General features: G+C 42.9%; 1 protein-coding gene across 1 annotated transcript; it reads left to right on the top strand.

Annotated features, from left to right (window-relative positions):
- Positions 1–67117: 67117 nt before the first annotated feature.
- MUC6 (mucin 6, oligomeric mucus/gel-forming) lies at positions 67118–139346 on the top strand. The gene is made up of 31 exons (XM_065403346.1): positions 67118–67160; positions 97793–97846; positions 100400–100634; positions 102782–102908; positions 104359–104446; positions 106142–106251; positions 109803–110010; positions 112749–112871; positions 113685–113805; positions 115439–115577; positions 117188–117292; positions 118154–118223; positions 118341–118478; positions 119523–119684; positions 120119–120213; positions 120962–121094; positions 121849–122098; positions 122705–122757; positions 122866–122975; positions 124022–124173; positions 125126–125267; positions 126008–126118; positions 127770–127955; positions 128726–128965; positions 129600–129756; positions 130618–130764; positions 131963–132025; positions 132985–133035; positions 134034–134387; positions 138287–138823; positions 139285–139346. The coding sequence occupies exons 1-31, from the start codon at positions 67118–67120 to the stop codon at positions 139344–139346; spliced, it is 4566 nt and encodes a 1521-aa protein (XP_065259418.1).
- The last annotated feature ends 4833 nt before the right edge of the window (positions 139347–144179 follow it).

Below are 144179 nucleotides of genomic sequence, written 5' to 3'. Positions count from 1 at the left end.
GTTAGATCGATTTAACCCTGCACCCATCCACACGACGAAGCCATTTTTGTCGACTTAAAGCGCTCTTAAAATCGATTTCTGTACTTCTCCCCGACAAGGGGATTAGCACTGAAATCGACATCACCGGGTCGAATTTGGGGTAGTGTGGACGCAATTCGACAGTATTGGCCTCTGGGAGCTATTCCAGAGTGCTCCATTGTGACCGCTCTGGACAGCACTCTCAACTCAGATGCACTGGCCAGGTAGACAGGAAAAGCCCCACGAACTTTTGAATTTCATTTCCTGTTTGGCCAGTGTGGCAAGCTGATCAGCACAGGTGACCGTGCAGAGCTCATCAGCAGAGGTGACCATGGAGTCCCAGAATCGCAAAAGTTTTCCAGCATGAACCCAATGGGAGGTACTGGATCTGATTGCTGTATGGGGAGATGAATCCATGCTATCAGAACTCCATTCCAAAAGACGAAATGCCAAAATATTTGAAAAAATCTCCAAGGGCATGAAGGACAGAGGCTATAACAGGGACCCGCAGCAGTGCCGTGTGAAACTTAAGGAGCTCAGGCAAGCCTACCAAAAAATCAAAGAGGCAAACGGCCGCTCCGGTCAGAGCCCCCAGACATGCCGCTCCTATGATGAGCTGTATGCAATTCTAGGGGGTGCCCCCACCACTACCCCACCCCTGTTTGTGGACTCTTGCAAGGGGGGAGTCTCACACAACAGGGAGGAGGATTTGGGGGACGAGGAAGATGAGGAGGAGGAGGAGGGTAGTGCACAACAGGCAAGCAAAGAAACCGTTCTCCCCGACAGCCAGGAACTGTTTATCACCCTGCAGACAATACCCTCCCAAACCTCCCAAGGCGGGCTCCCAGACCTTGAAGGCGGAGAAGGCACCTCTGGTGAGTGTACCTTTGTAAATATAATACATGGTTTAAAAGCAAGCGTGTTTAATGATTAATTTGCCCTGAAGACTTGGGACGCATTCGCCGCCAGTACAGCTACTGGAATGTATTCAAGCAACATCTGTTCTTTATCTCTCTCTGTGTTATCCTCAGGAGAGTGATATCATTCATGGTCACCTGGTTGAAATAGGGAAATTTTATTAAGGGGACATTCATTCCCACATGTTATGAAGGTTAAAGAAGCCAAAAGACTGTGGCTTACCATGGCTGCCTGCAAGCCGAATTCTGTTGCCCGGCCCTGCGTGTGTGATCTCTCACACCAAACCGGCAGGCCCTCAATATAAGAGGCAAAATGCAACCTTGTACCGAAAGCACATGTGCTATGTAATGTTAACAGCTTGGTTCACTGTGAAAGAGTCTACCCATTGTTCTCTAAAATGTGTCTTTTTAAATACGACTTTCCCTTTTTTTTCCTCCCACAGCTGCAAATGTTTCAACGCTCCCCCTATCATCTCCGTCCCAGAGGCTGGTGCAGATAAGAAGGTGAAAAAAACGCACTCGCGATCAAATGTTCTCTGAGCTCATGCAGTCCTCCCACACTGAAAGAGCTCAGCAAAATGCGTGGAGGCAGACAATGTCAGAGTCCAGGAAAGCACAAAATGAACATGAGGACAGGAGGGACACGCGAGAGGACAGGTGGTGGGAGCAAGAGGAGAGATGGCAGGAGCAAGATGATAGGTGGCGGCAACTTGATGAGAGGAGGCAGGATGCAATGCTGAGGCTACTGGAGGATCAAACTGATATGCTCCAGCATATGGTTGAGCTGCAGGAAAGGCAGCAGGAGCACAGACTGCCGCTGCAGCCCCTGTGTAACCGACCACCCTCCTCCCGAAGTTCCATAGCCTCCTCACCCAGACGCCCAAGAACGCGAGGGAGGGAAGGGGGCTCCGGGCACCCAACCACTCCACCCCAGAGGACTGCCCAAGCAACAGAAGGCTGGTCTTCAATAAGTTTTGAAGTGCAGTGTGGCCTTCTCCTTCCCTCCTCCCCTCCTCCCCCACCCCACCCAGTGCTTTCCTCCTCCCCCACCCTTCCCAGGCTACTTTGGCAGTTATCCCCCTATTTGTGTGATGAATTAATAAAGAATGCACGAATTTGAAACAACAATGACTTTATTGCCTCTGCAAGTGGTGATCGAAGGGGGGAGGTTGGTTAGGTTACAGGGAAGTAGAGTGAATCAAGGGGGCGGGTTTTCATCAAGGAGAAACAAACAGAACTTTCACACCGTAGCCTGGCCAGTCATGAAACTGGTTTTCAAAGCTTCTCTGATGCGCACTGCACCCTCCTGTACTCTACTAACCGCCCTGGTGTCTGGCTGCACGTAATCAGCAGCCAGGCGATTTGCCTCAACCTCCCATCCTGCCATAAACGTCTCCCCCTTACTCTCACAGATATTGTGGAGCACACAGCAAGCGGCAATAACAATTGGAATATTGGTTTCGCTGAGATCTAACCGAGTCAATAAACTGCGCCAGTGCACTTTTAAACATCCAAATGCACATTCTACCACCATTCTGCACTTGCTCAGCCTATAGTTGAACAGCTCCTTACTACTGTCCAGGGTGCCTGTGTATGGCTTCATAAGCTATGGCATTAATGGGTAGGCTGGGTCCCCAAGGATAACTACAGGCATTTCAATGTCCCCAACAGTTATTTTCTGGTTTGGGAAGTAAGTCCCTTCCTGCAGCTGTTCAAACAGATCAGAGTTCCTGAAGATGCGAGTGTCATGTACCTTTCCCGGCCATCCCACGTTGATGTTGGTGAAACGTCCCTTGTGATCCACCAGTGCTTGCAGCACCATTGAAAAGTACCCCTTTCGGTTTATGTGCTGGCTGCCAAGGTGGTCCGGTCCCAAGATAGGGATATGCATTCTGTCTATCACCCCACCACAGTTAGGGAATCCCATTGCAGCAAAGCCATCCACTATGACCTGCACATTTCCCAGAGTCACTACACTTGATAGCAGCAGTTCAGTGATTGCATTGGCTATTTGGATCACAGCAGCCCCCACAGTAGATTTGCCTACTCCAAATTGATTCCTGACTGACCGGTAGCTGTCTGGCGTTGCAAGCTTCCAGAGGGCTATCGCCACTCACTTGTGAACTGTGAGGGCTGCTCTCATCTTGGTATTCTTGTGCTTCAGGGCAGGAGAAAGCAAGTCACAAAGTTCCATGAAAGTGCCCTTATGCATGCGAAAGTTTCGCAGCCACTGGGAATCATCCCAGACCTGCAACACTATGTGGTCCCACCAGTCTGTGCTTGTTTCCTGGGCCCAGAATTGGCATTCCACGGCATGAGCCTGCCCCATTGCTACCAGGATGTCCAAATTGCTGGGGCCCATACTTTGAGAGAAGTCTGTGTCCATGTCCTCATCACTCTCGTCACCACGCTGCCATCGCCTACTCACCTGCTTTTTCAGGTTCTGGTTCTGAACATACTGCAGGATAACGCGCAAAGTGTTTACAATGCTCATAACTGCAGCAGTGATCTGAGCGGGCTCCATGCTTGCCGTGGTATGGCGTCTGCAGGACAGCAGGAGAACAGAGTTGCAGAGGAAGCAGTGGCTAATGACGGATGCCACGAGAATAGATATTTATAGAGAGATGCCACAATAATAGATATTTATAGAGAACGATGAGAGGACCTGCGAGGTGGATTCATGGCACCAGGAGAGCAGAGTTGCAGCGGAAGCAATCGTTCGATGATGATGGTTAGCAGTCCTACTGCACCGTCTGCTGAAAGCAGTATGGTGTCGGCACAGAAAAAAGGCTCAAACTATTGTCTGCCATTGCTTTCACGGAGGGAGGGGCAACTGACGAAATGTACCCAAAACCACCCGCAACAATGTTTTTTTGCCCCATCAGGCATTGGGAGCTTTACCCAGAATTCCAATGGGAGGCAGAGACTGCGGGAACTGTGGGATAGCTACCCACAGTGCAACGCTCCGAAAATCGATGCTAGTCATGGTACTGTGGACGCACTCTGCCAACTTAATGCGTTTAGTGGGGACACACACAAATGACTGTATAAAATCGCTTCCTACAAAATCGACTTCTATAAATTCGACCTAATTTTTTAGTGTAGACATACCCTGAGAAAGTTTTGTTTTCTCAAGGAAATTTAAGCCTCCTATCCAACATGAGTTGTTAGGATATATAACTAAGTTTAGGGGCAGAGGCATATTATCCCACATCACACTTCTAAAATATGATTAATAATTGGTAACGTTGCCACAATAACCAAGCACTGCCATTAACATATTGAAAATTGAGAAGTCAGCTGTGCTCAGCTTTGGGAAATCCTGTTCTGTACTTGACTTGTTTCACTATACAACATGACCATAAGTGCTAATGAGGGCATGGTGACAGACTAAAAATATAGTTCTGCGCTGAAAGGTGATTCTAATAATGATCTTACTCAACAGGTCTGTTCTAGTGCTAGCTTTTGTAGCCAAACTACAAGGTATTACTGCTTTTTTACTTCCATTAGCCATGTAGAACCAACACAGCTAACTCTGAATGACTACAGATTGAATTCTGTCATCTGAATCAACAGAATTGTCCAGTAAGTCCTGCTCAGTTATACTTATGCAACCCTACTAAAGAAAATAGGGTTGCACAGGTGTTGGTGAAAGTCTAAATCATTATTACTCATGATGATGCATAAATTGGGGAAAAGAAGCATGATTCTCAGAGTCCAAACTGAATTTGCATGGCTGAGTTAGAAAGAACATCTATTTGTAAACTAACCATAGCTGATGCAGAAACAGAGTCAATAATAACACCTCTGTGGTAGATAAACATAGCCAGATATTTGCCACTGGTAATCCAGTTAAAACAGAGCCCACAATATAGTCATGAAACATGTGCTTCTTTCTCACTACTCCATTTTATGTTTTTTTCCCCCTCCTATTTGTTTTGGTAGTTTTTCCTTTTTCATGCTCTGTCCATGGTGCTGCAGATAAAACCTTTTCTGATCTCAGGCAGACATTTTCTGGTAAGCTGATTTGTTTGAGTACCAATTATCTGCTCAGCCTATGGAAATTTGGGGCCAAATCATCAACTGGTGTAAATTTCATTGGAATTAATGGAGCTACACCAATTTACAACAGTCAAGATTCTGGCCTTTAAGATCATTTATTAGGTGACCTGATTTTTGGTCTCTGATCAAGATTTTCTAAAAAGGAAGTTCTGACAATGATGCATGGTATTTTGCACATGCAGAACTTCATGTTACAGGAATCAGAGTTCTTCAAGAAATTCATGGTTACTGTGCTGAATATTTCTCCCTGTGTGTCCACAGTCAAGAGTGTTGCTTCAGAGACTTCTAAACAGTACACCATGATATTCAATGTTTGATGGGTCAATGGTATATTAAATAATATTCAAGAACTCTCTTTGTTGAAACACTGTCCTAAATTAGCCAGAATGAACAAAGGTCACGTTGTCAATGTGAATGTCAGCTCCATCGATGGGAGGTTGAAAGCATGCAATGTGGACATCAGGTAAGCATGCATGGGAGGAATGTAACTAACAGGATGACCACTCCTCTCTCTCCGCAGCCAAGCAGCCCTCCCCCATGTTCTTCCTCCCCATGGCACTGTGTATCTGTGCAAGGGGTTTGGCTTGAGGACTTATGCAGCAGATGTCAACTCAGTGGACGGTTGATCAAATATTTTCTGTCCAAAATTGTTTTTTTAAGGAAAACTGCAGTTTGATTGACTGAAGATTTTCACAAAAAGTGTCTTCTTTCCATGGGAATTTTCATTTTTTCAGCAAAAGATTTAGCAAAAACATCAGTTTTTATGGGATTTTTTTTTTATCAGGTCTACTAGAAGGCCAGTGGGGGGAAAGCAGGCTGCAACCTGTGACAGGCCTGGTGGAGCGGTGGTCCTTCAGGCACATGCACTCCTAACCCGCTGTTAATTTCAGAAGCTCAGCTGGCTGATGGAACATTTTCAAGTGACGAGTCTTCAAGGGTTCATATAAAAATGGAGACAAAACACAAACTTGGGGACAATCTGGGTGTTCCAGGACACATCGTCACAGTGTTCCTTGTTAAATTTCTCCCTCCCTCCCATTTCTTCCCACTTCTACACCATATTGTCTGTCTCACTCCTTTCCTCACACTCCCCTCCATGTTGGTTCTCTCTTGTCTGACCTCTTGCCTCCCCCACAAGGTTGTCACCCCTTCCACTCCCAATTTCCCAACTCAGGACATGGCATCATCCCTAAAAAAAGGATCCAGGTCTGGGTCTAGATTTAATACAGTCCTTCTTCCTGCCCTGCAGAAAATGCTGACAGACGGCAAAATCACCAGTCCCACTTTTAGCAATTATATGAGAGAAGGGAAAGGCACCCCATGTTTAGCATCCACACTTGAGAGTTAATCCAGCCTTATATAAGACCACCATCTAAGTAAATTAATTTGAAAGCTTAACAACTGTGGCCATCTCTCTTCATATCAGTTTCATAGTGAGTGGACTTTACGTAATTAGTAGGTACTCAGATGATGTCCCTTAAATAATTCATTTCCTGATGAGAAAGATTTGCCTTTTCACCTCTATTTCCTTGCTACTTTAAACATAACCTATGTACACAGTATCTTTATAGACACTAGCAATATGTTGTTCTCATGTTGTAAAAGTTATTTCAACACATTGGAAAAAGCAAATAAATGTGACCACTGGAATGCATCAAGAAAAAACAATATGCTACTAGTTATGCAACTGCTCCCAGGGAGATCCGAATACTGATTGTGATGAATAAAAACAAACAAATGTGATTCAAAGAAATTGTTTGCATTCAAGCAAATCAGAGTTAGAAGACATTTGTCTATTCCCTCTGCAATTGCAGGATTTCTTCCTACCGTGTATTTTCTACTTTTTCCAGTCTATTTCTAAGTGACTCAAGTGATGGAGCTTCCATTAGGTGACTCTTCCACAGAATATTCACATATTCATCCAGAATTTTCCTTTCTGCAATTTCATTCCATTACTCCTGGACCCCAGAAATAATTTGATTGTCAAATCCACTTTAGTTGTCATCTATCTAAGCTACATAGATGTACCTCTTTTAAATTTTTAATTAATCCCCCCAGTACCTTAATTATTTTTCTCTTCCTTAATTTCCTCCATTTCATGGATCTCTTTCTTGTTTTGAGGTGCCCAAAATTATAGATTACATTCATAGTGTGGTCTCTATTGTGAAGAGAGTTAAATAACACATTCAGTAAGTATACTGTGGTTGCCATTAAGAAAAACAACAGGTATAATTACTTAATATGTTGTGTTGTCCAGGACAACACAGTACTGTTCAGTAACTGTAGAACTGTGGTGAATGAGATACCATAGTGTGGTAAAAAGAACGAGGAGTACTTGTGGCACCTTAGAGACTAACAAATGTATTTGAGCATAAGCTTTCGTGGGCTAAAACCCACTTCATCGGATGCATGCAGTGGAAAATACAGTGGATGGGAGTGGATGGGTCATTATACAAAATAAAAACTGTTCCCATGCTAATTTTTTCCCCTACTGTTACTCACACTTTCTTGTCAACTGTTGGAAATGGGCCATCCTGATTATCACTACAAAAGTTTTTTTTCTCCTGCTGATAATAGCTCACTTAAGAGCTCACCTTAATTAATTACTCTCATTACAGTTGGTATGGCAACACCCATTTTTCATGTTCTCTGTGTATATATACCTTCCTACTGTATTTTCCACTGCATGCATCCGATGAAGTGGGTTTTAGCCCATGAAAGCTTATGCTCAAATAAATTTGTTAGTCTCTAAGGTGCCACAAGGACTCCTCGTTCTTTTTGCTGGTACAGACTAACACGGCTACCACTCTGAAACCTGGCATAGTGTGGTAATTATTGGTACATTTTTATTTTTAAAATTGACAACCACTTACCTGCTTTTATGTATGTATGCACTACAGACTGTAGATTACGTTCAAATTTCATATACTCTGGATTGTATAACCTAGGGCTTGTCTACACTACCCGCCAAATCGGCGGGCAGCAATCAATCCAGCGGGATTTGATTTATCGCGTCTCGTAAAGACACGATGAATCGACCGCTGAGCGCTCTCCCACCGACTCCGGTACTCCACCAGAACGAGGAGTGCAAGTGGAGTCAACAGGAGAGCGTCAGCTGTCGACTTACCGCAGTGAAGACACCATGGTAAGTAGATCTAAGTACGTCTATTCACGTAGTTGAAGTTGCGTATCTTAGATCGACCCCACACAATAGTGTAGACAAGCCCCTAGAGTTCATTGTATTCTACAGGGCATAAAAAATTAGAATACAGCAACTAGGGTGGGAGTAGAGGGTGCAGTGGAGAAAAAAAGGATATCAAAGCAGCTAAGCCTCCTGCTGTTATGCCATCTAAAAGACAGGGAAATGAGTATTAACCCACATACACCTAGCATAGAAAGAAGCTCAGTAAGTCTGTCAGTCTTTCTAATGATTGTACATAAAAGTAAGGCATGACAAGAGGAAAGGTTAAAAGGAGAGATGGCTGAGAAGGTTGCACGTAAGGACTATATGGATCAAATGGCTTACAATGCATTTATACTGGAAGAACTAGATTTCTAAAGGACTGTTAATGTGATCTGGAGACTTTTTATATCTAGGTTACCCGTTCAGATCAAACCCAGATCATGGCAGTAACCAAAAGTCATTACTGTATGTTGATATTTTAGTGGTCTATGTGACATCTACATGGTGTTTTCAGTACAATTCTTAGTAGACAAGTGTCCATCTCAGTAAAATCATAATCACAGCTAGCATGAATTGATACCCTTGTGTTTGTTTCAGTAGAGATATCTAGGATTAAATGGGCGTGGAGACTGAGGTTGCCCTTTCAATCCTAGAATTGGTTCCACTATGTCAGGACTGAAATACAATGGTGAGGTGAGGAGGAGAAGCTTGAACTGCCACTGCTTGTACTCTACTTGTTCTGTGGATATATGAGAGCTTCAGACATACAGCTTCCATCATATCTTGTGTTTCAGAATGCAGTTCTCCAAATATATGTAGATGTGTGCACCTACATAACACTACAATCATTTTCAGAACAGTGTTAAAAAGTAGTGTAGACTCACATACTGTACATACTCACATACTGTACAGTATCAGGGGGTAGCTGTGTTAGTCTGTATCCACAAAAACAACGAGGAGTCCAGTGGCACCAGTCCCTATTCAAGGTTGTAGACCATTGATGATGTGCTAGAGAGGTTTTAGCTGGGGGCTGTACGTGATGGGCAGTGGTGTGGTGTTATTTTCCTTGTTGTGACTGTCCTGTAGTAGGTGACTTCTGGGTACCTGTCTCGCTCTGTCAAATCTGTTTCCTCACTTCCCCAGGTGGGTATTGTAGTTTTAAGAATGCTTGATAAAGATGTTGTAGGTGTTTGTCTCTGTCTGAGGGATTGGAGCAAATTCAGTTGTATCTTAGGGCTTGGCTGTAGACAATGGATCATGTGATGTGTCCTGGATGGAAGCTGGAGGCATGTAGGTAAGTATAGCGGTCAGTAGGTTTCCAGTATAGGGTGGTGATTATGTTACCATCACTTATTTGCACTGTAGTGTCCAGGAAGTGGATCTCTTGTGTGGACTGGTCCAGGCTGAGGTTGATGGTGGGGTGGAAATTGTTGAAATCCAGGTGGAATTCTTCAAGGGCCTCCAAGGAAAATAACAGAACACCACTGGCCATCACGTACAACCCCCAGCTAAAACCTCTCCAGCACATCATCGAAGATCTACAATCTATCCTGGAAAACAATCCCTCACTCTCACAGACCTTAGGAGGCAGGTCAGTCCTTGCTTACAGACAGCCCCCCAACCTGAAGCAAATACTCACCACACCACAGAACCACTAACCCAGGAACTAATGCCTGTAAGAAACCCCATTGCCTACTCTGTCCCCATATCTACTCTAGTGACACCAGAGGACCCAAACACATGAGTCACATCATCAGGGGCTCATTCACCTGCACATCTACTAATGTGATATATGCCATCATGTGACAGCAATGCCCCTCTGCCATGTACACTGGCCAAACCGGACAGTCTCTACGTAAAAGAATAAATGGACACAAATCAGACATCCGGACTAGTAACATACAAAAGCCAGTAGGAGAACACTTCAATCTCCCTGGACATTCTATAACAGATTTAAAAGTAGCCATACTTGAACAAAAAACTTTCAAAAATAGACTTCAAAGAGAAACTAAATTTCAGAACTAAAATTCATTTGCAAATTTAACACCATTAATTTGGGCTTGAATAGGGACTGGGAATAGCTGGCTCACTACAAAAGCAACTTTCCCTCTCCTGGTATTGACACCTCCTCATCAATTACTGGGAGTGGACTACATCCACCCTGATTGAATTGGCCCTGTCAACACTGGTTCTCCACTTGTAAGGTAACTCCCTTCTCTTCATGTGTCAGTATAATAATGCCTGTATCTGTAATTTACACTCCATACATCTGAAGAAGTGGTTTTTTTACAGACGAAAGCTTATGCCCAAATAAATCTGTTAGTCTTTAAGGTGCCACTGGACTCCTCGTTGTTTTTATACTGTACATACAGAGCTCATGATTTCCATTCCTGATTTTAACTTCATTATTACTGAACAAAATTTCTATATTAATACACAAAATCTTTGTTATGAAACAATTAAGGGTAATATACACACAACATACCTAATACAAATCCACAAAAGCAAAGAAATAAAAAGTTGCACCATCTAGCAGTATATACCTTCAGTTCCTCCATTCATAGGCAAACAACTTACCGCTACTACAACTACCCTACTACACAGCCCACACACCACAACCTTAACTCTGCCTTCCCCTGGGGATGCCAGTTTATAAGTATCCCCTTTTATTAAAATACTCTCAAACATAATCAAAAAGGAAATTTACCAAATTTACTTAAAATTTTCACCTTTAAGCTAAGAATAATAAACATGACAAAATTTAAACCTAAGCAGAATTTTTTAGAAAGCTAGAAGCAATAGCAAATATTATATAATTAGATCACAGATTCAAAATGTCCATACACTGAGCCCTCACTCAAAAGATCTTGACAAAATGGCAGGGCAGTGGTGGGGACCCTCTTCTTGAACTGGAAAGCAACTTTGAAATCTGGTGGCCCAAGTCAAGGGAGGTAGGGCTTGTTTTGGGATTGGACACAGAAAGGAGCAAAAGGTCTTTCAAAAGGAATATTGTCAGAGGAACTGTAATTTCATGAAGTCTCAAATGGTTCATGTAAATATCCACATTTTTTGATGCATGACTCAGATGTGATATTAGTTTACTCTTGGATCTGAATAGCTTAAATATTTTAAAATGTCTCCAAGACCGCTCAGATCTGGAAAATGGCATGTCTTTCTATGATAGAGTTAAGTACAGGAGTCTTATTAAAAAGGTTTTATAATCCAAAGTAAACAGGTGGGGTAAGAAATTCCATCATGTGCCAGCCACCACCTAGTTTCTTAAAGGAACAAACAATAAATGTTTCAGTCTGCGTTGAAGGAGTTGATGACAGCTGCTTGCCACGAACTGATAAAAGCCAGCTATGTTTATGAGGTGGCAAAGGTGTGTTCTGCACCTAATTTCCCTGAAGCTTTTTTGATTTATAGTGAGTTCCTGTTGTAGACTAACTAAGCTCCGGTTTGCAAGCCATTTCCTTATTGCAGCTTTATGAATGTAAGGGAGCATCATGCAAGGTAACTCATTTTTAACTTCAATCTGAAATAGACCATTTTCATGCATGGTTACATGGCAACTCCATGTCCTTCATATATCCATCAGGACCAGTCACAGAGGTCTGACAATGGTGCTTTTGTTCTGAGCTGCTCCACACCCCATTGTACAATATGTTTTATTGTGATTAGAGTATTAAAATGAAATGACAATGAAAATGGCTCAGTGAGATAATAATCAATTTATAGAAGCATGTAAATTAGAAATGGAAAAACAAATTACGTCCTTTATCTTCCTACAAATGCAGGCTTGATCCCTACAGTATATTTCTTAGTGATTTATTAAATACTTCTTTAATCTCTAAATTTTTATTTTACATGTATTATAACATTTATTTATTATTAATTATTACTAAAATTTAGTGTGCAACATTTCAAAAGGGTTTAGCACTGGTCTAATTCGATCCCCACTGAAATCCATGGGAGTTTTTCCATTAACTTCAACAGGAGCAGAGCTCCGAGATTATAAAACCAGAAGGGACCACTGTGATCATCCAGTCTGACCGCGAGAGACTCCCACGGCTAGGCTAATTCCCCGTCAACAACTGGAAGGAAGTACCGAGGAAGTGTGGTCCCCTGCCACCTCGGAGAGGGACAAGCCTCGTCCAAACCCCTCTAGACTTGGTGGAGAATGTGGGAAGCGGTCCCCCGATCCCCGTGAGAAGGGTTCTGAGGAGGAACATGCCCAGGACGACCATGGATAAGGACAAGCTCATTAAGTTCCTGGCCAAGAGCCAGCAGCAGTAGCAGGCAGCCCAGCTCCAACAGCAGCAGCAGTTGGTCAAGCAGTTAGGGGCACAGCAGCCACAGCTGATTTTGGAGCTGGGACGCCAAAACAGGGACCACCAGCAACAATGCCTGCAGCAGCTGGCGACTCTGCTCCCCCATCCTGCGGAACCCCAGCCGGGAGATGCTGCTGGGCCATCTAGCGTAGCCCCGCTGATCCGGCTGACCAAGATGGGCCCCAATGATGACCCCGAGGCCTTCCTCATAATCTTTGAGAGGATGGCATTAGTCGCGGGGTGGGTCTGAGACCAATGGGCCACCCTCCTGGCCCCGTATCTGACCAGGACCATCCAAACCGTGTACCGCGGGCTATCAACAGAGGAGGCATGGGACTACACCTGGGTAAAGGCGGCGATCCTAGATGCCTTGGACATCAGCCCGGAAACCTTCCAGTAGCTGTTCTGGATTCTGATCTACCCTATGGGCACCCGACCTCGGTTGGTGGCCCAGGAGCTAAGGGAGGAGTGCAAGCTGTGGCTACAGCCCGAGAGGTGAACCCCAGATGAACTCACTGAGCAAGTTATTATGGAACAATTCATCCACAACCTCCCACCACAAGGATGGGCCTGGCCGCCACCGTCACTCTAATAGAGGATTTCCTCATGGCTGAAGCCATGGGGGGACCGGCGAGTCGAGCCCACCCACCAGGGCCCGAGCGCCCTAACCTAGAGAAGAAGGGGAGCACCTGGACCGAACTGCGAAACCCTTCCAGACGTCCAGAGGTGTCAGTTCAACAAGCCTCAGTGACTCCTGAGCCAGGGGTCAGGGGGACCAACCGAAGCCCCCCCAGGGACCCTGGGGGAACATCTGCCCGGCCTGGGCATCCTGCAGGACCCTGTTTCTCCTGCAGGAAATACGGACACCTGCAACGTGACTGCACTGAGATGGACTGCAGCTTCGGTCATGTTTGCACGGAAGAAACCTGCGCCCGAAGGCCGCACCCCACCAAGATTACGGTGCCAGAAGTTGTCAGGGATTGCCCGACCCTGGCCCTGGTTGATTCAGGCTGCGGCTAGACGCTAATCCGCCAAAGTTTAGGCCTCCCAGCTGACCCGTACCTGGGAATGATTCAGCTGCAATGCATCTATGGTGATGTACGGCCCTACCCCAGTGCCCGAGTCCAGCTAACCATGGATGGGGTCATGCGGCTGATGGTGGTCGGCCTGCCTTCTCGACTAGCCTAGCCAGTGATCCTGGGACGTGATTGACCTGAATTCCCAGAGATCCTTCACTCAAATGCTGAGAAAGGCCCTGGGGTCACCCCAGCGCTGGAAGGGGGCTGCCCGAGACCCGCTCCGAGGAGGGGGAGGAACCAGACCCCAACGGACAAGGAGGAGAGCCTGAGGACCCCCCACTGGGGCCTAATGTCAAACCCATGCTTAGCACTGATTTTTGCCAGGACCAAAGGGAGGACCCCACCCGCAGTCGAGCATATGAGCAACTAGTGGCTTTTGATGGGACCCTGATCGATCAGTCCCAGGCAAAGCAGTGGCCCCATTTCAAGTTGTGCTGTGACCGTCTCTATCGGATGGAATGAGACGCCCACACTGGAGAGCTCCAGACCCAACTGCTCATGCCTCGATGTCACCGACAAGCTGTAATGAAACTCGCCCACAACATCCCGGCTGCAGGGCATTTGGTCCATGAAAAGACCCTCGCCCGAATTCTGACACAGTTCTTCTGGCCCGGTGTGCACCAGGAGGTGAGGAACTATTGTAGTTCCTGTCCAGAAAGTTAGCTAGCTGTTCCCCCATGGATGCCCAAAGCCCTGTTGATTCCCATGCCCATTGTAGAAACGCTGTTCGAGCGAGTGGCCATGGACTTGGTGGGCCCCCTTCTGAAAAGCATTGCCAGATTTCAGTACGTGCTGGTCATCATGGGCTATGTCACCCATTTCCCCAAAACTGTACCGCTATGGAGCATCACCGCCCAAACAGTCGCTGACGAACTCATGAAGGTATTCGCCAGTGTGGGCCTGCCCTGGGAAATCCTCACCGACCAGGGCACCAACTTCACCCCGGCTGCTGCGGCAGGTGTGCAACCTCCTGGGGACTAATAAGCAGCTGCACACCTCCATCTACCACCCGCAAACCGATGGCTTGGTTGAACGATTTAACCGTATCCTGAAGGACATGCTGCACAAGTTTCCCGTAGACGATCTACGCCGATGGAATCAGCTACTCCCGCCCTTGCTTCTGGCTGTCCATGAGGTGCCCCAATCCTCCACAAAATTTCCCTGCTTTGAGCTATTGCAGGGGTGGCCAACCTGAGCCTGAGAAGGAGACAGAATTTATCAATATACATTGCCAAAGAACAACACTAATACATCAAGTATCAGAGGGGTAGCCGTGTTAGTCTGGATCTGTAAAAAGCAACAAAGAGTCCTGATGAAGTGGGTATTCACCCACGAAAGCTTATGCTCCAATACATTTGTTAGTCTATAAGGTGCCACAGGACTCTTTGTTGCTTTTTACTAATACATCAGCAGCCCCCCTGCCCCCATTAGCTCCCTGCCCACCGGCAGCCCTGCCGATCAGCGCCTCCCCCTCCCTCCCCACACCTCACGATAAGCTGTTTCGTGGCATGCAGGAGGCTCTGGGGGGGAGGGGAAGGAGTGAGGGCATGGCAGGCTCAGGGGCGGGGGCAGAAAGGGATGGAGTGGGGGCTGGGCCTGTGGCAGAGCCAGGGGCTCAGCAGTGAGCACCCCCCAGCACATTGGAAAGTTGGCGCCTGTAGCTTCAGCCCCGGAGTCAGTGCCTATACAAGAAGCTGCATATTAACTTCTGAAGAGCCGCATGTGGCTCCGGAGCAACAGGTTGGCCACCCCTGAGCTATTGTATGGACGTCGCCTGCGGGGACTGCTGGACCTCATGCATGAGACATGGGAGCAAGCCCTATCACTGACCCAAAGCCTCCTGAAGTACGTCCTCCAGCTTCAGGAACGCCTCACTCAGGCAGGAGCCCTAGCTTGGGAAAACTTGAAGGCCACGCAGGAAGTTCAGGCCCAAGCCTATAACTGGGACATGCGGATCTGCGACTTCAAACCCAGTGATCAGATCCCGCTCCTTCTGCCCTCAAGCGACTCAAACTACTGGCCCATTGGCAAGGGCCCTATGAGGTGGTCCGAAAGGTCGGGCCCATCACCTATGAGATCAACCAGCCCAACCAGCGCAAGAAAACTCAACGATACCATTTCAACCTCCTGAAGCCCTGGCAGGAGTGAGAGAGCCTAGTAATTAACCCTGCCTGCTGGAGCCAGAGCTGAGCCCCCATGCACTCCTGACAGAGGACCCCGCTGGACCCCAGCTCAGGGAGACACTTACCGAGGAGCAATGTACGTAGACCCAGTGCCTCCTGCAGGCATTCCCATGAACCTTCACAGTCCAACCAGGCTACACAACCCTAGTTCATCATACCATTCAGACGGAGCCTGGGGTGGTGATCTGGGAACAGACCAGGCCGCATGCAGCAAGTCATCGAGGAGGAAGTACAGGCTATGCTAGACCTGTGAGTCATTGAACCATCGCAGCCTGGTAGTGATAGTACCCAACCCCAATGGAACACGGTGCTTCTGTATTGACTTCAGACGTGGCAACGCCATTTCAAAATTCGATGCGTACCCAATGCCCTGTGTAGATGAACTACTGGGCCGTTTACGGGAGACTCACTTCCTTACCACTCTCGATCTGAGCAAAGGGTACTGGCAAATTGCCCTCGACCCCGCCTCCAGGGAAAAGACCGCATTTGCCACCCCCACGGGCCTGTATCAATTTACTCGGATGCCCTTCAGCCTCCATGGGGCACCGGCAATGTCTCAATGGCTGAAGGACGGCATCCTCCAACCCCACCGAGACTACGCTGCAGCATACCTGGATGATGTGGTTGTTTAAAGCCACCATTGGGAGGACCACCTAGAGCAGGGTAGCTGCTGTCCTGAGGTCCCTGCGAGCAGCCAGGTTGACAGCCAATCCAAAAAAATGCCACCTTGGTACACCATCAGGAGAGGACAAGTGAAGCCCCTCATGGGAAAGGTTCAGGCCCTGGCGGTCTGCCCAACGCCCACCACGAAGCGCCAAGTGCTCCAGTTCCTGGGACTTGCTGGCTACTATCGGCATTTTATTCCCTGATTCGCATCCATCGCAGCCCCCTTGAACAGGCTTTTGACCAAGGACAGCCCCTGGCATGTGGTTTGGACCCCGGAGTGTGAAGACACCTTTCAGACACTCAAAGAGAGTCTCTGACTTGAACCTGTCCTATATAGCCCAGACTTTGATCAGGAGTTCATCCTCTAGACGGACACCTCGGAGGTAGGACTTCAGGCAGTCCTGTCCCAGGAGATAGATGGAGAAGAACACCCAGTCTTGTATATTAGCTGGAAATTGTTTCTGCGGGAGAAGAACTACACTGTGGTAGAGAAGGAGGCACTTGCAGTGAAATGGGCCTGTGACGCCCTGCATTACTACCTCCTCGGGGGCCCGTTCACATAGGTCACCAACCACGCCTCACTCCAGTGGCTGGCCAAAATGAAAAATAATAATGCGAGAATAATGTGCTGGTACCTGGCACTACAGCCATATGCTTTTACTGTTCGCCATAGGGCGGGTAAGGACCATGCGAATGCAGACTTTCTGTCCCGCCTGGGAGGTATGGAAGAGTCTGGCCCCGATGAGCGGGAGCCAGACTTGACAGGGATGTGTGTAGAGAGGTGGTGTGGTCCCCTGCCACCCGGAGAGGGACAAGCCCCTCCAGACACCAAAGTGGGTGGAGCTAGCGAGTCCTGCACCTGTCCCCCAGAGGTCAAGGCGCAGGACAGGAAGTATAAAAGCCCAACCCCAGAGCTCACTGGAGGAGCAGCTGCCAGAGAGGCCAGATGCCTGCGGCCTAGCTCCCGGTTGGGAGACCCCAGCAATCAATGGCGGACCCAAACACTGGCCGCCTGACCAATGCCTGATGCTGACCAGAGCCCAGAGGAGCTGCCAAACCTACCCCTCGCCAGTTACCCAGAGGAGCTGCCAAGTCTACCCCTCGCCAGTTACTCAGAGAAGCTGCCAAGTCTACCCCTCGCCAGTTACCCAGAGGAGCCCATGGTGCTTGACCCCTTGGAGGACACCATCCGGACCCAGGTACCTTTAGAGGGGGAGTTAGGAAGTAGCCCGGGGGCAGCCAAACCTAGTCTGGCTGTAGCACTGTCAGAGCCTATGTCAGTGTATTGTGGCCAGAATCCCCACTGACTCAGCAGCAGGCCTTCTGCTGCTGCTAGGGCCCCAGGCTGGGACGCAGTGGAGTGGGTGGGCCTGCGGCCCCCCTGCCACCCAACTCGTGGGTGGCAGTTACTCCCTCTCCCAGGCCCTTCTGAGCCGAGAGCTGGGCTGGTTGTTTACTTGTGTTTGCTCAGCCCCTGCCTGAGGGCCTGAGCCATTGACTCTGTGTTGCCCCGCCCCAGGGCTGGGGCCTGCTAATTATATAACTGTTTGCTCAGCCCCTGCCTGAGGACCTGAGCCCTGGACTCACTATTGCCCGTCAACAACTGGAAGGAAGTACCGAGGCACTTTGGTCCCCTGTTGCCCTGGAGAGGGATGAACCTCAGCCAAACCCCTCTACAGCCTGATAGAAGAAGTCTGTAAATAAACTTCTAAATAAATATTCTGCTCAGTTCCGTGGGGTGGTTCACCTATACAATTGCAGTACTATAAACTCACAGCTATGAGTCACACCATTTACCAGTCAGGTCATAATGGACTCCAATGCAGGATGTCCGTGAAGGAGTGTCTACACTTTGAGCTGGGGGTATAATTCTTACCATAAACTCACAGGTATGAGTCACACCATTCACCAGTCAGGTCATAATGGACTCCAATGCAGGATGTCCATGAGGGAGTGTCTACGCTTTGAGCTGGGAGTATAATTCTCAGCTCAAGGACACACAACTGCACTAGCTCTGATCAAGTTAGCTTGCTAAAGATAGAGCATAAAGCACTAGCCATCCCAAGTGTGTACCCATCCAAGATGCTAGGCACATACTTAGGGGAGCTAGCCCCTCCTGCTGCCAAGGCTACGCTCTATTTTTAGCACGCTAACTCAGTCAGAGCTAGCATATGTCTCCTCAAGCTGTGAATTACACCCCAAGCTCTAACTGTAGATGTACCCTGAGAGTTGTGGTACACCAGTTACTTGTAGGTATTTGGTGGCGTGCTATGCGTACTACAAGCTCAAAGGCAAGAACTCTAAGTGTTCCAAGCTCTAGGCGCTACATTCCAGCCACTCATAAACTTGTATTGAATAGATGAAGTGTCTTTACAGGCACTGGCAGGAAATAAAGGTTGCAAATACCCTAGGCACAAAGAAGTCTCAATAGCACTTTGTACCACCAGGTGGCCTAACTTTTATCACAACAAATTTGTTAAGGCCCCATTTTCCCATTTGCTCAAGACAATATTCAGTGATTGAGAGATGAGAATATTAAGGTGTATACAGTTATTATAGCCTATACTTATTCTGACACACTCCAGTGAGATGGAGGAGCTTATTCCATTATCAGAAAGTGTGTCCAGATTGGATAGCGTGACCCAGACAGAAACTGGAGAATGACCTGCAAATTTCCATGGGATTCACAGGGGTCAAGTAGGAAGTGGCTGGTGGGGCAAAACAAGGTAACAGGAGCTCCAGGGGATCCCTCATGCCTCCAGCCTCTTCACCCTTATGCCCCAGTCTACTCAATTTGATCCTTTCAGCTCCCTGCCAGCAAGGTCTTGAGGCATCCAGCTGCCTTCTCCTCCCTCAGCAGTACCATGCTGGCTGATTACCTACAGGAGTGGAGAGCAGAGGAGGAAAAAGGAACAGTCTTCCTGCTCTCAATGCTGGTACCACAGCACCCTCCAGTAGCAAGGCAGAATCACTGCAGGAGAAACTCCGCTGGGTACCAGCAGCTCTGCTGGCTGTGAGAGAAAATGAAGCTGGAGCTGGAACAATGGAATCTGACAGAAATTAGAGCTGGTTGGAAAATGAAATTTCCATTCTGCAGGAAGTTCCAACATTTTGAAATTTGTTTTCATTCTGAATTGGAATGAAAAGCTGAAATTTCTAAGTTTGCCGTGGAATAGAAATTCTGAAAAATTTCCATTCATAACCATTGAAACATTTTCTTTCCACAATGTCAAAATGTTTCATTTCAATAAGGTAAAAACATTTTGTTTCAATAATGTCAAAATACATTTAGTATAAAATATTAAATCAATATAAATATAACATAACATTAACATATTATAATATAAAGTCTAAATTAAACATCTTGACATTATCAACATGAAAGAAGTTGAAAAACTGACTTGACATTATTGAAACACAATGATAAATTTGAAATGCACCATTTTAACTATCTTGCATCAAAAATTGTCAAAAGCGACATGTTTCTGCAAAATTTTTCACTTTTGACAACTCTGCATTTTCCAACAGAAAATGGTTGTCACTTTTTTTTAACCTTCTCTACATAAAATCCAGGCCAGCCATTCTTATTTTCAAGAGTTTAAATAAGGAAGTAAGACAACAGTTTAGGCCCTGTAGCTTGAGAAAACCTGCAAGAGCAAAGCAGCCATCTTCCAGGTTGCTTTCCACAACCTGCTGCTCACATGCACACTCTCCCTCTATCGCTCTGCCTGTGATTGATCCTAGTGCCCTCTCGATGTCATTTTCCTCTTACTGTTCACTCAAAATCACAGAGTCCTCTACCACAGTGGTTCTCAAACTGTGGGTTGGGACCTCAAAGTGGGTCATGACCCTGTTTTAATGGGGTCACCAGAGCTGGTGTTAGACTTGCTGGGGCCTGGGGTTGAAGCAGAAGCCTGAGCCCTACTGCCCAGGTCTCAAGCCCTTAGACTTCAGCTTTGTCCACCCTACCCAGGCAGTGGGACTTGGGCAGGCTCAGGCTTCGGTCCCCCCTCCTGTGTCATGTGGTCATTTCTGTTGGCTTGGGGGTCAGAAGGGGGTCGCAGTGCAATGAAGTTTGAGAACCACTGCTTTTTACCGGCCAAATATTGAACTGGGTCCCCCATCCCTCACAATGGCCTGTGACACAATCCTTTTGTTTAGGAGGAGAGAGTATCACTAATGAGCCAGCGGGTTCACTATGAGAGGAAAACCCAGATTCAAGATTGTAGCATCCCCTTGCACAAGTGCACAGTATTGCCATCCACAAAAGTTAAAAAATCAAGAGTCAGACTACAAAAAAATCATGAGATTGACCCTAAAATCATCAGGGTTTTGTTTGGGGGGGGGGGTTGTTTGGGGTTTTTTTTTTTTTTTTTTTTACATTTTATGTTGTTTGTAGTCTGTCTTTTGATTTTTGAAGTCCCCCTGCTCTCCCCCCCCCATGTGTGTGCAACAATTACAATATTGCCAGCTCCCCCAAATATAGAGAGTAAGATGATTTTGTCCCACACTGCAGGAGCTCTCACAGCAAGATCAAATGACAATGATTTGTATAAAATGTAGCCTGATGGTGTGGAGTGTCCAGATTCTCCCTAAACCCCAAAATTCTAATTGTGTATGTCCCCCCAGCCACAGTTCAGCTCAGATCCCCGAACCCTACATCTTCCCTTGCTCCTCAGTGCACCTCTGCTCCTCCTGCAGCTCAAGGGATTCTTCACCCCTTCCCAGGTCTGGGAGCATTTGCATCAGGATCCCCATTCTCCCCCTTTCCAGGCCTCAGTGAGGGGCGGGGGGGGGAATATCTCAAGCTTCAATCCACCCCCATTCCCAGTCCTGATGTTTCAGGGATGGAGAGGAGAAAGGGGGAGCAGAGAGCAGACTGACCCATTTTTCGCTGGAGTTCGGGAATGGAGCCGCCTCAAGCTGCTGGCCTCTTTCTCATTTCCTTTTCCCTGCAGTAAGAATGTTGTCTCTTCCCTAGCAGGCAGGGAAGTAAGGAAAGTAGCCAATCAGAGCAAGGCTGAAAATTGTGTGCAGGCTGGTTTCTTGAGTCTTGGCCCAATTATCTCCAGCAGGGGTCAAAATCACATTACTAATGATTAAATTGTAAGCGTTCACAACATTGGCTGCATGTGATGAGGATGGCTTTTTGCCTCCTTTCCTCCCATTCCCCCCACCCTTGTGGCCATATTCTAACCTTTAATTATCAAAACTACAACAAGTTGACATCTCTCATCTTCAAAGCCTATGCCATTTTCAGGTACCATTGCCCCTTTGAAATAAATGTGTGTCACACAAGAGTGCTGGTATGAGAACACTCTATTTCCTGGCACACAACAGAGACCTTTATCTATTGACTCCAGTAGCTAGTGTAGTTATACCATTCACTGACCTGTAAAGCAACAAAAACAAAGACCCTGCCATATAGATTTGTCTGTTTCCTGCTTATCATGAAAGGAAACTATATTCACTTACAGGTCCTTTGCATCTGACGTCAGACACAAATCACTTTTTAACGCTCTTAGAACAAAATAAACTATTTGCTTAACTAGGAGGAAAGGCTTATAACACTTCACCAACAAGCTAAGCACGCCAGAAAATTTGGAGAGGTTGATAATTAATGATGACACCAGAAATGTTGCTAGTTTTGAGGAGAAAGATGTAACATTTAGCACACTTTAGTGGCCCTGTGTTGCCATTTATGGAAAAATATTTCCGTAGCTTCCAAAGGACCAGTGTTTTCAGCACTCAGCCCTGTGTGACCTACATAAAATGTGTAAAATAAGCAAAATGTAAACAGGAAATATATTCTCAATCTGGCTCCTCAGGATCATCCATTTTCTGAAAAGAGGAAATACAGAATAATTTATTTTATGCTTAGAAATTAACAAAGCCCAGAACCCAAGTGGGATTTTACAGGGAAAATGCATTTTGACAAATCCAATACTAAAAGGGAATAGATAGTTTACTAAGTCAAATGAAATATTAGATGCTGCTGAACATTTTAAATTTAGTTCTTATAAATATTTCCTTCTGGTATTTTCCCTTAAATTTCAACTGGGTGTCTCTGAGTGCAATACTACATATTAACAACATTTCAGATGTTCTCAGATTACAGTTTAAGCACTACAGTTGTTTTGGAGGTTGCCTGCCTTCCTGTAGTTTTAGGCTTGCTGTTGTGATGTTGGTCAGTATTTGAGGAGAAGGAGGGGGAATAGGATTATAAAATGAAAAATCAAGCCCAGAATGAAGAGGCGAGTCAAAGACTTTCTGATCAATTAAAGAGAAGTTCCTATCACTAGATTGCAGAAGTGAGCTCTCACATGGGACCTAGAAAAAGCCTAGGAAAAGTATGAAACTGTAACATTGGAGTAGCACTGAGATTTCCCAAAATTAATTTCCACTTTTTTTAAAATTCAAAAATATTGCTTCAAAATTCACATTGTGCTAGGAACTGTTGTCCACATACCTATTCCATATCCATTCAAAGGTGCTGCCAAAATCCATTCCTGGCAGAAACATACACCCCATTTAGGAATCTGTGTGACTCTCATACATTACTTAGTGAAGTCTACATCAAGAGGAGTCTCCCTGAGACTAATAATAACAGTCATCACTTGGCATAAGGAATGAAACGTGAACTTCATTTCTCTGTCAGTCTGAATTGAACTCTGTATTACCCCTGCAGCTACAGTGGGAGCAAACTATTAAAGAGTGAAACACACAATGACTTTATTAGCCAGTCCCTTCAAGTGCATTGTGGTTGGTCAAACTGAATCAGAGCAACAAGTATTTCTACAGCCAAAAAAACTGTATCACCGATTACAGATCTGATGTCCTGTTCTAGTCTCCCATTCTCCAGTGACTGGAGGTTGAATTATGTTCACACTTTATGGTGGAATATGTTGCATCACTCAACAGAAACCCACCAGTCAATTAAGAAGAGACAGGCACTGAGGTGAGTGTCAATCTTGGCTAAAATGATGGTGGCTCCAAGTTAACACTGAGTCTTCAGAGTGGAGATTAAAACTTGCAGGAAATTCAGGCCTCCAACTGGGATGAAAGAGACACCCTGTGCCAGAGACAGGAATAGCAACAGATTAAATGTATTCAGCTATTTCCATAGGACACATTGTACAAACATTAGTCTCATTGATTAACAAGATGTTAATAATTAATATGACCCTCATTACAATTTAATTAAAGGTCTTTATTAAAGCATGACCACTAGGTATTTGGCAGGACATGTATCCTTCTGTGTGCCTTATTGACTTAATTCTTCATGATCCATGGATTGCACACAAAATTAATCATCTCAGTGTGACATTCATGCCCCAGATCAGTGTAGTAAACTTGACTAAAAGCATTTGTAACTCAACTGCAGATCATACATTAATTATAAATCTTATTATGAGGCCACTTACTTCCAGCAAAGGTTACCTCCTCTGACAGCAGATGGCACCATGGTTTCTGTTTAGGGAAAGGTAATAAACAAAAGACTAGAAGGAAAATCTATGTAAGTAGCAATAGTTCTGTTCTCTCCTTATGAATTCTGCAACCTTCTTTTATAAAAGGCTGGAAACCAAACCCTCTGTCTCAGATGTTATTTGTTGTGTTCAAATAGACAGCTATAGTTAAAAAACAAAAAAGACAATACAAAGTCTTACCAGTCCTGGGAGGCTGAGGCACAAGATAGAAATATTAAGGATTCTCCATCACAGTCAATTTTAAAATCAAGATTAGATGTTTTTTCTAAAAAACATGCTCTAGGAATTGGGGGGGGGGGGAAGTTCCATAGCTGCGGAGCCGGCACTCGAGACGAAGGCAGCAAGCTGAGCTTCCCTGGTTGCCCCTGTGCCTAGGAGTCACACATGCCGGCCACTTCCAGGAGCACATGGAGGCAGGGCAGGCAGGGAGCCTGCTTTGCCCCACTGTGCTGCCGACCCAACTTTTAACGGCCCGGTCAGCAGTGCTGACTGGAGTCACCAGGGTCCCTTTTTGACCAGGCGTTCCAGTTGAAAACCGGACGCCTGTCAACCCTAGCTCATCCAGCCCCAAATGCAGGGCCGGGGGGAGGGAGACCAGGGCCCACCCTGCTACACCGGGTCCCAGCCCAAGGCTCTAGAAGCAATGGGTGATCCTGTCACAGGGTTAGCAGGGAAGCGTGGGGTCACTGGTTTTTCTCCGGGCAACACAGTCAAGTCAATGTTTCAATTCCGTGGGCTACTTCCTATGGGAGGCTGGTGGGGCTGCTCCTTGACTGCTGGGGCCTGGCTTCTTGTCTCCATGTTGAGCGGCTCACTCTCTGCTTCCTCTCTGGATCTCTCCGTCTCCCAGGGCAATGGCTGGCCTTCTCCACAGGCTGGCTCAGGGGAGTCATCGTCTGCCCCAGACAGTCAAGGGCTCTGCTGGTGCTTCAGCTCCCTGGGAAGGACATCTGATTCTTTCCCTGTTCTGTCCCCAGCTGAGCTACAGGCCCTGCTCTTATACTTCCTGCCCCACCCCTGTACTTCCTGCAATGGGGGCAGAGCAGGGTTAGCTGAGTCCAGCAAGGTGGGTTAACCCCCTCTGTCCCGGAGTGAGGCTACTCTGCCTCACTACACACATGCACCCCCTCAAGTCCATCTCCGACTAGAGGTGGCAGATTCATCTTCCCCCACCTGGGGAAAAAATATGCCTTGAGTGTGCGTTTCCAATTTCATGTCCAACTGAGAAGGCGTATGGCTGGAGGGTCAAATACCACCTCATTAACCATGGGTTGATCTCTTTTGCAATATGCAGCTACATCAATGGGGAGCGGTTGGTCACTGGCATAAAGGGAGCTCCCAGCAGATAATACCACAAGGCTTCTACGGCCCACTTGACAGTGAGGGCCTCCTTTTTGATTACAGAGTAATTCCACTTGTGGGGAAACAACTTTCAACTTATGTAAATCACAGGGAGCTCCTCTCCCTCAACTTTTTGGGAGAGGACCACTCCCAGCCCCACTTCCGAGGTGTCGGTTTGAAGGATGAACTCACAAGAGAAGTCGCGTTGAACAGCTCAGGTTCTTGCACAAGCAGTCTTTAAGTGCCTGGAAGACTTAGTCGCAGTCTTTTTCCAGCAAATTTGTTTGGGGGCTGTCCTTCTTCAGCAGTACGGTAAAGGGGGCTGCGATCAATGAGAAGTTGGGGACAGCAGCAGTAATAGCCCGCTAACCCAAGGAACTGCCGCCTTCTTGGTTGACGGCGGTGGATAGGTCTGAGGGGCCTGGACTTTACCAACAAGGGGATGGACTTGGCTGCACTCCAGGGTGTATTTTAGATAGGTGGTCTCTTCCCAGCCTAGTTTGCTTTTGGCGGGATTCACCGTGGGCTCGGTGGCGCATAGGGCTTGAAGGATAGCCGCCACTTGGTTGAGATGGTCTCCCCCGTTACTGCTATACATGACCACGCCGTCCAAGTAGGTGGCTGCATAAGTGCCATGAGGCTGTAGGATGTGGTCCATCAAAGTGCTGAAAGGTGACTGGGGCCCCATAGAGCCTGAATGGTATCCTGTAAATTGGTATAGTCCCACTGGAGTGGCAAAGGCCATCTTCTCCTTGGAGGTTGCATCCAGCAGAATCTGCCAGTACCCTTTTGTGAGGTCTAGGGTGGTAATGTAGTGAGCATCACCAAGCCAACTGAACAATTTGTCAACCCAGGGCACCAAGTACACATCTAACTTTGATATTGTGCCCATCCTTCTAAAGTCTATACAGAATCTGAGGGTCCCATCGGGTTTCAGAACCAGAATGATGGGGCTGTGCCACTCCCTCTGAGACTTCTCAGTTACCCCAAGCTCTATCATGGCTTGGATCTCCTTCTCCACTGCAGTAGGGGCCAAGTGTTCTCATGGACTATGTTTCCTGACACTGTCAGGATCGTGTGCTGCATGAGGGTGGTTTGTCCTGACTGGGCCCTGAAGGTCTTGGGGAAGGCTTTCAACAGACTACTGACTTGCTTCTTTTGCTCATGAGTCAGAGTGTCTCTGATTTGGGGTTCCTCAGTGTCTGTCGGGACTGGGACCTGTGGATCAAATTCCGGTTCGGGGCTATACGGAACAATCATCAGACCCCGTCCAGATCCTGCAAGGGTTTTAAGAGGTTGATGTGATAAATTTGTCATTTCTTTCTCTTGTCCAGCTACCAGATCTCATAGTTAATGGGCCCCACTCAGCAGATCACTTCATAGGACCCCTGCCATCGGGCAAACAGTTCTGATTCCTCGGAGGGGAGCAACAGGAGAACCCTAACCCCGGGCTCAAAGACCCTTTCCCAGGCCCTGTGGTTATAAGCCTGCTCCTGTGATTTCTGAACATTGTAGAGGTTGTCACATAATAAGGCACCCACCTTCTCCAGATGGTTCCACAGTTGGAGGATGTACTGCAGGAGACCTTGCAACGGGGAAGGTGCCTGCTCTCAGCTCTCACACACCAAGTCCAGGAGTGCCCATGGCAGCCTCCCATAAAGCAACTTAAATGGAGCATTTGGTTGGTGATTGGAGAACTTCCTGAATTGCAAATAGCAAAAGGACGATGAGCTGGTCCCAATAGCAGAACTCCCTTGGGGAAAACCTCCGGAGCATGACCTTGAGGGTTCTGTTGAAATGTTCGACTAAGCTGTCAATATGAGAGTGATACACAGACTTCTGCATCATCTTAATGCCCAGCAGATCACCGACTTGTTTGAGCAGCCTCAAATTAAAGTTTGTCCCCAGGTCTGTCACGATTTCTCAGGGGAAGCCTACTTGAGCAAAGACCTTGAATATCTTGGCTGCAATAGTCCAGGCTGTGATGTTCCAGAGGGGGATTGCTCCAGGGAAGCTGATAGCATACTCCACGATCAGCAAAATGTACCTGAAAATGGTGATGGTCTCCTCAAGGGGCCCCATCATGCGGTCCATGGCAATCCTCTAGAAGGTGTGACAAAGTTCCTCCTCTATCTTGGTGGGTCCTGCGCTTATTGGCGGGTTTTCTTGCCGCAGAGATTCACCATGTGGGTTGGGAAACAGCCCAGAGACCTTCCCCTCTGGAAGAACCCACAGTCCAGGTCAATTGGGAGGTTTGGGGGTAACCCGGGCCCGCCCTCTACTCCGGGTTCCAGCCCAGGGCCCTGTGGACTGCAGCTGTCTATAGTGCCTCCTGTAACAGCTGCATGACAGCTACAACTCCCTGGGCTACTTCCCCATGGCCTCCTCCAAACACCTTCCTTATTCTCACCACAGGACCTTCCTCCTGGTGTCTGATAACGCTTGTGCTCCTCAGTCCTCCAGCAGCACACCCTCTCACTCTCAGCTCCTTGCGCCTCTTGCTCCCAGCTCCTCGCACCACAAAATGAAGTGAGCTCCTTTTAAAACCCAGGTGCCCTGATTAGCCTGCCTTAATTGATTCTAGCAGCTTCTTCTTAATTGGCTCCAGGTGTCCTAATTAGCCTGCCTGCCTTAACTGGTTCTAGCAGGTTCCTGATTACTCTAGTGCAGCCCCTTCTCTGGTCACTCGGAACAGAAAACTACTCATCCAGTGACCAGTATATTTGCCCTCTACCAGACTCCTGTACCCCACTGGTCTGGGTCTGTCACAAAGGGTACCCCCACAATGGGTAGTGGGACTTGATGCCTTTGGTGCTCCCCATGGAATGATGAGCTGGCATTCTGGGCAGGAGCTGCAAAAGTCTGTTACTTCCCAATGGATTCCTGGCCAGAAAAAGTGCACCAAAATTCAGGCCATCTTCACATGATCCAAATGTCCAGCAGTGGGGATGTCATGGGCAAACCTCATGACAGCTCACCTGTGGCACTGGGGGACTACGAACTGAGTCTGGGCCTCTTGTGTCTACGGGTCGCAGTCAACTTGGTATAGGTGCTCCCCCTTTAGCTTAACCCGGGGGTACTGCATCATTAGTCAGGGCTCCATGACCCTCCCATTTGCGTAGGGTCTTCTCACTGGTCTCGGCCAAAATCAGCTCCCAAGTTTGGCAGATCCTCCCTGTGTTGGTGAACAGGGTCTGCCTCCTCATCCGGGTGGTTGAGCTTGCTGTCCCAGGTTTCCTTGACATCAGTGCTGGTTTTACCAGACGTCTCCCCCATTTCCTCGAGGAGTTCCCCCTCAAATACAGGTTGCAGGTTGTCTGGCTCAGGAATTATGGTGCGTAGAACCTTCATAAATCCTGTCCAATCACAGTCAAGGATGACCAGGTAGGCGAACTTCGAGACCAAGCCTACTATCATAATTTGGGTCTCATCATTCATAGTCACAGCGACATGCACACTGGGATATGGCTTCACATTCCCATGGATTCACTGTACACAGATGACTTCTTTCTGCGGATTTGAGTTGGGGATGCAGCCTCAGCATGAGTGTCTGTCCACACTCCAAGTCCATGAAAGCAGCGATCTTACCCCATCGATTTCCACAGGGATCATCAGCTTACCAGAGGGTTGTTTCCAAGCCTGAACCTTCCTTGTCCAAACTTGTCTGAAGTCACAGTTCATTGTGAGGCATTTTCAGCAGAGGTGGCCATAATGGCGACAGGTGAAACACAGGCTGATTTCAGGCTGCTTGGGCCGGTCTCTAGGACTTGTCAAGAAGGTCGGGTTTGCAGGGACCTGGGTTTCCATCATTAGATCAGCGGGCTCTGGGGTCCCTTGATGCTCTGGGCAACTGCTGCCAGTACACGGGATCACTCTCCACTTCTCCTCTGGGTCTCTCACTTGGTCCTGGCCAAGGCCCTGCCCGTTGTTCCTCTTTTGGTTGCACAGTCTGCCGACTGGGCTTTTGGCAGCCATAAAGTTCTCCATCAAGGTGACTGCCTCTCTCAGGGGCCCCAGCTCATGGTGGAGGACCCATGCCCTTCCTTGTGGCAGTAGGATGTGAATACATTGTTCCAGAATTACCCGTTCAGCAACCTCGACCCCAATGTGCCGCTCAGGTTGGAGCCACCACCAATAGGCATCCTTCAGCTGCTGTGCAACCATCCGCAGTCTGGCCCCAAGGGGGTATATCACTCCCTGGAACCACTGCCACTGTGTAATGTCCAGAGTGTCAAGCATTGCCCTTTTCACTTGAGTGTAGTCTTGGACTGTAGCTTGCACTGAGACTATCAAATATGGTACTAGCAGGATGGTGCTGCCAAGGAGACCTGTTTGAATGTGACCAGAAAAGCCTCCAGGTCATCATCGAGCCCTATCTTGGGCATATCAGGGCATGCGGGGCATGGGCATATCAGGGACCCTCTGCCCTGGGGCCTGGTGTCGTGGCGGCTGCAGCATGGCAGTGATCTGTTACAGGCAGTGCTGCTGCTGCTCCTGATGCTGGTTCCCCAGTTCTCGAATCAGCTGCAGTTGTTTGTTGCCCAGCTGTTGGAGGAGCTTCTGTTGCTGGGCAGCCTGTTGCTGTTGATGGCTCTCAGCAAGCCACTTTATCGACTTCTCTTTCTCCATCAGGGCAGGAGGGGAAAACTCCCTGCCTCTCTCCAGCAAGTGACTCAGGTTCACATTTCATCCGTCCCCTCACCTCAGGGGTGGGTTGTTGCCCACATTCTCCACCATTTTGTAAGCTTCCTGGGGTCTCAGGGTCAGGGCAACCCCTTTGGCGGCAGTGGGGAATAGATGCTCGTGCCAGGTGGGTCGATCAGGTGTCCTGGTTCTCAGGAGGTCAATGGACAAGTGGTAGCTCAGGCCTCCTGGACGGGGCTCAGCCCGTAAGCAGTCTGTGGCTTTGGCCTCCTGGCCTAGGGGTTAGGGGTCATCCAGCCCCAAGTGCAGAGGTAGGGGTAGGGGAACCTGCACCGACCCTGATCCACCGGGTCCCAGCCCAGGGCCCTAGAAGCAATGGGTGATCCTGCCACAAGATAAGCGGGGGGTCACTGCCTTGTCTCCCAGCAACACAGCCAAGTCAATGTCTCACTTCCCTGGGCTACTTCCTATCAGTGTCTGGTGGGCCTGCTCCCCAGCTGCTGGGGCCTGGTACCTAGTCTCCGCATTGAGCAGCTCGTTCTCTGCTTCCTCTGTCGGTCTCTCCATCTCCTGGGACAGCAGATGGCCTTCTCTCCACGCTGGCTCAGGGGAGTCATCGGCTGCCCCAGCCAGTCGAGGGCTCTGCTGGTGTTTTGGTTCCCAGGGAAGGACGTCTGGTTCCTTCCCTGGTCTGGCCCCAACTGAGCTCCAGGACACTGCTCGTACACTTCCTGCTCTACCCCCATACTTCCTGGGAGGGGGCCAGGGCTGGGTTAGCTGAGCCCAGCAAGATGGATTAACCCATTGTGTTCTGGAGTGAAACCACTCTGCCTCACTACACACATTACTATATATTCCTTTTTCATATAATGTAAACCTCGTGCCCCCCCAACTTTTTTAAAAAGCTTGGTTTTCTAGCTAAATGGAATATTAGTATTAGAAGAATCCCCCAAGCAAGGCTGTTTCAAGCATGTACATATATAGTACAGATATACCTACACCTGGTACGTATATACATTTTTTTAATTTGAAATTTTCTGTCTCCACCTCTCTGCTCCTTTTTCCATACTCTTTCTGTGTTTGTTTTTCACTTCAAAGGCTCTCCACTTTGTTTTACTCTACTTTTTCTAATGGATTTTTCATGACCCCTCTCTTGCTTAAGCAGAGTGCCAAATCAAAAACATTCAAGTTCAAGTAAAAATTAGGAAGTGGTAGTGTTTTTTAAATGCTGATATTTTAAACAAAATACATACACAACCTGTGATTCAAGTAAACTGACCTAAGATTTGGATAGCAAATCTATATGAAAAAGAGAATGTGACTGTTAATAGTCCCGTGAAAACAATCCATTCGTTTAACGTCTAAACTTCTTCTCTCTCTACATTTAAACTGCATGTATAAGAGACACTAGCTTTCCAATGGTGGTGGAAAGATCTGCCCTAGAATAATCCACGACTGCACCCAAACACAGACAGCATGGTCAGCAGCCCATTGCAAAGGGACGGAAACTCACTACCTTCAGCTCTGAAAAGAGATCTCTGTCCAGTGAGTATAATAAGCAACTACATTACCCTAGCTTGAAAAATAATGAAACAGCCTCATCTTCCCAAAGGCAGACATTATTTGCTGAATATTAGTCACAGTAGATTCTTACTGACAAATCAGATTTATATTTCTATAAATCTCTAAAAATAGAGGCCTATAGTAGCTTACAGAACAAAGAACTAAATTACACAAAAGAACAGCAATAATACCTAACCAGCTGTAAAAATCTGTTTTGCCTGCAAGTCTCCATAAAGATTACATTAGAGATTCATGCTACTCTTACTTAACCAAGAGATGGTGCTGAAGAGACCATATCCACAACTTCCCTCTGATAGACTACTATAATTCTGCCCACATCAGGTGTTCATGTCACTGCCCCGGTGACAGATGAGTGGATCTCATATATACTTGAACCCAGTTTCACTCTTCTTTGTCCTTCCATAACCAAATATGGAAAACCACTTCATTAAAAAGGGCACCTTTTTCTACAAATTAATAACATTAAACATTTTGTATAGGAAAACCAGATCACAATGAATAGATCCATTAAACAGAGCAAGCAAATAAATGGGGAAACAACAGTCCCTGTTGTATATGGGAAATGCCTGAATTCAGCTCTCCACAGAGCAAATTTTAGAAAGATAAGTATAGTAGCAATGTATCTTTGGACTCACACTTATAGCAGAAATGACTGTGTAATAAAATGAGTTATACACAGCGTGACCCTAAGCACCCAGGTATTCAGACCCTACACACTAGTTTAATAATCTTTGTACAAAATATACCTTCTGAGGCATCATTTAAAAACTAATAAGTCTCTGATCATTTCTATCCTAGTGTGATGTACGTATGCCATGTGTATGAAGAGTTATAGAAACATGCAGAAATTATGACTAAAATAAGTTTTAACCAGGTATGTCAGGGGGACTTGGTAAACAGGTCTGTCCTAAGCAAAGGAATGTGGGTTTACCTCAATTTAAATACAAATTCTAATCAGGACCCATCAAGACAGCAGGGGGAAGAGAGGGCAGGAAAGAGAAGAATTTACATTTAAACTAACAAGTGGGGGAAGAAAGATCATGGACCTTCCTTCTCCATCAAACTCCATGCTGCCTCCCTCACATCTTGAGCAAACTTTACTTTGAAGGGTAACCTTCAGAAGAATCCATTTCAAAGGTGAAGTGGACTATAAAAGAAAGGGGCAGAAAACCCCAAGTAATCTCTTTCATCTAAGAAGACAAAGGAACCTGCACTTCAGGGCTTCTGAAGGAGCTCCTGATGGGGAGAGGGGGGTGTTGGTCGTCCACCATTGTACTGGAAGACTGTGTATGAGAAAAGCCATCTTGAACAAAGCCTTGCTAGATTAAGTTTTAGACTTTTAGATATGCGTTTTCACTTTTATATGTTTGTAACTATTTCTAACTTTATCTCTTATACTTGAATTCACTTAAAATCCTATCTACTTTTGTTAATAAACTTGTTTTACTATTAAGCTAAACCAACAATATTGTATTTGAATTAAAGTGTTAGTTAACTCCAGTTAATGTGGCAAGTTAGTGGGTTTTGTCTCTTTAAAGGGACAAATGGATTTTGTTATTCCTCTGAATGTTCCAGGAAAGGGATGGACCTTGCAGAGAACACAGGTTTGGGAAAGTTCAGGATCGAGGATGTGTTGAGGTCACCTGCTAACATTAACCAAGTCTGATAAGACAAGAGTGTGTCAGTGATAACTGCTGGGGGAAGACTGTTGATTTCAAAATGGTTGAGTCAGAGCTGTACGGCCTATAGAACATGAAGTGCATGCTAGCTACTGTTGCTGTGTGTCCCCAGCAGGAAGCCACAAATAGCAGAAGAATTTTGGGGCACTCAGGGTTATAATACAAGCGATGACAAAACTTCTCACTGTTCTGAATTGCAGCCTGGAATGTGGGACACAGGTACTAAGGAAACAGGATATAGCCTTGGCACAAGTAGATCTGCAGTCCAAACCTACTAAATAAACTAAGTTATTTCAGGCCTTCCAATATGCATTACAACATGATGATACTAAGTCATTATGTTGGCATATAGTGTGAGGACACATTTTTGCAGTGTTGCAAAATCATTGGTATGACACTTCCTGTTCTGTCATTGTAAAGAACAAAGGAAATTTTAGAAATGTCTTGTGCAATGGGAATAACTACTACATAAATCCCATAATGGATAATGAGGGAAGAGGAAGAGAATTACTTTATTTTGAAAGGTAATTACATTTTTATTTAAGTTATGCCTATAACAAAACAAATTGATACTTTAAACAGTGATAAGTCACCAGGACCAGCTGATATTCACTCAAGATTTCTGAAGGAACTCAGAAATGAAATTGCAGAACTACTAAATGTGGTATGTAACCTATCACTTAAATCAACCTCTGTACCAGATAACTGGAGGGTAGCCAATGTAATGCCAAATTTTAAAAAAGGCTCCAGAGGTGATCCTGGCAATTACAGGCCAATCATCCTAAATTCAGTACCAGGCAAGTTGGATGAAACTACAGTACGTAACAGAATTATAAGACACATAGATCAACATGATATGTTGAGGAAGAGTCAACAAGGCTTTTGTGAAGGGAAATCATGCCTCACCAATATATTAGAATTCTTTGAGGGTGTCAACAGACATGTTGACATGAGTGATCCAGTGGATATAGTGTACCTGGACTTTCAGAAAGCCAAAGACCTGGTCTACACTAGGAGGTTATGTCGAATTTAGCAGCGTTAAATCGAATTAACTCTGCACCCATCCACACAACGAAGCTATTTAGTTCGACATAGAGGTCTCTTAAATTCGACTTCTGTACTCCTTCCCAACGAGGGGAGTAGCGCTAAATTCGACATGGCCATGTCGAATTAGGCTAGATGTGGATGGAAATCAACGGTAATAGCTCCGGGAGCTATCCCACAGTGCACCACTCTGTTGATGCTCTGGACAGCAGTCCGAGCTCAGATGCTCTGACCAGCCACACAGGAAAAGCCCCGGGAAAATTTGAATTCCTTTTCCTGTCTGGGCAGTTTGAATCTCATTTCCTGTTTGGACATCGTGGCGAGTTGAGCAGCACTGGCAACAATGCAGAGCTCTCCAGCAGAGATGACCATGCAATCTCAGAATAGAAAGAGGGCCCCAGCATGGACTGATCGGGAAGTCTTGGATCTGATTGCTGTGTGGGGCAATGAGTCCGTGCTTTCGGAGCTGCGATCGAAAAGACGGAACGCAAAGATCTACGAGAAGATCTTGAAAGCCATGACAGAGAGAGGATACAGCCAGGATGCAACGCAGTGCCTCGTGAAAATCAAGGAGCTGAGACAAGGCTACCAGAAGACCAAAGAGGCAAACGGACGCTCCGGATCCCAGCCCCAGACATGCCGTTTCTACGAGGCACTGCATTCCATCCTAGGTGCGGCCGCCACCACTACCCCACCAGTGACCGTGGACTCTGAAGATGGGATATTGTCGACGGCCGGTTCCTCGGAGATGTTAGCGGACGGGGAAGATGAGGAAGGAGATGAGGAGGACGAGGCAGTCGACAGTGCTTACAACGCTGATTTCCCCGACAGCCAGGATCTCTTCATCACCCTCACAGAGATCCCCTACCAACCGTCCCCAGGCGTTAACCCGGACCCAGAATCAGGGGAAGGATCAGTCGGTAAGTGTTTTAAACATGTAAACATTTATTTTGAACAGAACATGAATATTAACAGTGTGTTTTTCATGATTTGTTTGCCCTAGGCGCTTAACGTTTCAGTCCTTGGCAGTGCAACTACTGCCAAAAAATCTAACAATGTCCGGTTTATCATGATTGGTTTGCCCTAGGCGCTCTACTGTTTAGTCCTTGCCAGTGCACCTACAGTAAAATTCGGTCTATATGTCCGGGGATAGAGCTGAAATCTTCATGGGACATCTCCATGAAGCTCTCCTGGAGGTAATTGGAAAGCCTTTGCATGAGGTTCCTTGGGAGAGCGGCCTTATTGTGTCCTCCGTAGTAGGAAACGTTTCCGCGCCAGGCTATCAGCAAGTACTCGGGGATCATTGCCTCGCAGAGCATGGCGGCATATGGCCCTGGTCTTTGCAGGCTTTCATGAAGCATCCGTTCTTTCTCGGTCTCTGAAATCCTCATCAGAGTGATGTCGCTCATGGTGACCTGCTTTGAATTAGGTAGGGGAATGTTAGTATTGGGACTGCTTGCCTGTTCCTTTACAGAACTGTAACCGGCGGTTTACAGCCACGCGGTGGAGGCGGGAGAGGGGCAGCATACAGGGATCTTTCCCTGGGACAGCCGCGAGGGGGTGGGACAGGGGCAGAGTTCATGCTTGCCGGATTGTTGGCAGCAGGAACTGGCTAACGCTAGGAACATTGCTTTGAATGTGAAAGGAGGCCAGTGCTATTATTAAAGTTTTAAGCAGCCACAAGTCTACGGCTTACCATGTCAGACTGCTACCCAAATTCCGCTGTCCTGCCCCGCTTGTCAGATCTGCACTGCAAGACCCCAGGCACTGAATGCGAAGGCCGAAAATTCGACCTTATCCTGAGTGCGCATGTGATAGGTGCTGTGCATGGTCTTGTTCACAGAGAAAGACTATGTTCTTTGTTCACAACAAAATTTATCTTTCCGAGGAATTCACTCCCTTTTTCCCATCTCACAGCTGCGACTGTCTCCCGACCTACCCTGGCATCACACTCCCAGAGGCTAGCGCAGATTAGGCGTAGAAAGAAAAGGACACGGGACGACATGTTCTCGGAACTTATGGGCTGCTCCTGAGCCGAGGCAGCCCAGCAGACCCAGTGGAAGGAGAACATGTCCCAAATCCATCGATCACACATTGAACGGGAGGAGAAGTGGCGGCAGGAAGACCAGCAGGCGACTCAAACGCTGCTTGGACTAATGAGGGAGCAAACGGACACGCTCCGGCGCCTTGTGGATGTTCTGCAGGACCGGAGGCAGGAGGACAGAGCCCCGCTGCAGTCTATCTCTAACCGCCCTCCCCCGCCACAAAGTCCCATACCCCCCTCACCCAAAGTCCCAAGAAGGAGGGGCAGCAGAGTCCGTGAAAACTCTCACTCCACCCCTGCAGACCGCTCAAGTACCAGAAGGCTGTCATTCCCCAAAATTTGATAAGTCCTTTCCTTCCCGCCTCACCCAAGCCCCCGTCCCAGTTTCATCCCCTAAGTGTGTAGTTGCTAATAAAAAATACGTTTCTGTTAATTACTGTTTCCATCATGTTCTTTTAGAGGAGAGTCTGTTTGAAGGGGGGGAAGGGGGTTGGTAATTGGACAGGACAGTCACCTTTACCAGGGTACAGACGCGAGGGCAGGTTCAGCAGCAGGTCACACACACATTGCAGTCACTAGGCACCCTGGTCAGTCTGGGAGGTGGTTTTCATGTTCTGTGTGTGTGTGTGGGGGGGGGGGCTATGTGACTTTGTGGTGGGGGAGGGCGGTTAGATATCTTATGCAGCGGTCCTTAACCTGGATCACAGAGCCATGCAGCAGGGGATCTGTAACCATCCTCCCCCTGCCACAAAGTCACATAGCCCCCACACACAGAGTCCCGAACAGGAGGGGTGGCAGGCTCCGTTGAAACAACCAGTCCACCAGTGCGGACCACTCTAGGAGCAGGAGCCTGTCATTCCTCGAGTTTAGAAGCGTCCTTTGCATCACTACACTACACCCGCTCCCCACCACAGTCTGCGTCCCAGTTTCAACACTTTACCGCAAAAACAGTAATAAAGAAAAATGTGTTCATTAACAAATTTCCAGTGATTTTATTTTTAAACGTGTGTGGAACGGGGTGAACGGGGTATGTGACTGGAGAGGATAGTGAACATTCACTGGGTAAGGAAACGTGAGCAGGTTCAGCTTCTCTGTAAACAAACTTAATAGTCACAGGTTACCCTGCTCACTGTGGAACCTAGCTTTCAAAGCCTCCCAGATGCACAGCGCGTCCCGCTGGGCTCTTCTAATCGCACGGCTGTCTGGCTGGGCGTAATCAGCAGCCAGGCTATTTGCCTCAACCTCCCACCCCGCCATAAAGGTCTCCCCCTTGCTCTCACAGAGATTGTGGAGCACACAGCAAGCTGCAATAACAATGGGGATATTGGTTTCGCTGAGATCAGAGCGAGTCAGTAAGCTTCTCCATCTCCCCTTGAGACGTCCAAAAGCACACTCCACCACCATTCTGCACTTGCTCAGCCAGTAGTTGAAGAGTTCTTTTTCAGTGTCCAGGGTGCCTGTATAGGGCTTCATGAGCCAGGGCATTAGCGGGTAGGCTGCGTCCCCGAGGATGACTATAGGCATCTCCACATCCCCAACAGTTATTTTGTGGTCCGGGAAGTAAATACCTTCCTGCAGCCGTCTAAACAGACCAGAGTTCCTGAAAACATGAGCGTCATGAACCTTGCCCGGCCATCCGACGTTGATGTTTGTAAAATGTCCCCTATGGTCCACCAGTGCTTGCAGCACCATTGAAAAGTAGCCCTTTCGGTTAATGTACTGGCTGGCCTGGTGGTCCGGTCCGAGGATAGGGATGTGAGTTCCATCTATAGCCCCACCGCAGTTTGGGAATCCCACCGCGGCGAAGCCATCTATGATGACCTCCACGTTTCCCAGGGTCACTACCTTTGACAGCAGTACCTCAACGATTGCGTTGGCTACTTGCATCACAGCAACCCCCACGGTAGATTTGCCCACGCCAAAGTGGTTCGCGACTGACCGGTAGCTGTCTGGCGTTGCAAGCTTCCAGAGGGCTATGGCCACTCGCTTCTGGACACTCAGGGCTGCTCGCATCCGGGTGTCCTTGCGCTTCAGGGCAGGGGACAGCAACTCACAAAGTTCCAGGAAAGTTCCCTTCCGCATGCGAAAGTTTCGCAGCCACTGTGATTCATCCCAGACCTGCAGCACTATGCGGTCCCACCAGTCCGTGCTTGTTTCCCGGGCCCAGAATCGCCGTTCCACAGCATCAACATGACCCATTGCCACCATGATGTCCACGGCGCGGGGTCCCGTGCTTTGTGACAGGTCTGTGCCACTCTCAGACTTCATGTCCTCACCGCGCTGCCGTAGCCTCCTCGCCCGATTTCTCTGCATCTGCCTCTGGAAAAGGTGGATGATAAGGTGCGAGGTGTTGACAACGGCCATAAATGCAGCGATGATCGCAGCGGGCTCCATGCTCGCAGTGCTGTGGCGTCCGCGCTGTCACTCACCAGAAAAGTGCGCAAACTGATTGCCCGCCGGCGCTTTCAGGGAGGGAGGGCGGGAGTGACGGTTGGATGACGACAGTTACCCAAAACCACCCTCGACACATTTTTTTCCCCAGAAGGCATTGGGGGCTCGACCCAGAATTCCAATGGGCAGCAGGGACTGCGGGAACTGTGGGATAGCTGCCCACAGTGCACCGCTTCCGATGTCGACGCTTGCCCCATTAGTGTGGACTCACAAAGTCGAATTACTGTCCTTAGTATGGATACACACGTTCGACTTTGTAATATCGATTCCACATATTCGATTTAAGTAAAATCGAACTACTCTCGTAGTGTAGACATACCCTTTGACAAGTCCTTCACCAGAGGCTCATAAGCAAACTACACAGTCATGGGATAAGAGGAAAGGTCCTCTCATGGATCAGTAGCTGGTTAAAAGATAGGAAACAAAGCATAGGAATAAATGGACAGCTTTCATAATGGATTGGGGTAAATAGCTAAGCCCCCCAGAGATCTGCACTGAGACCTAAGCTGTTCCAAAAATTCATAAATGACTTGAAAAGGGGAGTGAATAGTGTGGTGGCAAAGTTTGCAGATGATACAAAATTACTCAAGATAGTTATGTCCAAAGCTGAGTGCAAACAGTTACAAAGGGATCTCACAAAACAGTGTGTCTAGGGGACAAAATGGCAGATGAAATTCAATGATAAGTGCAAAGTGCAAAAAATAATCCCAACTATATATACAAAATGATGGGATCTAAATTAGCTGATACCACTCAAGAAAGAGATCTTAGATTCATCATGGATAGTTCTCTGAAAACATCCACTCAACATGCAGGGGCAATCAACAAAGCTAAAGGAATGTTAGGAACCGTTAGGAAAGCAATAGATAATAATACAGAAAAGATCATGATGCCGCAATATAAATCCATGGTATGCCCACACTTTGAATACTGCATGCAGTTCTGATCACCACATCTCAGAAAAGACATATTAGAATTGGAAAAGGTACAGGGAAGGGCAACAAAATGATTAGGGGTATGGAACAGATTCCATACAAGGAGAGATAAAAAGAGGTGGGCTGTTCAGCTTAGAAAAGAGACAGATAAGGGGGGGATATGATAGAGGTCTATAAAATCATGAATGAGGTGGAGAAAGTGAATAGGGAAGTATTATTTACCCCTTCACATCACACAAGAACTAGGTGCCAGCCAATGAAATTAAGAGGCAGCAGGTTTAAAACAACAAAGGGAAGTACTTCTTCACACAACGCACAGTCAACCTGTGGAACTCATTGCCAGGGGATGTTGTAAAAGCCAAAAGTATAACCGGGTTCCAAAAAGAATTAGATAAGTTCATGGAGGTCCATCAATGGCTATTAACCAAGATGGTCAGGGGTGCAACCCAATGTTCTGGGTATCCCTAAATCTCCAATTGCCAGAAGCTGGGACTGGATGACAGGGGATAGATCACTCGAAATTGCCCTGTTCTATTCATTCCCTTTGAAGCATCTGGCACTGGCCACTGTCAGAAGAAAAGCTATTGGGATAGATGTACCATTGGTGTGAGCCAGTATGGCCATTTTTATGTTCCTATGCTCTTATGACCAGTTTATAAGAAGCATATAAACCATTTGATAGTTCACAGCTGTTTGAACTGGAAGCAGCCTCATTTCCAGCTCAGCTATTAGTACTTAACATTTTGTCTTGGCTAATGAAGGGCTTAGGAATAGAGGGAGCGGGACAGAGGGGAATAAAGGAGGGGCGATTGCAATTACAGTATCAGAGGTGGAAGCCAAACTTGACCAGCTAAATGGGACTAAATCAGGCGGACCGGATGATCTCCATCCTAGAATATTGAAGGAGCTGGCACGAGAAATTGCAAGCCCCTTGGCGATAATTTTTAATAAATCTGTAAACTCGGGGGTGGTACCAATGGACTGGAAAATAGCTAATGTGGTTCCTATTTTTAAGAAGGGGAAAAAAAGTGACCCGGGTAACTACAGGCCTGTTAGTTTAACTTCTGTAGTATGCAAGGTCTTGGAAAAAATTTTGAAGGAAAAAGTAGTTAAGGACCTTGAGGTGAATGGCAATTGGGACAAATTACAACATGGGTTTACGAAAGGCAGATCGTGCCAAACCAATTTGATCTCCTTCTTTGAGAAAGTAACAGACCTTCTAGATAAAGGAAATGCGGTGGATCTAATTTACCTCGATTTTAGTAAAGCGTTTGATACTGTGCCGCACGAGGAATTATTGGTTAAATTAGAAAAGATGGGGATCGATATGAAATTCCAGAGGTGGATAAAGAACTGGTTAAAGGGGAGATTGCAGAGGGTAGTACTGAAAGGTGAACTGTCGGGTTGGACAGAGGTCACCAGTGGGGTTCCTCAAGGTTCGGTTTTGGGTCCGATTTTATTCAATCTATTCGTTACTGACCTCGGAACCGAATGTAGGAGTGGGCTGATAAAGTTTGCAGATGACACAAAGTTGGGAGGTATTGCCAATTCGGAGAAGGATCGGGATATTCTACAGGGAGACTTGGATGACCTTGTAAATTGGAGTAACAATAATAGGATGAGATTTAATAGTGAGAAGTGTAAGGTGATGCATTTAGGGATGACTAACAAGAATTTTAGTTATAAGTTAGGGACGCATAGGTTGGAAGTGACGGAGGAGGAGAAGGACCTCGGAGTCCTGGTTGATCGCAGGATGACTATGAGTCGGCAATGTGACGTGGCTGTGAAAAAAGCTAATGCGATTTTGGGATGCGTTAGGCGAGGTATTTCTAGTAGGGACAGGGAGGTGCTGCTTCCGTTATACAAGGCGCTGGTGAGACCTCATTTGGAGTACTGTGTGCAGTTCTGGTCTCCTATGTTTAAAAAGGACGAACTCAAACTGGAACGGGTACAGAGAAGGGCCACTAGGATGATCCGAGGAATGGAAAACCTTTCCTATGAAAGGAGACTCGAGGAGCTCGGTTTGTTTAGCCTAACCAAAAGAAGGCTGAGGGGGGATATGATTGCTCTCTTTAAATATATCAAAGGGATTAATACCAAGGAGGGAGAGGAATTATTTCAGCTCAGTAGTAATGTGGACACGAGAACGAATGGATATAAACTGGCCATGGGGAAGTTTAGGCTTGAAATTAGACGAAGGTTTCTAACCGTCAGAGGGGTGAAATTTTGGAACAGCCTTCCGAGGGAAACGGTGGGGGCGAAAGACCTTTCTGGCTTCAAGATTAGGCTTGATAAGTTTATGGAGGGAATGGTTTGAAGGGATAACGTGATTTTAGTCAATTAGGCATTAACGTGCCATCGCGGGTAAAATGAGGGTCCGGCTGTAGAATCTTGCCTGTATGCTCGGGGTTCTGCTGATCGCCATATTTGGGGTCGGGAAGGAATTTTCCTCCAGGGTAGATTGGCAGAGGCCCTGGAGGTTTTTCGCCTTCCTCCGCAGCATAGGGCAGGGGTCGCAGGCTGGAAGATTCTGTTGTGGGTGGGTCAGCTTTTGTGGCCTGCATCATGCGGGAGGTCAGACTAGATGACCATATTGGTCCCTTCTGACCTTAAAGTCTATGAGTCTATGAGTCTTAGCCCTCTAGACCAGTGTCTGTACTGCCTCATTTAACTTCCAGCAAAGTTCACCTCCACTGAGCTTAAACATTCACATTCTTTACGGAGGCTTTAGAATGGTTATGTATTATCTTATATTGTAATAATGAGGACACAGAATGGACAATTCAAATATTCACTTATATTGTATTCATGTTTACATTTGCCAAGGGACTAGCACATTAGTATTTGCATTGTTCATGAAGAGTTCCTCAGCACTTTTTAAATACAAGCCCTGTGCTATAAATTGTAGCTAACATACCACACATTCATGTGTAGTAGTTCTAACAAAGCCAGTATATTTTTAGCTGTCTCATTCATAATGAAATTAGACCTCCCTATTCCAACACATGAATCAAAAAAATTATTGGAACTGTGCCCATTAAATTAGGCAGAATGAGCATAAAATGACTACTTAGCACTGACTTACTGTCTAGTACTAAAGCTGTTCAAACCCACTCAGTTAAGAGGCACAAACCCTTTGGATTGCCAAATTGTCTGAAAGGTGGCAGAAAAATAACACCGACACAGAATCCTAGGCAGAAGAGAAGGGTCAAATCACCCCCTTAATCCTCCACACCCAAACACACATCTGCGCATTTGTACTAAATTTTAGATGCAGTTTTGATGTTTAACAATACAGCATGTTAGCTCCAATGCTGCAGCTGAAAAGCAACCTGTATTAACACAGCTACGGTAAAGCACTTTCAAAGCTGTTTGCACCCAACTCAAATGGTTTTCTTTGCCGCTAATGGCTCAGATATCACACCACTGGATGGGGCCATTGAACTGAGATAAGCCATGCAAGAGAAGCCACAAGTTAGTTTTACACTAGCTCCTAGAACCTTCTTCTACTAATACAAACATTCTCATCCTGAAGTCCTCCATTAACTTTACAGGCATCCATTATTTATAATTAAAAACACTAGGAAACGTAATAGGACCTTTAAAATAAGCATTCTTAACATATTAAAAACCCCACAAAATACATTTTCCTGCTGAGAATAACTCCTATCATATATAATGATAACGTCACCCACGACTGAAATGCAGCTACCTCACTGGGATGAAGTATTCAATTTAAAGTATGTGATTAATTTTTACAGAAGAAGAAGGATGACTAGCCAGGAGACAGGGGCTAACAGCCTTACTCTGTACCATGTTGCATCACCAGTTCAATATCAAGTCAGAGAAATAGTGGCACCTACTGAACCACAGAAACACCATTTCCTGCAGCATCTTGAGTTTTTCTTGGAGGTGTATTGAACCCACTGAGCAACTGCAAACAAAGGTTACCATCTCTGCTAAAATCAGAGGCGGCATTCCCTCATGTCCTGGGGCTGGCTGGAGGCTCAGGCTCAGACCCAGTCCACACACACAATAATGCACTGCCTGGAGAGGCTGTTTCTGCAACTACTCACAGACTCCTGCTGCTGTGGTGCTTGCTTCACAGGTCGCTTGTCTACCTACACTCTTGCTGTTCCCCCCATTGGCTCACAGCCACCATGGACCAGGAGCCAGTGCAGATAACCATGGAGAAAGCACCTTCCTCCCACCCCAGGTACCCAACTCACCAGAACCCATGTCAACCAACCTCAGCACATACCCTAGGCATCCCCCTTCCCTGTGATGCTGGTGTCACAGCTCCATTGAGATGAAGCAAAAGAATGTCATGGGAAAAGGGGAGATGGAGAGGATGGGCTCTAGAGACAGAGAGAGACAAATCAAACAAGAAAACTGCTGAGGGGAGCACCAGGCTCAGTGAGCAACATGCGTGAATCATTCGCAAGTGCCTCAATAGAAGCTGCAGCCACTATATGTGTGGGAGGGGATCAGGGCATGCTGGAAATGCTAATAGGAGCCCTGGCAAGAGTGACAGACTCAAGCGGGCAGGGAACAGGTAAACCTTGGTTCCCACCCCAATGATAAAAGCAGCAGTAAAGGGGGCAGGGAAGAGGAGAGCTACTCTGGGGAGTGCATAGCAGAAAGAGTGTCCACGGTGAAGAGAGGGTTGAACTGCTCAGGAGAGCCTTGGCTCAGATAGCAGCTATGGTGGTGGGTGAGGAACTCTCTCCCCACATTTGACCTGCTTTAACCAATGGCTGGGGTGGGACTCAGCCAGTGCCAGCATGGGTCCCACCAGAGTCTCACTGCCAGCAGGAGGGATACCATAACAGCTGAGACCACTGAGTGGAGGCACTCCATGAATGACAGCTCTCTCCTACATGGCCCTGGGGAACCCCATGGATCCAGGACACCTAATTCCATACCCAGTTCAGGGCCCCACAAGCTCCTCCCACTAGAAGGATGATGTCTTGAGAATTGCTGGGTGAACCTCAGAGTTTTCATTCCTCTCTGCCTCTTGCCTTGAAATTTTCTATGTGAAAAGACAATCTCAGTAATACAATAAATCTCTTATTTAGTTTAAGTCTCCTGGAGCTATAGTATACTTTTCATTCCTCTCTGTCTCCTCCAGCCCTGGGGTGTAGTGAAAAGGACACTATCCATCTTAATAAGTGCTAGCTGGCCTCCAAATCTACAGGGGTAGTAAAGACAAGTAACAGCAAAGACAAGGTTGGCTGGCTTTGCAAATAGGTCATTTTTAAAGGAGACACACTACTTCAAATTTAGTCCCTAAGTCAGCTGATCTGAAGCCATCTCTGCACTGCACCCTGGGTGCTAGGAAAAGGAGACTACCTGCCGGCCTGTAGTCTCAAAAATTAGGGAAACCAGCCTAACAGTCTTTGAGGTCTGTGCTGAAAGCATTATATCCAAAGCATCTATAAACCCTTCCATCTCCAAATTCTACCACCCTCGCTATCAGAACCATCTGTTTTAGTTTGGTACACTAAATCTTACAATAAGGAGAATTTATATTTGCAGAATCAAGCACTCAAAAATTAGGAAATGCCAGAATTACAATTGTCTGTGCAACCTTAATTTGCCCCCATCACTTGTGTGTATGCTTTACGATATAGTCGTTAATTACATCATCATGCACTTTTTTTTTTTTGCGGGACCCTATCTCATTCAGTGCAAAGGATGAATGGTGTTCAGGGAAAGAATCAGGTTTATGTAGTGAATGAGACAGTTTTGTGCAGGACTCCCACCTCATTTATTGAAGAATTTAGGTGTGTAGTGAAAGAGGCAGAGAATTGCAGAAGAGAAAGGATGGCCACATGATTAAGAAAGTTGGCTGCTGCCCTGAAGAACTGGATTCTATTCCTGCTTCTGCTACAGAATTCCTGCGTGATCCTGGGCAAGTCACTCAAAAATTTTCAGTTAGCCACTCACTGTGTGTTCCTCATTTTCTGGGAGCCCAACTAGACATATGGGCCCAGATTTGCAGAAGTGCCAAGCAAATAAAATGCTATAGGAATGCTATGTATTCTGAAAATATCACACCCTAGGCGTCTCAAGTTGGGCACTCAAAATTAGTGGATATTCTTGACAAGTTTGGTTTTAATATCTCTATGCCTGAGATCCCTGTAAAATGAGGATGGTACCACCTGATCTCAAAAGGGTGTTGTAAAGATGCATTCATTAATATTTGTGAAGTAGGCAGATATTAGAGAAAGAGGACCATAAAATGCCCATGAGGAAATTAATAATTTTGTATTTAATGCAGGGTTTGGGTGGTTTGCATTAAATAAAGTTTGGGGCCACACACTGACTGAGGAAGATAAAAATAAATATTGAAAAACTATCTTTCACTGAATGAGGCAGGAGTCCTGTGATCATGTAATTTAAAGACTGCATCATAATACAGAGAGAGAGAGAGAGAGATTGAACAATAGCCAACAAATCTTGTCCAGAAAAAACAGGCAACTTTAATTTACCTTCACTCACCATCAGTAAATCACTGGAAAAATTAAAATCTTAACTAGATAGATATGTCTTTACATGTGTCTTAAAGTGGCCAAATTTGGGCTGTAATGGAAAAAAAGCCGTAGTGAATTTCAGAGAAAAAAGCCCTCAACAGAGAATGCTCTTCCACTCCCTTCCTACTTATTGCATGTCCAACTCTAAGGACATGCAATAAGAGCATCTTCACTGAACGTAGCTATAACAATGGAGAAAGGCTAACTGGAATCTGGTACACTTTGGTCTTTACAGAAATCATAGACATGTAGGACTGAAAAGGTCCATGACAGCTCATCCAGTCCAGCCCCATGCACTGAGGCAGAACTAAGTATTAGCTAGACCTTCCCTACCAGATGTTTGTCTAATATATTCTTTAAAACCTCCAGTGATGGAGATTCCAACTAACCTAAATCTCCCTTGCTGCAACTTAAGCCGATTCCTTCTTGTCCTGTCCTCAGTGGATAAGGAGAACAATTTATCACCTTCCTTTTTATAACAACCTTTTACATACTTGAAGGCTGTTATTATGTCCCCTCTCAGTCTTATCTTCTCCAGACTAATTAAATCCGTTTTTTTCAATCTTTCCTTATAGGTCATGTGTTCTGCCTTTAACCATGTCTATTGCTCTCCTCTGGACTTTCACCAATTTGTGCACATCTTTCCCGAAGTGTGGTGCCCAGGACTGGACACAATACTTCAGCTGAGGTTTTACCAGTGCTGAGTAGAGTGGAAGAATTACTTCTCGTGCCTTACTTATAACACTCCTGCTACACAAAATAATGTTTTTTTGTTTTTTTGCAACAGTAATACATTGTTGACTCATATTTAGTTTGGGATCCAGCTATAGCCCCCGAAACCTTTTCTGCAGTACTCTTTCCTAGGCAGTAATTTCCCATTTGATATTTGTACAATTGATTATTCCTTCTAAGTGTACTTGCATTTGTCCTTATTGAATTTCATGCTATTTATTTCAGACTATTTCTCTAAGTTTATCGAGGTCATTTTGAATTCTAATCCTGTCCTCCAAAGTGCTTGTAATCCTTCACAGCTTGGTAACATCTGCAAGTTTTATAAGTGTACTCTCTGTGCCAGCGGTTCTCAAACTGTGGGTTGGGACCCCAAAGTGGGTCGTGACCCCCTTTGAATGGGGTTACCAGGGCTGGCTTAGACTTGCTGAAGCCCAAGCCCAACTACCCAGGGCCAAAGCCAAAGCCCGAGGGCTTGAGCCCTGGACGCGAGAACTCACGTTGCAGGCCCCCTTCCTGGGGCTGAAGCCCTTGAGCTTCAGCTTTGGCCCCCTTGCTTGGAGTGGTGGGGCTCAGGCTTTGGCCCCCCAACCCACGGCACTGGGGCTTGGGCAGGCTCAGGCTTTGGTCTCCCCTCCTGGAGTCGTGAAGTAATTTTAGTTGCCAGAAGGGGGTCGCGATGCAATGAAGTTTGAGAACCCCTGCTCTATGTCATGACTCTTTGAGTTACAGGTTGTTGAAGATCTGATTAAGCCAGTATGGTCTCTTACCATACTTACTATCTTTCCTATGCATTGGGATAGTTTTCTCTTGTGCCCTTAATAACATCTCTTTAAAAAACTGCCAACTCTTCTGAAATCTTTTTTCCCTTAGACTTGTTTCCCATGGTATCTTGGGGCTTGTCTTCACTACAGGGGAAAGACGACTTAAGTTACACTACTCCAGCTACATGAATAACGTAGCTGGAATCAACGCAGCTTAGTTCAATTTACCATGGTGTCTTCACTGCACTGCATCTACGGGAGACGCTCTCCCGTTGACTTACCTTAATCTTCTCGGGGAGCTGGAGTACCGGGGTCGACCAGAGAGCATTCTCCCATCGATTTAGCAGGTCTTCATTAGACCTGCTAAATTGATCTCTGCTTCATCGATTGCAGCAGCATCGATCTCTCCATAGTGAAGACCAGCCCTTACATACCAATTCTCTGAGTTTGCTAAAGTTTGCCTTCTTAAAGTCCATTGTCTTTATTCTGCTGTTTTCCCTCCTACTATTCCTAAGACTCATGAACTCTTATAATTTCATGATCACTTTCACCCAATCTGCCTTCCACCTTCAAATTTTCAACCAGTTTCTCTCTATTGGTCAGAATCAAATCTAGAGCAGCCTCTCCCCTAGTTGCTTTCTCCACCTTCTGCAATAAGAAGTTGTCTCCAATGCATTACAAGAACTTGTTGGATAATCTGTTCCCTGCTGTATTATTTTCCCAACAGAGGTCTGGGTAGTTGAAGTCCCCATCACCATCAAGTCCTGTGCTTTGGATGATTTTGTTAATTGTTTATTGATAATTATCAAAAGCTGGCCAATAGATCTGTAACTTTTAAATTCCTCTGAATGGCCATCAGTAAAGGGCAGGAGAGATCTTCCTTTAAAGTCACATACAAAGACTAGTCACTTTATTTGTGGATTTTCAGAGCAGTAAGGAAAGCTTTTAAAATATTTAGAACAACTGTACCTTGCACTTATAAAGCAGCTTTCATCCAACGATCTCAAAGCACTGTACAAAAGATAAAGATTTAAAGATGTCAAACTGAAGTTCTAGGAAGTTAAATGATTTGCCTAAAATCACATGGGAATCTACCTTGATATTTACATTTTACATTTTTAAGATACCTTGGTTATTCTTTGGATTAATCTGCACAGAGTCAAGAGAAGATAATGCACATCCCAAAACACAGAAGAGATTTTTATTTCACACTTCCATAAAGCGGAAGAGTAGAAATACATCTCAGGTTGAAAATAAATGTCAAGTGTTTTAGATTAATCTACTGATTTAGAGGAACTGTATTCTGATATTTGAACTCATGGGAATAACAGTATTGCTGGCAGGACAATAGAAGACTACACAATTTATTTTGGTAATTGTCATCTCATATCTTTACATCATGTCACAACATGATGTCACACCAGTATAACATTCTGCATGAAGATGCAAACATCTCGGGGAAATAGTTGATTGATTTGGGGGACTATACTGCCCAATTCTAACATTAAATGGGGATTTTCAGGTGATGCTGATTATAAGGTAGCAGTTTCCCATTAAGAAGATAAAGTAATTTAATACAACTACCATTTATGTGAGGCAGCAGGATTTTGTGGACTGAGTTCTAATTCTAGCTGTAATACTGACCCTGTCTGTGACCTTAACTGCTTGCTGACTGGAAGTCACTTAACTGCTCACTGACTCAGTTTCCCCATCTACAAAATGGGAATAATGATGATTGCTTACCTAGCTCACTGGGAAGTTGTGAGCATCCGACAACTTTTGTGCAGTACTTTGATGACATAAAGATTGGAATAAATGGTAAGTAGCCATATTCTCCCAATGTTCACATATCTGTCCAAGAAATTTTGGTGCTCTGCAAATACAGACAGTGGATAGAAAAGAAAAAGCAATAAAAACAAACTCTCCCACTTTAATGAAATCATGTGCTATGGGAAAGGGACTCTTGTAGAGAACCATTGTAGAAGGAAGGGGGAAAGGAAAGGCTCTGCCTCCTTCTGTAGACAAGTTATATCACTCTCTCCAAATGATAGCATTCACTGCCTGAACCTGGACAAGGCCACAATATCAATCAAAGCCTGTTCCCATTAGGAGTGTGATAAGTGTCCATGCCATGCTCTGGGGAGGCTATAATCAGCCCTACTGTCAGCCAGGTGTGCTGCACAAATTCCAGAATTCAGTAAAAAAGAAATCAAATCTGTGACCTTTGAGACTTTGACATTCACTTCTCTATGGTACTGTACATGAGCTGCTGGTTTCCCCTTGGCTTATTTGTCTCTATATATATTCCAAAGTACTTCAAAGAGAGTACTCAGAATAAGACATTGCGAACTACTGCATTGTAAAGCAATGCACCACGATCCAGGTCACTCACAATCAACTAGCTTGAAGGCTTTGTAACTTATTAACCAACCTTCTCTCCAGGCATTGTTCACAGTTTTGTGGCCACAACCAATGAGCCTGTTGCAAGCACCAGCAGATAGTATGCTATTGAAAGTTACTCTATTGTGCCGTCCCTAGGCAAGGCTGGTTTATGGGAAGCAGGGTTTCTCAGAGTGAGAGTTGTAGTACTCCTTCCACAAACAGATGTTGGTGCAATAAAAGATATATCCCACCCACCTTGTCCCTTCCAAATATGGCTCCTTAAGTGTCCAGCACTAAGCTTTGCTAGCCCCACTGTGTGACCACTTCTCTGTGCAGTGGTAGAATGAAGCGGTGTTCTCTGAGAACTAATGGTAGAAGTAAGTGCTGGTTTTGATGAGCGATAATATTCCATTAGAATGTTAGTACTTTAGTGGTGACCTAGTAGCTCTATGAGAGAAAAACTGATATTACAGGTGTAATTTCCCTCATCTACCTGGTACGTTAGGCAGAACTTAAGCAGTTAAATATAGAGTAGCTATGTTCCAGCCAAAGAGAATAAGTATCTCAAAAAAATGGGAGCCACATGAGTATAAAAGAAAAAGCTGGTTCTGAAAATGCAAATTGATGCAGCTGTGCTTATAAAAACATGAAATCTCGATGCCTCAATTCATAAAAGAACTGTTATCCCGGGCAGCACTTAAGCACTAGCTTAAGTACTTTCCTTAACTGAGGCTTATGCCTTCAACAGAAGTACAGTAGTGATACTGAAAGGATAGGAGCTCTAGTGCCACCTAATGAAATCATGATTTTAAAACAAGAGATGTGTAGAAGCAATTTGGACAGCCAATCGGATTAAAGGAACAAGCACATAGTGAATGGTAGATAGGCATTAGCACTGCAGCTAATTCATAGTGAAATAGGGAGAAAGATGGAGGTGGCATAAAAGAGAGTGTTTTTCCCCACACTTACTTTGTTAAAAGGCCTGACTCTCCAGAGGCAGAAGTCACAGGCTGGAAACCGGGACTATTTAATTAAAATAGTGAGGTCATAGTATCACAGACAACTCCCTCAATTAGATTCCTGCCCTCACTCCACTCAAGAAAATCTGCCTGTGACAGAAGGGCCACAAAGATCTGTGCTGTGGGTTCAATTACATAGGTCAGTCCTCAAATATAGACCTTTTAAGAGATCAGAAATATCAACCCAGGATGTTACACTGAGATCAGTGCAGATGAGAAACAGACATATTAAGACATATGAACAAATTGGATCTTGTTTGTAGTCAGGCTCCAAGTCAGCAGAATGTTTCCAAGTGAGCAAGATAGCCTATAGAGCAATGATACAGGACTTTTTCTCTTGTGCTGCTAGACATCTGGCAGCTACATTAACTGGCATACTAAACTTATGTTGGTCCTCCAAAGTATTCAAACTAAATTTGTTGAAGGGTTATAGAGGAGTGAGCAACCCCCACAACCAATCAGGGGATGACTTTCTCAGAGTTGGTAAAACTGATACACAAATTGAATGTGATCCAGTACTGTTGTTTTTGATGCCTAATGATTTAAATCCATGTGTATTTGAAATTTCTTGTTTGGGATATATTTTCAAAGGACTGCAAGGAAGACAGGATTGAAAATGTCTTTTTGTGTGTGCACCTGGACCTATTTGGCAGGTGTGGGTGAAAACAATCATGGCATGTTGCTTAAGCAGGATTGCATTGTCTACAGTAGAAGTGTGAAGCAGTAATAATGTTAAAAGTTAATGGGACTGGTTTAGTAAGAAGTTTATGCTGGGACTGTCACACTTATTGAGGAGACAGTAAATTGAAATACTGCAATTTCTCCATTATCTTGGCTTGGGGTGGTTCACACAAGATTCTAAGAAGTAAACTATCCATGCCTTTACAGATATACCGAGGTGTGGGGCATATTCTGTAACTGCATTGTCAGCTTTCACCACTGATAGGTAAAGATGTGCTGAAGCTCCTCAGTTTCACTATTATCATTCAGTGGGCAGAGAATATTTATGAAATGTTTTGAGAGGTCACCTGATGCCAATGCATATAATCTGGCAGTTGCAAATGCCGGTACAAGGTCCTATTTCTTATTAATGAACATAATGGGGCATTATTCCCTGCCCAAGAAAAACCGATCACTTGGCATCATGAACTGTTAATTCTGTTCATTTTATGATAGGAATCAGCAAATGAGGTCATCCTTCCCTGATCTCCCTTGTCTTCTTTTACTTATTCCCCAGATTGCTCTGCCTGGAAACTTTAGACTCATAGAGTTTAAGGCCAAAAAGGAACACTAGATCATCTACCCTGACTTCCTGCATGTCACAGGCCTTTAAACCCCACTCCCCAGTTACCCCTGGAATGAGCCAGTTTGAATTCATCTCTCTTTAAAATAAGCGACCAGAATTGTACACAGTGAGATCTTACCAGTGCCTTGCACAATGATATTAATATTTTCCTACTGGAAATAGCTTGCCTGATACATCCCGGGATCACATTTGCCTTTTTCACAGCCACATCATATTGGTGGTTCATAGTTATCCTGTGATCAACTAATACACCCAGACCTCTCTCTTCCTCAGTCATTTTCAACTGTTGAGCCGTCAGTTTATAGTAGAAATTCGTATTAGTCCCTAAGCGCATGACCTTGCACTTTATACTATTAAATTTCATCCCATTTCTGTTATTCCAGTTCTCTAGGTCATCCAATTCTTCTTGTATAATATTCCAAACCTCCGCTGTGTTGACAATGCTTCTCAACTTGATGTCATCAACACATTTCATTAGCACATTCCTACTTTTTATGCCAAGGTCATTAATGAAAATATTAAATAAGGCTGTTCCCAACACTGATCCTTGAGGAACTCCACTAATAACCTCCCTCCAGCCTGAAAATTCACCTTTCAGCACAAACCTGTTGTCTTCTCCCCTTACCGTCTTTACAATTCTTATACTAATTCCCATCTTCTCCAGATTAACTACTAATTTCCTATGTGGTACCATATCAAATGCCTTACTGAAGTCCTGATATATTAGATCACATTTCCCTGACCTAAGAAATCAGTTACTTTTCAAAGAAGATATTTAGACCAGCATAATTTGCCTTTGGTAACTCATGTTTCATCCCATTTTTCATTTATCTCCAAGTATTTAATTATTCTTTCCTTTAAAATTTGTTCTAAAGATTTGCATACTACTGAGGTCTGACTAATGAGTCTGTAGTTGCCCAGATCATTTTTTCCCTTTCTATAAGTACAATGTTAACTATTCTCCAGTCACACAGTACTATCCCACAAATTGATAGATTTATTAAAAACTTGCTACTGGGCTTGAAATTTCATGTGCCAATTCTTTCAGTATTCTGGGATGGAAATTATCTGAGCCTCCCCATTTGAACACATTAATCTCCTTAGAGTTTTGCTTCCTCTTTGGATGTGGTAATTTCCATTTCTATATACTCATTTCCATCAGCAATTTTACCTTCATGCTCATGTTCTTTATTATCCTTCCATTTAATTTAAACTGAATCAACTCATGATCACTCAATCCAAAATTATTTCTTATGACCAGCTCTTCTATAATATTGTCACTACTTACCAAAACCAAATCTAAAATTGTATTACCCCTTGTAGATGATTAATTGAAGCACTAATGTAGACAACTGAACCTAATGGACAGCAAAACTTTAAGAATGCTAAAAAATTAATCACAGTTTTTATTATTTAAAGGTGCAATTTAAAATCAAAGTCACGTGAAGCACAATATTTGACGCTCATGTAGAGATAAATGGACAGATTCTTAACTAGTGTAAATTGGTGTGATTCTCACCAGCTGGCCCAAATTCAACATTTTAAAAGGCATTATATACTATATTTCAAGGTTCCTAAATAAGGATGAGGAGAACTTTGCACGCTTAAGGTAATATTTCCTTCCATTTATACTTTGCAGGCACAAGCAGGCCTACAACAAAAGTATTAATTCACATCAGCAATCTGTCTTTTCATGGTGCAGGGCTGCGAAATCACCCACATATGATGGCCCTTTTACACCCTTACATCACACGGATCTTTCCACCCGCATCTACAACTTTGAGAAATGAACTGCATATTTTTTTAATATGCGTCACCACCTGGGAGGAAGAATTCCATCCCCTATTTCCACAGAAACCCCCTAGACAAAGCTTGTTGACTTAGACTTTGCACATGGATGAGAATTTGGTCTATAAAACTTGTGAGAAACAACTTATTTCCTATGTTATTCTTTGTTTCTTTTTTCTTTACATATAATAATATTTACAATCTGAAAGGCTAGCAGGGTCAAGGAAAGGAAAGCAATCCTATCAAGGTGGGCCCAAGTAAAAAAAGGCGGCCGGGGGGGGACGGGGACTTTTATCAGTTTAATCAGTGAAAATAAACAACACATGGAAAAAAAGGTTAAACCACTATTTGAAATCAGATATCAACACGTTTTTGTTCTTAAGGAGATCCTGAAACGATTAAAAGGAATGACACACACAAGAAACTATCAGCATATCCTTAATGTAAAACCCAAACAATGTCACTGTTGACATTCTTAATGCAGCTTACATTCCCTTAGCAAAAGCCTCAATTTTCCAAACAATTACAAACCCACAAAAGACCAGCCACTAATGACTTAAGAAGTGGGTTTGGGACCTAGCCAGATGGCATGAAAAAGTTTGCTCAGATGTTGTGAAAATCAGAGCACAGAAACTATATACTGCCTAGACTGCCACTATACAGAAATTATACTGTGTAACATAGAGTTTCCATATAACTTCGAGACAACTTCTGTATAGATACTAAGTAACCTACAGGATTCCAACATACAAGTGCTATCTGATTTATAAATTGCACTATGTGGTCTATAACATTACATAAGCTGGTTTGTGTACCTGTATGTAATACATACACACAGTCACCTGTTGTGCTAGTATATCAACTATGTATTGCACCCTTGGATTGCCAAACACAATCCAATTGTCTGATGTAGTGTTCGTTTGACCTAAAATAGTTTTACACTACTGTCCTCCTAGTCAAGTAGTGTCCAAGAAGGTAACAAATTCACCATTACAGCTTGACTACCAGTCCAAGTAAGGGAAACAGATATGTTTTGAATTAGAAACTCTTTATTTAAGTGTACAACTGACTTTGATAAATAATATGGCGGTTTTCAAACTTGATTTCTGTGAAGCACCAATGTTCTGTAGTAGACTTCTTGGTTGTCTGCAGAATGAAACATTTTAGACATCGAAGACATTTTAGACTCTAGTTAAGGTCTCTTAACATCATTTTAACTGCAGTATGAATGGTACTTTTTGCTCTGTTTGATGCACCCTGTGTAATGAGTGGGCCCCCTCTACTGGCCCCACAGCAGCTAAAATCACATTTAGGATTGGGTGGCTTATAACCTCCCCAGCATAGAGCAGCCACCCCATTACTGGTCACATTCCCTCCAGAACTGAATTAAGGGAGCAGGGGTTTTATAGCCATCCTCAGAGCACAGCAGCCGCTGAACCAAGAAGGCTCTGCCTTCCCACCCACAGGAAGTGACACTGGGGAGTAAGTGGAATTTATAGCCTCTCCTCCTCATCACTGGACCAACTACTACCCTGAGAAGGCCTCTACCATTGGCCCCTCCCCAAGAGATGACATCAGAGAGTGGGCAGCTTTATTGAATAGCTACCAATGTCAAGAGAGCCCAGAGTATCAAGACACTCCTTTATAAGCAGTCTGAGATATAAGAACACCTCTCTACCATTTATTTTATTTTTTCCCAAGGAATGTGAAGGGAAGGATTTTATCCATTCTGTAACCAATTATTTAAAATTTTATTGGTGACTTCAATCTTCCTCTGTAAATATCTAAACTGCTCACTCCAAGCAACTTATCACTAAAGAAAATAGTAAGTCAGGCATTGAAGGTGAGCTATTCAGATCACTGGCAACTCATTTTGATTGATCTGAAAAGATCAATAATGCTAAAAAAAATCAGCAATACGAATTTTTGTGAAATTCAATTTGATATTGATCATGAGTAAAACTTTCTACTACTGTCTTTGATCACCTGGATCACCTGGATCAATCGATCTTCAATTGTCGTTAAGACTGCGCCAATCACAACACGTCCGCCATTTTTCTCGCATTCTTGCCTTTCTTCTCCACATTCGTCCGAGACGTTTAACAATGTCATCTTCCCATCTTCTTGGAGGCCGACCAGGTGGTCTTTTCTGTTCTTGCGGGTACCACTCAGCAATGATTGCGGTCCACCTATTGTCCGTGAGCCGTGCTGTGTGGCCCACCCATCGCATCTTGTTATATCTGCTTTCCACGACAATATCTTTCACACTGCTGCATTCTCTGATCATTTCATTTGGGATGCGATCCAGAAGGGAAATTCTCAACATAGCCATTCCATTGCCCTTTCAGCTACCAACAGCCGCTGCTCTTCTCTCTTCATCAGTGCCCACGTTTCACTGCCATACAGCATGGCTGGCAGCATTGAATTGAAGATATTTGTACATGTGGTCTTGTCAATATTTCCTTTGAGGATGTCCTTGATGGAATTAAACGCACACCATCCTGCCCGAATCCTTCGCAAGAGTTCGCCGTTCAGATCTTGGCACATATTAACTTCTTGGCCCAAATATATGTGCTGTTCCACTTCTTCGATTTCTTCTCCTGTTACCGTTATTCGGGCTTTTTGTAAGACGTCTGATCGCATGTATTTCGTTTTGCAGCGGTTCATTTTCAGGCCGACCTGACTGCTTTTCTTGTCGAGTCTTCGTAGCATGTTCTGCAGTTGGTTGGTTCTTTTGGCAATTAGTACGATGTCGTCCGCGAATCTGAGATGAGATATGTCTTTGATATTGCTAGATATTAAACAATAGAATTATTTCCTTATGGTTTAGATTACTTTTTGATTTTCTATTGTTTCATTATTTCATTCAAATCCAAGGGTTTGTTTATTTGGGGTTGGGGGAGGGGCTTGACTTCCTTGATTTCTTAAGTCTTACATTCTTTTAAATTTATCTTTTAAATATTAATTTTTAAAAAGAATATTTCTTTACTATTTTTGGGAATACCCTTCTTCAGTGGAAAATAGTCCGTAGTGGAGGTAGAGGAGAAAATGGTTGGGGGAAAGGGTAAGTTTTCCTACCATTTACTTAAAAAACATCTGTTCCTTTAAAGCTGTTTTTTTTTCCATTTGCATCCTTTATCATCAACATCAACACCATCTTTCTCCATAGCCTATTTTCAAAGCAGCCACCTGTGAGGTTTTCCTGGAGACATAAGTGTTGGCTGGGCTGGATTCCACCACTCACTGCTTCTAGAATCACTTCCCAGGTGTCTTCAGTTCCACTTGGGAAAGCCAAGCCACCTATTCTTTCTACAGACATACAGCTGCAATTCCCACTGAAGTCAGTGGGAACTGTGGATGCAAATCTGAGAGTAGAATTTGGCTATAAATCAAAAGTTGTTAATTGCTTTGGATATTGCTTTTTGAAACAGAAGAAGTTAAAGAAATGATGTAGCAAGAAAGCATTGGTAGAAGTAGCAAGAATAGAAAGTAATCCTAGAGAGCTAAAATACCTACAGGCTTTAAGATTAAATAGACAATTTAGACAAAAAATTACTTTTAAAAAAAAATCATTAAAACAAGGTGGAAAAATTATTTACTATTTTCCCAACCAACTATTTCCTTTCATACATCTGATTTATAATGGGCATATGAATATTCACTATGTAAATGCAGTGATCTGGTAATGAGACTTGTGATAGAATAACCCGCATCATAGGAGATTTAATTATAATATTACTAAACACCCAAGCACCTAATACAAGGAAACTTGTATCCAAAACATTATTACATAATTCAGCAATTAAACAACTATCTCTGCTGCTGATGGCAATTTTTGCTTGCATATCCAAATTTATGAAGATTTACTCACAGCTAGACAAATTTTGTTGTGATATACCAGTGTAAATCCAGAAAGCGAAGAATGGAGTTTCTCCGAACATACACCAGTAATATAACTGAGATCAAATGTTTGCCTATTATTTGCTAAATCAGAAGTAGGGACATATAAATCTCATTTACTAAATAAGTGATTGGTAAATGGCTCAATAAAGAATGATGTGCCTTTCAAACTCAACATATCCAAACTACTTTGACAGCTACAAATAAGATATGGGTATTGCAGTGACTGTATAGTCAAATGCGTCAGTCATTATGTACTCAGTAATAGCTCAAACACAGTCCAAATAAAACCATACAAATGTCACTCTTGCCTACGGAGCTTTATAAATGAAGCAATTAAGGGGACAGCAGAGTGCAAGCAGAAGCAGCCAAATTTGCTCAAGGATTACAATGGGGAGTTCTATTTGGGCAATCAAGTTTAAACAGCAAACCTGCCAAGGCACACGGATTCTCTGTGGGATAAAACGGATTTCCGGTCCCACACTGAGGAGGAAGGAGCTAAATGGGAAAAATTTGCCTATAGTGAGGCAAGAGAACATTTGCCATTTCAATTACTGCAAGTTTTTTTTATCAATGGCAGTATTAGTATTATTGACCTCAGATTCTGGGAATATGTGACTAGCAAAAATGGGCTGTTAACTGCCTACAATTATGTGGTCGGTCCATCTATATTACTATTTCCAGTCTGGAGTGCTGAGGATAGCATTTTCAGAGATGCCACTAAGATACAGCATATGATAGGTTGGTGAGGAAAAGACATAGAAGAACCATTCCAGCAGACATGAAGCCCCCAAGTGTAAACTTAGTGGTGGCCAAATACTATAGTGATTACATATTTATAGTGCATTAGATAGGCAAAATGGTAGATGTGGTAAAATGGGTCACTGCTCTGTTAAATTCTATGGACTGACTTTGCTGAGTAAATGGCAGAAAAGTAAGTTCAAATTACCTCCTTGGTTGGCAATATCAGATCTCCCTGTCATCTTTGTGTCCTGGTTTGACACAGAACAAGTAGCTGAGTAACATTATAATGGTTCAGAGGAGACAATGTTGGACCAAAATTGTTATGATAGCACCAGTTTGGTTACTTTCCCCTAAACGGAGTCAGGGCCGCCCGGGGGGGGGCAAGTGGGGCAATTTGCCCCAGGCCCCGGGCCCCGCAGGGGCCCCCACGAGAGTTTTTTGGGGGCCCTGGAGCGGGGTCCTTCACTCGCTCTGGGGGCCCCAGAAAACTCTCGCAAAGACCCCCCACCCCGCCGCCGAAGACCCCAGGCCCCCTGAATTCTCTGGGCGGCCCTGAACGGAGTTACTTGTTTGAGGGGAGATGTTTCTTCTGACCACAAGCCAGGACTGGCTCTATTTTTCTGCAAAATTTATGTAAAGTAGCATGCATCTGACCTTTTTTACTTTTTTCTTTGACCCCCTACATGGGTTAGGAAACAAGAAGATTGTGCATCTATTCAAGCAGAGAGCATGGGGGGCAGATAAGGGACTCAGTCTCTCCCACAGCACATTGATGTCAAAGGCAGCTATGACCACAGAACGATTAGCAGAAGAAGCTCTATCAGATAAGGCAGGTGTGCACACCTGGTACAGAGCCTTTGTCAGAGTGGGGCACGATGAAAACTGTGGTGTATAGGAACTGGGTAGTATCAAGTGTATTATCCATTCCCTTCAGTTTCATAAATAATGTCTCCTATCTAGGAACTGCATAATACAGTAAAAGCTGTGTTATCCAGCACTTTACCAACCGGAAAGCTCTTTTACCCGGCATTTCGGGGGATGGGGGGGAGTGCAGGGTGTGGACTCTGGGACAGAGTTTGGGTGTGGGAGGGGGCTCAAGGAAGGGAGTTGGGGCATGGGAGGGCTTTGGGGGTGCCAGATCCAGGTGGTGTTCACCTCGGGTGGCTCCCCGCAAGTGGCAACATGTCCCTGCTGCTCCTAGGCGGTGGAACAGCCATGGGGACTCCATGCGCTGTCCCCGCCCTGCCCCACCCCGAGTGCTGGCTCCACAGCTTTCATTGGCTGGGGACTGTGGCCAATGGGAACTGCGGGGGCAGCGCCTGTGGGCAGAGGCAGCGTGCAGAGCTGCCTGGCCATGCCACCACCTAGGAGCAGCAGGGACAGATTGTCGCTTGAGCGGAGCCACCCAAGGTGAGCACCACCCGGACCCGGCACCCCGAAGCCCCTCCCACTTCCCAACCCTCTGACACACGTCCCCTCCCACATCCAAACTCCCACCCTCTTAGTTAGCCAGAATTTTGGACTTACCAGCACCCTCCATTCCCCCAACATGCCGTATAACAAAGCTTTCACTGTAAATTGATTTTTGAAACAGGGAGACATGCTATGAGCTTGCTCCATTTACTCCCTTTAAAAGTTAGTGAACCTTCTAGTGGCCCTCACTGTCTTCTGTGTTTGAGAAGCCACCAGAGCCCTGCAAAGCAGAAGTGCATCCATGTAGCTAGTTCTGGCATGTTGTATATTGTTAGTGTAAATGGTTATTTGGACCCCCACTGTGCCCATGTGGTTTCTTCATATAACTATGTTGTATAAAAATCAAAAGACACAACAGAAATCTATAGGTAGCTTAGTCTTAAGCCCACCATTGCTGCTAGCAACATTATGGAGAAGAATTTAATAAATCAACTCCACGGTGAATCATTTCTGCCTTTCCTTACATGAGGAATAGTAAAAGTTGCTTGAATCAAATATACAGTTAATGGATCCCATTGCATCAAAAATCAGCCAACCCAATCCAATGGCATTCCAGGCATTGCATCACAAGCTGGTCAACAGCATTACATTCCAAAGCGGAAAGACATATACTAAACTGGGGCCCAGAAAGATACCCCTTCCCCCACCCCCCAGATTTTAAGGAATGAAGTTGATTTAGGATTTGGATTAAAAACGTAAAGGATGAAGACTGCTGGGAAGTTGGGTCACTTCAGAATAACCTCACCAAATAGATGTGAGAACTACTGTTATGCATAGGGGAAAAAATGGAGAACACTAATTTTTAATTGGTTTTTCAGTTATAGTTAACCATTTAAGAGTGATCAGTAAGATCTCTCCTGGGTATCACTGTTAGGAAAACGTTATTGGAAAAAGTTACTCCTATACAAAGTGTGACAGGGTCAGGCCAGATGGCTACAGAAGAGTGATAGAAGATACATATATTAGCCCCAGATTAAGCAGGTCCCTTTTCTCTGAGTAAGATAATGGGCTGTTCCAGAACAATCACGAAGTTGCTGGAACCAATTAAGGCAGGCTAATTAGGACACCTGGAGCCAATTAAGAAGCTACCAGAATCAATTAGGACAGGCAGGCTAATCAGGGCACCTGGTTTTAAAAAGGACCTCACTTCAGTTAGTGAGGCGCGTGTGAGGAGCTGGGAACAAGAGGTGCGCAAGGAGCTGAGAGTGAGTAGGCCTACTGCTGGAGGACTGCAAAGTACAAGCGTTACCAGACATCAGGAGGAAGGTCCTGTGGTGAGGATAAAGGAGGTGTTGGGAGGAGGCCATGGGGAAGTAACCCAGGGAGTTGTAGCTGTCATGCAGCTGTTAGAAGAGACACTGTAGACCGTTGCAATCCACAGGGCCCTGGGCTGGAACCCGGAGTAGAGGGCGGGTGCGGGTTCCCCCCATCCCCCTCAACTCCCTATTTGAGACAAGAGGAGGTGATCTGGACTGTGGGTCCCACCAGAGAGAAGGTCCCTGGCCTATCCCCTGACCCACTAGGTGGGTCAGCAGAGACTGCGGGGATTGTTCTCCTCCCTTTCCCCATGCTGGCCAATGCTGAGGTTAGCTGAGTGAATGGCAGGTTTGAGCCACTAGCAAAAGTGGCCAAACTGAGGGCTGCCGTGAATCTCTGAGGCGAGCAAATCTGCCAATAAGCGCAGGACCCATCAAGGAGGAACTTTGTCACAACTGGTATCAGGAGTGGGATAAAGTATGCACAGCGTGGCAGAAGAAGGAGGGTGAAAACAAAAAAAGAAAAAGGAGAGGGTTTATTTTTTTTTTCACCACAATGGATGACGTACTGCGGGCACTGATACAAGCCATGGCTGCCCAGCAGGAGGCTACCCATGTCCAGGCAGCCGCCCAACAGGAGATAGTGCAGCTGCAGCAAGAGACTAATCATCTGCTGATGGACCAGGCTGCTCAAACCATGATATGTTGCGGGAACTGGTAAAGCAGGTAAAGACCCTTACAGAGCTGAACCACGGCCATGATGGGACGCAGATCATACGGCACATTATAGGCTGCAGAGAATGACACGGGAGGATGATATAGAGGCATACCTCCTGGCCTTCGAGAGGACAGCCCTACGGGAGGCTTGGCCTCGAGATCAGTGGTCTGGCATCCTGGCCCCATTCCTGTGTGGGGCGGCCCAGAAGGCCTACTATGATATGTCTGAAGAGGCTGCGGCAGACTACCCCCAGCTGAAAGCAGAGATCCTGGCCAGATCTGGTGTAATGACCACAGTGCGGGCCCAGCAGTATCATGAATGGAGGTACCAGGAAAACAAAACCCCTCGGTCCCAATTATATGACCTTATCCATCTCGCACAAAAGTGGTTATGAACCGAGTCCCAGAGTCCGGAGGAGATACTAGAGGTTCTGGTCATCGACCGGTACATGAGAGGACTACAGCCAGACCTTTGCGCCTGGGTAAGCCAGAACGAACCCTCCACCTACGACGAGCTTGTCACACTGGTAGAGAGGCGAAGTACGGCAATGGAGCTGACCCAACCAGTTAAGGAAGAGGCACCCCAGGTTAAACTAGCAGCACCAAGCCCCAGAGCTCGGGCAGCTGGGCAGCCAGGAGGGCCCAGGTGGAAAAAGAAAGGGGCTGAATGACGGCCCACCGGAGGCCACAAAGAGTCGGAGCACTGAGGGGGAAGAGAATAGTGTCATTAGACTGACCAAACCAAGAGACTGGGGAATGCCTTGGGCCCCATACAGATGTTATGCCTGCGGGGAGTGGGGACACATAGCTGCACAGTGTCCCAATGCCGAGGAGCCTATGCAGTGTAACCTGGGGAACTGGGCAGACCCATGCTCCCTAATCCATCTGGTGGAGGCCACACTAACCCCACATATGTATATCAGACCAGTGAAACTAAATGGGACAGAGACCACGGCACTGGTTGATTCGGGGAGTGTGATCACGCTTCTTTCAGGGAAGCTTGTGAAGCGTAGTCAGCTGCTACAGGCAAAGTGCACAGGGATGACATGCGTCCATGGGACAGTTAGTTACTACCCCACCATCCCAGTAAAAATTGAAATCCAGGGGAACACTACTGAGGTAGCAGCAGGTGTAGTCCCTAAACTCCCATACCCAGGGCTCATAGGGAGGGACTTCCCAGGATTTGGAGACTTACTCCCAGTAGGGGGATTGAAGAAAGGGGGAAACCTTGAAGTTAGTGAGGCATCCACAGTAAACTGTCAACCCCCAATCTGCTCTGAAATATCCCCAGATTTGTTCTCTACTCCCAGGCAGGGTAGAAGGATGAAAAGGGAAAGAAGGGCACTAAGGCCTTGGGGACCCGGATCCTGACCCAGGGACAGAGGGTCGCCCTTGTGGGCAGGCGGATCAGGGTAGCTGGAAAGGAGGCTGCCCCGGAGGAGGAAGCACCCAAGCCTGACCACCACCCTAATGTATCTGAACCAGGAAAGGCAACAGAGACTGGCCCCCTAGCACTCGGGCAGATTATCCCCGGGAGAGAAAAGTTTGGACGGGACCAAGCTGAAGACCCAAAGTATGACAACATTAGGAAGGAGGTGACAGAAATAGATGGGGTCCCTGTGGAAGGGAAAACCCAGGAACCAGGACCAGGCAGAGGAGGAACTTCGTCACAAAAGGTATAGTTTATTACTGAAATTTGACAGAAAGTGGCCAATGAAAATAAGTTTGCCAATGCGCTGATGTAGAAAACAAGGTTTTTGTGTTTCCAGACATTATACAAGCTACTTTCAACCACAGAAATTGTTTACTAGTTAATTTACTGACTTTAAACAATTAAATAATGCAAGTATTTTTTAGCCCAGCAAATATCAGGTACTGTACTTACTGAAGATAAAACATACTTTTTTCCACCTGTACTAAACAGGAAATAACATTAAAAGGAAAAAGGGAGTGCTAGGCCTGCCTGGATCCAGAATCAATACAATGTAGCTGAGCTCCTTTAACACCAATTAAACATGCTAAAATACAACTTACAATAAAACTTTTTCACTAGGAGGGTGGTGAAGCACTGGAATGGGTTACCTAGGGAGGTGGTAGAATCTCCTTCCTTAGAAGTTTTTAAGGTCAGGCTTGACAAAGCCCTGGCTGGGATGATTTAGTTGGGGATTGGTCCTGCTTTGAGCAGGGGGTTGGACTAGATGACCTCCTGAGGGTCCCTTCCAACCCTGATATTCTATGATTCTATGAACTACCTCTTGCAACTTTTTAGCTCAATTTACTTTGAGAAGCTCCCTGTAAATAAGAAAACACCCAAAATAAAGCACAATGGAGAAATTGAACTCTGCTCTGAAACCAAGAGATGCCAGCCAGCTGTTTTCCCCATCTGCCTGCCATGCTTCAGAGGGTTCAGTATGCTCCCTCTGAATTAAGAAAAGCTACGGAGACATGGACTGAAAATATCTCAAGAGAAAATTATACAAAATATGATACATTTGGCTCTCAAGTCATTATTTTAAAGTAACGTGAATGGTGTGGAGATTCTGACCTCAGAATCTGATATTAATCTCAAAGCTCTTGAAAATAAATGTGAAAATCTGACTCACAGAGTGTTAACAATGTGTAAAGGTACTGTATCTACTGATTGATTACCAAATTTAGGTCCTGGAAACTCAAGCAAGAGTAAACAATGTATGACGTGCCTGATAACAGTGACGCTGGATACTTAACATTCTTAGAATCCCGGATTCTAGACCCGTTACAAATTAATATTGAAAATGATCCTCTCTGTGTCATAACAACCATTTTTTGAGGTCAGTAAAAATTCAAGTTCCAGCAACTTCCTGATGAGTTTTTTAAATTTGCCTTCTACTTTATGAACTTTTAAGGTGCACTCACTTCACATTTTCAAGATTTTCTCAGCAACCAGAATGGCTAGAAACATCTATTATTTTTTAAATGAAAGCTGAGATCCTTTGCTGATGTGAACTTTAGGGTACATAACAGGCATATTTCACACCTGGAGTTTGTTGACATTTTGGTGGCAGGAAATTTTATTGAAACCGTTTTTTATGGGAAAATGTCAATTTCAACAAAAAATCATTTTTCTTGCAGGAAAATCAACATTTTGGCATAAAGCAAGCACTTTTGGTCCATTTTGCCTTAAAATGTCATTTTGGTTCTTTTTTGAAAAAAAAAAAGTCAAAATGACATTTTAAGGTTCATTTCTAAATGTCAGTTCAAAATGTAAATGTTTGTATCAAAATGGTTTGAAACTTCTTGAAAATGGAAAATTTTCAACTGAAAAATTGTGAAAAAAAAATTTTGTTTGAAACTTCTCAGAGTAAAAAAATTGGCTTTCTGACCATCTCTAATCCTTACTGACAGTTGCAAGTTCAAATCAGTGCTTCCAACAGGTAATTAACAAACCCAAACAGTTTAAGTTCTGATTTAACCATCCAAATGGAAGATGTGGGTGTCCTTTACAAAGTCTGAACATCACCACCATGTTAGAAAACTAGACTCCATATTGCATACTTAATTCCTTCTTAAATATCTTTCTCCCTTTTCAAAATATCTTTGCCTCCTATTATTCTGCTTCTCTCCTTTGACATTTTTTATCTTTCTTCATTTCCTTTCCTGGCCATGTCCTTCTTTCCTGTTAATCCTGTACAACCCTAAACAGTTTGGTTTTTGGTATAATGGCTAGCCCTTTCTTCAGGCTACAGCAATGCTTCCAATCTGCGATTTTAATAGTTAATTATGGTTTCATTTATTTAATTTATTTTTAATTGTATTTGTTGCACAACATAAAAATAACTGCACTAAGTGTTGTACAGGATTTTATTTCTTTTATTTCAGAGCGTACATAAACTCTGAACTCTATAGAACTTTCTTTCATTGTTACAGTTATTGTCCTTTTGTGTTGCGGTGGCTCTAGAGCCAATTCCGTTTCTCATACCTGTTAAAAGCGAGAAATTAATTTAAAAAAAATATGCCTCTCTGAAGTGGCAAAGACATCACCATTTTGTGCCTGGGTTTTAATCATAATTACATGAAGACAATGGCCTCAGACCTCCCTGTGTTGGCTTTGTGCCTGTGACACTCACCATGACCAAAACCTCAGATACCACAGGTGGGGGGACCTCTGTTGGTGTCAGTCACACTTTGCATTCTGCTAATGCCAGCCTTAGAGAAACTGAGAGAACTTGTCACTCCCATAGTGCTCTGGAGCATGTCTGCTGGCCTAAAAACAGGAACCCAGCCAAAACCTTTTAAGATTTTTGGAACAAGCAGTGTAAAGTTAAAAAAAAATGGCAGCCATTGGGTAGACAGCTGTCAAGAGACATGCAAAGCTCTTGTTATCCTCTGCTTGACTGGGAGTATGGGAAAGGTCTAAACTCCTTTCTCTTAGCTCCTGTATTGGGTTCCTCTGCCACCTAGTTTTTTCAGAACAACTCCCTCCAGGCACTGACTTTGAATGAAAATACTGGTGTACTCTAAATCAGTTAAAGACTGGTGACAATGTTACCAAGTGGAAGTTGAGGATCGGCCCCAAACATGAATGTGGAGAGCATAGGCAAGCACTTGAACATTGCCTGATGCAGTGCCATCTGTCAGCAACTTGTACTCTTAAGGAATTATTTGAGACAAGTGACAACACCCGGTCTTGGCTGCAGCTTTGGTGCAACAAGCTATGATGATGACCTCTGCATTCAATATATACTTGCAGCAAGCTCTAATTGGCTTGAATACTGATCTCTGAAGTGATCTGGGTTGCACTGAAAAGGTGCTTCAATGAAAGGGACTCAGGTCAGTTTAATTCTGCGGCTGCTGCAACCCATACACAGGGTAGAAATGGCGGAGAAGCACTATGCAGGAAATAGAAGTGGTGGAGAGAGTAAACAGAGGAAGAAGAGAGGGAAAAACTGCACATCTATACAAGAATTCCCATTTACGGATAACTTTCCTCCATCCTCTACTTTCTTTGTCTCTCTCTCTCTCACCACCACACAAACACAGAAATCAGCACTAATAGCACAACAGCTCTGGATGACCAATTTATTTTCTAGTGGCTGCCTTGGCCCATACAGCAATACTCCCATTCTATCATTTGCTTTTGATCTGCTTTAAGTAGGGAGAAAAAGGGAACTTTTTTGTCTGCTAAACCCTTGGCATCAATTATGACCTCAAAACAAAGTGCTGAGTTACACTAGACTTAATCCTGAACCAGTCCCAAGTAGGATGTGCCCCTTTTTGCTTGAGATAGGAACTAAAGTGAAAACTAGCACCAAAGTATCCCCAACACCTCACTTTGGGTTCCTCTGTGTTGTGTTAGCATGGAACAGATATACTACAGGTCCAAGATTTCACATAAACAAGTTTATTCAATAATTGGACTTTAACTACATTGTCCATTTCCTTCCTGATGGTAGGGATGGGGAAACCCAGCCCTCACCCTGAACTGTTTATAAGGAAAACGGTTGGGCACACATTTTTACTGCATACAGCAAGTGGGAAAAAGGGAAAAGAAACTCTAGACCCCCAATAAGTTTTCATAAGCATATCTGAAAGGGGGGTTTAATCAAAACCACTTCATTGGGTCACAGAAGAAGAACCACTGTGCAAAGCTCCGGTTTGTAATTAATGTCCATGTTGGAGTCAGGTAAACCTAACAATTTTTTATCATTTACCGGGTCATAGACACAACCGGTCTGTTAACTTCATAATCATACTGGGTATGATTATTACCGGATGTGGAATGAAAAGCAAACAGGTAATGTGAATAGGGAATCCATTAAGTACAAGCTAAGACCTATACTGCTATGAAAGGAAACTAAAAAGGTTATTTACACAAATATTAAGAGCTGGCAACAGGAAGTCAGTGGTAATCAAATGTTTACATTGCCCTTTTATATGTGTGTATTTTACCATAGATAGGATGTCTCCTCTCAATGCTAGAATAATACCTGCTAAGAATCACTGAAACCACTTTCAAGTGCGCACTTTTATTCCTCCTTTAATTGCTACATTTAATTTTTCCTTCATTCCCATATTTATCAGTTGACTTGGGTAAGGGTAAGAAGCAGCAGTTCCCCTTCAAAGCTGCTTGACTTGTGGGGAGGGTAGAAAAGAGACTTGAAAATGAGATTCATCCCCTGTCATTCCTCCTCCTGACCTCCTCTTCCTCCAGGAAACTTAGGATTATAAAAACGATCATATGGATATAATAAAAGTGTGACAGAGTTGAAGAAGGTGGGGGGGGTACACATTAGTGATGGCACTTTCACAAATGCAGCTTAAAGAACAGAGGTTTCTGGCTGGCATGGTGGTTGGGTGATAGCACAGTCCCCCTCACTGCCTAGGCTAACAGCACCTAGGAGAACTATAGTGGTAGCAAATTCAGCCCCGGTAGCCAGGGCCAGCCTTAGGGAAAATGGCGCCCTGGGTGAACTTTCTTTGGCACCCTTTAAGTACTGCTCACCCAGCAGTTGGCGGCCGCCCAGCAGGCAAAGTGGCAGCAGGTGGAGCGGCAGCAGAGCTGCAGGTGTCATCCTGCCTGGCTCCTGCCCCGCAGCCCCCTTTATCCCCTCCTCCCACCCCCCCCCCAGGTGGGCACGGGCCTTCTGCATCCTCTTGACCATGGTGCCCTGCCCCTGACCATGGCACCTTGGCCAGTCGCTCATGTCACCTGCCCATAAGGCCGGCTCTGCCTGAATGTCTTGCATTGCTATTAAGGGTATGTCTACACTACTCACCAGATCGGCGGGCAGCGATCGATCCAGTGGGGATCAATTTATCACGTCTAGTCTAGACACGATAAATCGACCCCCAAACCCTTTCCCGTCGACTCCTGTACTCCAGCGCCATGAGAGGCACAAGCAGAGTTGACGGGGGAGCGGCAGCAGTCGACTCACCACGGTGAAGATACCACGGTAAGTCCCCGCCCTCCCAGTGTAGATCAGGGCTAAGTATCCCCTACCTTAGGAATTGCAGGATAGATATAACTTGCATCCTTTTACTTACAATTGTTTGTTCTTGTGTATATAGCTATGCAACTGTTATGATTTTTTCTGTGTACTGAAATTTAAATCTCTGAGAACTTTTCTGTTTATTTTAGTTCTCTCTTGTTGTTTTTCCCTAACCTAAACTAAAAATTTAGACCAGCACTGTCTCTCTGCTCTTTGAGTTTGGTGGAACTGAATCAGCCCGTATGCTATTTACCAACCAGTTACTGTGACAACTACTATTTCTTCTGGTGAAACAAAGGATAGAGTTTAAAAGTCCTGTACAGACCAGTGTGCATATATGATTGTTAATATGCCTTTGAAAAACTCAGATGACTAAGAGAAGTTAAGCTTAACGAAATTCTAGTTCAACTGGCTGAATTAAAGTTGGAATGTCAGACATAACTGCAAATTGCCTTGATTTTACCATTTTTAAATTTCATTTTTAATATTTCTAAAACATATTAAATCAATAAGGCATATCTATACTATTGTATACTAACAAAGTCATGGAATTAATACTTCCTGATAAACAGTAAGGAAGGCATGGATACATTACTGGATACCATTCTGATAATGTTTTAAATATATTATTAACACTTGATAGGTTATTTGTAGGAACACTGAAAGCAAACTATTACCTAATAGTCTCTCTTTATATGACTGGTGAAATAGCATTTAGAAAAAAAAGAGTACATTCTGCCCCCCTCTCCTCCCCATACTATAAATGCTGTCAAGGAATCAGAGGATATAGAGAAAGGATAAACATCATCATCAAAATGTTGGAGAGACTGCCATTTGAGGAAAGCTTAACCGTACTAAATACCGAGCTACATAACTTGACCAAATGAGGACTAAAGTTGGGGGTGGGGAGAGATAGTAAAAATAAGATAGGTAGAGCTCTGGGGATTACATAAACTCGTACTGTTTGTGGAAACTGTCTAGAGCAAGGGTGGACAAACTACGGCCCGGGGGCCACATCCAGCCCTCCAGATGTTTTAATCTGGCCCTTGAGCTCCCACCTGGGAGCAGGGTCAGGGGCTTGCCCCACTCCGCGCAGCTCCCAGAAGCAGTGGCATGTCCCCCCTCTGGCTCCTACGCATAGGGGCAGCCAAGGGGCCCTGCACACTGCCCCCGCCCCCGCAGCTCCCATTGGCCAGGAACCATGGCCAATGGGAGCTACAGGGGCGGCGCCTGCGGACAGGGCAGTGCGCAGAGCTGCCTGGTCACGCCTCTGCATAGGAGCTGGAGGGGGGACATGCCACTGTTTCTGGGAGCTGCTTGAGGTAAGCACCACCCGGAGCCTGCACCCCCGACCCCCACCTGCACCCCAAACCCCCACCTCCTGCCCTCCAGCTGGAGCCCTCACTTCCTCTGCACCCCAACCTCCTGTCCCAGCCTGGAGCCCCCTCCCACACCCTGAACTCCTCATTTCTGGCCCCACCCCAGAGCCTGCACCCCAAGTCGGAGCCCTCACCCCCTCCTGCACCCCAGCCCCCAATTTTGTGAGCATTCATGGCCCGCCATACAATTTTCATACCCAGATGTGGCCCTCGAGCCAAAAAGTTTGCCCACCCCTGGTCTAGAGATATTTCATAGAATCATGTTTTAATTCTAAACAGAATCACAAGATGTAAATGAAATCAGGCCATTCTTAGACTCTTAGAGCCTGAAGCTTTGATTTACTCACTTTAGGTCAGGTTATGCATGGCCCTTATGTAGATGTACAGGGTGTTTATAGGATGTGTGCAAAGAGTCATATCCAGTGAAGCTCACATAAAGTACAGGCACAACTGCAGACCTTGCACTTGGGAGCACACTAAGATTACTCTCTTCCTGTGCCTTCAGGGTACACAGATCTCCAAAGCTGATTAAAGACATGACCTTTCAGAAACAAGCACAGTTTTTCCAGTGGGGCAACAGGATGTGCAATGTATATTTACCAAGCCATGGCAAAACTCATTCATAGCATACAAACAAAATAGCATAGAAGTTAAACTTGATAACACTACTACATTTTCCTTTACTTACTTGAAAGATAAGAAACACTCTTATCTATATTTCCCAAATGATATTAGTTCACGTGCCACTTTCTTAAAAAATTGATATTTGAATTACCATATGTAAATTTCTCCTTTTGCGCACATTTATTTTAGGTCTTCACAGGCTTGATTTAAGTATTTCCAGACTCTACCATAAAATAAATGTCTAAGGAAGCCCAAAATGTCCATCTATAACATCCTCTTTAAACACTGCAGGATTTTAGATAGTTATCTAAAAGAAACACAGTTAAGCCACCATGATTATTACTTATATCCTTCACTTTATTCAAATGACAGGAAACAATTCTTTGAGTCATAATGTCTGTTTTCATCTATTTTGGTGAGTACGTCTGAGTTGTGTCAATGGGCAATTGTTTTCACTTGTTTTATAAGTTCGAAGTTCCTGTTAATTCTTATCTAGATTATGGTTGAACACGAGCCAAAGGCTTAGCTGGAAGTAGTGGGGTTTAACTGGGCACCAACCAGCTTCAACTCCACAAAGACTCTTGCTCCCCATCAGATCCAGCCCCTTTCGAAGCAGGGCTCCTGGATGCCTACAGTGCTGGGCCTGGTGCATCCTGAATGTTCTTAGTCCAGTAGCCAGGCTTTTATCCACTTGACCCAACCAACCACCCACCAACCATCCAGGTGTTGCCAATTCTCATTATTTTATTGTGAGTCTCATGATTTTTGGTGTATTGCTTAGAACCCCAGCTCCTAACTCCTAGAATCAAGAGATTCAAGAATCGTCCACTCTTATGTAACAGATTTTCTTATATAAACTCAAGTCAGTCAGTGTACATTTTTGAGGTGCGTAGGTATGAGAGCAACCAAGCACAGCATAATTGAAGGAATGATGGAGAAGTGTAAGGCTTCTGAAATGAGGACACATATGTTTGACTTGTCAGGATAAATTTTACAACACGACCATAAGACAACTCAAATTGAGCTGATCAGAAAAGTTTTTGTTTCCCTGCAGAAAACGTTGACTATTAAGTGAAAAAAAACAAACAAACAAAAGTTTCCAGCCCACAACTTTTGGTTTAAAACCCAAAATTTTGATTTATAAATGCCTTCATGGTGCCTTCATGGGCACTATAGTTCAAGTGCCTCATGTCCTCATACCCCTCTGTGTCCTCCCTGACTAGAACTTTTTTCCTTTGGAAAATGCCGGTTCTTCAAAATTGAAACATTCCATGGAAATTTTTTTGTTGATACTAGGCAAGTTGACCAACTGGCCAGCTTACCTACTTGCCTGCGTTCTTGCCAGCCAACCAACAGGAGCCCCTGGGGTGTGCAATGAACTCGGCCTTACTTGCAATGAAGCATGCAACCACCTAGCTAAGTTGCACAGACAATGCTGGTGAGAAGCAAGAAGGCAAAGTTAGAGTTGTTCTTTCTATATTTGTTGAGTAATGCTAGACTTATTGATGTTTTAGTTTATTTTGAAATAGTGTTCTACTTAGTTTGTTTTTATATAAGGTAGATAGAGCACATAGTTACAAGTTTAACTCTATTTTAACCTAGTCTTTTGTCTAGATTTCACTCCTTTTTTCAATCCCCACCAAGCATTGGTGTTGCTGAGGTTGTTGGCTCTTCTCCAAAGCATTCATCCAAATCACTGGACTCTGACTGAACACTTTCTTTCTTTTTATTCCTCACTTAAGGTGTTAGTGTGAGAACAGAAGTCAGGGACAGAGCCTAATGCCAGAAACTGGATATGAAATGTACAATGTGTATGCAGACTAAGAATGTCTCTTGAGAACTTTCTCTGGACCTTGGCATTATACTAAATATCCCTATGCAAAATGTTTGCAAAAAAAGAAGTTCTTCCTGAGTTTGAAGTTTGTCTGTGCTGAGGCCAAAATTCTCATATACAATGTGAAAGTCTTATCCACACCGGGGTCAAATTCTGTTCTTATTAACACTAGAGAATTTTGCGTTGGAGAAGTAGCAGCAATAAGCAGTTGTCTTCTATGTGGGAGGGCCTGCCATTGGAAGGGAATGCAAAGCCCACTTTAATGGCTTACACAACTATTTGCTAGATAGTGGAAAAGTATTGGCAATCAGAATTCTATTTCAGGCTCCAGGGGAGAATGGACTAGAGGATAGAGCAGTGGTTATAGACAGAACATCTGAACCCACAGATTTGGCATGTTCATTCTGAAAGGCAGTTTGGTTAAATGGGCCTTTCATATTAGAGCTCTAGGTTTTTACCCAGTTGTGCCAGTACTCATTTTGTGCAATCTGTTATCCCATCTGTAAAATGGGGGTGAATGATGATTGTTTGTGTCTTGAGAGGAATATGAATGAGGCCTTGTTCAATAATAAGACATGTGAAGGGCACAATTAGTTCTTGTTAGTGGAAGAGTTGAAACTAAACTTCACGGTTGCCTCCTAGATTCTAATCCAGTGCTTTTCAGCCAAAGGTTATTTTTCAGCTACTGCTTTGCCTCTCTACAATACCGGATCATGTAAGGAACTCCATAAGGTTAGAAAACATGCTCAATGTTCAGAGAGTTCCAAGGGAGTCAGAAGTTCAAAGATTTTAGCAGCCGACCTCGAACCAGCTTTATTAAGCATGTACAAATGGAAATTTTTCAGGGCCTTAATTGGCCAAATCTGGATAAAATTTTATGGGGCCAGCAAAAGACATCTCTTGAGCCCCAAGACTTTCCCTGTGCCAAATTTCAGGCTTTTGCTCCTAAGTATGGCATTTCTAGATCTCTTCAGAATGCCTGGAAATAAATTAATGTTGGAAACACTGCCTATTTCCCCCTAACTTTATAGTTGAAAACCATTGCACCATTTTTGCTGAAGGCAAAAACAACCATAGCATGGGGCATGGGTCACTTGCTGGAGGATTCTCTGCACTTTGAAGTCTTTAAACCACAAGTTGAGGACTTCAATAGCTCAGACATAGGTCAGGGGTTTGTTACAGGAGTGGGTGGGTGAGATTCTGTGGCCTGCGTTGTGCAGGAGGTCAGACTAGAAGATCATAATGGTCCCTTCTGACCTTAAAGTCTATGAGTCTATGAGCAACCTTTTAGTTGTCAAAATAAGAATTTAGTAAAATTCAAAGAGGGATCAGATGTTAACGTAAATAACAAGACTATCCAAAGTTATAGCAGTTAATGGAAACAAGGAGCTTTTGAAAGGATAAAAATACCCATGGTTCAGCATTTAAAGTAATCTCCAACTTTTAGGGATGAGATTGAGACTTTCGGGGGGGGGGGGGGGGAACGGGACAGATTATATCACATCTGTCTACTGTGGGATTCTTGCACCTTCCTCTGAGGAATCTGGTTTTGGCCACTGCTGGAGACAGTATATTGGATGAGATGGACCTTGGGTCCACTCCAATATGGACCATGAAACAGGAACATAGGAACTGCCAAAAATTTTAATTTTCTTTAAAAAATTGTATCTAAACCACTCTTTCTCAAGTGTGTATTTAGTTCAAGTACATCAAGAGAAAATTAAAAATATTTCTTTGAAACAGCCTGTACTAAAGAAATCAAGATGTTATCATAACAACCCACATTCTTCTAATCTACCTGCCACAAAGAAGAATGGTTTGTCATACTAGCTACAAAATGCTGTAGATATTAAACCTCTGCCTGAAATGGCAAACATCATAATGAAGATTCGTAGTCAACTTGACAGCAGGTAGAACCTGGAATGACTATGGCAAATGTAATAAGCATCTCAGTCATGAAAAATAAAGATAACTCCAACTGAATAGAAACCGCAACTAGTATAGACTCTGGCATTAAAATCCTTACATCACCATCCTTACTGGTTCTCAAAAGCCTCATTCAGGCTTAATATGCTTGAGATACGGAATGTTTTAATTATCTAGCATAAATGATTAAGCATGTGCATCAATTTGTTGAAAGATTTGTCTGAAGGCCAGCCACTTAAGATCATCTAGAACAGGGGTTCTCAACATTTTGCTTTCTGAGGCCCCTCCCAACATGCTATAAAAACTCCATGGCCCACCTGTGCCACAACAGCTGCTTTTCTGCATACAAAAGCATAGGTGCCGGAACAAGGGGTGCAGCCACATTCCCTGGCTTGAAGTGGTTTCCATCATATACAGGGTTTACAGATTGGTTCAGTGGCTCTCAGCACCTCCACTACACAAATTTTTCCAGCGTCCCTGTATAAAAGCCATGGCCGGCATTAGGGGGTAGCAAGCAGGGCAATTGCCTGGGGCCCCACACCACAGGGGGCCCTGAAAAACTGAGTTGCCCAGGTTTCTGCTTCAGCCCCGGGTGGTGGGGCTTGGGGCAGCAGGACTTTGGCTTTCTGCTCTAGGCTCCAGTGAGTTTAATGCCGGCCCTGCTTGGCGGACCCTCTGAAACCTGCTCACAGCCCCCTAGGGGGCCTCAGACCCCTGGTTGAGAACTGCTGATCTAGAAAACATGAGTTTCTGCTTGCCAATCAAATTTGGAAGTACAATAAAACCTATGCCTTAAACTGAGTTATACATAAAAGTGTTTTGCCTCTTCAAAATATCAACCCAACTGCTGGTTCTTGTCATGTTGCAACTGATATCAATAAATTCAGGAATGAGCAAAGTAACCCTAACAATGGCCTAGAGCAGTGATACTCAGACTCAGGCTCGCGAGCCGCAAGTGGCTCTTTAATTTATCTCCTGAAGCTCTTTGCAGCATATGATATTAAAACACTGTTATTTAGTTATTAACCAATCTGGATGTTTTACTATGTTATTAACCAATTAAATTATCAACTTGCACTAAGTTATTAATTTATTTGCTGCAAGAATCAGACATACAGACAGATAGACAGATAGATAGACAGACAGATGAGATGAATTCACACGACTGTGGTTCTTTTGGGTAATGTTGATCTCTAATTTGGCTCCTGAACCACTGCAGTCTGAGTATCACTGGCCTGAAGAGTCTTCAAAACTAGAATTGGTCCAAAGCTATAAAATTTGGATCTTAATGTGAATTTTTCCAAAGATCAAGGAAAGAAAGGAATGAACAGATGCTGGGTTTTGGTTTGGCCCACTATGGAGGTAGGCCCTCAGACGCCAAATTTGTATCTGTATCCAAACTTCCCCAGGCCCACTAGCCAGAACATGATAGGAGAAATACATGTAACACTGGAAGTGGAACAGCTTCTTAGAGAATGCTTAGTAAGCAAGTGTTCCCTAAAACTAGACATACCTTAATGAAAATCCTACCTAAAACATACCATACAATAATAGACTGTCACCAAATTAAACTGTTTTAACTGTCTCCATATAGACAGCTACAGAGGTTTCCCTAAGTTTCTCTGTCATTGCAAAACACTCAAGCAATGTGTTTTCTGGAAACTGAAATACAACTCAATATTGAGAGCTTTTGACTGGAAAATGTATTAGCATTGAATTATCTTGGCTCATACGACCCGTTCTGATTCCTAAAATCTATGGTGACAGCCAAAAAATCCCAATGATGCCATGCAAAAACAGAATAATACCAAATATTAATAAATGGAATCAATGGAGTCGGACAAAAACTGGACAGATTATTACAGTGAGAATGGCAATTTCCACATATACAACCAGATATGTTAACTTTTCACAGAGCTCTGTAACCAAAACCAGCTATTCGTTCAATGAAACCCTGTGAACTTCCTCTGACCACCAATAAATGTTTCATTGTTGATGCTCAATCTTGATCTGTCCCCATAAATTACATATGCTCCTGGGTACTCCTTTTAGTTAATTTTATCTAGAGCATTATGACATTTAGATGTCTTCATATAATATGAAGCAGATTTTTGAGTCATAAGTACTAAGACGGATTTAATGGCAATCTTTTCTAAGATAGCTGAACTTACTGCATTTTCTTTAATAGAATGAATGGCAGCTAAGAACATTGCAATAAATCTGAGAAGCTAAAAATAGCAATCCTTTGATGGAAATGTTTTTATTAGTATTTACCAGCATATGTACTTTACGATCATTTTCTTACAGTGCATGTATGAATGCAATATAAAAAAATTGTAAAATCTTAACTACAAAGGAAGACAGCAGGTTTAGGGAATGGTAATGGGATATGAAACTTTTTACCTCTAGATCACTGGTTTGAATCCAGCCAGGTCCACAGAGACAGAGTTGTTAATGTCTAATGGCTATTTGGTGCCCTGTATGAAATGAAATAGTAGTCTTATTCCAGTTTCAAGTGAACAGGTTTGATGCCTTCACTTACATCTTCAGGGACTGAAATAATCTTGCCTAAGGTGGCCCTGGCAAGTCAGAGTTAAGACACGTTGGTTGACCAGTGTATGGCCAGTAACAACATGGATCACCATGTTATACCTCTTCTGTGGATAAATGAAGGACTTCATTTCCTAGAGTTGTCAGTCTGATACTTTTACATCAGCACTAAATTTACTGTTGAATGTCCAGCCCTGCAAATGCTCCACTTGTGGAGCTCTCATTGAAATCAACCCGGCTTCATCATCCTTTCTTGATAAAGAAGGTTTTATGATAAACGGTAAGAAGAAAGGGTTACTAACCTGTTCCTTAACTGTTGTTCTGAGATGTGTTGCACATGTTCATTCCACTCCAGGTGTGTGCACCCTAGTGCACAACTGTCAAAGATTTTTTCCCTCAGCGGTACCTGTCAGGGTGGCACATGCACCTCTGCTGCTTTGAGCTACTGCAGATGGTATAAAGGGCGGAGCCACCCAGACCCCTCCCCCTCAGTTCCTTCTTACCAGATAGACTCCGATAGACAGGGGGAAAGATGGTGGGTTGTGGAATGGACATGTGTAACACATCTTGAAGAACAGTTACTGAACAGGTTAATAACCATTCTTCTTCTTTGAGTGATTGCACATGTCCATTCCACTTAAGGTGACTCACAAGCAGTTCGGTCTGGAGGTGGGATCGCAGTCTACCTAAATAGATATTGAAGGACCACATGTCCAAACCTGGCACCATGTCTAGATTGTTGAGAAATGGCACAATGCGAGGCAAAAGTATGCACTGATGACCAGCTTGCTGATTTGCAAATGTCCAGAAAATGCAATTGGGCCTGAAAGGCTGCAGAGGCTGCATATGATCTAGTTGAATGCACCAACACTTTTCTTGGGGTTGTCACATTAGCCAGCTTGTAGCACAAATGAATATGAGAGGAGATCCACAAGGAAATCCTTTGAGAGAAGACTGGAAGGGCCTTCAGTCTGTTTGCAGTTGCCACGAATAGCTGTGACAATGACCTAAACAACTTAGTGTGGTCCAGGTAAAATGCTAACGCTCTTCTAATGTCCAAGGTGTGAGCTTTTTCTTCATCTTTATGATTATGAAGCTTCGGGTAGAAAATTGGTAAATAAATTGCCCAATTAAAGTGGAAGTTGGACACCACTTTAGTGAGGAACTTTGGATGAGGGCAGAGGTAAATCTTGTCCTTATAAAAGATAACATAAGGAGGTTCTGAAACCAGAGCTCATAACTCACCCACTCTCCTGGTTGAGGTGATTGCAGTCAAAAAGGCTACCTTCATGGAAAGATGAAGTAAGGAACAGGTAGCCATTGATTCAAAGGTGGAACCCATTAACTTTGCTAACACTAGGATTAAGTCCCAAGGGAGAATAGGAGCTCTACTTGGGAAGATAACCTATCCAAACCCTTTTGAAATCTGATTGCCATAAGCTTGGAAAAAAGGGAGCAGTTATCAGTTGGTGGGTGGAAAGCCGAGATAGCTGCCAGATGGATTTTGATGGAACTAATAGCAAGATCTTATTGTTTCAGGTATACGAGCTAGTCCAATACCTGATAGATGGAAGCTGGGAGTGGGGAAACACCTTTCTGCTGGGACCAGATGGAGAATTTCTTCCATTTTGCCAGGTAAGTATACCTAATAGAAGGCTTTCTAACATTTAAAAGCACATCTTGAACCTCCTTTGAGCAAATTTTCTCCAGATGAGCCAGCCACGGCACATCCAAGGTGTCATGTGTAGGGTCTGTATGGTGGGGTGAAGGAGATGCCCATTGTCCTGAGAGATCAGGTCTGAATCTGGTGGAAGTATCAGAGGATCTTTGTCCAAAAGTCAAAAACTAATGATGTCGAGGTCACACTGTGGAGTTACAAGTATGACTTGAGCCTGGTGCTGTTTGATTTTGAACAACATTCAGGTAGGAGTGGAACTGGAGGAAATGTGTACAGGAGTTTGTCTGTCCAGGGCAATGGGAAATTGTCCATGAAAGACCTTGAGCTGTGACCTGCTCAAGAACAAAACCAATGACATTTCCTGTTTACTTTTGTTGCAAACATATCTATGTGGGGCTGCCTTGGCAGTGGTGACAGTCTTCATGAGAAAGATAGGAGTTCATGTGTTTCCTTACCTGATGACTGGTTGGTGAGGTGCCAGTTCAAGGCTCAGGTACTGTCCAGTTTGATGGTCATCCAATCCCCCGTCGATGCACTAGGGTTGCTCATCAACAGAGAGAAGTCAATCCTGTCACCTGTACAAAGGATAAAGTATAGGTGGTCTTGAACTCTATGGACACTAGGTCCCTGCTTCTACAGCTAAGATTCCAGACAATACTAACACTGCTTTGGACCTGAAGGCCCATCCTACCAGGACAGTTCAAAATTGCCTCTGCTTCTAGGACATATGGCCTCATGCACTTACATAGTTCAGCATGCCAGGCTCCATCTCAGGAAACTACAATGGTGGTTAGCATTGGGGTACTCACTGATCCATAATCCCCTAAACATGTAAGTTTGGATGTCCACACAAGTCTTGACCTCTCTAGACTGGCAGAAAGACCCTTCAAATGTTTGTGGGGGAGTTCTGTTTGCTCCTCCTCAACCAGCTTTCCCCTTAGTTACAGATGTTTCTATCCTCGTTGGGGAGCTTACCTTGGATCCCTGCAGACTCAAGGTTTGTGGTCTGCCCATGATTTGACTCTACATATAAATGCCAGAAAAATGGGGGACATCCATCTAGCTTGTCTGGCCTTCCTTCCCCTTATCAAGGGGTAAGATCTGCTAGTACTAACAGACAATACAGCAGCCATGTCCTATGTGAACAGGCAAGGAGGGACCTGGTTGACTCTTCTATGCCAGGAGGTGATGAGGCTGTGGGATTTCTGTATTGCTATTTCTGTCCACCTCAAAGCCTCTCATCTTCCCAGAGTACACAATACTCTGGCAGACTGGTGAAGCAGGTCATTCATGAGGCGCTGAGAGCTCTCTTTTCCCAGTCATAGCCAGATCTGGAATATACGAGGGGCTGCAGACAGTCCAAATGGTAATAATATAAACTGTAGTGGGATTTGTCGACCACAAACCTGAAGAATTTCCTGTGGCTCTGATGTATTGCCACATGGAAATGCACATCTTCTAAGTTGAGGGGAGCATACCAAACCTTAAGGTCCATGGAGGGGATAATAGAAGCCAGAGTGACCATCTGGAAGTTTATTTCCTTCAGGAATTTGTTGACCTTTCTTTGGTCTCAAATAGGCCTGAGACCCCCTCTTGCTTTCAAGATTAGGAAGTAGTGAGAGTAAAATCCCTTCCCTCTGAGAAACAGGAACTTCCTCTATGGCTTCCACTTGGAGGCCTACAGGCCTTACCTCCTACAGGAGAATGTTCCTGGGTAGTGATGTACAACCAAGCACTCGGATAAAGAGATAGTTGGCAACAAGCATGGTAGGAGTGGCTGGCATTCTGGATACTGGTAGGTTGTCCTCAACCAACACATCAGAATGCTTGCTTGGAACTCCCAGGCTGCCTTGATAAACTGGTAGCTGCAGCAGAAGAAGGAGGGAGTGGTCTTCTCCTGTAACGTCTGCCTTTTTTCTGATTATGTCCTGGATGCAAGGCATGAAAGTAGGATACTGGTGAGGCTGCTGAGGACAAAACTGCTTCCTCTTCAGAAAAAGATGCCCAAAATTTGAGCATTACCCTCAAGTGCTTAAGATTTGCTGCTTCTCATCGGTGTGCACAGAAAAAAGTGATGGACCCTCAAGGGCAGGTCCTGTATGGTCTGTTGGACTTCTTGAGGGAGACCGGATGACTGAAGCCAGGAACATCTACACATCATAATGACCAATGCTTTGGCCCAAGCTGCCGAGCCTGCAGTGTCCAAACTGGCCACATGGTTGGGTCGATAGGTGCCGAGCAAGGGATATTGCTGTATGTGATGTGGCCATGAGATGTAAGAGCAAACCTCTGACTCCAACAAGGAATCCACTTCATCTCACTGGGGTGGGGGTGGAGTGGGGGGGACTATTCCCATCATTGCTATCCGAGGGTGGTACCAGTGAGATCACGGCCTACTTTCCTCTAGATGTCACCACTTGGAGAGGTACTTGAGAGGCTGGAGGTGCCCCGAGAACCAGACTATGGGTTGGCACAAGCAAAATAGGTGCTGGTACAGGGTGCAAAGACTCCTGGACCACCAAGGAAACTGGCACCAAGAGATTTAGCAGTTCCCATGCCACTGTGAAAGCCTTCGTAGACAGTCCCGGAATAATCCTTGCTGTTGAGACATCAAGGGCTGTACTGTTGAAGTACACACCACTTCAGGGGCAGTCTCAATGGGACCGTGGCTGGTGCTGGAGTCAATGGACCCCCTTGGACTGATGACTGCCTCAAAGAGGTCCTCTGCTTCAAGTGCACCCCACTGCCCTTGTGCTTACTGGGCTTCAGTGCTGAGGATCTCAATCTCTCAGATGCTGAGTCTTTAGATACTTTCTGGTGCCTCTTCCTCACCAGTGAGGGGGATTGGCCTGAAGGCTCAGTCAAAGTAGGAGGAGCACTTGTAATGGACACAGATTCACTCGGTGCCCACTCCAAGCAGAGAGGCTCCAAAGTTGGGTGCAGTGCTGCCACCATCAGCAGAAACCTAAGCCTCACTCATAGTGACTCATGAATGATCTGCTTCACCAGTCTGCCAGAGTATTGTGAACTCCAGGAAGGTGAGAGGCTTTGAAGTGGATAGAAATAGCGATGCAGAAATCCAACAGCCTTATCACCTCCTAGCATAGCAGAGTCAACCAGACCCCTCCTTGCCTGTCTTTCTTGGTTCTAGACAAAGTTTCTGCAAATTTGACACTGATCCCTGACATGAGTCTCCCCAAGACACTTCAGGTGGTGTGGGTCACTCACTGGCATTGGCTTCTTGCACAAGTGGTACAGTTGAAACTCTGGTGACTGAGGCATTCCCCAGCACCAATGTCAGTACCCAGGAATGGGAACTAAAGTGTCTGAAAACTCTTAAAAAGAAAATGTATAACTAACCAACACTAAAAACTACTAAAATGGGTGCAAACTATATACAAATAGAAGGAAAATCTTGCACTAGCAAGAACATATGCTCCAACAACTGTTGTGGGTGGTCAGAAGGAACTTACCATTATGGGTGACTCCATCCTTCATACCATGGTGCAGCAGCATGAGGCAACAGAGGGCACATGTGCCGTCCCAATAGGTAACACTGAGGGGAAAGTCTCTGATTGATGGCACACATCTGATTGATGTGCAATCACTCAAAGAAGAAATACCTATTTGACAACAATGATGCTAGGTTGTTGTCATTAACTCAGTCAAGGAGAAGGAAGACTCATATTTGGAAAATATCAATGATTCAGTAGATAAGTTAATAGAGAATGCTATTATTCCTGATTATGATTGCGTGATTAAATCCTAAAAGAAGAGAAAATGAACTTTCTAGATTTTGTTGCATTAATAAGAATTTAGGAGCTAAGTCTTTATAATATTTAGTGTATTATATGCTAGCATGAAGCACTGTAATAGATATGATAATAGATTTAATGTAGTATTGGCTTAATTGACCTTTTTTTTTGTAGTTCAAGTTGTCCTGAGGACTTAATATTTTACCACTATGGTCAATATTTTTAAGAGTGACTTGTGATTTTGGGTGTTCAACTTGACACCCCTTAAAAAGACCCAACTTTTTCAGAGAGTACTGAGCACTCACTTTTTGAAATCAGGTCCCTTTAATGTATCTCAAGTTTAGGACCCAAAAATAGAAACACTCAACATTATGAATCACTTTTTGAAAATCATGGCCTAAATTTATATTCTTTCATTTATATCTTCAAAAAAAAGGGACTGATTAAATTACAAGCTTTTAGGACTACAGGAAGGATTAAAAGATAAACATACTGGAATAAAAGTTCAAAAAATTCTGGAATATTTAAAGGAAGATTTATGAAAAAGCTAGATAGCTCAGAAAAGAGAGATCTTATATGCAGTTTAATATTTATTATGTTGACATACAATGTCTAACATTAAGAATAGTCAATGGTAGTCAGAATTTAAAGACACCCACAAAGGAAAATCATTCAAAACTTGTCACTAAAGAATCATGGGTCAGATTTTTAAATGTGCTGAGTACTCACAACTCTAACTGAAGCCATGTGAGTTGCTAGTCATCAGTATTAGTGGCTGATCAACAACTTTCTATCAAAAAAAATGTCTATGGAAAATTAGATTTTTGACTTAAAGGAAATTTCCGCAGAAAGTTTTTGATTTTTTTGTTGGAAACTCACACCCAGAAAATTTTTAGCTGAAAATTTTAGATTTTTTGGCTAGAAATGTTTTGTTTTTTAGTTGCTGAAATAAACAAATCAGTTTTTCAATGAAAAGGTTAAATTTTTTGCTAAAACAATTTCCAACCACTTCTAGTCAGTATCTCTGTAAGATCAGGCTTCAGGACTTTCACCCCCTCATTTAAATATTTATTTTCTTACTGAGGTATTTTTAAATTTTCTTCCTATTGACTTTTATTTTAGTTTATATCTTTCTTATTTATGAAAAAATAAACGTAAAAAAAACAAATCACCAGAAAACACTTGGTTTTGATCAATACTATAAATCTGCCCAGATTTGCTTGGGTCCAGATACACTGAAAATTAGTAACCATAGGTACCTGCTAGTGAAGGATAGGGAACAGTGTCTCCAAGGTTTAGGAATGCACGACTTTGTCACAGAGTTTAAGGCCAGAAGGCCCTATCAGATCAGCTAGTCTGACCTCCTATATATCCAGCCACCTCAACACAAAGCCCAAGAACCAGAATTAGATCAAGGTATTATGACCCTCAGGAGACTAAACTATTGTATGACACAGGCAGAGAACAGGAGGGACTGAGGTGCACCAATGCCCAATGACCCTGTAATGGCAGATACTTAATTTAGAGAGATATACCCTGATTATCCTGGCACCTATGTCCCATGCTTCAGAGGAAAGAGAATCAGAACTTCTGATATTATGCTAAAAGCACAAAATGTAGATTATCTGTGCTCCTGAACAACCCATAGTAAGCATATCAGTGTGGATGCACCTCAAGTAGACCTACACATACTCCACACTTTATCAGGGAGTCTAACCCTGTGCTCAGCCAAAAGACAAGAGCCTTCATTGAAGATGCCAGAAGGTGTGTGCATTTGTGAATGAACAGCAACATGAAAAACAGCTTCAACAGATTTCAAGGCCAGGATACCTACTGTCTCTTTTTTAAATGTTAACAAAATGTCACTGAACGTGAGTGGTGCACGAATGTAAGGAATGGAGGGGAGATGTGGAGACAATCTGAGCAACAATATTCCACTAAAAATAATGCCTGCACTGCTTGTGCCCACCAGTCTGCTCGGCAACAGAGATGGGGTTGGGAACAATATGAGGAGCCACTGAAGGTGTACTCATTTAGCTAGGAGGAAAAACTAGGAAGGGCAGAGTGACAGAAACCCAGGCATGTGAAGGTCTCTACAAAGAGGGTGGTCCATATGTAAAAAATAGGTGCCAAGGAGAATGCATATGGAGAAGTGACCCATAAACATGGTATTTTCTCAGGGAAAGGCATCTTTTTTATATATCTTATTGTTATACTATTGGAATAACATCTGTAGCTTAATTCCACGCCTTTTTGTCTCAGATAACGATGCCACATCAGTCACCATGAGGACTGACATCCTCTCTACACAGCATTGGTACAAAGGTAGCAGCAATGCTACAAGCTACCACCTTGATCCACTTAACATGCCTCAACTCTGGCTGAAGGGATTACTTCTAGGGGGTACTAAACAATATTATAATGGAATAGCCCAGTATGGAAACTAACATGTCAGCTCAAATGAAAGTAGGATATCCGGAGCTGAGATGAAATTTCCCCATCCCTCAAGAGGAAACAAATACTATCACTTCTGCGGAAAAAAAGTTTCTCGCCATCTTGCCTGAAAAGTCAATCAAGGAAAAGATTAATAAGACAGTTAGTTATGAGAGAAAAAGAAGAGCTAATCAGAAGATTTGAGATCTGTACTGTTCACTCATATTTTAGCATCTCTCTCCCTATTCCCCCCTCTCCATTCCAGTTCACCCCACCTCTTATTCCCACTTAGGGTATTGGTCCCAAAGTTACTCTTCTCCTTATCAGATCCTATCACAATTTACGCACTACCGATCTGAATTTCTTTTGGACGTGATACCAAATTTGTACAGTAAATAGACTTAAATGTGTTTGAACTGTTGCAAAACGTCCATTAAACTGCCCTTGGAAAAATGATAATGAACTGGAGGAGTTTTTTGTTTTCTTTTTTTTTTCCTCCTTCTTTTATAAGTCTGCATTTAGGTGTGTTGAGCCTGATAAGGTGGAAGATCCTGTTTGGCGGTTACTCCACTTTGCCAGCTGTTGCAATTTCTGAAGACCATGGGAATGAGGGAGGGCTTTGCCATTCTATATATAAAGCATCCAAGCTTGAAAAGGCAAGCTTTGAAGGTGGCAGCAGCAGCACTGCCCCTTTTGAGCAGGTAGGGGCGGAGAGCCCTGAAAAAAGAAACTCTTCACTCAAGGCAAACACCATGCTTTTGGCACTACTACTAATAATTTCCTGCAGTTTTCTACACTGCACAGGTAAGTCTAAGATCTCTAGCTAGACATGATATTTCTTTGGATGGATGTTTGACTAAGTGGTATTCAAAGGGAAATAGGTATATAGTGAAACAAGGGGAGATTGCAGTGTGTGATGTTAGAAGATTCCATTATTATACTAACAGTACATGGGATGCAGACCTTTTCCCCCATCCTCAGTGGAATTACAATCATTTCCATTTATGTTTTTCCCATCAGAAGTTTAAAATATGCAACTGCATATTTCACAAACACATGACTGAAAATACGACCCAGTAGAACAATTTTAAATTATTTTTTTCCCTCCCTACTCTCTCTATTTGGAATTTCTGGTTACTGAGACTCTTGGTGGATCATTCACTGCATGGTATATAGTAAGTGAATTATGTCACATCCCTCATGGTAAATTGTATATTGTGTTTGCAGACACAAAGGGTCTCCACCCTGCAGTAGCTCCACATGCAGCGCTCTCATTGATGCTAGTGGGAGACCTGCATATGTACCCTCTGTAGAATTGCGCCTGTTAAGAACGGTGCACAAGGTCTTAAATATGTGTCAGAGAAAGGGCATAATTTTTCTTGACTAACCCCATTCTTTAAAAGAGGACTTCCATGCTTGAAATGTGGGAAATGGTTCAAATCTATAAAATGTTCAAATGAAATCTCTCAATGTGTTTTTCTAGCTCTTTATATAAAACTAATCGATTTATGTTTCATTAAGGGATTTGGCCTCCCACCCCTTTCCGGCCCAACCTTTTTGGATGTCATAGATTATTTATTTATTTGTTTTTAGGTTGAAAAGCAAATATGTTGAATCTGTAATGTGCCTCTTTTTCCCGCAAGTGCTTGCACTGGATTATTTGAGGGGTGTCTTTACTTTGTGATTAATTTGTGTGTTGTTTTAGACTGTGGTTTCCTTTTCTTCTATTTGTTCTATGTCTGCTCCATAATTATCAGCTATTACAATTGCTCTGAAGGCTGCCAAAAATGTTTCAAGCACATGGTCCAAGCTGTTAAAATGCATAATTTATTTAGTTTAGTTTGAACAAAGCTATATTTATTTCTTCTGTATTGTGTTTACCACACTTAATGGCCCATATAATACTAATCCAGTAACAGTACATATTATTCTTAAATCAGAGATTTGTACTGTAACTGGAGAAAGAAAAATATGAACAATTAAAGCCTTATGTAAACTCCACGGGCCATTTTTTTATCTCAATTATACAGGTATAAATTCCACAATATCTCTATTGACTTCATTAACACCATTGTAACACCAAGATCAGAATATGGCCCCTGAATCCTAAAACTAATTCAGGGGCCATATTCCAAGTTACTTATCAACATGGTATCAAGTATTAGATTTGAGTTCTGTAATAAGTCATCATCAACGAGGCTTAAAGTGCAGTTTTAATAAAAGTAAAGGTGTCTATAAAATTACATAGTGGGGTTCCATATTTGCTCAGTGTCACTGACATCCAGATCAAATGCGTCCAATTTTGAAGTCAAAAGATTATTTATCTAATTGACATCCCTGCATAAGCAATCTAGAATGTGAAAAAATCAAACCGTGGGTTTTTTTTCTCTCACCTAACCACCAGTAATAAAGATTCTGTAATCAGAACCTAAGTGATAGCTTAGGGATGCTACAGAGCCCTTATCACTGTCATTGTTTTAAGATGAGCCCAGATAGATAGTAGCCAAACGCTACTATCATTGCTATTTGGTTAGCTTAGGTGGTAGTTTCAATGTAGTTCCTAGTGGTCAAGTCCTACAGTTGATATCCTTGTTGATAGTCACTGCAGAAGGACCAAGGAATGAATAAATATGGAGGCTGAACTTTCTTACCTCTAAAGATAAACCCTCCTGGTCAAAGTTTGAGGCATACTGATGGGACAGTGCAGTCGTATGTCTAATATAGAAAACTACAGGACTTAAGTCACTTGCTAGGATCATCTGGATATATCTCATTTAATCAATTCCCTGCCACTGTAGGGGCCTCAGGCTTTGATGCACCTCAGTCCTTCCTGTTCTCTGTCCATGGCACACAATTGTTTAGTTTCCTTTGGGCTGTAATACTTTGGTCTAATTGTGGTTGTTGGGCTTGGCATTGGGGAGGCTGGATGCTGTTTGGTGGTCTATGATATACAGGAGTTCTGACTAGATGAGCTGGTGGCCCATTCTGGCCTGCAACTCTATGATTCTATGTCTATGGCTCCAGGCCTATCAAATGTAGCACCTTTCATGAATACTAAATGCACATTTTTTAAAAGAGACATTAAGTGGTAAGTCCATTAAGGAAGTATGAAGCAAAATAGAGCCTAGGTTGTTCTTCCATAGCTCCAATGGCTCTGCAGTGCTAAGAGGAGTAAATCTTATTTTGCCTGTGAAGCACACGGCTAGACTCAGACACACAGGGAACAGAAATGTTGAGTAAGATGTTGAGTGTCATTTTTGCATATTTTGCCTGTAATCACATGTTATGTTTAAATGTTAACCCACACATTCACAGTAAATTGAGAATTTACTGTTGAACCCTGCTCCTCCACAGATTTCCTGTGTGACCTTGGGCAAGTCACTTAGCCTCCCTGGGTATGTCTACCCTGCAATTGGGAGGTGCCATTGTAGCATGTATAGGCATACCAGAGCTAGCTCTGATCAAGCTAGCTTGCTAAAAATAGCAGCAATGCCATGGCAGCACAGACAATGGCATGAGCTAGCCACCCAGGTACAAGCCCACCACAGAGCATGGGTACATACTTAGGCAGCTAGCCCACGCTACTGTCCATGCTGCCATGGCTTCACTGCCATTTTGAGTGAGCTAGTTTGGGTGCTGCAATCACCCCCCCCCCCCCCCCCATTGTAGTACAGACATATATTTGGGCCTCAGGGCTTGTCTACATAAACATTTAGTTCGCAGCAAGCTGGGTGTGAACATACCCCACACTAGCCCGCCGCGCCCAGTGACAGTAGGTCTGTGGCAAGCTAGTGTGGGGTAGATTCACACCCCAGCGTGCCACAAACTAAATGTTTGTGTAGATATATCCTCAGCTCTCCATCTGTAAAATGGGGATAGTAACACTGTCCTACCTCAGAGGTGTGTTGTAATGGTCTCAAGTTGCAGTGGGGGAGGTTTAGGTTGATATTAGGAAAAACTTTTTCACTAGGAGGGCGGTGAAGCACTGGAATGGGTTACCTGGGGAGGTGGTGGAATCTCCTTCTTTAGAGGTTTTTAAGGTCAGGCTTGACAAAGCCCTGGCTGGGATGATTTAGTTGGGGATTAGGTCCTGCTTTGACTAGATGACCTCCTGAGGTCCCTTCCAACCCTGATATTCTATTATTCTATGATTCTATGATAAATACATTAAAGTTTGTGAGGCACTCAGCTACTACCATGATGTGAGCCATATAAGTACCTGATAAATAGATAGAATGTGTGCTGCACTACCAATACAATGATTAGCTATTCCCAGAATCATTCCTTGACAAGCAGACATGTTTTGGATGAAGGATTTAACATTACAATTATACATTTTAGACATAATATTCACATTGTTCATTTGGGATCATAAAAGTAAATGCTGAATTAGTTATTTCAAACAAGTCTTTAAAACATAATAATTTTAAGTGGACATGAATCTGCACCTAAACCTGTGATCTGAACGCCCCGATCTTTGGTTTGGCATTTTCAGAGTTTTATAATCTGGATCCAAACTGCATGACTAGCCCTTATCTGTATAATGGACTAAACCAAACTCCCTAGATCCAATCTCCCTCCCCTGAACTCTGGGAGTTTCAAATCTATATCCAAATTTTGCAGCTTACGCCCATCTCTAATTTTAAATTTAAATATTCATTGTTGCAGTGTGTATATGGTAAAAAAGCTCTCGGAAATCTTGAGACTTGCTTACTTGTTCTGGAGCCAACTCAAATAAGTGTACATTAGCTTAATACAGCAAACATGACTGATAATGCAAACTGGATTAAGATGGTTAGTTTTAACTATATCCTGATATAAGGGCTCCTACTTTACTGATATTTAATTGTGGCTTACTTAGTTTGACTGTCACAGTAGACTTAGCCAGCCTTGGATCCTAAAGAGATATTGTATATTTATACAGTACTTATGCATAGCTAGGTACTCCCATAGAGGTAATCATGCTATGCTGGCACCTAGTTGAGAAAGAGATAAAAGTAATTTAATAACTTCAGACTGACTAGAAATAACGGTGAACATATTGTAGTTAGATTAGATTATTACTATTGCAGCTACAAATTGAGTGTTGGCATTATCTTTAATTATCATCATGCAAATTCATCTTATATTTTTTGGTTATTTATTTTAACCCTCCTATCTGCTTCTCCCAGAGTTACAAAGTATCAGTACAGAGCGTACCCCAACCCACCACACAGCTAGCTACAGCATACAATTTGCTACAACTTCTGCTTGTCTACCTACCCATAAGTAATTTCACAACATACATACACACTTGTAAATGTGTGTTATTTTATATATACTTCTCCAAAACATGCTTTATTCAGTTTTAACAATGCTGTACCAAAATAAATACTGTATCATTTATAACATCTATGTGTATATCTACCATCTTAAAAAAGTGCCAGTAAAAACAAATTTAAAAAAATAAGTTCTAAGCTTGATTACAAATTTAGGAGTATTTTTACTCTTAATGTGAGGATAAGCTCCCATTAATGCAAATGTTACAGGAGGTGTGTAGATAATATATTACCTGGTGTATTAATCCCTTCTCTGCTATGTTTTGCTGAAGTTCCATGCTGCAGTGGAACATGGCAAAATTCCTTTGAAACAATGATATTTTGTAGGAACGTAAGTGGTTTTAAAATGACACAACTAATGCTGAGCAAAATTTGAAATTTCCATCTCATGGGAAATTCCAACATTGGTTTTCACCCCAAATTGTGACAAAAAGTTGAAATTGCAAAAATTTTCACAGTCCAGAAATTCTGAAAAATTGTGATTTGGAAATGTCAAAATTTCATTTCAACATTTTAATTAAAATGAAACATTCTGACATTCCCAAAATAGAAATGTTGTGTTTCAAGTCAGTTCAATATTAAACTGCATTTTCACATAGTGGTGCATTGCCTCATGGGAACTGTAGTTTGGGAATCCAATGCCCCCATGATCCCCTGGCTGGACTACATCTCCCATAGTACACCCAGAGTCATGTGACTCTCACAGAGCACCAAGCAGCTTAGTCAGAGGAAAATCCACATTGCATTATGGGAAGATTTAGTCCTCCAGGAAGCCCAGCCCACAGGAGAAAATAAGGGCCCAAACTACAACTCCCATAAAACAATGCATTGATAGGGAAATACAGTTTAATATCATTTTGAAGAAGTTCAACACAGAAAGTTCTGGGTCAGCTCAAAACCCCAAATTTTTCATTTCAATTTTCCCAACAGAAAATAGCAAATTTCTGGCAACATCAAATTTTTCACATGGAAAATTTCCATTTTTCAGAAAGTGCATTTTCTGTCAGAAAACCATTTCAATGGAAAATTCCCACTGAGCTCTTACATAGGACTGCACATGAGGTGCATTTTGGTTAATAAAATTACCAGGATGTTCTCACTACATCTTTTTAGAGCTAGACAAGGAAGGGTGAATATGCCTGGTGAGCAAAGTTACTGTATTATAATCATTTGCGTAGTTCAAGTCTGACAGGATCAAGGCTGAGCTACAGGCTGTCAGTATATGAATCTATATTTTGTAGAGCAGAAATGTTTGGAGCAAAAAAGTTTGTGCAAATGTAATGTACTTAATTATCTCTGTTACATTTGCATGTCCCTTTACTCAATACTATTTATTCCATTTAGTTATTCCACTCCCTGAAACAAAGTAAGAGTAGCATAGACTTAGCATTTTGAAGCTGTTTGGCATGCTTGAACTGTGACAGCATTAGAAATCAGCACACTATTCTGAGCTAAAAGATTAGCACTTTTGGGGATCAGAAGCGTAGACCTCATGTTTTACATCAGGCTCACTAGATGAGTCTGCCTTTCAAGTGATGCTTTAAGGCTCTCTCTCAAGTCCTGCTCATCAAATATCTACAAAAGGCATCGACGTCTGTGAATAGGGGTAGGAGTGACTCAGGTTTCAAAGCCTGGGATTTAGGTGTAGCAACTGTGGAACTTTTCACCCACCTTCGGTGGATTCATGAACAAACAGATGACTCCATACAAAAGACTTGGAAAGTTCAGCCACCACACTGGATCTGAACAATGAAACCTCACTTGCCATACAGCCATCTTACCTAATTATGTGTTCCTCTCTTTTTGCTCCTCATTGTAACGGACGCACTGAGAACATACCAGGGGCAGAAGAGGGCATAACTGGAGCACGTTGTCCTCTGTAAATACCTGTCATGCATAACAACTCATAGGGATTATTTCAAACTGGCAAAATTAAGAGCAACCAGTGGTCTACTCTGTTCTAAATTATGCCAGAAGCTGAGACCAGCCTTGGCCAAGCCCAGAATCTGAGGGTATACAGGTATAGTCTGTCATGCTCTGATATTAGCTATCTCAGACCATTGTGGAACTAAAAGTGCTGATTGCCTGGTGAGGTGACTGGCAGCTGGTGGTCGAGTGACTACTGAAGTAGTTCCACAAAGTTTTTCTCTCATCACTTGAAGACAACAAAAAAGTGTTACATTATTACCGTTACTGACTCTAAGGGTTTGGCTATATGAATACTTAGTTAACAGCAAGCTAGTATAAATCTACCCCACACTAACCTTTTCACGCACTAAGCATCCACGTGAACCCTGCTGCCGTGCACTAAAAGTTCCTTTGTGTACTTTGATCTACCCCACTTAGAACAAGGAGTAGATTAAAGTGCACTAAGGAACATTTAGTGCATGACAGCAAGGTCCTCACAGACACTTAGTGCACAGCAGGCTATTGTAGGGTAGATTTACACTGCAGGTTGCTGCAAACTATGTGTTCATACACACAAGCCCTAAGGTTATGAAATTTCATTTACTTTGAACTCTGTAGTTACTTGTTTCCTCTGTAAGACAGCACACCTCTGATGTTGTCATAGGTTGTGAAGAAAGCACTGTTGGTAGATAGATTTCCACCACTTCAGTAATTTCCCATCTGTTTAGGGCACTTCCCATAGATAGCTCTCATCACTGCAGTATCTTAGCTCTCACAAACATAACTGAATTTATCCTCACAACAGCATGTGTGATAAGTACTATCCCAGTGGGAAACTGAGGCAGGGAGATTAGGTAATTTGCCACAGCCACAGGAATTGAACCATGATCTCCTTAGTTGCAGCTCATCGCCTTAACCAGAAGATTATCTTGCCTCAAATCTCTTCAAATGAGGAGTTTGTGCATTTAAAATACATTTACTTGTAATCCAGTTTGGCTGCCATGGTTCTCTCCGGATTTTCTATGGCTTTACAAAATGTAAGAAGAGAATCATCTTGTTAGCTTTCTTTCTTTCCTCTTCTGTCTCAACATCACACACCAACACCTGGGGAACTACCAAACCTGGCTGCTGCAGATGTTGCAGTAACTCCTCTATGTGCAACAAGGCTCTTCAAAAATAAGATTCAACTGGGCTTAATTTGACTGAAGTATTGGGATCCCTTCCACACACCTAGCTTCTCTAAAAATGCCAGAAAACACTATATCATATGTGGCCATGAGACTATGCAGAAAGTTGAGTCATTCAATATTTAACTTGTTCCTGCTCATAAAAGGTGCCATAGCAAAGAATTTTTCACTGTCATCTGTCCCTACTACCATCTTTGCTCTTCCACGAAACACGAGTATTCAAGCCCTTCTCTCCAATAAGCACTAGTGGGAATACCTCTTTTCATTAGCTGGCTATCTATTTAAATCAAATTCTGCTTAAGGGAGACAAAGGCTGAAGCCTGAGAGTCAAAGCTATTTTAAAGACAGATAGGTCTCAACATCAGCCCACATACAAACAGGAGAGAGCACCTCAGCCATCCTCTCAGCTCACTACTCACAGTGCCAACTGTTTCATCACACTCAGTCAAGCACTGAGGGTGCAGTGTATAGGAATTGGGTAATATCTGTTTAAACAGTTAATGAGCCCTCTAGTGGCCATCAGTGTCTTTTGTGTTTCAGAAGCCACCAGAACTCTGCAGAACAGCCGTGTATACATATAGCTAGGCTTTGTATGTTATATATGATTAGCAAACTTTTGGGTTGTTTCTTCATACTATGTATGGGTGTAACATGCAAAAGGCACAACAGAGTAATATGTGGCTTTTGTGGGATGCTCTTTGCTCTCGCCACTTAAAGTACCTTCCTACCAGTTGAAGAGAAGCAGTTCATTACAAGCTGTGCATGCATTGACACAAGCACAGTAATTGTTATCTGTATGACAGTGATGAGCACAGTAAATCAAAGGACAGGAAGGAGCTTTTAAAAACTGATGCTGCATTTCTGTTTTGTCTTGTGATGATGACTTATCTATACCTTTTGCTTTCACAGGGCTTGAAGGGAGTTATATATCCCATCAATTTCTCTACAGGCAGAAGGAGCTTCTGAAAAGAGGTAAATACTTTGCCTGTTATTACACATTTAAGATGAGGTTGTGCCCAATCAGCTCCAATCAGGAACAGGGACTGATTGTACAAGGCACTGAACAAAACACATAGTAAGAAAGTCCCTGCATCGAGGAGCTTATGTAAAACACTTTATGAATTCGGACTGCAGGGTTTGCCTACAAAGAAATAGTAACTCGCAGGGTCCCAGAGTTCGGCCTCCAACCCGAGCCCAAATGTCTACAGAGCAATTTTTCAGCACCAGTGCCTGGGCCCCATGAGCCCAAGTCAAATGACTCAGGCCTGCCGTGGGTTTTTTGTCCTTATGTATACATACGCATAGAGTGAGGCAGCAGTGCACATGCTAAGTGCTTGGGGAGCTTTTACAGTAAAAATGTAGGCACAGAGTGAGTTTAGGTACCTACAGTATTAGGTGGCAACTGAATGGGGTTCTTGTGGTTAGCAGTGATGCCTCAAACTGGGCTTGATTGCAGTGGCAGCCGGTGACTTTTGTGGCAGGTGAAGCACATATATCACAAAATCTCACAAATACCAATATTTGTCCTCCTCCTTGCAGACCTGGCCAGGGGTCTCAGCTCTGCCCCACCAGGACCAATTTGTGCCTGCAGGGATCCAGTGTCATGGCCCCACTCCCTCACTCACCAGCCAGTACGGTTGCCAATTTTGATTGGATGTATTCCTGGAAGTTTCATCATGACATAACCTTTAATTAAAGATTAATCTTTAATTCCTGGAGACTCCAGGACAATCCTGGAGAGCTGGTAACCCTACCAGCCAGGAGTGGGGGAACCATCCCCAGAAACAAACAGTTCAGTAGCATGGTGGCCTTCCCCACAGCCAGGTACTCATTCTCCTCTTTGCAGTCCAGGATGGGGTCTCTGCTCTGCCAGGCCAGGACAACTCCAGCATCCCCCACATCTTCCGCCACGGTGTCTTAGGCCCTTCGGCCATGCAGGGATTTCCCTCCTGCCGTACTGTGTCAATGTGGGGAGCAGGGCCGGCTCCAGGGTTTTGGCCGCCCCTAGCAGCCAAAACAAAAAAAAAAAGCTGCGATCGCGATCTGCAGCGGCAATTCGGCGGAAGGTCCTTCGCTCCGAGCGGGAGTGAGGGACCGTCCGCCGAATTGCCGCCGAATAGTTGGACCTGCCGCCCCTCTCCGGAGTGGCCGCCCCAAGCACCTGCTTGCCAACCTGGTGCCTGGAGCCGGCCCTGGTGGGGAGGGAGACTTCCGCAGCCCTGCTGTCAGAACCAGCCTTAACTGCTGCAGTCCTGCTGCCGCTTCACTAAGCCATGGTTACCACAGCAACACACTCATAAAGTGACTGTTGGGCTTGGTAAATTGCCATGGCCATAAGGCAGCTTCCTGAAGCACTATTAGGAATACCACAATTTGGGTGTCACCCATAATACTACATTTTCTGGTATCGTGTTTTACTACAGAGTTGGAAAGAGTGAATAATGTGATGGATTTAAATCAAATCACAAGCCCTTCTTGTGGACTTATGGTTCTTATTTAATATGTAACTGTTTAACTTGCCTTAAAACTCTGCAAAAATAATGGATTTTTCAGTTTGCTGACAATTTAAAAAAATTGTTTCAGGTCGAACTAAACGAAATTTTAAAAAATATTTGGTGACTCAAAACATTTTAAAAAGTAATTTTGGGTTGAAATGTTTTGATTTGATTTCAAGCATTTTTAAATGTTTTGACTGGTTTTTTTAAATAAAATTATAGGAAATTTTGTACAAAGTCATTTTGAACTGAAAAATCAAAAAGGTTTTCTTCAAAAATGTCAAAACAAAATGTTTAGACTTTTTTGAATTTTTTTTAGAATTTTTTTTGACAAATAATTAACTAAAACTGACATGAATTCACAAAACATTTTGATGCTGCTGACTACATTTTTCTGAAAAAAGTTGTGTGAAAATTTCATCCATCCGTACTCCTAAGCACTTATAGTTTAAAAAAAAGCCTTTGATACCTTTACAAAAATTAAATAAATATGGCTTAGCATGTGAGTTCTAGTATTCTGAATAAATTATCTCACATATTCTGCCTATTTAAAATTCTTCATGGAAAAAATACAGTATTTTATTTTCTTCACTTTCTATCTTAAACTATGTGCAGTTAACAAGCTGTTGCATTCACCCCATAATTGTCTGCATTTCACTGACGGATGATGAGATTCCTGAATCTAGTTTGTAAAGAGTTTTAGGGTGAGAGGCACTATATAAATGTTAGCTTTGTTATACTAAGATGATTCTTAACTGTAACTATTTACTTTCCTTCAGGCAGCAGAGGCAATGACTGGCTCGAATTAAGTGAGTATTTCATCAGTCATAAGTGGTTTCAGAGTAGCAGCCGTGTTAGTCTGTATCCGCAAAAAGAACAGGAGTACTTGTGGTCGGAGATACTGTTCCTGATGGCTTGTAGTCCATCTGGGGATACTGTTCCTGATGGCTTGTAGACAACAAGTACTCCTGTTCTTTTTGAGTCATAAGTGGGTAAAAGCTATAGGAAGAGAACCCTGAAGGGAGCAAAATTCCCTGTGCAGCAGAGATCAAGGAGAAAAATTCTCCTCTGCATCCCCATCTCTGCTCATGATTTGCTTATAATAATTATCAAAACCTTGCTCTTGCTTATACACAAAATGAAACAAAGTCAGCTAAAGTCATTCAGCAAAAATTGCACTCAGTGCACTGATTATATGCTTTGGCATTCCTGTTTATTATTTATCTACATTGGAATTTCAACTGAAACACCTTACTCCTAGTTATCACAGCATTCCTGTGTTTATAGAAAATACCATTTATGGCACTATCTCCATATGTCCCACTAATACCTATTTGGTGAATGGAAAACAGGCAAGATCCAAACAAGCTAGCCTCGCTAGCAAGTGCAAAGAGGAGTATTGTATTAATGTTAAAATATGCAAGGTTTGGCTGGAAGGATCAGTGGTAATATTTAACCAACTCCTATTTTCCAGATGACGACAGTGAAGAGTCCAGAAGTGGAGAAGATGATGCTATGCTGCGTTCAGGTAACAGTTTCTTTTACACTTGCTGGATAAAAGTGGTGAAGTATTTTGTAAGGACCGTCCTTGAGAAGGAGTTAGGGTGACCATTGTATCCTTTAGAGCAGATTGAAAAATAAAGTGAAAAATGTCATGGAAAATGCCAATGTTTTGAAGTTGTTTCCATTTTGCAAGTTTGAAATTGGGTGGGGTGATTTAAATAATATTTTCAAAAATAATCAATTTAAATGAGGTTTAGGCTTTGTAAAACTAATTTTAAAATTTGTGTTATTGCAACTTTAGATTAAAATTTATAATAAATGCTTTTTTTAAAAAAAATACCACTACTGATAAGGTCTCTTACTTGAATTTTACAAAACAGCTACAAGCAAAAAAAAAAAACCAAACTATTGAAAATTAAGGTCCTGATCCTGTTAACACTTTAGCAGGTTAACTCACATGAATCATTGACTTCAGTGGGACTACTCATGTGCTTAAGTACGTACCTCTAAATGTTAGCAGCATCAGGAGCTAAAAGTATATTTTTTATTTAAAAATTCTTTTAGTGGCATACAATCTTTGCCACTTCAAAATGAAATTTTATCACAGTAACCGTGAAAAATTATTTAGACTTTCAATACTTTGTTATTGTAAACTTTTTTATTCACACAAGCCAACATTTTCAAAAATACAGAACTCAAGTTAGGCTCATAAACCTGTATTTAGGCAACTAAGAGTGGGATTTAGGAAGGCATCTAAGTGATTTAGGAGCACAAGTCCCATTTACTTCAAACCACAAACCCTGATAGCCTGCTCTCAATGTCAGGATATTTATGAGGCCTTGATATAGTCTTTACATCATACATGAAGATTTAAAATGTGAACATTCTTGGTAAAATATGAAATTTTAACAATTAGGAAACAAAAGAACCAAGTACTAAACATCCTCTTTAGCAATTTAAAACATTAAAATGGGACAAAAGTAAAACACTAGAAACATGTAAATCCTTTAAAAACCAATTTAAATAAAACTTTTCTGTATATTTTTTTAAATCATAATTTTTATACACCCTGTTTCAAAATGAACCCATTATTCTGTGCAATTTTTCTCCATTTTTTTTAACTGAAATGGTTACTCAAAAGTTTATCAAGACCATTATCAAAATGGTTATTGGAATATTGTATTTAATGAATCAATAACTATTTTGATTAAAACATAGGGGTTTCAGGAAAACCACGGCACAGTTCAGTTCACTATATTATTTACCCACGCACCCCCCACTCCCACATGGCATGTCTGGCTGAAGGCTAACCATGTCTCTGCTAGCTCATTATTATTATGTGATATACCAATTGCATCTACACCTCCAATTTTTACCCCAAAATATCTCATGCCTTTAAGATTTGGGCTGGTTCTGTCAAGGACAAGTGATTACATTACACACAACTAAAGCTGTGCAAATAACAGATTTTTCATTTCACTGGCAATTCCAAAAATATCAGAAAAAGTTTTGTTTCAGGTCAAACCAAAAATATTTTTTTTAAAAATTTTCAGCAAATCAAAAAGTTGAGAAAAAAGTCATTTGATACCAAACAAGATCTTAATGTTTCATTTAACATGTTTCATGAAACATTTAGATTTTGATCATTTTTCAATGTTCAGTTTTTAAAATAAAATTGAAGGAACTTTTGAAACAAGAATCAATTTAAAAGATTTAAATGTTTTCTTTTGAAAATGTAATGAAATGGTTTGATGTTTTCACGTTTTTTCCAGCCAAAACAATTTTTCCAAAACAACATGAATTTGTGAAATGGTCCTGTGTTGCCAAATCTGCATTTTTCACCCAAAAAAATGTGTACCAAAAAATGTCACCTAACTCTACACCTCACTGTCACTAATCGGGTCCCCTGATCGCCATCTCAACAAATTCCAGAGACTGAATGGGCATGTGGACATGAACCCTGAGCTACCCTCTCCAGTATTTAGATATAGTCCCTCAGAATTAGAGTTGAGCAGTAACTAAAGTAGGAGATGCCAGCCAAGGAGGAGAGGAGACTGTGGGGGAGCAATGCTTTCCCAAGTTATGGAGAGATGGAAAGCTCCCCTCTACTTATAGCAAAGGAAAGAGAAAGAGAACTGCACAACTCCCCAAACTTCCTTCCTTTAACCCCTGGGATTAAGACACATTTTCTGGGGCAGTGAGAAGGAAGATTGCAGTGGTGTTGTCCATGCTGTATTTGCCCTGTGTATAAATAGACAGCCCAAATGTGTTTCAGAGCATCTTTCACCAGCACTGTATTGACTTAAAATTTAAGGAGAGAGAAAAATCAGATGCTCTAATGCAAATGTCATTCATGGACAAAAAAATAAAGGAGAAGAATTAAAGGCATATAGATACTCTGGAAAAAGAATAGATCCTAAACTGAATATAAATTCAGTTTCTCTGAGAGTTTATGTAAATTCTAAGCTCATCAGCTTTTCCTGCTATTAGAACACGACTGGTAGTGTTTGGAATGCATGTCAGTCTCATCAAACATGGCACAAGATAACCTAAATACATTTTCTCTTTCATTTCTTAGACAAGGGCTCATGTTCTACCTGGGGTGCAGGGCATTTCTCCACCTTTGATAATTATTTGTATGACTTCTCTGGGTCCTGCAACTACATCTTCACCACCGTATGCAATGATGTTAGCCCGGACTTCAACATCCAGTTCCGCCGCGGGGTGAACAAAAAAATTACAAGAATCATCATGGAGTTGGGACCTGTCGTCGTCACAGTTGAAAAGAACATCATTGCACTCAAGAATGTTGGGTAAGCTTCGGGGATATATCGAATAGCAGTGGGTAAAGAAAGGCAAAGTGCTATGTGAGATACACTAGATAAGTCTGTGATTGTACTGCAGGGAAAGCTCAGTGTGTCCATTTCACTTATCCATTTCGTGCCCAAAATGGATTAATAAATTAGAAATCAGACACAAATGACCTAGCTAGAGACTGACTTTATCTCCTCCTACCAAAGCCAGATTATAACTGCCAAATAAATGTAAACCAAGCATAGACTACACCTGTACAGTGTGAAGCCAAAAAAGCAGGTGAAATTTCTCATCTCGCAATAATTCCCAAATTAAAACTACATTGACTTAAATCTTAGCAATCCTCTTAAGTGAGCCTAGTTCTAGTTTCAAATTCACCTGGGCCAGCTCATGAAACTAGGTGAAATTTAGAGGTTTAGGTGTGTTTTGCTTTGAGGTAATTTGAATTTCAATGACCGTGAACCCAGACTTATGAGTGTTGCACTTCTGTAGGGGAATAGAAAATAGGGGAACATCTGGAGACTTGCTGGGAACTCCCTACTTGCCATGGCTGCTTTCTGGTCTCATTACTGCTGGAACTATCCCCTCCAGAAGGCAGCAAATTCATGGGAAACGGTTTGCTGGGGAGATTTGGGAAATGTGTTCATTGCCATCCAGAAGCTGAAATTCCCAAAATGAAATTTCAGCAATGTTCATGAGTTGGGCAACTCTGAGTTTTTGCCTACGGATGAATGCAGAGGAAGGATATGGATGGCTGTATAAAGTTTGTATATTATATTCACCCATGTATTTACAACTATCGTCAGCAGAAAAACAAGACTTGTACCTACAGCTGGACACATTTTTTTCAACTAACAGTTAATTCACTTTGTATAAATCAATAGCCATTGGTTCAGGGACTTGAGTCTCCCACCTCTCAAGCAGGCATCCTAACCACCTCACTATCGAGTCTCTCTCTGTCTCTCTGGCCCAATAACAAATTATTTATCGACATTGGATCAGCTTCAACCAGAGAGACCCACATGAGAATATCCCATAGCCCAATGGCTAGAGCACTCTCATGCAACAGGGGATCCCTTCTCACCACCAGGTAAAGGGGAGAATTGAACCTTTACCTCCCACATGAGTGCCTCTAACCACTGGGCTAAAGCTGATAAGAGAAGTGGTACCAGTATCGTCATATGTTATGTGAATCTAGCCCCTTTAAAAACACCCAGGAACAAAATGTTTCTGGTCAGACAAAATGTTGCATAAGACCTGAAGTGGACTTCTTTGCTTTGCCAAATTCTTTTTGAAGTTTTCAAATTCAGTTAGACTCAAACCAATTTCTTTTCCAATTCTTTGGAACTGCCAGTGAACCAAAAAAAATTAATTCACCCAGCTGCTCTTGTAACTGTACCTCAATTTGGCAAACTGCACTGAAAAATACTTGGCTTACCGATTGATTTGCAAGGACAACTGTGTAAATGAATGGAACTAGCCCCAGAGCCTGCATTTTAAACTTGGTGTCCCCAGACTAGCAATGATGAAATATATTCAATACATATTTATATTGGTTCTTTTTTTTCCACTGGTCTCTAGCATTAGAATTCAGCCACTAGTCCCAAGTCCCGTTCTTGCTACACAGCTCCCATTATGCAACTCCTCCTCACAGTGCCAAGCCTCAGCACTGAGGAATTCCTATATTAACATAGACTGTGACTCTCATGACCTTTTAAGGGTAATGACTGACAGCTACTAGTACTCAGACAATATGTGTCTGGAGGTACCTATGAAGAGATTAGCAATTGCCTTATAAAAACCAAACCAAGCTGAGCTCTAATGTTAATATATAGCATTATTCCCCCCATCCCAATGTTCATATCCCATACTGATTTTTAATATTATAATCGGGCTTTAGCTGTATATCGTTGGTCCTTTTTTTAAGCAGCTGATTGTCTTGCATTCAGTAGCAGTTTTCAAATATCCTGAAATGTCCCAGCTATGAGGGAACAAATTTCTTTCTTAATTTGCCACCAAATACCACGTGGTACACAGATAGCTATGCAGTATCTCCATTACAAACAATGACTGTCCAGTTGTAGCTGATACTAGCGCATACACTGTTACATAATAGGATCCATTTTTTTCCTCTTCCTCATAACAGTATCATCAAGTTGCCATACACCAGCAATGGAATCCAAATTGCTCCTTTTGGACGCACCATCCGCCTGGTGACCAAGCTGATGGAGATGGAGCTGGAAGTCGTCTGGAACAACGACGACTATCTCATGGTGAGTAAAATCTTGTCACAAAGCAAAGGAGAAACTTTTGCTGGAATATTAAAGACTCACTATCCCTAAGTGGGTGTCTTGACATGCATTCATTGTTTTTATTTGGACTAAGATTGTGAATGTGCCCTTTAAAGTCCTTAAATGTATGGCATAATGGCTCATAGCCCTCCAAGGTGAGGGCAGTATAGGCATTTACTCACCTTATTAATGGATGTATACATAGGGGGACAGTTAGTGCACATAAAAATACATAAAACCCAGTTTTCTTCTCACTGGCTATAATGCAGGTTAGTAACAGATATTGTCATTACTTTTATGTGCTTCACTGATATTCCAGAGTGGTAGAGGGAGTCATGTTGGATATCTAGATATAGAAATAAATTACTTGGGACTAGGTTGAAGACCATATTACTTCTGAGAGTATGATCAAGTATCTACTTGTCTTTAAAGAAACGTAGTACGGTACATGATGAGCATGGGTCTAGCCTAGAGCACCATCTTGTACACTTCTTTGCAGGAAATTCAGGCCCAATTCTCTTCTCATGTACACTGGTGTAAATCAGCAGCAACTTCATTGAAGTCAGGGGAGTAAACAGAGTGACACAGGAGTAAAACTGAAACAAATAAAAGAAGAATTAAATGCTCCATTTTTAAGAACAACTCCTGTTTCTCCAGTGTCCAGGGCTGTGAATATCATGGAGGTGGAGTTTAGAGAAAGCAGGGAGAAATGTAAAACAAATGTAATGGACAAGGACAAAAACTTACAAAGTCTTCAGACCCCTGTCTGAGCAGATCTGTTGAGCTGATGCCCATTTCCTCTTACTCTCTCTACACCGGCTATGGAAGAAAGAAGAGCAATTGATGCTCTGAAGCCCTAAGGCATCGTTGCAGCAGAAATATCCACCTAGCCCATGTCTACCTCCACACAATTTGCAATGCTTGTTCAGGACAAACTCAACAGTGGAACAGCAATAAGTGCTTGCAGGTCAGGATTGAGATGTATTGATAGTGCTGTATGGTGGAAACTAGCACATGGCCTTCATACATCTTGCCTTCTTACAGCTACCATAATAGGCCCTCACTTTAAAGAGTACCAAATCTACCACCTCATTAAAAGATACCAAACAGATATATAAAATATATTGATAAACCCAAGAAATCTGGTCAACATGTTCTTTTAAAAAAAATATTCAATACCTGGGTTTGCTCTGGCATAGATGTGAATGCCAGATCCACATTTCTTATAACCACTTACTGAGTAGAGGAAAAGAATACCTGACTGGGAAAAGGAGCATATCACTTTCAATTCTCTTCCCTCAAATCACAGAAATTAACTGAAAGGGGTGACTTTACCTGGGTATCCCAACAAAGGTTAGTTGAGAAGATATCTTGGCCCACAGACATTTCTTAATTATGATATTTCCTTTTGTTTGTTTGTTTTTAATTTTAGGTTATGGTTGAGAGAAAATATATGAGGAAAACTTGTGGAATGTGCGGGAATTTTGATGGACAGGAACTAAATGAGTTTCTGAGTGAAGGTAAGAGCTAAGGCCAAACCAAACACAAGGGGCTAACCACACCAGATCAATGAGCAAATTTAACAGCTAGAAGATTCCTGTGCTCAGATTATCCATACTGTTTCTGAAGTAAATAAGACCCCCACATAATTCACCAACAGGCCTATCAACCATCACACCCTGGTTCTCCAGAACAGGGCCTATTTCTCTTTGTATTACAGTAACCTCTAAGGGCCCTCAAATCAGTTATCAAACCACTTTGTGCTAGGCACTGTACAAATGTGGTAAAGAGCAATCACCCTGCCTCAGGAATGTACACAATCTAGGTCTATGACAAGACATGACATGTGGATGAAACAGCCAAAGTGGGGAGAATGAGGTAACAGTAAAACAAACATGTTTTTTGCACAACATTCTGTAGTCTTAGCTCAATACTTGGCTAGTCTTTGTCAGATGCAGTTTACTGTACACATCACAGAGGTGAGTTTTAAGGAGGGAACTGAAGGGCAATACGATAGGTTTAAAGAGTTTGATTAATTTTACCCCACTTGTAGAGGCCATCACAGAAGAAAGTTTACTTCTCCCACAAACACCTTCACCCTAACAGGCAGTAAAAAGAGGTATTGTTGCCAGAGCAAAGGCAGCAGTAGGCATTTAGTAAGATAATAGATCTGATAGGTAAGATAGGGCTAACATGTGAAGGGCCTTAAAAGGTTTTTAAAAAATCTTGTTTAACGTGGTGGAAAAAATGGAGCCCATGGAGGGAGTCAAAAAGAGGGATGACATTCTCAGAGTAGTGAGCCACATAGAGGATTCTAGCCACAGCCTTTTGAATGGACTTCCATGTGGGCAGAGAGGCATAGTTGTAGTCATCAATGCCAGGGGAGAAGTAGGTTGCAAGTAGTCAAGATGAGAGTTTTGGTGATGTGGAGAAAGAGAGGAAAGGCCAGATCTTAGATATATAAGGTAGGAAGAATCTTCAAGATTTAGGCACATCTTGGGTCTAGAGAGTGGACTGAGTCAAAGATGATACCCAGATTTCAGACAGGAGTGATGGGAGAATGGTGTTATTGTCCACGTTGACAGAGAAAGGGAGGAGAGAGGAGCACTTAGAGGGACATTGAATGTTCAGTTTTGGGTTGAATTTAAACTTGATAGCTGGACATCCATAAGGAGTCATCCAAAAGATACACTGAGATTTGGATTTGAACAGAGGAAGACAGGTAGAGAAGTAGATTTGTGAGTCATATAGCTACTTATTAGCAGGTAACATAGGAACTTTACTAAAGCCATTTGATAAGTGACAGTTTATATCATCCAACGCCTTTCAGGCAGCATAAGTGCAGGAGCTGGCACATACATTGCTATTCTCATCTGGATGCTCCAGGCTGATATCTGCTTTTAGGGAGTGCAAGCAACAGCCTCAAACACAACTAAACGTGGAAATCGAATTTTTCCCCAAACCCAGTACATACCAGCAATCATGTCTTCCATTAAGTGCCCACACACTTCCTTTCAATGTAGATCTGCTGGTATGGTCTTATTATAAATTATGTTCCATTATTTTTAGCAACATATTTAACTACACAGTTGCTCACTGACACATTGTAGGGTGAGAGAATTGAACATGTTCTGCATGGCAGTGCAGGTCACTACCATCAGCTCATCAAACTAGTCTAGATAGACCTTTTTTCTACTCTGTACCTCAACTTGCAGGTAGATTGCTGGATGCATACCAATTTGCCACTTTACAAAAAATGGATGACCCATCAGAGATCTGCCCATCTGAGGAGATGGCAATTCCCAATATTCCTCGCAAAAAATATGTAAGTATCACTTTTCTGGCCTTGCCTACAGCATAAACTTGAACAGAGAAGTAGATGAATTGGGAATCGTGAACTCAGAGATGGTAGTTGATAGGATAGTGGTTAACATCACCAACAGATTCAGTGTATGGAGATGAAGAAAAGAGGCTCTTTGCACCAGAATGCATGTGTGACCCACCCACCTCATGGGTGTGGTGTTCTGTCCCATCTAGTGGAACCGAGACCACTTAGAGAGAGAGATTAATGGAGTTTGCTCTACAGCCTTAACTAATGGCCAGTTGGCTTTTAGCTCATGTGGTAGAGGCTCATGCACTAAGCTCCAAAGGTCCCTGGTTCGATTCTGCCCGCCGATGACCGGAGCCTGTCAGTGTTACAAGTGGGGGCTTGTCCGGGATTTCAACTGGGAAGTCTCTGAAGCACGGGATGTGCTTCCTCAGTGAGGAGAAGTATGTAACCCACACATCTCCTGGGTGTGGTGTTCTGTCCCCTCTAGTGGCACTGAGACCACTTAGAGAGTTTGCTCTACTGCCTTAGCTAATGGCCATATGGCTTGAGGCTCATGCATTTAGCTCCACAGGTCCCAGGTTCAATCCTGCCCACTGAAAACTGGGGTCTGTCAGCGTTACATATGTTTTAAACAGTCCAGAAATACAACCAGGTATGGATTTATACAGCTCACAAATGGAAACACAAAAGCTTAGCATCCAGCTTTCTCAGCCTACAGGTCCTTATACAAATCCCGCTGAGGTCAGTGTGGTTTCACTGATCTTTGTATTAGGCCAGTATGACTCCCCACTAAGTACTGTGTAAACTCAAAGACATTCAGTGTGCAATGATCATTTTACCAGGCAGCAGCATCTCACATGGTGTCTGTCACCATCAAGTGAAATTACACTAGAGGGGTGATGGGCACTTGTAACCATGGAAGCACAGAATCCATTGTACTGTGGATGATGGGGGCGGAGGTGGGGGAGGCAGGAGACAGTTGAGAGGTATAAGACCAGCATGGATGTCAAGCGATCTGCAGAACCCACAGCAGTTTCATGTGGAATAAACCCATTCTTCTCACTAATGGAGTTTCCGCTATCTCATTGCATCACAGATTTTCCTATCTAGAAGATTTTCTGGAGTCTAGTTAATACCACGTACCTAAAAAGCAAATACTTATTTTTATCTTTGAAATGGTGGTGCAGATTACAGATATGCTTGTTCATTTTGGACTAATTGTAACTGTGTGTCAGAATATGCATTTATATTGCAGCTGTTATAAAGTGGTTATTTTTTTACTGTATGTAGACACTATGTAAATAGAGTGTGCTGAAAGGACAGCGATTTTTCTCTTGAAATGGGCAGCATTACACTTTCCCCCCATCCCTACTATTTTAAGGATATTTTTCTACCATTCATTTGACAATCCAAGAATTCCATTAGATTTGCCTATAAAAAACAGCCCTTCTCCTGGAACGGCTAGTTCTAGTGCTCCATAGAACAAGCAGGCAATTAGAATACCATTCTAGGGGGAGGCAACAAATGGCAGGATATAAGGAAGGGAACTGACTATTGGTTTGAACAAGAGCCACTGTATATCTTTAAGTGGAAAATAATCATCTGGATGTAAGGAGCTACAGTGGTGCAGGGTTCTAGCCCAGCTTGTTAAAAGAATCTTGCTTTGAACTGCTGGAGTACTTCTTTTGGCTCAGTCATGGGTCTGCTACTTTAACATTGTTTTCCTTTGAGATGTTGTACTTCAGCAGATAACATTATGTGCAATACCAGCAAAATAAAAACAATATTTTTTAAAAATTCAACATTGCCAGCTATGACTACATTCCTAAAAGCATCATTGTCTGTACAATAAGGAGTTATGCCACCCAGACACACTATAGAAAACATTGTGTTACCTCTTGTAATCAGGCATAGGTTCACTAAATGTCCAATGTGCTCTTGGGCTGCCAGGTACATCTGCACTTAGAGGGTTTTTTAGGTGTCCATAGCATTGCTGTTCCAAAATACATTCTTCCTTTCGCTAATTCTTCATGAGAGAACATAATCCCTGCATGTAACGCTGTAATCCATGGTCATGGAAGTGTGATGACAGTAAAAGAATGATTAGCTTTTAGTATGATGAGAGGGAAAATAGATTAAATATTTACAGAGCCTTTCCCCTTTAAAAAGAACAGGAGTACTTGTGGCACCTTAGAGACTAACAAATTTATTAGAGCATAAGCTTTCGTGGGCTACAACCCACTTCTTCGGATGCATATAGAGTGAAACATATATTGAGGAGATATATATACACACATACAGAGAGCATGAACAGGTGGGAGTTGTCTTACCAACTCTGAGAGGCCAATTAAGTAAGAGAAAAAAAACTTTTGAAGTGATAATCAAGATAGCTCAGTACAGACAGTTTGATAAGAAGCAAGTGTGAAAATACTTACAAGGGGAGATAGATTCAATGTTTGTAATGGCTCAGCCATTCCCAGTCTTTATTTAATCCTGAGTTGATTGTGTCTAGTTTGCATATCAATTCCAGCTCAGCAGTCTCTCCTTGGAGTCTGTTTTTGAAGTTTTTCTGTTTTAAGATAGCCACCCGCAGGTCTGTCATAGAATGGCCAGACAGGTTAAAGTGTTCTCCCACTGGTTTTTGAGTATTATGATTCCTGATGTCAGATTTGTGTCCATTAATTCTTTTGCGTAGAGACTGTCCGGTTTGGCCAATGTACATGGCAGAGGGGCATTGCTGGCACATGATGGCATATATCACATTGGTAGATGTGCAGGTGAACGAGCCCCTGATGGTATGGCTGATGTGATTAGGCCCTATGATGATGTCACTTGAATAGATATGTGGACAGAGTTGGCATCGGGCTTTGTTACAAGGATAGGTTCCTGGGTCAGTGTTTTTGTTCAGTGATGTGTGGTTGCTGGTGAGTATTTGCTTTAGGTTGGGGGGTTGTCTGTAAGCGAGGACAGGTCTGTCTCCCAAGATCTGTGAGAGTAAAGGATCATCTTTCAGGATAGGTTGTAGATCTCTGATGATGCGCTGGAGAGGTTTTAGTTGGGGGCTGAAGGTGACAGCTAGTGGTGTTCTGTTATTTTCTTTGTTGGCCCTGTCTTGTAGGAGGTGACTTCTGGGTACTCGTCTGGCTCTCTGTTCATGCTCTCTGTATGTGTGTATATATATCTCCTCAATATATGTTTCACTCTATATGCATCCGAAGAAGTGGGTTGTAGCCCACGAAAGCTTATGCTCTAATAAATTTGTTAGTCTCTAAGGTGCCACAAGTACTCCTGTTCTTTTTGCGGATACAGACTAACACGGATGCTACTCTGAAATCTTTCCCCTTTAAAATGTATCATTTGTATTCTCTTCCATTTCCAGAATTTCCTATGCACTTTGATCCAAATAAATACAATAGTATAACTGAGAGCTGCAAACAATTCCTCTAGTAATTTAATGATCAAGTTCTGCTTGTTTCATTGACATTTGAACATAGCAAGGACATGACTAGCATCCACTTTCCAATTATTTTTTATTATTTATTTAGGCCAGGATCTGCTCCCAGTTACTCAACCTTGTGTCTCCGGCTTGCAACGTGTCCAAGAAAGCGTTTGTCATCCGTTGTCAGCTTGATATGCAGGACTGTAGTGATCCAGGGCAAAGAAACTGTACTTGTGCTACACTGTCAGAGTACTCTAGGCAATGTACCATGTCCAATCAAGCAGTGTCTGATTGGAGGAGTGCAGACTTCTGCTGTAAGTTATCATGTTTTACTCCACAACTTTACTTATATGTCATATAGATAAAGAATGATTAATGAAATTTTTAAAAGCCTCTAGGAAAGCTTCCACCCATATAAATCAAGGAGGGCTTGGCTTGGGTTGGGTTATAGACCCTGGGATGATCTTTGAGCAAATGGTAACCTACAAGAGTCAGAGTTTGGTATCCCGCAAAAAAAAAAAAAGATGAATTTATAACTTAAATTGTGTCCCTGTAGCTCAACAGCTAAGTCAGCTGACCAGGTCACACATTCCTAAAGCTGTTTCTTTATCAAACACCTTAAAATAATATTTCTTTTAAAGAAACAAACCATATTCTGAAATGCTTGCTTTTGATTCTTCTGTCAGCTAAACTGCAGTGTTGACAAGCCATTACAGGCAAAGTAATATTTCATCTATTAAGAAATATGCAGGAACTAACCATTCAAATTAATTTCAGTGCTTGTCCTATTGTTTTAAATTATTGGTCATCTTAGCAAAGGTGCTATGCTACTTTCAGCTACACCTGTGCTAATTGTTTGCGTTTAAACTCAAAACAATTCAATTCTCCAGGTTAGAGGTTTCATTACAAACACAAATCAGGCTCAGCAAAAGTCACAAATGGCTAGTTTATGTTTGCATTATATTTTAGTTTGCATTGAAATCATATGAAATGACTAGTTATGAAGTGAAATCAGGTGAAGCTAGGCAGCATCAAGTGAATTTTGTTTTGATGTGTATATTTCCTTGTAACTTTAAATGGAGCTCAAGAGACTGAAAGCACAACCCTTTATGGATCAAAATTGTTTGATTTCATCATGCCTGTTTTGAAGTTTAACAAAGCAAACCTTTGGCAAAGGACTCTCAAAAAGCATATTCATTAATTTTAATTACAACACAATGCAGCCCAGTTGAAAGCTTAATGGATAAGACAGAAGACAGAATTCTAGGCAGAATTTTGGGAAGAGATCAAGATGCCAAATGACACTCAGTGACATTCAGAGTCTAAGGCAGTGAAGCATATCCCTCTGAAACTCCAAGCACCTAGTTAATGGGAAAGTTGAGCTGCCTCACACTCTATAACTGGTGTTCAGTACCCAAACATAACTTATTTTTAAAAATAAATTGCTTTAACAGGAACATCCTTCTCCTTCCTCCTTATTCTGTTACATGTGACTTCAACATCTGCTACTATTTATTTGGAGTTTAGCATGAGAAGGGAGATGAATATAATCCAGACAGGATTATATTCCTGAATCCAATAATTGACTTCTGATGTTTTATCACACGTTCCTTATTCTCACCTTGAAGGCCTTGTATCCTCTTGCCCTGCCTCCATCTCTGATCTCATATCCGTCTCTTCGCTTAGTCCCTGTACTCCTCCCAGTCTTCATGTATGACTGCTCTCCAGCTCTTTGTTACACTTTTGGCTTTCTGCCTTCCATCATGCTTCTCCCTGTGCTCAGGGAAAATCTCCTGCTTCCTGCATGCCAAGTGCCACCTCCCACTCCCACTCCTCCAAATCCCACTTCTTCCTGGAATTGTTCTTTTCTTCATCCCTCCAATATTCTCCCCCCAATCTCCTTTCCCTAAATAGGTGTCCCAGTTTTGTTTAGCATTCGATTTGTCTTGCCTCTTTTAGATTGTAAAGTCCTCAGGGCAGCAAGCCTTTCCCAATCAATATTTGTAAGGCACTGTACATGTTTACAACACTATATAATAATGCTCATTAATCATACTAAAAATAATATCCCCAGTCTAGCTTTTGTTACGACAATATTAATGTTGCAAGCAGGCCATTCACTTAAAAAAAAAGTTACTAGAACTTGTAGTTATAAAAAAAATCGAAAGTGAGGCTATTCAGAGTGAAGGTTAAAAAACAAATATTTGCAAGTTAGGAAATAAAAATATTATACTCCAAAAAACAAGTGTCCGAAACTCTGAAAACATCAAGGGTCTGATTATCCCCTGCTCTGCACCATTCATAGTCATTGATACTTGTGCAAAATGGGTGCCAAATATTACTTAATGAGCCTGGCAATGATTTTGGCAGTAAAAATCACTACGTAAGGTGCAAGGCAGTGGAGGATCTGGTGCTTGAAATTCCAATGCTAATCTTAACTCTCCCTTCTCCTACTTATCTTTCCCTTCCTGATGGGAGAATCCTACTAGTTGTCACATGAAAAACTTACATGTCCCCTGTTCTGTATATTAATAATGCTATAGGGTAGGATTTTCAAAAGCACCTAAGTGACTTAGGAGCACAAATCCCACTGAAAGTCAATAAGATTGTTCCTGAAGTCACATAGGCACTTTTAAAAACCACACCTATGGCTTTTATTGTAACTGATATAATCTGCTCTCACTCTCCCAGCCGGTCACAGATACAGAGGGACCTCAGGCTCATTTTTCAGAAGTGTGCATGGTTTCAGGGGTCTGACGCCTATAAGTGTAGGGTGCATGTAGAAAAGGTGATCTGATCTCTAGTCTTTGTCTGGAATATGTGGTCTCCAGTACGTCTGGGATAAAGAATGAAAAATGAATAGAGTGGGTGTCTGGGCTATGGTGAGGTGATAGACTGGGGATGGGGAGTGAAGGTTCTTGTGCTACAGGAAGTGCCAGATACCAGGAGGGTGGGGAGAGCCTCATCTCCAGTCTCTAGGGCAGGTGAGAAGTTTTCCTTTGTTCATATTTAGAAAGATGCCTTAAGACTTTTCATTGTTGTTGTATTGCAGCTGTAGGAAAATGTTCAGCTGACCAAATCTACAAGGAGTGTGGTTCTCCATGTGTTAAAACCTGTTCCAACCCAGAGTACAGCTGTTCCAGTTACTGTACATATGGTTGCTTCTGCCCAGAAGGTAAAGTATTACCGTAAAACTAGTATTGATTTCATCATAAATCATTCATGCAAATAGTTTTGGCACATATCCAGCAGACAAAAATTGTCCATTTAATTAATACACCACATCATGGTATTGGACGCTGTGCTGCTGGAAGAGCCATTTCTCAGATGAGATATAAAACTGAGGTCCTGACCCCTTGGGGTCATTAAAGATCCCTTGACACTTTTTGCAAGAATAGAGAAGTAACACCCCCATTCTGGCCAATATGGGATAATTATACCCTGCCTACTTAAAGTTCCCCCCTATAGTTTAAATTGGATTGGATATAATTAACTTGTTGTGCTAATCTCTTATGTGGTGTTGCCATGCGCTGTTAGACAGTTGCCATCCAGAAGTGGCTGCATTTCATTGGTGAATAGAGAGATTGTGCTTTGTTATGCAGAGTTTGTAAAAGCCCAAGGCATACTTCAGGTTGAACTGTTCTACAAAAATTCAGTTTATTCCCATTATTCTTGGGCATTTCCTGACATTTCAGTAGTAAAATGTAAAGCTAATTCATTCCCATTACGTGGCCAAAATCTGTTATTCTTTATAGAGACTTAATCTTATTCTAAATAAGGGAGCTAATATTTAGCAGATATGGAAAAACACACTATATACAACACCTCTGTGTCTGCACAAAAGGCTGTGCTGAAATGCCACTCTCTGAAATGTTGCCTCTGCAAGACCCTGGGCACATAATATAACCGTTCTGAGTGCTGAGGAGCTAAGTGGTAGCTAAGCGTCTGAAAATGACTATCTATCTAATTTATTTGCTTCTTTTCATAGGTACTGTTCTTGATGACATCTCAAAAAATCGAACATGTGTTCCCATTGACCAGTGCCCATGTACACTGAATGGGGAGAGATATGATCCTGGCGTTACCATGAAAGCAACATGCAGGAGCTGGTGAGTGGTGGCAGATTTCTTTGAAAAGTGTGGAAAGCATCCTGGCCAAGTGGCTGGAAAAATTGACATAATTGTGGCCCAGACTTTCAAAGAACAGACACAAATGTGTTTACATCATCTGTACACAAATCTGTTTTGAACACTCAGGACCCTACATCTGCAATTGCTGATAGAGTAATGTATGCCTAATTTTCTGATCTATGTGTACAAAAACAAACGTGGCCTTATTCTGTGCAAATGTGCAATAACTATCAACAAAGTTATTACTAATGGTCAACTTTGCTGGCAATCTGAGCAGGAGGCTTTAAAGCACTGAATGGGCTGCGGGGACTAAACTCCCCTTTTACCACTAGAAATGGTTCTCCAAGGTTAGTGTTTTAATAATTTGGTGTTGCAACGTGGAAAATATTGCTCTACTGTTTTCCATGCTGCATCTATTCTGCGGATAAAGAAAGGAATTTGGTCTCCAGTGCAACACTTTTCATCATTGATTCATTTATGATTTACATGGCTGATGGAGACCCAAGCCATACAAGGTGTCACGGGGTTCACTGACCACAGTGGTGCATCCTGCTGGCCATACTGGAGATTAGCTCTGCCAGCTCACACTTGCCCTCTGGTGGTATCTTCTCCCATTGTCTCACTCTGGAGCCCCACTCTCAACCTCAGGAACTGCAGCTTCCTCTTCGTGGCTTGGCACTCTAGCTAGGTCAATAAGGTCCTCCCCTTCTGGGGAACAGTCCATCAGCAATCCTAGGCAGTCTTCCCCTATGGCAGCCCAGTTCTGTGCCACACCCTTGGTGGCTGGTAGCGGAACCCGGGCCCATTCTCTTCTTCGGGTTCCAGTCCAGGGACCCTCAGCCAGCAGTTCTCGGCTTCCTCCCTCTGGCCTCACTGCTCCTTCCCTGGCCTTCTTCTTACCCTCTGTTTCCCCCTCTTCCTGGGTATACCAGCTCCACCAACCCTCCTCTCTCTTCCCAGGGAGTGACTGCTGACCGCTTTTCCCAACAGCCCTATCTGTAGCCCATTACCTGACTTTATAGGCCCTGCCTGTTCCTTTCACTCAACTACCTGCTCCCTGGCTCCTCCTCTAGGTTCAACCTGTGGAGCTAATTGGCCTACTCGGCCACCGTAACCCCTTCCAGTCTTGTGTGAGGTGGACACCCCATCACACAAGGGTCTCATCAGCTACAAATTGAGATAAATAGTGTCTACTAATATATTTAGCAAATGATAATGCAAAACACAAAAAATTCACAGAGGAAAAGAAATATATACATATTAATATATATATTTCCTTACTAAGAAGTTATTGAACATTTAGAGCCAAAAAAAAAAAAAAAAGAATTCAGGAGATAAGGGAAATGAAAGTTTAGAACATGTAAGGTACTATATCATGTTGGCTACTCATTGTGGCATACATCAACCACTATCCAAGATGATCAATTTAGTCATCTTCAGATTTCCACAGTGGAAGAGCCTGAGGCTGTCAACTTCAAAATATTGCTACACAGAGATATGATCACAGGTATGATTTGTAAGGCAATCAAAAAACAACAAACCCCCCAGATAGTGGAACCAAATCCTGCTAGACTGGTAATAGTCATTTAACGCACATTCTTGTTTTCCCCAGTAAATGTACAATGGGCCAGTGGAATTGCAATGAACTACCCTGCCCAGGAAGATGTTCCCTGGAGGGAGGCTCCTTTGTCACCACGTTTGATTCCAGGTCATACAGGTTCCACGGAGTCTGCACGTACATCCTCATGAAGGTAAGCTGCAGAGATCATAAACTACACAAGATCAACAGACGGGAAGGGTCATACGTACAATCTACCTTTATTCCCACCCTCCCATATAAACTAAAATCTTCCAATGACCTCCATTTATCCCACATATCATACGTGATGCCAAGTAGCAATTTGGTGTTGAAAAAGCTGGCAAGTGTTTTGCATTGTTGCATAATGTAATGTCAGGAAACCCCAAAACTCCTAGCATTAGGAAATGATACTATGCACAATTGGCTTTGGGATAATTCGTTAACTTTATAACACTCTATAATCATTATAAGGATGGTTGAAGCTGTCAGGAATAGTTGTCCCAGATAGATCACACAGAAGTTCTTTGTTAAATTTATTTCCAACGTCACTTCCAGATCCAAAGGGTAAGATTATATAGATGTAAAATGAAATCTTTATTGTAGTTATTTGATAACGTCTCAACAGTTTATACTCAATGGCTCCAACTTGCAAGTAAACATAATTACAAAATGGAAACTTTGTAATTCAGAATCCATCATAAGATTGACCAGCAATTGCCACAGGTAAAAAGTATTTACTTACAGGGCTGCCCTACAGGTAGAAGATGCCATCAGCTTATTCATCACCTTGGAACAAACAGAAACCTGAAATGAAATTTCCCCTGGAACAGACATTGAGTATCTGCCCTAGAAAGGGCTGCCACTTGTTAGAGGAAAAAATACTATTCATAGTTTAGTTGAAGTCTTGCTGAGAAGGGGAGATTGGTTGGTCCGCACTGTTTTTGTTAAAGGAGCAGAGTTAAGCAGCAATTGGCCACCAAGGATTCAAACAGCTTAAGTTGTTTCTGGCATTTGTATCACCAGTAAATTCTCTTAGTAATGAATAAAGGGCACAAACTGCAAAGTTAAAAAACCCCAAATCCAAGGATCGCCAAAATAGGTTTCCTTGATGCAAATGCTGATAAGAAGGTATTGGCTGTGAACGGGTACACAGGAAACCCAATTTTTTGCATTTCACCCCATACATTACTACGGCCATCATTAAAAAGTCAACATTTGCTAACAGTGAAATCCTAGTATCTGAGACACAACAATATTTCCCTATACATAGAATGGGATAAAATTGCAGTATCTAAGATATCACTGGCTAGTAACAGTTGAAAAATGTTGACTTTTTAATGCAGCTATTTTAAATATTCATGCCTAAGTGTCAATTTTTTAGCATTTAAGTAACACGTCAAAATCCTGCATTAAAGGAACCCACACTTGAAAACTGAGACCGCCATATTCTCTTTTTAAGAGAGGTTGGAGAGACCAGGCTGTCCCCAGTGTTAGTTTACTTTGAGAAATGTGCTGTGATACAAGAAGGGTCACTCTGTAGAAATAAAATGTTAAAGATGTATTGGAAATGCACCACAGAATACCTTCTTCCTCCATTGCTTCAAGTTCACTTACATTTTGTGAGAATGAGAAGGGTTACAAGGAATCTTATACGAACGCCACCAAAAAGTGCAATTTCAGGGTAAAACAGCAAGAACAATACAAGATTCTGTGGTGATAAATGGATTTGGGGTATAGTTTATTTTTTCCCCAACATAACCATGTTTTTTTGTTTTCCTTCAGAGTCCCAGCCTTCCGTACAATGGAACCCTGATGGCTGTGTATGATAAGTCTGGTTACTCTCATTCTGAAACATCATTAACTGCTATAATTTACCTTTCTACAAAGGTAAGAGTGCACTACACAAGTCCTATGCAACATTCCAGTAGCCAGTCTATCAAAGTTAATGTTCAGAGGCATTGCAGGTGTCGTCATATGAAAATCTGGGGAAAGGGGGGAAATAGTTGCTTCAAATGGCACTGTATTCCATAATGGAAAGATAACTTCAGAGAGATGTGTAATGTCACATCAGTTCAGCAAGTTAGGGGTGCTGAACATAGAGAGACCAGTTTTACAAAGTGAAAAATCAGAACAGGGTGGCAGGATGTCTGCTAGGGAAAGAATTAATGAGTCTTTTCTCACTAAATATCATGATGACAGTAATAGTCGATTAAAATAAAGATAATAGAAATACCAACTCTCTCCCACTCTGTGGGTACACTGGATTGCCTGCAGGTCTCAGGAAGTAAGAGGCACTTGGCCTTCAGCCCAGCTATGCAGTAATGACTCAATTAATGTCCAGATTGAGACATTTTTTAATGATGAAGATTAACTGAGAAAAGAAGCCTGATAACAGTTGTAAAATAAGTTAAGGGCTGTTACAAAGAGGACTCTGATCTATTGTTCTCCATGTCCACGGAGGGTAGGACAAGTAGTAATCATCTTAATCTGCAGTAAAGGAGATTAAGGTTAGATATTAAGAGAAACTTTAACTACAAGAATAGTTAAGTACTGGAATAGTTTACCAAGGGAGGTTGTGAAATCCCTGTTACTGGAGATTTTTAAGAATGGGTTGGACAAAAACCCATCAGGGATGTGTAGTAGATTTAATCCTACCTCCCTGTGAAGGGATGGACTAAATGACCTCTCAAGAGCCCTTCCATCCCTACGTTTCTATGATTCGATGACTCTGTGCCCTCTTCTTCACAGGACAAAATTGTGATTTCTCAAAATGAACTGATCACCGATGATGAACTCAGGTGGCTGCCTTTTAGATCAGGTACAGAACAGGGGAGAACGCGGAATGTGCCAGACTGGATTAGACATTTCATTCGTCTGATTTTAAAATAAATAGATAAATCAAAGTAATTATTTTAAATGATCTAATTTATTTTAGGTGACATCACCATTTTCAGACAGTCCTCCACCCACATTCAAATGTATACCACCTTTGGGCTGGAACTAATAGTTCAAACTTGGCCAGTGTTTCACGTCTATATAAAAGTTGGACCTCTCTTCAAAGGCAGAACCCTAGGTAAGAAATCCAGTCTCCTCCACATTTCATTATGAAGGAGGGAGGCGGTGAAATTGTGTCTTTTAATGGCCATTGTATAATGGATAGACTCTTCCTATGATTCTAAAAAGCTACAATGGAAAGCTATTGTGTGTTGATAAGAGCTTTTTTCCAGAAACCTTAACAAAAGCAATTGATAGAATTTGAAGCGGCACAGACTAGGTGTGATATCCACACTCTTTTGTAATAACGTTGATTTCCCAACCTATCTTCTACAAGGTGTGCTTTGTAAAAGGCAAGAGTGCCTGTGAAACCCTGCATTGTTCAACATGTACTTTACTACACATCAAATGAGTCAGGGCACCTATATAGCCCAACCTAATTCATGGTGCATCTTAGAAGATTACATTGATTATTCAAGAACCCAATGGCTCTCTTGATCAATGGGCACCTTAGGGGATACACGTATTTACTGTGCAGCGGATTTAGCCAAGAATACATATTCTGCACAACTTTTTGTTTAGAATGCTATAAGCAGCACCAGATCACTGCATGTGCAGAAAGAGCAATTTCTTCAAGCTCTCAAAACTCAGCCAAATCAAAACCAAGTTTTACTGGAACACTCAATTCCAGTGCTCAGTGAGGGCTATATTCCATGCCACATTCTAACTTTCTATCCCTAATTGTTTGGATGTTAGAGCCATTAAAAAAAAAGTCACAATAACTTTTTTCGGTTGGAATTGGGAGAGTATTTTCTCCCTTTCTTTTTATTTTTTAAAAGAACTGAATTATTTTTCTCTAAAAAACTTTCCATATAAATTCACCTGAAGGAAGTGAACAGACTTGGTGAATTTTAACTTACTAAGTGAAACGGACAAAGTTATGAGTAATTGAAAAACAGTTTTATAACAGAAATGCTTAACCCATTTAATCTATAGTAGTCATTACCACTCCAGTTATAATTACTGATACATTTTATTATTACTATACAGCAAAGACATATCATTATTAGTGAATAAATGTTCCTTGTTTTTCATTCGTCCCTTGTGTTCCCCATGTCATCAGGGTTGTGTGGCAATTACAATGGAGACACTACAGATGATTTCATGACCAGCATGGATATTATTGAAGGAACAGCATCCCTGTTTGTGGACTCCTGGAGATCAGGGAACTGCCACCCTGCTGCAGAGAGGGACACAGACCCTTGCTCTATGAGTCAATTGAACAGTAAGTCGAATGCCCTGACCTATCAGATCACCCCAATTGACTTGCTCTTTCTGAATGATTACCATAAGCTCATCCACAAGGGAACAGAGGGTCTAAGAGATAAGAAGAAGAGGACTGTACATCACTGATTCCTTCATCTATAGGAAGATGTAGATTTCTAGAATATACTTGTATAAGCCAATCTATGACAAGATCTCTCTCTAAAGATCTGACTGTGGGTTTGAAGTACCTTTGATAAGTTGGAGGAGTTCCTTTTGATACTCCCACTGATATCCTGAAGTCCTTTGAGATCTTAGTCTCTGGCTTTCCAATTCTGTGACTGAAAACTAGTATCACCTTCTCAATGAATTAAATAAGACAGACACAGCCACCTCCTTATCTCTTATTCTTGACCTCTCTATTGCTTAACATCTATGACTGTTTCTCTCATTTAGAAATGTCTGCAGAGACCCATTGCTCCATTCTTACTAAGAAGGGCACAGTGTTTGAGAAATGCCATTCTGTGGTGAATCCTGTTCCTTTTTACAAGGTAGGAGCTTCTGCTAAAGTCTTGAGGTGAGGCAGTGAGAAGCACTACATGGTGTGGGAGCACAAGAGGGGCTTAGGACCAAGAATCATTCAAAAACACCTTTCTCCTAGCCAGGCGAGGTCTGGTATGATCACAGACTGCTATCCCCCAGTCACTAGGAAGGAGAGGATAGGTTTTTTTCTCACACAGCTAATTGATTTAGTATTTCCCAAGAAACTTCCCCAAATGAACATCATCAAGGGTATTTAACCTTTTTGAGCATAGTTTTCCTATCTGTAAAATAGAGATAATGATACTTACACTCAGCTTTGTGGAGCATTTTGAAATCTAAGGATGAAAAGCACTGTATAAGTCCTAAGCAGAGCCGGCTCCAGGGTTTTTGCCGCCCCAAGCAGAAAAAAAAAAAAAAGCCGCAATCGCGATCAGCTCTACCACCGCCGCTTCAGTCTTCGGCGGCAATTCGGCGGCAGGTCCTTCCCTCCGAGAGGAACCGAGGGACCCGCCGCCGAATTGCCGCTGAAGAGCCGGACGTGCCGCCCCTCTCCATTGGCCACCCCATCACCAGCTTGCTGGGCTGGTGCCTGGAGCCGGCCCTGGTGCTAAGTATATTTTACTTTCATCAGCCACTCAGACAGATATGTTCATTTTCAATTGTTCCGTGTAATCTATAAAATGCATTATTTATTTCTGAGCATGCTGATGACTTCCAAACATCTGACCTAACAGAATACTCTGTGTTTGTTTTCAGAGATGCATCTACCAAGCCTGTAACTATGAGGAGACCTTTCCTTATATTTGTTCTGCTCTGGAATCTTATGCAAGAGTGTGTGCTTCAATGGGGCTGATCCTTGTAAACTGGAGGGACACTGTAGACAACTGCAGTAAGTGACCCCAACTAGCTCGTAAAAGTTTGTAATCAGATGCATATCTATATCATCTCTGCTACCTAGAAAACTCAGAAAAACATTCCTCCATTTGGAAAATTCCAGTGTTTGATATGGAACAAAATTGGGCTGTGCTGTCCTCTCCTGGGCTAAGATCAGTTCCACTTCTAAAATTCTCTCTAAACTGCTGAAATATCATTAAGTATCATGGAGTAGTTTCAGGCACAAAAAAAATCACTGTTGTAGGTAATTCTACAGAATTTGCATTTTAGGAGTGGTTTGATTTCATAAGGAATGTATATGCAAAATACCCCAAAAAGTAGGATGTTCTCTGAGCTTTATCACCAACTCCCATGGAAGAAGCACAAAGATGACTAAAGTTACTCATGAAACTATGAGTGCTTCAGCACACACAGCTCTATAGTCATCATCCTTTGGTATCACCCACAGGGTCAGTCGATTTTCCATCTAGGGGAAATCCTGCAGATCCTAAGGTTTCTACAAAGATGGCCTGCAGGACCTACTCTACTCCCAGAGACCCTCCTGCTCCTCACAGCAAAGCTCACTAAGGAGCCATGCTTTGATTGAGAGAGGGACTCTCTCTCACTCTGAGAGAGGAAAGCAAGAGACAGCAGTTAACACTGAAACTGTTGGCATTATATAATTCAGCACCTTCCCCTGGCTCCAGCACCCCTTTGAGGGGAGATCAGGGAAATGAAGTGTAACTCACACTCTTTTCTTCATTTTACAGCCATTTCCTGTACTGGCAATCAGACATTCAGCTACCACACTGAAGCCTGTGATAGGACGTGCCTGTCACTTTCCGACCAAACCCTGGAATGTTATCCTACTGACATCCCTATTGATGGCTGCAACTGTCCTAAAGGTACCTACTTGAACCACAGAAGTGAATGTGTGCGTAAATCCATGTGTCCCTGCTACCTGGAAGATAAGAGGTTCATCCTGCCTGACCAGTCAACTATAATTGGTGGCATTACCTGGTAAGTTTGTGAGTTAAAAGAAATGAACATACTGCAAAGGGAGGGCTTGTTCATGTGTTTGATTTTGTCAAACTGCAGAGATTTTTTTTTTTTTACAATAGGCCTGTTGCCTCCCCCTTTTTTTTGTTTTGCTTCTTTCTAAAAGAAAGGTGGGTCCAAAAGTTTTGTTTTTTTTAATTTGGTTCTCTTTTACCTTGGAAATATTAGGCACATAAAATCTAGTCTTCCCTGAAAATGTTGGAGAAGCACTAGGAAACATAAGAATTATGCTGCCAGGTGCTGTGCCAACACATAAACAGGATCCCTGCCTCACATTGCACACACTACTGACATTGCTGGTTATATTGTTGCAGTCCAAAGACTCCAAAGAGTAAGCAGAGGCATGTTGGCTTGTATTCCATTTTGAAGGAACTGGGAGGCTCAAGAGGCATAGCTGGAATGTTTGTTTCTTGGAAAAGGATGAAGTCATTTGACAAAAAGCCTGAACATTGTTTTCTTAGGAGGGTATCACATTCAAAGAGGAAAAATTAAAACCATAAAACAACTTGAGCTTTAATTGTCCCATTTAGTAAGGGATGTACACTGAAATACTCTTTTCTTTTCTAGCTATTGTGTTAATGGAAAGATGAGTTGCACTGGTAAACCTCAAGACCCTGCAGGTATGCATTTGGCTACAGTTTACCTTTGCCTTCAAAAGCATTATTTTCCCCATGTAACGGAATTATCCCTTCATAACTTTCTGTTTCTCTTTTTTTTTTTTTTGCTAGAAAACTGCAAGCCTCCCAAAAAATATGTGTCATGTTCACAGAACTCAGAGAACAAATATGGAGCCTCCTGTTCCCCTACCTGTCAGATGCTGGCCACTGGAATTGAATGTGTGAGTTCCACATCTTTATGATCACATCTCGGTGATGGAAACACACTGTGAAAGGAAGGATGGAGCAGTGGTTGCCTGGGGCTTGGGAAGACCCACATTCAATTCCTTGCTCAGTCAGAGACTTCCTATGCAGCCTTGGGCAAGTCTCCTAGTGCCAGATTTTTAAAGATATTTAGATGCCTAGTGGAATTTTCAAAAGCATCTAGGAGCCTAACACCCATTAAAATCAACTAGTTTTTAAAAAAAAAATCACACAAGGCACCTAAATACCTTAAAAAATCTGGCCCTTAATCTCTCAGTTCCTCATCTGTAAAATGGGACAATAGTACCTGCCTAAGTCACAGAAGTGTTGTGAGAATAAATACGTTTCAGGTAGGTATTCTGATATCACTGTAATGGAGGCAATATAAGAACGATCAATAAATAATAGTGAGACAGTGAATCTTCATGAAAATTGCAATACTTACTTAATAAACTGCCCTGTAGATTTCCATGCCAAACAATAAAACATGATATATCAAGAAATAGATCTTTTTTTTTTTAATTTCAAGTGCACCAAATGTTGACTGATTACAGGAAAAGAGTTACAAATCACAGTATATATCGTATATATACCTAACAATATATATATTTCATAATGTAATAAAGGTTTCTTATTAAATAAAGAAACAGCAATTAGCAGAATTATAATGTAACAGACTTCTGGGCTGGAAAGAAACATACATTATACTTCAATTGTCTGAGCAGCTGGTACCCATGAAATACAACTTTTTTCAAGGAGTCCCCAGAAAGCTTATTGCCTCAGACACTAGTTATATTTTACAACTGCAGTAAAACTTGTATAATAGGGCATTAACTTGCACAAGTAAAAGTGATTTAAGTAATAGCATAGGCTGGCTCTTGGCACCAAATAAATAACACAAAACAAAACTGAAGAGAGGCTACAGGTCAATAAAAACAAAATGTTTCAATCCATTCTCTTTACATTCCTTTCCTTCATGCATCATTTTTTATGACTGATGTTGCAATTTCCTGATCTTTCCTAGGTACCCACTAGGTGTGAATCAGGCTGTGTCTGCACTGATGGGCTATATGAGAATCTAGATGGAATGTGTGTACCACCTGATGAGTGTCCCTGTGAATATGGTGGCATCTCTTATAAAAAAGGGGAAGAAATCCACACTGAATGCAAAACCTGGTAAGAATCTACAAGTTTTCTCTTTGCTAGTTATTTATTTGTCTAGACTGTACAAGCATACAGTGCAACAGTATGGCTGCAAGGAGAAGAAGAATAGGTAGCAGTTGAGGGTCGGAGCTAAACAAATTCTGCCATAATGATAAAGCGTGAAAGTGATAAAACCACGGATAACTGTGACAATGTCTATATCTAAGAGGAAAGGTCGTGGTCTCCTGGTCAGCCACAAAAAGGATAAGGCTATAATGACAATTGATGCTATCTGCACATCCAGAAGCAGTGTGGGATCCAATAGCGCCCTCAAACTATAAGCCATACTAGAAAAGTATATCAATTCCACCACAATTGAAAGTGCAAGCACAATCCTCCTCCCTTTCTCTAGATAGATCAACTGACCCATCGATATTACTTCCATCTTTTCTAGCTACATTCTCAATCAGCAGTTGCTATCATTTCCAGTTCCACACCCATAGGTGATGGACTAGGGGTGCAGGGAGGTGCGGCAGCACCCCCTGACTTGAAGTGGTTTCCATTATATACAGGGTTTACAGTTTGGTTCAATGGCTCTCAGCACCCCCACTATAAAAATTGTTCCAGCACCCCTGTCCACATCTTCTCATTAAAATAACCAAAGGGACAGCAAAATCTGCTTTAGTGACAAGAAGAGCTGTTTACTCAAGGCAATGTAACCTGTAATGCCTCATGTTTTCTCTTTTTTAAAGTAAATTAAATGGAAAAATATACTTAAAATTTCATCTTTAGTATGCATTAATTTTCACAAAAATCAGGAAATTTGAAGTTACAGTTCCCATATTAATCATAATTTGACCACATTGCATATATAATCTAAGTCAATGAAGTTAATACAGCACATATGAAATGTGTGTATGTAGCGATGAGTTAAAGCTGCATGCCCTTGAAAACTTCCTAACAAGAATTTTCTTCTCACCACTAGCACCTGTACAAGAGGCAAATGGAAATGTGTTCAGAAATCTAAATGCTCCTCAACATGTACCCTCTATGGAGAAGGACATGTCACCACTTTTGATGGACAGCGCTTTGTGTTTGATGGCAACTGCGAATACATACTAGCTACGGTAACATCAGTGCTAGTGCTTCTTATGGCAATGTACTCATTGCCAAGAAATGGCTTGATTTATGAACTCTGACATATTTAGGGCTCATTTCAAGACCTCATCTGAAAACCCCTGACACACACACACACACACACACACACACACACACACACATACACACACACACACACACACACACCAAACAAAAAAACAAAACAACACCAACCATAGTCCCAACATTTTATATGAAATCACAAAAAGACACTAAGAAAATTTCCTAACATACTTGAGTGCCTGTGGATGATCTACCCACATAGGCATATTGCACCAGCTAGACAGTGTTTTCTAATGAAGAGATGTAATTCTTAAAACCAAATCAGCAGTTTGGTCATTGGTACTTCCAAGAGTAACACCATGCAAGGGTGCAGTACCCTACTGACTCCCTCCTTTCCCCCTGCAAAAATGTGGTTTCTGAGATGGGTAAAATACCCAAGCTGCCACAAGCCATAGAATACCCCAGAAGCTGAGGGATGCAAGTATACAAATTCCACTGAAATGATTTCCTTGATAACTGGATTTGAAGCTAGTCAGAGATGGAATTATAGCATGCTACACAGTGAATGGGGATATTGTGTGTGAGGCTGGCCTGTTTTGCTGAGAGGCAAACTCCCTGAAGTGATAGTTCAGCACATTGAATCTTCTTGTTCACCCTGTTACTTTGAACTCTCAAATGGTTAAGCAATTCTGTTTCTCTCCTTTAGGATGGTTGCGGTATGAACAGCTCTCACTCCACCTTTAAAATTGTGACTGAGAATGTCATCTGTGGGAAATCAGGAGTCACCTGCTCCAGGTCCATCTATATCCACCTTGGGGTAAGAACATCATGCTGCTGTTATCCATCCGGGTTGGACCTCATATCAGTGTAGGAATCTACAGTCAAGTCTTATAGGGCAGTCTACTTGGTGACCTAGAGCTGTGGAGTAGGGTTTGAAATCCCTATCTCAGTCTTTCACTTCCCGAAGTTGTGGTCTGTTTAAAAGCCATGAGAGTAAAGCCTTGGATTTTACCCTCACATTGGAGAATCCTGCAACGGAAGAGTATCAATCATGTTGCCTGAGCCACAGACTGAAGCCAAGAAGGCAGTTGTGTGAAATTAAGGAAGACTCATCATGGTCAGCATATGAATTCTAAAAAATCCCTGTAATCCAGCTAGTGGGCTTTGGCTCCAATTGCCTATAGTTCCTCTACTATCTCACTGCTGGTGCATACATAAACTAGAGAAATTGATTATTCTTATTTTCTCTGTTACCAAAGAACTTCCATCCTCCCTTGTAGGTTTGTGGTTCTTAGTCCTGAGGGAACCAAAAGTACATCAATATCAGATTATCTCAGAGTCATGCTTCAATAGCAAACCAAATGAGGACTGTTGGGATTTTGACCAGGGAACTATCACTACATACAGTACACACTTGCCACTTGGTTAATTAGCAACAGCAAAGGCAAAATGCCAATGCTTTACTGAAGAAGCTAGTAGCTTCTTTTGCATTTAACTCCTAAATACTTGCTCCAGAGGAACACTATTATTGGTTCAAAAGTAACTGTTATTGTGCACCACTGCTCTCAGGAAAGATGTAAAAGTACAAGAGTGCATGAAAGGCAAAACTGATCAACTCAATATTAGCTACCATCTCTCTATGTAACTTTGCATCTACTCATTTTAAATCATGGAAATAAAACTCTGTGCTTCAGCCTGCTGCACACAGATAAAATAAGTGTGATGGCAGTGTTATATACAACAAAACAATCCATTACAAAGTGCTGTTGCACCCTACACTGACCATGAAACATGGTGGGTTTGTTTCATGTTCATCAAAACTTGCATATTCATAGAACAAATCCAGGCAGCTGGGGGCAGGCTAGGTTTTACCTTTGCATGGGATAGGTGCAGATGGAAGAAGAGAATAATGTTTTGGCATCATGCACTGCTTTGCTTTCTTACAGAAGCATAACATAGGCTACATCTACACCTCAGAAATGATGTTGAGAAATAGACACTCTGGGCACATCTACCCTTAAAACACTGCATTGGCACAGCTGCACTAATGCAGCCGCGCTGCTGTGGTGCTTTAATGAAGATGCTCTACACCGAGGAGAGAGTTCTCCCATCAGCGTAGTTAATCCACCTCCCTGACAGGCAGTAGGTCTGTCTAGGGGAGAAGCTCTCTCACTAACTTAGCGCTGTCTACATGGGGGGTTAGGTCAGTACAACTACATCACTCATGGTTATACTGATATAGGTCCGTAGTGTAGACCAGACCTCAGGCAGAGATGCTCATCATCTAAGGACTGTGACTCAGCTGACAATAAATAATTCTCCAAGAGCTAACCACAATCAATCCGTTCAGAAAAACAGAGAAATGACAATCTGTAGCAGCACCCTTTAGTGATTCCTGGTAATGTTACAAAGACAGAAAGGGACATACTGAGAGATATATTATAACTTACAGGCCAATTTGCTTTCAGAATATGACACTTATACTGGCAGAGGAAACCTACATTGTATATGGGGACAATCCTCTGACACAATTCCACGTGAAAAAGAATGCCCTTCACCTGATGTTCGATATCATTATCCCAGGAAAATACAACATGACTCTTATCTGGAACAAGCACATGAATATTTTCATCAAGATCTTCAGAGAAGCACAGGTAATTCAAAGTAACTTCCTAATAAACTTTCCTTAACTTTCTTATTAAATACATTTACCCCCACATTCAAATCAAACTGTACATGAGATGGCAATTGTAACAACTTTCTACAGCAGCAGAAGTCTCCTAGGAAGGCCTCTCATAACTCTCATCCCTCCTGGAGCAGCAGAGATCTTCACTGGATGCTGCTTATTAGCTGCTTACCCAACTTCACAACAACATGAATCTTTGAGCTGATAGCTCATGTGTTGTCCAAATGACAACACATCCTTTCATCCCCCAGAAGGGCAGGGAAATTTGTACAGGGCATTTGAATTTATTTTGACCTCATAAAGGTGCAGATTATATCTCTGTTTGTGAACACTATTCAGGAAGAACTCCACTATTTCCTTCCATTGTTCATTTAACAAGAAAGGCTGTACATACAAAAAACTAACAGTATGTGGCACGGTATTTATAGATTGCAATCGCGGATCAGAAACAGGAAGTAGTGCAGAAAACAGAAAGATACACCTCTACCAAGATATAACGCGACCCCGATATAACACTAATTCGGATATAACGCGGTAAAGCAGCACTCGGGGGGGGGGGGCTGCGCGCTTCGACGGATCAAAGCAAGTTTAATATAACGCGGTTTCACCTATAATGCGGTACGATTTTTTGGCTCCCGAGGACAGCGTTATATCGGGGTAGAGGTGTGATTCAGACCATTGGTTGCAATTAGTAAATAGGGGGCAACTTGATATTAATGCTTTCATTTCTTCATGTAGGATCACCTCTGCGGTTTGTGTGGGAATTACAACGGGAACATGAGAGATGACTTTGAAACTCGAAGCAAATACGTGGCAGCAAATGAACTGGAGTTTGTAAATTCTTGGAAGGAAAATCCTATGTGTGGGGATGTGTTCTTTGTAGTTGATCCCTGTAGCAAGAACCCTTATCGTAAAGCTTGGGCAGAGAGGAAGTGTTCCATCATCAACAGCCAGGTCTTTGCTCCATGTCACAGTAAGGTAAGCAAGTTTTTGGCTTCTTTACACATAGTCTACAGTCTTCCAAAGGATGGTCCCCTCACACTTCAGTGTGTACCTTCCTCCTCCCCAGGATGCATTAATGCCACATGCATGAAATGTATTCTTGCGCCTGCTTCACTTTAATATTTTGTACCTCCTGTTTGTAACATGTCTTCAAAAAGTGAACTCAAGTGAGAAATGTGAACAGTGTTCATGTGTGTCCGTGCAGGGTATGAAACTGCTGAATTTAGGTGCCTCTATTTTAGCGGATGTGTTTTGCTGCCTAATCACATGGAAACTATATATAGCTGTTTAAGTACACAGACGGCTCTAGAGATATCCTTCAAAATGTCATAATTTTCTATTGATATTTTGCAGTGCCTAAGTTTTTACTAAAGATTACAGTTTGAATTGGAATTGTATTATTGCTGTGCTTATTTTACTACACAACAACTAGAGGAATAATTCATACTCTCACTTAGCAGAGCAGATTATGTTCTGAATGTTCTCCCTTTACCCTGAGCTAACATCTGTAGTTTAGCCCAGCTAGAAACAGGAAAGAAACTTTATTGATCAATGCACAGGTACAAGAGAATCCTGGTTAACCAATTTATTCCTTCTCTCTCAATCAAAGGTATACCGCATGCCTTATTATGATGCTTGTGTCCGAGACTCCTGTGGGTGTGACTCCGGAGGAGACTGTGAATGCATGTGTGATGCCATTGCAGTGTATGCCAAGGCATGCTTAGATGTAGGTGTCTGCATTGACTGGAGAGCCCCAGAGTTCTGTCGTAAGTTTCTTGAACATCTTTAAAAAATGACATGTGATTTTTATTACTAGCTTTTGTTTTCAATTCATTTTACGCTTTGCCCAATTATAAAGGGGCTTAAGGGACATATTATTATTACAGGATTAAGGTACATTGATGGGGCAGCATGGGGGATTGCTTGTGTGGCCACTTCCCATGTTGTATCTGTGCTCTAGATAAATGGATGACTTCATCCTGTAGTGCTCTTAACCTTGCACATTTCATCAGTATTAACCTCACCAGAAACACATTACCATGTCATGGAGAAATGAGGGAGAAAAATCTAGTAGTCACAAATAATAATCTTGCAATATATTTTCCCTGTTGCTACTGCAGAACTGACAGCCAACTAGACAGTAGAGGGAACACAATATTGTAAAAAAAAAAAAAAAAAACTGTTCTCATAGTTGTGATGAAATCATCTTTGTGCGGATTGCAAGGAAATAAACAGAGAAAGCTGTGTTGGCTGGGGCTCCATAAAGCAAGAAAAATTATCAATGGTTGCTATATAGAGAAATTTTATGCATAGGCTTCACAGAGTATTATAATCAAACCTTTAAAGCTATAGTTCTTGATAACTTCCATTTAACACATCAATATATTATACATTACAAATATCTAAATGCCTATATCTGCCCCTTTTCTTATGAAAGGAGGAAATTAACTCACACCTCACTAGAACACAGATTCAAATCAGTTCACCCACAGTCGAGGTTGGAGGGCTTACCTTGAGTCACCAAGTACCATTGAGTCGCTTTCTTCCTCCTATTCTGAATCCTTTGAGGAATTACATTCCATAAATTGAAAAATTCAACCTTTCATTCTGTTTTTGCTTTTTTTCAGCTGTCTATTGTGACTACTTCAACACACACCGAAAGTCAGGCAGTGAGGGCACCTACAGCTACAATTATTGGGATGAACAAAATTGCACCTGGCATTACCGACCTTGTAATTGCCCACAACAAAAGTACAAATATGTCAACATTGAAGGTAATGATTTCACAGGTTCAGGGTTAGCTGCACTTTTGACCACTCTCCCACCCAAGGTCTTCCTCGAGGACACCCACTTATGGTTTCAAGCTCCTAGCCATCATGCCTCTCAGGCAGCGCTCTATGCCTTGCTCCCTCCAGACTCGGGGTTTAGGCTTGCAGTCCCTCTCCACTTCACTGTGATTTCCTCAGCACGTTGGACCCGGGTCCAGTACCTGTGGTTAACCTTTCTCCAGGGGCTACAGCAGTGTATACCAGTTACCACTAAGCCTTCACAAAAACTAAATACATGTATTCTTAGGGTAAAAGCATTACAGAGAAAACACATAAAAACAATAAAAGTTCTTACATGCATGCTAAAAACTTCTCAGAGGTCACCCATCAGCCTTATAGGGTCCTAGTAAGCCAAAGTTCTTCCAAAAGGGTCCTGTCCATTTGCTGAATCGGAAGAAGGCCCTGTGTTAGTTTAAACTCAGACATTTTATACCAGAAGTCCGTTCTTTGTCTGGTGGTCTCTGGAAAACCCAGTTTGAACCAGTCTATGCAAGCTCACTTGGGTGTGACACCTCTCCAGACGTGTTTACAACCTGAGTGATTCACTTTAATCACACCTCACTTTTTAGGTTCCTGGAGGAGCTGTGGTAACCTCCCCACCTGGAGTTGCATACAATCCCTGGCCTACAGTGTTACATAAACCATTCATTAATTTAATACAATATGGTCCCCAAAGATATTGAATGTGGTTGCAATATCTGTCACAATGACTATAAAGCTGAAAATAATAACGCAATAGTTATCTTTATTGTATTAACCAATGGTTAAGACAATGATGTTTCCATTGGCATAATTTTTGGAGCAGTGGTTACATAGTCTTACTGTTGTATGTTCATCTTCACCTTCTCTTACTAATATCACAATGATAAGTAATTGACATAGACGCCATAGTACACTGAGTGCTTTAATGAGCTCAGCCTGTCTTGAATGTGAAGCTCCTAATTCTTACCATATCAAGAGAAATTTCCTTAAGGAGTTTGTAGATGCCACTGGTTAAATGACAGACACAGCTTTTGGGCAATACATGTTCATTTTCTGTTAACTTCATATTATTATATTAGTACCTACATGTTTAGGAAGAAAGGTTATAGAAAACTGCTATTATCTGAGGACTGAGTAATGTACTTCTCTCCACAATCTCCAGGCTGTTACAACTGCTCACACAATGAATACTTTGATCACGAGGAGGGACAGTGCAAGCCCTGTAGTAAGTAGAGATTTATACAGTCACTCTCTTTCTCTGCAAAAGCTAGAAGCATTAAAAATTGAATAAGCTGAATACTTTGAAGGAGGAGTTTGTTCTTAATAGCTATTGGTTAATAGTGACTGCTCATCCAAGCACAAATCTCCTCTGTAATAATTGCGTTGCTCTACTGCTAACTCGTCATCAGATGGTTAAATGAAAACAGGCAACTAAAAAACGTCAGGCTGTGAAGCATTGTAAATTCAATGGTAGTTGGAATACTCACATTGATTTTAATAGTTGTGATGAAAGGTTACCCTCATTCTAAGCTTGAGCATTTTATAAATGTCTCAGTGCTCCTGAAAATAACTGGCTCCCTGACACCTTTCCCACAGTGAGCGGAGTTCTGGCACTGGACAGAATCCAGTTCCTAGACTTTATCTAACAAGTTCCTTTTTCTAACATGCCTGCTTTATATTATTTTTGAAATCTTTACTACTAAGTGGTGCCCCTATATCACAGTGATGGGGAATCTTATAAAAATATAGATAGGTAGATAATATTACAGATAGGCCCAAAGCTGCAAAATTTGGATCTGCATCCAGATGTTGGATCCAGGGCCATTTCTATGCTATACAATAACAACCTTCATTTCAGGCTCCTAGTTATTGGGGTTATACCATCTGCAGAAAATCCATATGTACATTTTCCTGAGAAATAAAGCTATCCTTAAATATGAACATAGTGACAAAGATAGAAAAAGCATGGCCATTCAAACAAAGTACTGATTTCCTCAATATTGTTTGTTTCTACTGAAATAAAGATTTGCAATGAAATGTATAAGAATTGAGCATTTTCAGGGATGTCTTGCTGACTGTTGCAATTCTTTCATTTTTCACTCATTCTGTAAACTCTCCCCTTTGGAATAGCTTCTTAATTTGTTCTCTTTCACATGTTAAAACTTTTCTTCTATCTGTACACAGCAGGACCTGAGCCCATTAAGACGACCCCTGAAACCTCTACACCGTCAACAGGTTAGTTCTGTAGTCAATGGAAATAATATGTGATATAATAGTCACATATTATCGTCCAGATATATATTATTGACTTCTCATTTTCAATAGTAAGCACTTTTTTGTCCTTGTAAGATTATTTCACCTTCCTCTGAAATGCTTAAGATGCAATAATGAAATATATCCTGGCATTATACAAAACTCTCTTGAACGTTTTGTCTTAAATTCAGAAGGAAGTTATAGCGGGATTGTGATTACTGAATGCTTCAAGACATTAGCAATGAGATATCTCTACTGGTTAAAATTCAGGACAAGCTGAGGTCGACAAAAGACAATTATCACCTGACTTGGCCTACTTGTATATTAAATTAATCAGTAGTCTCAGCCCAGTTCTTAGTGGAGAGGTATATGCATCACAATTGTGACTAGTTGGTAGTCTTCAGAGACTAATGACTGATCACGTCTGGAGATCAAAAGTCTCTCAATCTTAGAAGTGCTCATTCTACATAACAGTCAAGACATACTCGTCAAATATGTTAAAGAGATCTAAGTTGCTGACCCTTACACTTGCGTGGAATTCCTATTATGTCACTGGAATTCAAAGCAAGTGTATGTCTTTGTAAAATCAAGGCCAATGTAAGGGCAGTGTTGAAAAGATTACAGTGCCAACTGTCCACACTGTAAAATTCAGAGGATAATAGACTAATTTCCATAGCTCTTAGTCAGCATTATTTATGAATGCTGACATAACTTAAAAGTATATTGAAGAAAGAAAAAATTAATAAAGTTTTTGTGACATCTTCCTACTCTGGGCCATTTATCAGTACATTATTAAGAGGGACAGAGAATGGGAGGGTAGTTAAGTTGTGTCAAATTGTGTGTGTCTAATAAAATATATTTGTAATATTACTTCTTCCTAAAATCATTTTTCTATTCATATGACATACATTTATAGAAATTCATTACTAAAAAATATTTCTTGTACTCAATATCCACATTTGTGTTATTTTTTCTTGTAGTAACGACAACAGTACAAACTAAAACACCAAGAAGCACTACTACAATTGAAACACCAACTACTACCGTACCACCAACAGCCACTACATCTACAGAGTCCACCATGCACACTATTTTAAGCACTACACCAACCACCCTATTTACTACAAAAGTGACCATAAAAACAACACCTATCACAATCAAATCTACTACTCACTCCATACCAGTAACCACCATTACAAAAAAGACAACACTGTCAACTACCCCAATCATAACAGTAACTGAGATTACTTCACCAATAACCACCACCAAAACAACCATATCTCCAACCTCAGAAACACCAATCACCCCTACAGTCACAGTCATCTCAACAACTGGTACGTTGTTTTGTTTTTTTTCTCATTACTGCCATTGTTTCAATTAAATTACATTTATCCAATTGTCTGCATGTTTAAAAAAAGTACACTGTTAAGAAAAACGTGTGTAGACTGCACAATGGAAGCATTTAAAAGTGTGAAGTATATGGGGTTTTGTGTCACTATGAAATTCAATCCATATTCAAGAAAGACTGAGTTTATGAGAGACACAGGAAGCTTAATTCCTAGACTTAATTCCCATTCTATTGTACAAATTGTACACTCAATACTGTGCTCTTTTAAAGAAGATTTTTGCAATATACATCATTTATGCCTAGAGAACTGAAAATCTTACCTATTCAAATGGCACTGAAGATACTAACAATTAATGTTTTGTTTGTTATACAAATGCCATGACTGTGAAATTTTATTGTGAACAGCAGAGGACTCTAATTTCAGTTTGTCATGCACTAAAATAAATACTAAAAGGAGGAGCATCCTCAACTTGCAAGAGCTGCAATTGCAGAGAAAGTCGTGCTCCGCACCAGACTTGGACATGAGCAATGCAGATAGCATCTTAAGGGAATTTAGCTTCTAAAAAATGGTTAGTTACCGGTATTGTAACTATTGTTCTTCAATATGTGATGCAGATGTGTATTCCATGTGGGTGTGCATGCACCCAGAACACAGAAGCCAGAGAACTTTGCCTAGCAGTATCTATATTGGCAGCACTTGCACCCTGTGGGCCTAGTCCGTTCCCTGGCTATATAAGGGCAGCACCTCCCTCACCCTCCTAACTTCCTTTGCACCAAAACACAGACCCCAGTGCAGAGGGGAACACAGAGTGGGTTGTGGAATGCACATCTGCATCACATCTTGAAGAACAACTGTTATAATATCGTTAAGTAACCTTTTTTTCTTCTTTGAGTGGATGCAGCCATGTATTCCATGTAGGTGACTCACAAGTAGTACTCACAGGAGGTGGGGCTTGGAGTCTATTTAAACAAGGACTGCAGGATTGCCTTCCCAAAGTTTTCATCTGAGCTGGATGCAGTAGAAACAGCATAGTGGTTTGTAAACATATGTACAAAGGACCAAGGGGCAGCCCTTTTAAAAGACTGCAGGGTCCCATCAGTCTTTTCTGAAAACAAAACCCAACCATCAAAAGTTAAGTCCATCAGATGCAATGTCTGAATTCTGCAGCCATGAGGCCCTCCTCATGATCACATCTGATGCCATGGATGACTGTAACAAAGTCTTGGCTACAATAAAGCCCAGTGAAATTAATGCCTTAAAGTCTTCCCTGGAGGATTCTGGCAACTTGTCCTCAAACTTAGACATGGCCGCCCAATTAACAAAGTTGTATTTAGAGAACAACGCCTTCTGGTTCATGATGCACATCTGGAGGAAATAGTAGAAATAAATCTTCCTCCCCATCAAGTCCATCCTTTTGGACTTCTTGCCCTTAGGCATAGATTTATACCTTCCCTGTTGTGTCCTGTCATTTTCTGCAATTACCACAAGAATTAGGGGCCAGGTGGGAGTAGAAACCCTCAAAACCCCACATGGGGATGAGGTACTGCTTCTCTGCATGTTTTGCTGTGGGAGGCAATGATGTGGGAGTATTCCAGAGGGCCTTTGTAGGCTCCAAGAGAGCCTCATTTATCAGGAGGTGGATGGTGTGATGAGTGAAGAATATCCAGCAGCTTATGCAAATCCTCCTGCAGAAATTCAGCCTGGATGCCTAAGATAGTGGCCATATGCCTCAGGAAGTCCTGATATGCCTGTAAGTCCCCAGGCATCAAGGAAGAGGAGAAGCCTGGCACAGTAGAGTCATCTGGAGAGGACGAAGAAGTGGTTTGCAGTGCCAACAATGGATCCTGTTCTTGAACAACAGGAACCAGTCGGATAATCCTGAAGGCCCAGAGGGGACAGGTTCAATGGTCACTTCTAGCTGCAATGGTTCAGCAACAGGAGCCACCAATGGGACTGGCAATCTTGCTGTGGAGCAGGTCAACAAATGAGACCTCAAAGACCAACGAGCATCCCAAGGAGGCCACTGGGCAAATGAATATGGCATTGGTGACCAGTGGGGACTGGGCCAAGAGCCCTGTCTTGACTGCGAGAACAATGCCAATCTTGTTACCCATGGTGATCCAAAGATGGTCTCTGATGCCTATTGGGTGAGGAAGGAGGGGAGGATGACACCTGGATTTCAAGGAGTCCCGGAGAGTCCCTGTTGACAACAGGAGAGCCATCCCTGATGAGGCAAACAAACAATCAGACTCATCCAAAGTCCAAAATGGGGACAGCATCAGTGCCGAAGAGGAACAGGGGCTTGGCACCAGTGGTACTGAGCAAGACACACTTCCACCCAGTACTGGAGGAGGTGCTGGCACTGAGGTCAACAATGGTACCAATCTCGATGACAGGATCTGCTGCCAGGGCAGTGACTGTGTCAAAGGATGCACCAGCGCTGAGGGGGACTTTGGTGCCGAGCTTGGTGTCAGCCTCAATTCCATTGTGGATGGTATGAGCTGCAGTGCCAATGAACCCGGCAGCAATGTGATATAGCTTGAAGGTGTCAAGGGCACAACGGAGAGCAAAGTGATAGAAACTATGGCACTGGAAAACTGCTGAACTAGTAGAGAGTCAGAGAGCGAGAGGCAAAGCAGGTCTGAAGTCACCTGATATGCCACCAGTGTGGAGACAGTCAGTGCTGATGCTGACGTCATCAGTACTGGACTCAATGGACACCCCCTGGCCAGAACAAGAGTCGATGGTACAGGCTTTTGCTGATCTCAGAGCAGTACTGGGGAGCAGGTAAATGGACCTTTTCTATCCCGCATGCCAGAAGGAGTACAGTGCTGGTCAGCACTCCTCTTGTAAAATGAGAAAGAGTCTCCCTGAGCCCTGGAGTGTTCCCGATTAGTTTTATGGAACCTCTTCCTCCCTGCACCAGAGAAGGGAGAATGAATCATCTTCCCTTTGCGGGAAACAGCAGAGATTGAATGTGGAGCAGCATCACCTGCCAGTTCCGAAGGCAGCCACCAATTACACCAGGGCATCGATGCCAAACCAGGCCTCATAAGCTGCTCCAGAAGGTGCTGCTTCAGTTATAAGTCTCTTGCCACCTGAGTCCTCTTTTAAGTGACTTACAGATGGAACACCATTCCTTAATGTGTCCTTTGCCGAGATATAACAAGCATCTCATGTGGGGATCACTATTGGGAATGCCCCCCCACATATGATGGACAATGCTTGAACTCTGGTGAGGGCGTGACACACAGCAGCCAATTACTCTAACTACTACTACACTGACACTAAACTACACCTGAGATACTACTAACTATTATCTAGAGGAAAATGGAAAAATCTCTCAGAAAGCTGAGACTGAAAATGTGAAGTCTAGCTGAGGGGGGTGAGAATGAACTGAGTGGGGGTTGGGGTGGTGCAGCCATTATATAACTAAGGGAGGGGATAGGGCCACAGGGCATCAGCAATGCCCCTGTGCTACTAGTAGGCAGAGTTTTCTGGCTTCGGTGCACTGGGCATGCTTACCTATATGTAATACACAGCTCCATCTACTTGACTAAGAATCAAAGAAGTCTTCACTGAGGATGTGTGAACTGCAATTTTTCAAAACCTAATAACATTAACAAATTTTGGCAGATTTTCCAGAAAAATTGAGGTTGATAAAGGCACAGGGAATAGAAAATTTCAGCCACATAATTGAAGTTGACAAAGTTATAGCCAGCTAGAAAGTGGGCTTTACAATAGGAAGCATTGGGCAACCTTAAAAATAACTGGCATTAACAGCTACACCTATAATTAGTTCATAGTTTGCAAAATTATCAGTATATTCTTCTATATATCATATTATTACTATTATATTAATATAATATATTTTCTTTAAAAAGCAAAAAAACTTACAACTCCACATATGACAACAACCATTACAACACCAACTATAACAAAGACATCACCAACTACTTCATCAACGCCTACTCCTTACACCAGGTCAACGAAAACCAGAGAAACAGCTACGCCAACTACACACACGACTGAAACTCTAATAACGACATCTCTACCCACAAGCTCAACGGAGAGCACAGCATCAGAGTCCACCACTCCAAGCACCGAAACCAGTACAACCGCCACACCAACTACACCCACAACCCTCACTCTCACCACGACTACCTTGTCCACTAGCTCACCAGAGAGCACAACATCAAAGTCAACCCCTACCATTTCCACTACCTTTACCACGCCCACCACAACCATCACACCAACTACACTCACAAGCGTCACTCTGACGACGACGGCCCCGACCAGTACTTCACCGGAGAGCACCGCATCTGAGTCCACCGCCCCAAGCACCGTGAAAACAACTACGCTGACGACAGTTTCTCCAACTACTACGTCAACTAAGTCCACAACGGGGTCAACACCAACAGGTACATTTTAGTCATTGTTTTCATTCTGTACCTGGGAAATTACCGGTATAATAACTCGTTTTACGCCACATAGGCTTCTTCAGCCAAACATAACTGAAGTGTTACTCTTTGGTACCTAGATGTCGAAAGGCCAGGGGAACATTTTTCTTCATTGGCCTTGCTCTCTGCTCCCCATCCCCTCCCCCCACCCAGCTCCTTCTGACATTTCTCTGTTCAGACTAATTGGCAAAGGTCCCCTTCCACAGTGCCCTGCAGTCAGTCATGTCCTGGAGAGCAAGGAAGCTCAATCATCTCGCTAGGAGAGGTAGCCACGTCTCCTTGCTGTGGTACTCACTGCCAAGGAGCATTTTCCAGTTAGGCCAATATAATTGCATTGATTGATGGTTTAGGAAGGCCTACTTCATTTAGTCACCTTCCCGGGATTTAACCCTTTTTCTTTTCTTTTCACTCTTCCTTTGCAGGAAAAGAGCCAACTAAACCTATTACTCCATCCTCACCTGGTGAGTTGACAGTCAGTTCGTGAAATAAGAGTTACAGATTAGCCTTGCTCGTCTTAATTTTAGACCCTCGTATTGAGCCCTTCCAGATAAGGTTGCAAAGACACTAGGGACAAGGTGCCCTCTGGAAGCTAAAATAGCTCCCTGCACCTTCGGTATCTTTTCTGGGCCTAAAAAGCAGATACGGTTTTCCACAGATCTAGCTGTGCCCTGATCAGAAGAGCTAAACTGAGGTAGGGAGTTAACAAAGCATGACGGACCCTACCCTGTGAGGTGAAGAGATGCCAGCTCCCACACCTAGCTTCAACAGAGGGAGCAGAAAGCATTCAGCATCTTCCAGGAATAGGGACCGAAACTTGCAAGATAAAATAATCCAGCATTCATTTTCAGTGGGTTGGTAAATGTCTGCAAGCATAATCTCTCTCAGAAACATTAGGTGGCATAGAGATGAGAGTATCTCTCCTCTCTGGAGGTATGGTGTAACCCAGAAAGCTTTAGATCAACGTACCTCAAAGAAGCAACAAACATAACACAAAACCTTCCAGAAAGACATATACTACCTTACAAAAGTCAGACATGATTTGTTCACGCCCTATATATCTTCCATCAGGGGGATTTAAAACACCACAACAGATCACAAGATACTCCTTTCCAGAAAAGTCTGGATTTCTTTACAAAACAGTAAATGCACTTGCTTTTATGCTATTTTGTTCTTTTCACAACAGTGGCAGTTAAGTTACTTATTGTCAGTGTTCCCACATATCAACATTACTAAAGATGTGAGGGGGCCACTTCTGAAATGTTTACCCAATTTTGTCACTTTTAATCTAGCACAACGGTGCACTCACTCTAAAACCCCTGCTCATAATGATACAGATATTTACTCACAGTAAATTCTTCCTCTGCAACCCACCATTTTCTTGTCAACGTCACCATATCGATTCACATTTCTCCCTCACAGTAACACCGAGCAGTACCAGGAAACCAACACCAACCACATCTCTCTCTACAACTTCAAAAACCACTGCATCAACAGAGTCCATCCCAACCTCCTCACCAAAAACCACTCGAATAAGAATTATGACAACGACTGTGCCTTCCACCAAGTCTACCGAAACCAGTACAACCGCCACACCAACTACACCCACAACCCTCACTCTCACCACGACTACCTTGTCCACTAGCTCACCAGAGAGCACAACATCCAAGTCAACCCCTACCATTTCCACTACCTTTACCACGCCCACCACAACCACCACACCAACTACACTCACAAGCGTCACTCTGACGACGACGGCCCCGACCAGTACTTCACCGGAGAGCACCGCATCTGAGTCCACCGCCCCAAGCACCGTGAAAACAACTACGCTGACGACAGTTTCTCCAACTACTACGTCAACTAAGTCCACAACGGGGTCAACACCAACAGGTACATTTTAGTCATTGCTTTCATTCTGTACCTGGGAAATTACCGGTATAATAACTCGTTTTTACGCCACATAGGCTTCTTCAGCCAAACATAACTGAAGTGTTACTCTTTGGTACCTAGACGTCGAAAGGCCAGGGGAACATTTTTCTTCATTGGCCTTGCTCTCTGCACTCCATCCCCTCCCCTCCCCCTCACCCAGCTCCTTCTGACATTTCTCTGTTCAGACTAATTGGCAAAGGTCCCCTTCCACAGTGCCCTGCAGTCAGTCACGTCCTGGAGAGCAAGGAAGCTCAATCATCTCGCTAGGAGAGGTAGCCACGTCTCCTTGCTGTGGTACTCACTGCCAAGGAGCATTTTCCAGTTAGGCCAATATAATTGCATTGATTGATGGTTTAGGAAGGCCTACTTCATTTAGTCACCTTCCCGGGATTTAACCCTTTTTCTTTGCTTTTCACTCTTCCTTTGCAGGAAAAGAGCCAACTAAACCTATTACTCCATCCTCACCTGGTGAGCTGACAGTCAGTTCGTGAAATAAGAGTTACAGATTAGCCTTGCTCGTCTTAATTTTAGACCCTCGTATTGAGCCGTTCCAGATAAGGTTGCAAAGACACTAGGGACAAGGTGCCCTCTGGAAGCTAAAATAGCTCCCTGCACCTTCGGTATCTTTTCTGGGCCTAAAAAGCAGATACGGTTTTCCACAGTTCTAGCTGTGCCCTGATCAGAAGAGCTAAACTGAGGTAGGGAGTTAACAAAGCATGAAGGACCCTACCCTGTGAGGTGAAGAGATGCCAGCTCCCACACCTAGCTTCAACAGAGGGAGCAGAAAGCATTCAGCATCTTCCAGGAATAGGGACTGAAACTTGCAAGATAAAATAATCCAGCATTCATTTTCAGTGGGTTGGTAAATGTCTGCAAGCATAATCTCTCTCAGAAACATTAGGTGGCATAGAGATGAGAGTATCTCTCCTCTCTGGAGGTATGGTGTAACCCAGAAAGCTTTAGATCAACGTACCTCAAAGAAGCAACAAAAATAACACAAAACCTTCCAGAAAGACATATACTACCTTACAAAAGTCAGACATGATTTGTTCATGCCCTAAGTATCTTCCATCAGGGGGATTTAAAACACCACAACAGATCACAAGATACTCCTTTCCAGAAAAGTCTGGATTTCTTTACAAAACAGTAAATGCACTTGCTTTTATGCTATTTTGTTCTTTTCAAAACATTGGCAGTTAAGTTACTTATTGTCAGTGTTCCCACATATCACCATTACTAGAGATGTGAGGGGGCCACTTCTGAAATGTTTACCCAATTTTGTCACTTTTAATCTAGCACAACGGTGCACTCACTCTAAAACTCCTGCTCATAATGATACAGTTATTTACTCACAGTAAGTTCTTCCTCTGCAATCCACCATTTTCTTGTCAACGTCACCATATCGATTCACATTTCTCCCTCACAGTAACACCGAGCAGTACCAGGAAAACAACACCAACCACATCTCTCTCTACAACTTCAAAAACCACTGCATCAACAGAGTCCATCCCAACCTCCTCACCAAAAACCACTCGAATAAGAATTATGACAACGACTGTGCCTTCCACCAAGTCTACCGAAACCAGTACAACCGCCACACCAACTACACCCACAACCCTCACTCTCACCACGACTACCTTGTCCACTAGCTCACCAGAGAGCACAACATCCAAGTCAACCCCTACCATTTCCACTACCTTTACCACGCCCACCACAACCACCACACCAACTACACTCACAAGCGTCACTCTGACGACGACGGCCCCGACCAGTACTTCACCGGAGAGCACCGCATCTGAGTCCACCGCCCCAAGCACCGTGAAAACAACTACGCTGACGACAGTTTCTCCAACTACTACGTCAACTAAGTCCACAACGGGGTCAACACCAACAGGTACATTTTAGTCATTGCTTTCATTCTGTACCTGGGAAATTACCGGTATAATAACTCGTTTTTACGCCACATAGGCTTCTTCAGCCAAACATAACTGAAGTGTTACTCTTTGGTACCTAGACGTCGAAAGGCCAGGGGAACATTTTTCTTCATTGGCCTTGCTCTCTGCACTCCATCCCCTCCCCTCCCCCTCACCCAGCTCCTTCTGACATTTCTCTGTTCAGACTAATTGGCAAAGGTCCCCTTCCACAGTGCCCTGCAGTCAGTCACGTCCTGGAGAGCAAGGAAGCTCAATCATCTCGCTAGGAGAGGTAGCCACGTCTCCTTGCTGTGGTACTCACTGCCAAGGAGCATTTTCCAGTTAGGCCAATATAATTGCATTGATTGATGGTTTAGGAAGGCCTACTTCATTTAGTCACCTTCCCGGGATTTAACCCTTTTTCTTTGCTTTTCACTCTTCCTTTGCAGGAAAAGAGCCAACTAAACCTATTACTCCATCCTCACCTGGTGAGCTGACAGTCAGTTCGTGAAATAAGAGTTACAGATTAGCCTTGCTCGTCTTAATTTTAGACCCTCGTATTGAGCCGTTCCAGATAAGGTTGCAAAGACACTAGGGACAAGGTGCCCTCTGGAAGCTAAAATAGCTCCCTGCACCTTCGGTATCTTTTCTGGGCCTAAAAAGCAGATACGGTTTTCCACAGTTCTAGCTGTGCCCTGATCAGAAGAGCTAAACTGAGGTAGGGAGTTAACAAAGCATGAAGGACCCTACCCTGTGAGGTGAAGAGATGCCAGCTCCCACACCTAGCTTCAACAGAGGGAGCAGAAAGCATTCAGCATCTTCCAGGAATAGGGACTGAAACTTGCAAAATAAAATAATCCAGCATTCATTTTCAGTGGGTTGGTAAATGTCTGCAAGCATAATCTCTCTCAGAAACATTAGGTGGCATAGAGATGAGAGTATCTCTCCTCTCTGGAGGTATGGTGTAACCCAGAAAGCTTTAGATCAACGTACCTCAAAGAAGCAACAAAAATAACACAAAACCTTCCAGAAAGACATATACTACCTTACAAAAGTCAGACATGATTTGTTCATGCCCTAAGTATCTTCCATCAGGGGGATTTAAAACACCACAACAGATCACAAGATACTCCTTTCCAGAAAAGTCTGGATTTCTTTACAAAACAGTAAATGCACTTGCTTTTATGCTATTTTGTTCTTTTCAAAACATTGGCAGTTAAGTTACTTATTGTCAGTGTTCCCACATATCACCATTACTAGAGATGTGAGGGGGCCACTTCTGAAATGTTTACCCAATTTTGTCACTTTTAATCTAGCACAACGGTGCACTCACTCTAAAACTCCTGCTCATAATGATACAGTTATTTACTCACAGTAAGTTCTTCCTCTGCAATCCACCATTTTCTTGTCAACGTCACCATATCGATTCACATTTCTCCCTCACAGTAACACCGAGCAGTACCAGGAAAACAACACCA

Source organism: Emys orbicularis, chromosome 4, assembly GCF_028017835.1.
Source record: "Emys orbicularis isolate rEmyOrb1 chromosome 4, rEmyOrb1.hap1, whole genome shotgun sequence".
Classification (NCBI taxonomy): domain Eukaryota; kingdom Metazoa; phylum Chordata; order Testudines; family Emydidae; genus Emys; species Emys orbicularis.
This window is presented reverse-complemented; position numbering and strand designations above follow the sequence as displayed.

Excerpts from the sequence above, each read along its gene's own strand:
- MUC6 (XM_065403346.1), top strand. The coding sequence starts at position 67,118 with ATGGCGGAGAAGCACTATGCAGGAAATAGAAGTGGTGGAGAGA. Across the intron at positions 110,011-112,748 it reads GAGGAGTGCAGACTTCTGCT|CTGTAGGAAAATGTTCAGCT; the intron begins GTAAGTTATCAT and ends GTTGTATTGCAG. Across the intron at positions 132,026-132,984 it reads GGGACAGTGCAAGCCCTGTA|CAGGACCTGAGCCCATTAAG; the intron begins GTAAGTAGAGAT and ends ATCTGTACACAG.